This window comes from Toxorhynchites rutilus, chromosome 3 (genome assembly GCF_029784135.1).
Source record: "Toxorhynchites rutilus septentrionalis strain SRP chromosome 3, ASM2978413v1, whole genome shotgun sequence".
NCBI classification, from domain to species: Eukaryota; Metazoa; Arthropoda; class Insecta; order Diptera; family Culicidae; genus Toxorhynchites; species Toxorhynchites rutilus.
The window spans coordinates 75,480,431-75,616,523 of NC_073746.1; the positions used below are offsets into that span (position 1 = coordinate 75,480,431).

Consider the following 136,093-nt stretch of genomic DNA (forward strand, 5'->3'; position numbering starts at 1 on the left):
ATCCCATGGATTTGAAGCTGTTATGATGTAACTGAAGAACTTCTGTAATCTAAATATTCTGAGCGGCTGTAATTGATTTATGCACTACATAAAGTCTGCTTCATTTAATATTGGAACACAAACAATTGCGTGTAGTTCAGTCATTTATTAACGAATTCATAATTTGTTTTTCATACAAATGTAGCATTTTCTTTACTCTTTCATAAAAAAAAATTAAAAAAATTATTCATTGCTGTTTCGAAGAAATTCTCGTACTTTTCCCGTAATACGGCACATTAGGCGGCGCACACCCTTTTCGTCCACCGTTTTGGCGATTTGATTCCACCAGTTCTTCATTTGAGTCATGTTCCTAACAAGTTTTCCCTTTGCCTTAAGCCTCCGCTTCGTGATTGCCCAGTATTTCTCTATCGGCCGGAACTGGGGGCAGTTTGGGGGGTTGAGGTCCTTCGGTATTACGCTGACCCCGTTCGTTGCGTACCATTCCATAACCGTTTTGCTGTAATGGCAGCTTGCGAGGTCCGGCCAAAACATTACTGGACGGTCGTGGGCACGAATAAACGGCAGAATCCGTTTCTGTAGGCACTCTTTTTTGTAGACTTCTGATGTCATTGTCTTGTCAGTAAGAAAGACTTTGGTTTTCTGTCCACAACTGCATATCCCCTGCCAAATCATGTACGTGCGGGCGAATTTATCCGCAAACACGAACTTAAATTTTGCAGGTACATCCCCCCGAGCCGTCGCCAAATAAAATTTTTGACCTGGGATTTGCCCAAAGTACGCCTTCACGTAGGTCTCATCGTCCATCAGAATACATCCGTCGAACTTGGTCAGCACTTGGTCGTACAGCTTTCGAGCACGGATTCTGGCCACATTGTTCTGCTTCAGCGTCCGATTTGGCTGTCTGCTGGCTCGGAATGACCTTATTCCTTCCCGGAGACGAATTCGTTGCACCGTACTGTGAGCGGCCTGGAACTTATTGGCCAAATCGCGGTCTGAAAGATTGGGATTCCTCTGGACGGCCTTGATGACTTTCCCCACGCAGTTTCCGGTCGACAGTTCCACTCCGACGCTTCGAATGCGGCTTCCGAGCCGTCGTCAGTGTTTCCTTGTACTGCTTGATAACACGCCATACGGTATTTCTGGGCATTTTAAGCTGTTTAGCTAGCTTAGATGCCGACAACAATGGATTTTCAAGAAAACTGTGCACAATTTTATCTCTCCGTTCGGCTTCCATGGCGGTTGTTTACAAAATGCTATCGTTTGGTGTTATGACATAAATACATGGTGAAAGGTAATGAATTTCCCGACACGTGGGTGAAAAAATTTTCCAAATCCGTCCACTAGGAGCGCCACAATGAGCAAAAGAATTTGTTCCAATATTAAATGAAGCAGACTTTAGTGTGTGGTACTGGACAGATGAACAGATTCTAGGTAGTGTAAAAGTGTGCAGAACATAAACTGACTTTTCATGTACGGTCTCATCGATTCTGCCTCTTCCGCACCCAACCGTCAGGCAGATCAGAATTCTCTTGCAGCCTTGAGAATCGCACACATAGTTCATCATAGAATTGGAAGTAGATGCCAATTGAACATTCTTGCAATGTTCCGGTGCTTGGATATGCTTTTCTAAATCATATTTCATTATCAGAGCGGTTGATGACGGTTAATTCTCCCAATAATTTTGGGTCCTTAAATTGACATTCGTGACGTTTATTCACTCTGATAATGACTTTGTGGTCGTAAATATCTTCTAATGTCACTAAGTGATTTTCTGCAGATAGAGTTTGATGACTACGTAGGATGTTGATAATCATTTGTTGCGATACGATTATACTTTCGATTATTCCAGTATGCATTCGACATATTGATTTAACCAAGAAAATATGAGATGAAAGGAGCGCGTACACTCAAGAGACGCAAAAAGCTCGGATGAATATGTAGAAAATACTGGCCATTTAACAATTCTTCTCTCCATATACGATATCGGTATGGACATGTGATGGAAATCGATCCACGGTGGAACAAAGATCGATACATCCATACAACTGCTCTGCTCTGCAAGAAACATCGGGCTGCTGTTCTATAAATAACTCAACAATGATCAATATCAACTGTCTCCGCTGTCCGGTCTGTTGAACAATGGATGAACAGAAAGAATACCCTTACGCCTAAATGGCTACTACTGTGTAATTTACCATAATGTAATGGAACAGAAAACTTAACGCCTAAATGGCTACTACTAACTACTGTGTAATTCACAATTCATAGAAACATAAACATATGTACATGTACACAATTAAACCCGGCTCTGTTACAGCTAAAATGCTAATGAGCCTAATAAATAAATGGGATAAAAAATGGACATGTCCATGGCATATGTCCACACTTAATCATTACATTTACTTGCAACGAAGAACGTAATCTACCACAAAGCAGTTATTGAAACATAGTAGAACCCCGATCATCCGCGAAATAGTCAGGCAAATTTACCACGTATAACGCAAATCGCAGATAACGCAATAAAGACTAAAAATGAGGTGCACACACGAAATAAAGATATTTCAGCATGAAAACTATACAACTATGTTTCATCAATACAGAAATCAATAAGCTATCCATCCGTAAGGTCATGTACAGCAGTGGTCAGATGTACTGGATACCTTTTTTAAGGCGTTTTTTTGCGAGATTTAGTTTTACGCGAGAGCGTTTGCGTGTGTGATTGTGACGCGCGCGCCGGTGATGGGTAAATCTTTTTCTACGCGTTTCTCTCGAAATTACGCGATTTGCTTGAATAACGCGATTTTTTTCTTGCGCGCATGCATTGGTCGCGTAAAAATAGAATTCAGTGTAATGTAAAAGCAATGACCAAGTGCAAGTGCCTACCATAGAGTGCCACTGAATGTATCGGAACAAATAGAACTTATTTTCTTATCTTTATTTCAAAAAGTTACTCCATACAATTGTTCACCTCCTCGAAAATCACTCTACGCAAAATTTCAGCTCAACCGGACTTAAGGGAGAGTGGCGCAAAGCGGTCAAAGTTTGAGTTTTTTTGGAAATCGATAAATCACCCAAGGGGAGAGTACAGGAAATCAATCAGAGATACCAACCTTTCTGATTTATCAGGATTTCCCAGACTTTTCAGCACGCTCCCTGATATCCTGACGAACACTCAATTTATCCTGATTTTTCCTGATTTTTGTACTATTTACATTATTTGTAATAAATATACTGGTTTCCATGCCAAAGCTTTCTGTCATGATAGTTCTCCAGTTCGCACTTGTTTATATCTTACATTAAGTCAAATTATTTAGATGTGAAGCTGTACTTAACTTTTTTTTTTCATATCTACCCTCAATTGTTTCGTGGCTTTCCAAAACAGTGCTAGAAAGTTTCATTAAACCAGATAGTCTGACAAATTTAAGAAATTACAATGAGATTAAGTTTGAGGAACAACGTTGCCTTATTGAGGATAATGTGTATGTAGATGTATCCCCACAGACATTAATGTAGGAATACGTTTCAAAACGTAAAATTACTCAAGAGAAAATTTTTGAGTCCACAGGCAATAAAAAAAAGATTTTATATGTAATTTGTTCGTCTGATTCAAAGCGGAATCAACTTTAATTATGGAACTATGGTAAATATATCTATAACCGTACTAAATATCATGAAAATTAGGAAAAATTCAACAAGTCTTCCACTGCTGATATGCTTTCCCTTTGTTGAGTAAAGATTCATTCCAAAGCATGGATGATGAATCTAGTGAAAATTTGAATATTGATTTCTCTGCAATTGACTGTAGTAATGCTGTAGGTTTTTCGGAAAAAATATAAACGATCAAAAAGTCAGGCGAAACACTAGCATTTCCGCTTATGCGAGGATTTATACCATGCTTATTGATTCTTTTACATATCCGGTCTTCGCCCGAAGAAAGATATACTCTGTTTCTGGTGGGATTTGAAATGGATTCTGTATTATGAGCTACTACCAAATAACCTGTTTCTCACATGTATGGCTCGCACCAGTTTTCGACGAGGAAGCAAATATGTTCTGGAAGGATAGAATATTTAAGCTGTGTGAAAGATGGCGAAAGATTGTAGGCAGGCAGGTATTGAATTAAAGAGACTTTAAACTCTGAGAGTTCATTCGTCTCTGAAAGATTGTGGAACAGAACTATGGTTATAGAATTAAATTATAATGCTTTGATTGAGAATAATGTTTTTGTTTTCTCAAAAATCGACATTAACTTTTCGGACAACCCAATAGGAGCTATCCTGATTTAACTTGATTTTTATTTTCATTCTTTCTGATTTTTTAAAATTATAGTTGGCAACCCTGGTTTCAATAAAAAATTGTTGGTGCCGAAAGTCTTAAAATTGCTTGAAGCACCGAGATTTACAGTTATCAGTTATTTCAGACGGAAAAAAACCGAGGTCGAGGTTGCGTCACTTACTGTGCATTAGAAATAGGAATTTCGTTATTTAAGAGGAGGGAAGGGGGAGGTGTCCAAAAATCTTTTCGTAATTTGGATACCACGTCTTATTTAGCCCTCCTATACTCGAGCATCGGTCACACAGACCGAAAAATCGATAATTCTGTTTTGGGGAGGTTGAATAAAATGACTATTCTAACTTTTTTTTTAAACTTTTTTTATCCCATCTGTTTATTTTTTAGAATTTATCGTGTACATTTTTTTTCTCTTGTTGTATATTACACAGTAGCCATATAGGCGTAAAAGTATTTCTATCTCATCGATACACACCATGGCCACCAAATGGAAGGATCTTGATTGCGATCAATTCGAAATGTTTTCACATAACAATAGATTTCGTTAACATTGGAATATTTTTCCTAAACCCGTTGAACCGTGCTGTCTATATGCGCAATCTCGTCTTAGTCCAAAAGCTTTTATGCAGCAAAAAAAAGATTAATTACGTTGAATGTACAGGAGTGATTAGCACTTATAATTCTTGTTATTTCATCAAACGATATAAGAAGCCGAACGAATTGCTCCATAGAGCCATAAAGCATGTTTTGTAGTGAAGTCTCTCAGATTTCATCCCTGGAGACACACCCCATAAAAATCTCATCATTGTTATAGAAAATCCTCATCAGAAAAATATCTGTTCTTGATTCCTTGAGAAAACTTGATACTCTATTAGCCTTTAACGAACGAGCGCATTTTTCTAGAACGATGACCAGCTGGTCGACGGATTTTTAAGGAATTATGTGGTTTATTTCCAGAGCGAGAAAAGGTGCATAATTTTTTTTTTTTTAAATGTTTGCAATGTCCCGAGTACGGCGGCATTCGTTCACTAAGGGTTAAATGATATTCATTCTAAACTGAAAATTCTATCATCGTTCATTATATTAATGTAAAAATATGTTGATCCAATTCCCTAAAATGTAATTCGTTTTTTGGTCCATGCACGGTTGTGTCCCGTTCACCCGAATACCATTCACTTGAAATACGTTTACCCTAAACACTTTTACCCAAATGTAAAACATACCCGAATGACATTCACTCGAATGTAACAAATACCCGAATGCAACATATACCCAAATGGAAATTTACCCGAATGCGACATATACCCGAATGGACTTTTACCCGAATGTAACAAATTCCCGAATGCGACATTTACCCGAATGCAACATATACTCGAATCGTTTACCCGAATGAAGAATTAAAAATTCCGACAGATCAGATCACGAGTTTTGTCGAATCTCCTGTTACGAAGTTACGAAATTCGAAAAAGATGTGAAGACTTCGCTGTGTGTTGTTTAGAAATTAGCACAATTGACGTGCCGTTTCTTTCCTTTTCGTATTACTCTTTAAGGTCAAGAGATCATTCAGAAATGAGCATGGGTTATGGAATATTCCGAAAATTAAGTAGGTAACTTTAACATAAAAACAATAAATGAAAATGTGAAATGAATAGATAAGAAAATAATGTTACATACGTATTCACCATCGCAGCGCAGTTTTTATCATGAATTTATTATTCCGTGATGAACTTTATTCTGAGATCAATATAATGGGGGCTAAGTCCCCATTCAACGAGGATAAGGAACCGAGGTGGCATCAAGCCGCCGAGGTGACGCAATCCGAGTCGGCCGCCGACTCGCCGTCGAAAGCGGCGGCCTCTCGCAAGCAAACCTGTGTTCTACCGATTGGCCGGTTTGTTTCAAACATAGGAGACGATCCTTTAGTCAGGTGCATTTACCTGGTGCATTACGTTTGCCCGGTTAATTATGTATGTCATGTATTTTGACGTCAGAACAAATTTTATTGCGAAAAAAGAAATTCTTAATCAAAATTGCACTTCAGTGCCATAATACGTATGTACCAAAATTGTCAGCTTTCGTTTAAGTAAACGGGCTGCGTCATCCATATGAATGATAAACTTCATAATACGTTATAAAACTACATTCTTTCACTTTTCATTATTTTGGAAAGGATTTTATTCAACGCCCCTATTTCTCAAATTGCACTATCCACGAAACATACTTTTTGAGTGGAAATGAACGTACGAGACAAATATGATCTTCATATAGCACTGATCAGAAATAAATATAAATAAATATAAATACTTCCTAATAATAAAATTTGCGTATTATTCGAATATATCCTTTCGGGTAAGTGTCGCATTTGGGTAAATGTTACATTCGGGTAACTGTTATATTCGGGTAAGTGTTAGTTCGGGTAGATGTTACATTCGGGTAACTGTATCATTCGGGTATTTGTAACATTAGGGTGAGTGGAATACGGGTGAGTGGGTTTCGGGTAAATGTGACACAATCCCATGCACAAATGCATTTTTTTCCAATTTCATATCCGCAGATAAAAAGCCGAATAACCGGCCTTGAAGCTTGCCGGATATCCGGTATCCGGCCAAACTACTACCCGTTTCATCACTAAATATTACAAAGACACGTATGGTTTGTGAAATCGCGTGCTAGTATACGAGTTCTGATTTTGCGCGCAAATACAGGACGGTTAAATCTAAAAATCTATGTTATTGATAATTGAATTCAAACTCGAACAAATTATTTGATTCAAACAAATTCAAATTTAATAAATAAATCAATTGCACCGAAAACAGCAGACGAAAACGGAGACAAGTAAAACAAGATCGATACGAAGTGTTGGCATCTAGGCACAGACCCTTATACTTTTCATTATTAGTTTTATTACTAATATAAATACGTCAAATAACTGTTTTACTTATGAATGCTATTGTTTAAAGGTTTTTTTTATTTTCGCAGGTGTTGTTAACTTAAAAAAAGATTTTTGCATCTACGTTTCTGTTTGATGTCATGTCATTTGTGGGCAGCCTCTATAATACTATCCTATCTTGGTGGACAGACCAAAGACGAGTATAAACACAAAGTGAGGTGTGAATGAGCAGCGCTGCATTCTTAATACGGTCAGCCGGATTCTGATTTATCACGAGCAAATTCAATTCTCAAGACAAGGCCTTAGGCCATTGGAAAAACTGAAAAATCACATTTGAAGCCTTATTAGATGGTACAATTTATGTACATTAATTTCTCACTCGCCTCACAGTTCGTAGTGAATTCGGATAGCGTCTTAGTATCGACTTTTTGGTGCTATACAACTCGGCCGAAACAAGAATTTTTAAATTGAATTCAGCTGAATTTGTATTCCAACGAACAGACAGCAAACATTTATACTCTTGATGGCGAGCAATTGATCAAGCCAAGCTCTAAAGTGTGTTTCTGTGTGCAGCTCAAGCACTAATAGCCTTTATGAGTTCGTTGAACATGAAGGTTCGCTTTTAAATCTATGTATAGTACCATTCACATCGCCCTTTCAACTCACAACTTTCATGACCATACCCACAATGCCAGTAGCGAGCCCCCCAAAACACCACATATCGTACACCGGCGGTGGTGACACTGTCCGCGATTCGATCTCTTATACCCACCCTGTTCGTATTCATATTTTCGTTTATTGGAATTAGCCTGAAAAATTTCAACGTTACTAGAATGACTAGCGTTAGAATCCAGGCCAGAAAATTTATGCCCTGCCAACCGCGAGAACCGCCGCTGTCACGTGCATGGACCGAACTACACGCAAAGTCTCGTGATCTCAAATTAGAATAAAAACAAAACAAAACTATCTCCCTCGGCTCTCGGGGCGGATTGAGCAACATCGATTATGATTAACTGGTCAACTGTGCCGCCCCGCATTGCCACGCATTTGCAGCACATGGCATATGACGGTTGCACCTACGCGCGTTCACCGGCCTAGGTGACTTTCCTCTTTTTTGTTTTGTTCGCAAACTTGTTTTTTCTCATATATACACTTACGTTTAGGGGGAGGTCAATAGACCCATGTGTTTTTATTTTGATCTTACGAATGCAGCCGTGGAGGAACTTCATCTCAATAATTAATTCTACGGCTGAACTGGTAGTGATTGTCAACTGTCCTAAGCCCGTAGGGAATCACCGTCGCGGCTTTACATTGATACTTTGAGGTTAGTTGGGCAATGGTCCAGTTTCCATTCCAGAAGCATTGGTGACCACTGGAACAACAACAAACTTATGAATCAATAACACGAACGAAAAAATAAACATTGTTCCGCAATAGTGATCCGATGGTCCACTGACCAGCCGGATGATACTCCCATAAAATGTCAAATTTGTGATGCTACGCTGATGGCAGGGCAAGGCTAGACAACGGCTCACAATCGTTTGTATACGTATTCAGCCAAAGGTCGTTTCAACCGTCAGATGATTGTTTCTGTTTTTTTGTTGTGCCATTTTGAAAATGGCATACCTTACATCATCATCGCATCGACCACGCACATAATTCAAGTTCATTATCACTTCCGATCGTTGGCGGCACGGCTTCTAATGCGGCTGTGGCCGAGATTCCATTTGCGGTTAGTGGGTGTGAATTTGATGCACAGTCTCGTGTATCTCTATGTTTGCTGTTTGATCCGCTTGCGGTGCTGTGCCTCATTCCAAATGTTATTATCGGTTCAACTGGTTTTATGTAATGAGATTATTTGAATAGCTATAAGTTTATGAAGGTACAGTCAATCGCAAAATTAAGTATACACCCCGTGTTGGTTTGTCATTTTCCGAAATTTAAAAGTAAATAATTGAAAGCGACTCATATTCATCGTAAAATTGATCCTTTTCGCTCTCATGTAGTGATAAGGAAAAAATTAAAATGGTGACATTTCTACTTCATGTTTAAAAACAAATAAATAATCTTCGATTCAGACGTTGCAAGATTGAGTGCACAGTTCGAGTTTTTCTTAAAAAGAAAATTGAAATCAGTTCAGAAATGTTAACAGATAACCAAAACAAATCTCTTAGTATTTGGTATGGTCCCCCTTTGGCGTCCAGCACTTCCTGCAAGCGACGCGACGAGATTTCTGGCCACTGTAGATGGAAGTGCCTCCCAGATCTCCGTAATCGTCGTTTCGAGTTCCGCTTTGCTCCCTGGATTTTTTTTCTTCAGATGGTTCTTGATTTCCCACCAAAGATACTCAATAGTGTTGAAGTCCGGTGATTTCGGAGGTGTTTTGAGTTGACTGGGACATTATAGAGCAGGTATTCCCGCATGATGAGGTCAGTTTGCTTCGGGTCATCATTCTGTTGAAAGTAGTAATCACGAGGGAGAGCCAATTTCTGCACGGGACATTGAAGGTTACGTTTCAGGATGTTCAATGAAGCCATCTTGTCCATCGATAAACTCCATGGTTCCAGCTCCGGAAGTCGCCATCGTACCATATATCATGACTGCCGCCGCCGTGCTTTACTGTGGGAACCAAATGCTGAATCTGAAGCACCAATCCTGGTTTCCTTCACACTATCTGCCTTTCATCCGATTCAAAGAGATTGGTTTTCATCTCATCCGTATAAAGGACATTGTTTCAGAACGGCTTAGGTCAGTTTACATATGCCCTAGTAAACTGTAGTCATTTTTCCATATTCGCATTTTAGATGAAAGACTCCTCTCGGCCAACAAGACCTCTGATTGTTCCCGTATGCTGCTTCCCGGACAGTATCTTTTTTTTCAATGATGCCGACTACTTCGGTAGTCAATTTAGGAATGTTTGTTTTAGAGTTCTTTCGAAATGTTCGCACAATTACTTGTTCATCTTCAGAAGACAGGATACGTCTGTGTCTTCTACTCGGGACATTTTCCATGGTTTCTTCGTATTTCCACTTGTTTATGATTTTATTTGCTGTGTAGTGGGTTCCTCCGATTATATCTGCTATTTCCTGCAATGTCTTTCCACGACAATTCATATTTATTATCATTGTACGTGTAACAATATCTCTTTCTTTCCTCTAACATGCCATTTTGACTTTTCCAAACATCAATAAAAGAAACAAAAACCAACATTGCCCAAGTGTTGTGTTAAGTGTTGACACCAATCACTGACGAAAAAAGTACGCTAATTTGCAAAGATTTTGCTTACAAGGGTAATTTGTTCGGAGAAATTCAAGGTGTACACTCAATGTTGCGATGCCTAGAATAGAGATTGTTTTCCATTTTTAGGAATCAACAATAAGCAGAAAATTTTTCGTGGAATTTTATTGCACGTACAGCTAGTTACATGTGTGAGTAATTAATATGCATTGAAAGAATTTATGTATCCTCAATATTTTATACCAAATAAATGGAAAGTACCGTTAAGTAGCGTTTGTACACTCAATTTTGCGATAGACTGTGGGCCTGATCACGAACATCACTGTCACGTACGCTTTCACGTCACTTACATTTCACTTAATCTTTTTGTATCTATCATCGTTGTCACGGACAGTTGCGTGTAAAAATAAACTCCGTGAAGCGAAAGTGTTCATTCCCGTTTATAAGAGACATGTCGGTTGCAGAATGCCATACAAATGAAACACAAATTTCTGCATTACCCGAGAATTAATCAAGCAAATGAAACCAAATTAGGCACATTGAGGTTTTAGGATGCAATAAATGTTTCTATGATGGTTAAACTTTACACCCCCCCTCTCTAAGGGGGGCTGCCATACAAATGAAACACAAATTTCTGCATTACTAGAGAATTTATCAAGCAAATGAAACCAAATTTGGCATGTGATGGTTTTAGAGTGCAATAAATGTTCTTACGGTGGTTAGACTATCCACCCCCCTCCCTAAGGGGGGGCTCCCATACAAATGAAACACAAATTTCTACATTACTTGGGAATTAAACAAGCAAATGAAACGAAATTTGACATATGGAGGTTTTAGAATGCAATATTTTTTTCTATGGTGGTTAGACTCTCTATCCCCGTATCTGAGGGGGGGCTGCCATACAAATGAAACTCCAATTTCTGCATTACTCGAGAATTAATCATGCAAATGGAACCAAATTTTGCATGTGGAGGTTTTAGGATGCAATAAATGATTTAGAGGATACGAAACGTTTCCATGGTGAATAGAGTCTCCTCCCCTCTCTCTGATGGAGGGGGGGGGGATCTATGCTATTTGGGATGTGAGGGTTTTTGGGTATGAGAAATGTTTTATGATGGTATGACACTCCTCCCTCCTCTGGAATGGAGAGTGGGTCCCATAACAATATTTCAACTAAAAATATTCCAACCAAACATGACAATTGAAAATTTTCGGAAAACTCTGAAGTAAAAAGGGAAAATTCGGAAAATTTAATTTCTATATGTTCTACGCACGATGAAACGCAAACGCATCTTCTTCTATCTATACCAATAAAAAAGTATCGCCGAATGTGTTGGTAGGAGCAGAAATCGAGGAAGGAATTGTCCGATTTAGGGCTGTCTTAATTCTATCATATTTTCTGTGTAAAACATTTATTTCATGTAACGGAGAAACATGTTATTTGCAAGTGGTTGAAAATTTTTGAACGAGAATTGTGTCTGAAAATAATCTGATATTATAATGATGAATTTTGTTAGAAATACTAGGAATTTTAACAATACCGTTGAAATTATCTATTACGTAAGAAGAAAACACAACTCAGGCCTCATTGTTTGAATTACAAAACCAGCTGTACAATGTTGGAAAAACTTTACAGTTAATATTTTATACTTAAAATATCAACAAATCAATATTATACATAATCAATCATAATTATGTATTTGGGCCAGTGGCCTCCATTGCCATTGCCAGCTACATTTTTAGTCCTCAATTACATCCCGTAGCGCATTTACCGAATCCAAATAAACAAATTTATGTTTTCTGGATATGTATATATATTTCGTTCTAAAAATGCCACCAAGCGGGAAATTGCTGTTTGTTTATCTTTTCTTTTCTAAAAAGCAAGACAGGATTCAAAATGTTATCAAAAAAGCTAAATAAATACAAAATTAAACTTATTCCATTCCTCGTGACTAGCTTTCACCATCTAAAACACAATTGACAAATATACTTGTTTTTCCCCGTGACGTGACAGTATCGTGGTATTCATAATAACACCGAGTTCATCAAAGTTGTCACGACGGATGAACTCTTCCGGATTCTACACACACGGTGGCAGCCGTAACAGTGTTGTAGTGTAACAATTCACATCGTTTTCACCGTGAAGTGACGTTCGTGATCAGGCCCTATATGTCAGTTCATGACAATTATTCTGCTTCAACGGCGTTATTTTCCATAGAGAAATTTCGTCATACGACACAGGTATGCAGTTTGTGTCTGTTTAGGATAAGGATCTGGTATATGAGAAATCAATCAGTTGTACCAACTGTCGAAATTTCTATTGTTATAGTTGTCAGAAAACAAAAATCGCAAAAAGTTCCCTCAAGCCAGCGACATACAACAATCGCTGATCAATCATAACTGAGATGAAATTTCAAGCAGGTACCTATGTTAACCCTGTATCGCCAACGTAACGCTCTCGTTTTCGAGACATTGTACTTACACTCCGGCACAGAAATAAAAGACTTAGTCATATATTAACGCTAACGTTATTCATATTATTAACGCTAACTTTATCACATAACTTTATCACATAAAACATGACCAGCCAAATCCCACTTTTTGACTGGCCCAAATTTAAACTGACCAGACGTCCCGCGTTACGCGGGACAGTCCCGCATTTCAACAAAATGTCCCGCGTAAGATTCCGTCCCGCGAAACGTCCCGCATCAAGCAAAAGAAACGATAATGTCCCACGATATCAATATATTTCATGGCTTCATCGCACCGACATTTGGCTTCTTGTTTCAACTGTGTCAACTGGAGTCAACAGAATTGTAAAATGATTCTTTACAAAAGCCCCCTATTGATCCGCAGGGACCAACGTGAGTCAGACGAATAGTTCATCTTTGGTCCCCTAGCTCGGTCAGGGCTTAACGTTTTAAATAAGCCGAAAGAACAAGTGTATACTCGACAGGAAGAGGCAGAGTTTTTGATGAAGTATCGTAAATGAAGCGCCGGGCGGTCTTACGGATGTTGGCCGGAACCTGAACCATGGCCGATGAAAAGATGTATATCGGCGTGTTATTTTACATTTTCGTGGCTTTGGTGATCGTCTGTCTCTCTATTTTGGCCATTCGCCCAAAATTTTTCTATCGGACACAGCTGGGGAATGTTGGGAAGGTTGGTGGTCTTCGCGACAATGTATATCTCCAGCCGATCCATCCTCCAGTGATCCTTTGGCATAATGGGCTGATCCCAGGTTCGGCATAAAGACCACATCACCTTCCCAACTCCGGGAAGCACTCGGAAGAAGAGCGGCTTGGACATTTCCATCACGTCTGTCAAAGAAGGACCTTCTTCGAGAACTTGATGTGAATGATATATTCGACGTCATCGCTTACCTGGGGAACGTAAAGTACCCGGTCCCCTGCCATTCGTTGAATTCTAGCATCAAGTACGTCTCGTCTTTCATTATGTGTACGAAAAGAAGTTTTTCACCAGCACCTCAAGCTACTCCTTCTGGCCTGCTGCTCAGATACGGCCGGTCTCGTCTGTTGCTTCCGCATGAAAATGTCCATTTTGGCCAGATTCTTCTCCACCGTTTGGCCGGTGACTTCGATCTCCCGGCTTGAGGAGCGGCAAAGAGATGATATTGTAAATACCAGATCGGCTATATCTGGCGGACAAAAAGTACCTCAGGATGTCCAACTCTTTCGCTGTGGGGTGGAGCTTGCAGTATGGAAAAATCATCAAGTTGCTTGACAGTGCTGCTGCAGCGAATCAACAGCCTTGAATCATTTTTGTTGTAGACTTAATAAACGTAAGATTTAAAGAAAATTTGTTCCTATAAATTATCTTTCATCGCCATCCGAAATTAGTCCATTTTTTGAATGCATACGTTAACACTAAAATCGAATTAATGAATTGGAATTTTCGAGCATTCCATCCGGTAATTTGATGAAAATTGTAGAATTTTGAATCGTGCTTGCCAGGCGTAAATTATCTGATTGAGCGAGTGATTTTCGGGCGTAAACAAAATCTAAACCACCGAAAAATCACAACTGAGTGCCGATACTCAGAAAGAAATAATACTGATCATTTTAGACTCGCTAAACTATGGTTTATGTTCACATCTTTATATATAAAAGAGACTTTTTCCCACGTACGTGTAACTCATCATCACGGGAGAACGGCTGATCAGATCTACGTCGTCCATATATTTTGTGAGTTTGTCTTCACCCAAATTAGAATGATAGAGTAATTTGGAAAACATTTGAGATGATTGGAAAAATTCGAAAAAATTGACTATGCATATCTGTATATATAAGAAGGATATTTAAAATCAAAAGGGAAAATTCGAAAATAAGAGGTACGCATATGTATGTTTTGCTGGAAAACATCATTTAGATCAATTTGACAGATCTGAACGATAACATACAAACTCTCTTGAAGTATATTCGTTTTTTTCCAACCAACATATTTTCTAGAAATACATTATATGGCAGAACAACGTTTGCCGGGTCAGCTAGTAACGTATATATATAACGTTTTGTTTTTTGTGTCCCGCGTTAGACCTCTGACCATCTGGTCACATTACCCAAATTGTGCTCCTCAAATAGTACCGGCCCACAGAAGCAATTAGAGTAGCAGCGGAATACAATCGGGATACATCAATACTACCGCAAAAACGAATGCATATGATTCTATTCAAGGGCAATATGAAAAATAAGACAACGAAGTGGAGTAATGCTGCTGGCAAATACAACGATTTAGCTTGATACAATGGAACCCTGAAGAGAAGCGAAACATTGCGTCGCAAGCCCCACCCCTATGTGATTCCAACCAATTCGAATAAATTTCCCGTTCCTAGAGGAACTTCGCCGTCTCAACGTAGTATTACTTGTGTCATTTTTATTAGTTCTTAGTTGAGATTTCTATGCCAAACAACACGTCATGAAATGTAATCTAAATCACAAGCTCTAGAATACGCGTGACCACAGTGCAAACCGAAATAAATATCTCTGGCGAAAAAATCTCTCAATCAGATCGAGAATCGAACCTGAATCCCCGGCATGATGATGTGTGGTGCTAACCACTCGGCCACTCACCGTCCCGATTTCGGCAGACGAACTTTATACCAACTCGTTTTAGGAGTTGGCAGCGCCAACTCAGATTTGCCGATGTGGTTAAGCAACTTTGCATACTTAAAATGTTCAATAAAAATACATGAAATCTTCAATAAAAAAGGGCATAATCTTTTTATAAAATTTTTACAAAAATTTCTTACTTATAATATAAGTCCTATAAAATAAAAAAAGGATTCTGAAAAAAAAGACGGGTGGGTAATGTCGGTGACATAACCGGAGTGACGTAGGACAAAGGGGACAGCTTTTGCTAAATATATATTTTAAATATATTGTTTTATTTTCTTCTCCTACGTGAATTCCTACCTATCTACCTGAAAAATGGATTAGTTTACTGTTTACTCTTTATGAACATGTTGGGGGTTCTGAAAAGAACATTTGGTGTTGTGTTTTTGTGTTTTTTTTTCAAACTTGATTCTTGATTTTTTTCTGAAGGCTTTGTACTTATTAAATGTTCGACGTCGGGCATCTTTCGGCGTATACACATATCGTACAATCAAAATGATGGCTGTGATAGGGAAGGCATAGGTGGTTATCAGCTCATTCACTATCATATATTTCACTATTAAGCACATTACCGTACCTTAAACTGTGGTTTCGGAGACGAATGAATTGTAAGATTTGTAGTCTCCGCAAACAAAGTAAATAAAAATGAAAAAGAACTGAGATTTTGGAGACGAACTCTACGATCTGTCGAGAAATAAACGAGCTATAAGCGTTCTGAAAAACCAACAGTAAATACAGGGACGGATGACCTTCGGATTAAAGTCCTTTAAAATAAGAACAGAGCAGCAGGAAATACATAGCTCATCGTGTTGCTCCTTAGTTATTTCTCTATGCAATGCAGATGTAACGTCAGTCAATTTTCAACATCAGTTATCATCAGTTATCTCTATAATCGCTGTTAGGTATACTGGCACCAATCCGTTCGGCCTAGTTACCCTTGCGGAGCAATCAGTGAATGAGACCAACAGGGAACTGGAGACCTGCACGGTTCGAGTGAGCCTTCTCCTTTCCCTTAACATTTCCTCCTTTGTTACGTCCACACGTCCACGTTGCTGTTTGTTTTCTTTTTATGATGTGATGCGATGCGATGTTAAACGATGCCGTACAACCACACTGGTTTACGGTTTGAAAGAAAATGAGATATTTTTTTGGGATCCGCGCGTTTTATACTCCAGCGGTACACGCTCACAGGATAGAGACAAATCGGCAGACTCAGCCAGAGGGGCGAGTCCAACGAGACGAACGAATGAGCGTTAAAAGGCAGCGATGGCGAAAAAGCGAAAAAAATACATTCATTACGATTTGTTCGCTCGTTGGATTCACATGCAGGCTAAAAAGGGTCCTTTTCAGGATCACAAAATTATCTTCAATCTAAAGAGTTTTTTTTTTGTTATCACTCGATATCCCCATCTTGTTCGGCTAAACCTTTCTGTTTAGCGATTGCGTTTGCCACTCGCCACAGCTTTCACAGTTGGAAAATTTCTTCGCATCCAGCTTGTGACATGTTGTACAGTAAATTACATTCAATGGCACATCGCATTACCACCACTCAGTGTCGGATTGGAGGTAATTTTAACCTATAATTGAACATTTGCAATGACAGTGGTACAGTGTCGACTTTCAATGTGGGGTCATAATTTGGACCCCGAACTCTATGTTTACAAAAATGTCCAACTAAATATGTCGCATCACAGGTCCGTCCAATTAGCTAAATGTCGAGATAAGTGTAAATTACTGTACTTTCAATTTAGAAGCGATTTAAGAATTGGTGAAAATCAATAACCTCAGAACAACTGCCAATTTCACATACTCATCATATCCTGGCAAACAAATTATGAAAAAAATCAATTTGTGTTTTATTATTATTTTGGATATTATTTTAGAAAGCATTGAACTGTATTTCGTAAACTCTTTTTTGAAAGGTTTAATGGCCCTGATAAGCGCCTTGTTTTATGGAATGGTTCCAATTTAGAAAACTTTGTACTCGTGGTTTTGGAAAAAAACCATTTCGAACGCCCTCGATGCCGCCTTGTTCTGGATTTGCCACCAAAGCAGATTGTATAAAGAACAAACTTTTTTCTTCTGCTACCAGCTGCCGTTTTGCGATCGCGTTTGCCACTCGCCACTCGCTGCAACTGCCTGTTGTTGTCTTGATTTTCACCGAACCGAATGTGTTCTGTTCCGAATGCGGGTTTTCTTATCGTCGCGAGCAGCTTTGCCAGCTAACTCGATCACTTCGGCGGCCGAAACTATATAACGCCGGGCTAGGTGGACTGGTGCACTGGTACTAACGCGCTCGGCCTAGCTACCCTTGCGGGGAATTCCAGATCAACACGGTTCGAGCGGGATTTTGCCTTTCCCTTCACTTTTCCTCCTTTACCATGTCCAGACATGGCTGCTTGGGTTGGTTTCTTGATGTGTTGTGATGCGAACCGATGTGGTGTACGGTTTGAATGAAAATGATCGTTACGGCAGCGGAGCGGGGATTTTTAAGCTGACTGGCTGGCTCGAGAATTACGCATGTGTGAGACTGCGACCAATGTTTCGTTCATTTTTTTTTCTTTTTCCTTTCCAATCGTGCTTCATTCTATTTCGCTGCTGCTCTGGTTGCCCGTTTTGGTCGGTACGATTTGAGGAGCACAAAATGGACCAATCAAAAATGGGCACATTGTGCATTTGGACAATGCTTGATATTTCACAATTATTTAATTATTTATCTCAAGAAAAATGAAATGTTATTCGTTATGATAGATGCGTAGATATATTTCCTATCAATTGATGCAAAAACCTTTGCGATCTATTGAGAAATGCTTGAGTTATAAGCGTTCCAAATCTTGCATTTTTTCCTACTTGTTCAGTGCCTAGATTTCCATTTCATATATCTACCCCTATATCTTCCGGTTAGACGTAGTCCTACGTCAAAATCTGAAATAAAATATATGAATAGCTCATACAATAACTTACAGGTTATTCATACATTAGCAGAATTATTTGTTAGTTATTCTCTTTTCTACTTTTCTACAGATGGAATAACCTATATGTACTTATAAAAGAGTTTACGCGTAGGATAAACTTATTGTAACTTGTATTATAAGATAGCTTATTTATGGTTAAGATAGGCTAAGTTGGGTTAAGGTTTATTTCCTTCTTATGTGTAACGTGAGTTTATGAATGTTTCTATATGAATGCAGACGTCTGAATGTGATATTAATCCTGGGTAAACCACGTGTAATCGATTCCCCAAACCTAATGCTAGAATTAGGAGTTGGGATGAGAAAAACCACAAAAATGTGAAACAAAAATGTTCCGTTTTCAACGAAAGAATGGGAATTGTGTTTTTAGCCACGCCCGTAAGAGCCATCAATAAACTTATTCCCATACAACCAGCGCATGAATCACCCACATTAATTTAGTTTTCATTCAGATATACCGAAAACAACCTAAGAAGAAATAAATCAACACCAGCGGCAGTAATAACAACAACAACATCAGCACCATAAACGCAGTAACGTCATCGAGACCGCATCAGAGTGTCTAGACTCTAGAGCGACACTAAAATAATTGAATTTATCCGAATATCCTTGTAGTTTTCTGTATCTCTTAGCAAAATTACATTTTGATAATAATGCTTGACATTTTACAATTATATAATGTGTAATTTAACACTTTTGAATATCGATGTTCAGCTCACATAACTGTTTTGGTTGCTTACACACTTCCAAATGAAGGATTTTTTCATCCTTTCCTGCACTGCCGAACATTTCATTGAATTGCATCAGAACGAAACTGTACACGGAGTGAACACGTCTCAACTAGAAAATGCATCCGATCGAAGAGAAAATGTAGAGAACATTTTTAACCTACAATTTTGAGAGAATTTTGAGAGAGCGTGTTTTTCAAACCGCCTGAACAAAAAACACTGAAATTTTAAATAGTGAAAGAATATCATAGTAAATCCAACACGTCATCATTTCTTTTCAGCGAGCAGTTAACAGCCTTTGTTAGGGTTGAGTGTAAAATTTTAAAGTGTCTATAAGAGAGTTGCAGGAAAATCAGGGCCGTCAGGGTCACCAAAAAGTTCAATTATAGAGTTAATTTTTATATTCAGTTTCGTTCTAAGATACTATCCGAGGTGTTGTCAGTCGATTAAATTAATTTCGAAGTCCCACGTTAACAATGCGGTCGTGTCATGGACACTACACTTTAATTTTGCTACATCGAGTTAAAATGCGTGTTCTAGCTTATTTTAAGAATTGTCTGATGAGCAATCCAAATCAGTCGAATACGAATTGTTCATCAGAAAAAATGACAGAAACAGTGACTCGGCGTTTGATCGTGATCACGTATAGCTCTGAGCAATGGAACTCACCCCATGTTTTTTTCAACCCTGGGGTAAGTTGAAACCAGTGAAAATTGACTATTTTTTTGTCGGTGTTTGCTGCATGAATAAATGATATTTTAATTTTTTTTTATTAATTCGTTTATTTTTACAGGCTCAGTTACTTAAGTTTAAAGGAGCTATATATATATATATATATATATATATATATATATATATATATATATATATATATATATATATATATATATATATATATATATATATATATAAGTTAAAGAAGTTAGGCCTTTGGGAAGGTTTTTAAAAAATTATAAACGAACTACCTCACTTGAACATCGAATTATGACTGACTTTATTCCTTACTAATTAGCCTGAGCTGAGTTCCCTAACGCGGCGTACGGTTATGCTGATTCTCCAGTTTGGTTCCGGTGAGCTCGATCGTGGTGGACTTCGACCTGGCCAAAGCGCTGAGCCTTAGGATTGTGTATCGAACGATAGGTCGATGTTTCGATGGGTCGTTGGTATCGATGATGTTGACGGTGCAAATATTCAGTTCGATGCGCCGTCAATGATGATGCGCTGTTTGTTCATGTGTCGCCCGGAGAACTGATGCGTTAGCTCTATTGGAAGTGGGTCACCGCTGTTGTTCGGTGGTTAGTTGATCTGTTCGTGTAGTACATGGGGATGTGGGTGTTAACTACTCTCTCCCTAATGAAGATTCGTCTCGAATCTTAAGTTGTTTTCTTCGGAGGTACAATTCGATGAGGCTGCTAGAATTGAAACCGCTGTTGTTGATTGTTGCATAGATGAACTTCTGCGAGTATCGTTGAAGTTGTTTGTGCTGGGTTTTCTAGTGATTTGTCTTGTTGGGTTTGATCTGAGGAGAGGGAAGATGTCATGCTTTTTGTGTTAGCATAGGGTTTTACCTCTGTTGATACATTTCGTGGTGTGGTGTATACTCCAATATGTTTCTTCAGGCTCATGATTGCCAATCCTATGATCATGGCTGCGAGTGGAATCAGGAATCCAATCGTAGTATGTTGCAGTGTTATGTGGTCTCTTTGCAGTTTATGGATGTGGTCTCGGTTTTCAATTCTAAGCAGGTTTACTTGTTGCAGATCAGGTTGGTTGAAGATTACTGTTGGCTGAAAGTTCACTCCAATTGTTGAAATAGTTCTGATCTCGTGATGATTAATTGTCCTCTTGTCGTCGTATTTGCTTCCATTGATTGAAACAGAGCAGTTTGGATATTTGATCAGTAGAGTTCCCGTTATCTGTCTCGATTTGATGTTGCAATTTGAATCCAGAAGAACGGATTTATCAGCGTTTCTCACGATCAGCGTGTGGTCGTCGATAGGCTTAATGTCCATTCCGATGCGATGTTCCTCGTAGGGGCAAGATGCGTTGATTCCTCTTAATGCGTTGTCGATACAACCGTCGCCTGTTAAATTCGTGAGCTCCTGTCTTTGGCAAATTCTATAATTTTCAACAATTGTACATTCGTTATTTATTCCTAGTGTCAGTGTTTTACTCAGAACAGCTGAGTTGTAGGGTGTCGATATAATTCTGTTTTTTCTTGGTAATGTTTCAAATCTAATATATTGGAACTTTTCTGACATAAATATTGGGATCTTGATCACAAATATTATTTTTGTACTTTCATGATGTGTTTCTATACTAAGAAATTCATAAATTTGGTCAATATTGTTAATGTGAATATTTTGTTCTTCTAACTTTTCTAGTACAAACTCTGTTTCATTATTGTTTAATATTGCCCTAGATAAAATCCCTATTTTCGATAGTTGTACAATTTCAAAAATGTCTCTTAGTTGGTTGTTTAGTAGATCTAGATTGAAAAATAGATCGTGAACTATTCCTTTTAAATGATTTTCATATTCTGTGTTTACGTTATTGGCAATTCTCGATATTCTTCTTAAAACCTCAATTTGGTTTTCATTTACGTGGCTAATTAAATTGTTAATTTTAGCTTCGAATTCCTGATTGATTCTGATTTGTCGGTTGTTGTTGTCAATAAGTGTGTTGGTTTTGGTTTTTGAATTTTCTATCGTTTGTCGGATTAATTGTAAATCGTCGTCGTCTAAATTGCCGGTCAATGATTTGATAAACGTTCCTAATGGGTTTAAGAGTCCTCGTTTCTGTCGGTGTATGGGTTTCAACTGTTTGTAATTGTCGGAAATTTGTTTCATCCTAATGTCCAATGTTTTAAGGTATGGTTTCGTGAAATTTTGTCGTTCGAACTGGTGTAACGTATACTGGAGGTTGGTGAAACTACTTTCGAACTTTTCCAAATCCACGATGTGGAGATGGAAATGTTGAGATGTGATAATCTTCGCTTCTCTCTCGCTAAATGCTATTATTCCATCATGTCGTGAGAGGTCTGTTATCGTCACTTCTGCTGTAACATCAAGGGCTAATCTGGAATAGAGAAATATGTGAGTACTACTTTGGGTTTCGAGACGTCATTTTCTTTGACGTCTTATTTTTGTTTTATGTATCGTTCTTCCATTCTGATCTTGGAAGGTTTTTGTGTTATCTCTTGCGATTTGATATCGTTTATACTTATCCTTTGTTTTACTTTTGACCCCTTGGCGCGCGACGTATACAGTTTCGTCCACTTCCAGTGATGGGTCAGCTTCCTTGTTTTTGTTGTGGTGCTGTAAATCTTGTTTTTGTTTTTTAATGAGAGCTAATGTTGCTTCATTGTATATTTCATTCCTTTTCCTAACAATTTCTTCAATGTTACTCGGTCTCACCTCTCCCTCTTTTATTCCAAAGAATACTTCTTTGGGTCGCATCTTGGTTGAAGAGTGAATAGTGTCATTATAAAGTGCTACAGTGACTCTAAACAACTCTTTCTTACTTAATCCCTCATGTTTCGATCTACAACAGCGAAACATTTCTGCAATTGTTGAGTGAAATCGTTCAACGATTCCATTCACTTCGCTTTTATTAGATGGTGTGAAATATGTTTCAATTCCTAGTTCTTCTAACATGCCTCTTACTTCAACAGACTTTAGTGCTGGTTCATTGTCACTGACCAAAAGTCTGGGTATCCCATATGTTGAGAAGAATTTTGTCAGTCCTGAACGGACGTCAGGAATCGATCTCGATTTAATTGGAAAAAGCATTCCGAACTTCGATAATTTGTCTACCACGGATATGAACGTGTTTGGTTGACATATGAATATATCAACATGAACTATGTCTAGCGGCTTTTTAGGTATTGGAGTTTGGGCTAGGTTCAATTTATAAGGATGTCGCTCATATTTAGCAGTTTTACACGTATTGCACAATGTGACGTGTGTTCTAACTTTCCTTTTCATGTTCGGGAAGTAGAATTTCTGGCTGATAGCCATCAGATTTTCTTCGATGCCTCTGTGAGCTCTTGTATGTGTTGTATTTATGACTTCATTCTGTTCTTCTTCAGTTTTTAAGTCAATTAAGAACTTTTGTGAAATAACTACTTTAAACGTTTTGACGCGAGAAAAATAGTTTTTATACACAATTTGAAGGGTGTTGATGAGATTTTCTGGGCAGTAAATGCAATTTACTCTTTTAGGATCCATGAATTCTTTGAATATTCTTAGTAATATTGGTACACCAAAATTCACTTTTGTAAACGTGTGTCTTAGGACTTTGGGAAAAACTTGTTCTCCGGTGGTCTCACTCTCAGTTCCATCTATTTTCAAAATGATCTGATTGGAAAAAGTGTTTACCGGTTTTTCGGTACATGCGATAAATTCCGAGTCATCGGTGTCTGCCGAATGTTGCGTAGCAGCGTCTGATGAAGAATCATTTTGTTCTTCATTCAGATTTAAATTTTGGGGAATTCTAGAGAGGCCATCGGCAACGACATTTTGTTTTCCGGCACGATATCTTATATCGTAGGAATAGTCCATTAAAGCAATCATCCATCTGGCAATTTTACTTGATGGATCTTTCAAGTTCACGGCGCAAGTAAGCGGCTTGTGATCTGTGTATAAAATGAATTTATTTCCGAAAAGGTACGGTCGGAAATATTTGGTTGCCCAATAAATAGCTAGTAACTCCTTCTCAATAGTGGAGTACTTTTCTTCGGTTTGACTGAGTGTTCTCGATGCAAAAGCAACAGGTTTATCTCTTCCGATTGGACCTTGTGAGAGAACAGCTCCTATTGCGTATTTGGATGCATCTGTTGTCAATATGAAGGTTTTTTCGAAATCTGGGTGTATTAGAATAGCGCTGCTAGAAAGTATCTGTTTGCACTTGTTGAATGCTTTTAGAAATTCTGGAGTATGTTCTACTTTCTCATTTTTCCGAAGACATTGTGTTAGCGGTTTCGTTATCCGGCTGAAATCCTTTATGAATTTTCTATAGTATCCCAGTGTTCCTAAGAAGGATTTAATGTCCTTCTCGGTTTTGGGAATTGGCCAATTTTGGATAACTTCAATTTTTTCTGGGTTTGGTTTTACACCTTCTTCATTCACCACGTGACCGAGGAAGGAGACCTCTTTCTTCAAAAATTCACTTTTGTCGAGCTGTATTTTTAAGTTGGCTTTTTTAAGAGCAGCGAAAATTTTATTTAAGTTGTTGCAGTGTTCTTGTAAACTGCTGCTGAATACAATGATATCGTCCATATACACTAGGCAGATAAATCCGGCTAGGCCTACCAGCACAGCATTCATTGTTCTCTGAAATGTTGCCGGGGCGTTTTTCAGCCCGAATGGCATTCTTAGATATTCGTAGTGGCCGTTCTCAGTTGAAAATGCAGTTTTTTGAATATCGTCTTTTTCCATCAGAATTTGGTGGAATCCCGAAGCTAAATCTAGGGTTGTAAAATATTTACTTCTCCCTAATTTATCTAGGATATCCGTGATATTCGGTATGGGGAATTTATCATCCACAGTTTTAGCATTGAGCTTTCTGTAATCAACGACGATTCTCCATTTTTGAATACCTGCAGCATCCGCTTTCTTCGGAACGACCCAAATGGGTGAATTCCATGGTGACGTAGAAGGACGAATTATGTTTTCATCAAGCATTTTCTGAATTTGTTTGCCGACTTCCTCTTTATGGCAATGAGGATACCTATAGCTTTTCTGATACACAGGTATCTCATCATGGGTCAAAATTTTATGTTTCACAACATTAGTAGCTGTAAGGGGTTCGTTGTCGAGGTGAAAAATATCTTGATTTTCCTCAATGACATTGATCAAACTATTTTTCTCTTCTCTGTTTAAATGATCCAGACGAAGTTGGTCCATAAGTTTTCTGAATCTGTCAGGACGAGCTTCCAAAAAATTGAATTCGTTTTGCTCAACCAAGCATTCAAAGTTATTAAGAGTGATCTCAAGTGGATAATCTAATGAAAGTGTTTGATTCTCAGTTGAACTGTTCTTGAGACTGACAATGGCTTTATGACCTACTGCTTGGTATAAACCAGCACATATGAAAAGGTTTGTATTGATTTCGAGATCATCTTCTAGTAAAAAATCACCTGATTGCTCGGAAACTGGTATCTCTATATTATGAATGGTTTCTCTTGAAATTTCCTTTGAGAAAGGTTCTGGATGTTTTCTGAGCATCTGAAGTTTTGTTCCTAATATGGTTATGGAATTGTCATCTGTTTCAATCTTCGCTTTAAGTTCCTGAAGCGTTTCATACCCAATAAGGCCGTGGAAAAAATTATGAAAATCAAAAATATGAAATTTGAACGATTTATCAGTTAAGTCGGGAAATGGATTGAAGTCGACATATCGTTCAATTTTGTGAGTGCCTGAGATGTTGGAGACAACAGTTGGTGTAGGCAGCGCAAAGGATTTTTTCACAAATCGGGGGCATAAATAATTTTTGTTAGCTCCCGTATCTATCAATAATTTCAATCCAAACCCTTGACGTGTGGGAATTTCCATGTAAGGGATGAAATTTTTTGAGTTTACCTGGGGAAATGGGATGTGCTTTCCAGTTGAAAATTTAGGTTATCGACTGCTTCGCTAGAAGTTTCTTGTTCGTAGGTCTCATTGGAAGTTTCTTGCTCATTTTCTAAATGTATTTCTGAATGGTCTTCTTCGTATGAATAATTATCCATTGGCGTTGGGTAGTAATCGTGGTGATAACTTGCCAAGGGATAACATTGATACTCGTATTGATACTCTTGAGCGTTTTGTTGAGTTTGTTCAATATTTCTTAATTCCGTTATCCGTGCTGGTCTCGGTGGGACAGCAGGAAAGAATTGGCTTCTTGCATTATAATTATGCGGTGGTCTATTAACGTAATTTACATATTTAGAGCGAATGGATTTATCAGCATTCATTGGACTCGGTAATGCTTTCCGAAGTTGTCCATTGTTGGTATTATTGCCCTGAGGTGGAGCTGGAAAACGAGGCGTAAAGTTTGGTCTGGTTGGAATACTTTCATGCTGATATGATTGATATGGTTGACGGGGAATAAATGGTCGATGATTAAACATCGGTTGACGAGTTTGTAATTGAGGATAAAAATGTATTGGTTTGGGTAAACGTGGTGTTAAAGTCGGTTTACTTAAGCCCGTACGACTTTGATAGTTACGTTCTTCTACCGCAGCATCAAATGCTTGTTTTATATTTCTGGGTTGACGTGCACGCACGTTCCCTCCAATCGGCTCTTTCAGCCCTGCTAGGAAAACCTGTAGAGCATTTTCCTTATGCGTCGAGTTTCTATCATTTTTAATATTCTCTTCTCTTGGAGAAATATTAGTATTATTAATTAGTAAGGATAGAAGATTTTGTACTTGTCCAAAAAATTGTTCAACTGATCCGTTTTGCTGAAGTTGAAACAGCTCGCGGGTAAGTGTGACTGAGTCACGTTTATCATTATAATAAGCGATGAGATTTGCTTTAATCTCATCCCAGTTGAGAGAAGTTCCATAAGTTTCTAGGACTTGGTCCGCTTCATTAGTTATTTTGCTTCTTATAGCTTGAAGCCAAATTTGCTCGAAAGGTGTATTTTTAATAGGTTCCATGAATGGCATAAAATGTTCGACGGACCTAATGAAACTATGCAACTTAACGGGATTGCCGTCGAATGGTTGCAGTTCTCTCACCGCTTGGGGTGTTTGGAGAGATTTCGTAATCTTTTCAGCCTGTTCGAATATTCTGTTTGTTTCTTCAATTCGATTCATGTTCTGTCTAGGGGGTAGTAAAGGATTCGGTTGAGGTGGAGGAGGAGGTATTGGGTTAGGAGAATTGTTCATTTCCGTGTTCATTTCTCGATTTCTTAAATTATAGGGATGGAAACGGTCCATCAAATCCTATATCTCGGGGGTGAAGAAATTTGATTAGTTTTTCTTTAGAATTTTCTTAAATCTAAACGCGATATTTTATATGGCGATTGTTTCTTACAATCTAAACGCGGCTGGCTACACACGGCGCAGATATTCTCTCTGCTGTGTAGACACTGTGCTTTCGACCGGGGGAAATCTTATTGTACCGATCGCATCTACCACAGATATTCACTCTGCTATGCGATCAGTCTCCTACGCGGTGTGAGATTAGCACTTCACCGTTGGATGGTCTGATAAGAACTTTCCGCACTAGTGGAACTACAGATATGCTCTCTGTTTGTTACACACTAGTTACTCGCTACGCGAGGTGGTCTACTTGCACATACGTTTAATTTCTTTTGATAATGATATTATTAATATTTATGCAGATATCAATTCTGCCACATTGGGTGTTTTAACTTTAGTTATATAGAAGGTATAAGATAATAATTGTGGAGAATTACTTACATGGAGAATAAAACTAATATTCGCAGAGTGGTTCTTCCCGATAGCACCTTCATTGATTGATCTGATAAATTTCTTCTTTGAAACAAACATTAGTAATGTTCAAGTCTTTTTCGAAGCACACGTATTGTCTTTTGTATTTGGGCCTCTTTTTCTCGTTATTCAGTTAAACTTCACTTTGCACTAGATTATTTCTATTTTCTGTTAATCCGATATTGTTCTGCACTTAATCAATTCGATCACTATTTCATATCTATTTCGAAACACTTGAGCGGTAATCGCATCCTACCGACTGCGCCAGTTAAAGAAGTTAGGCCTTTGGGAAGGTTTTTAAAAAATTATAAACGAACTACCTCACTTGAACATCGAATTATGACTGACTTTATTCCTTACTAATTAGCCTGAGCTGAGTTCCCTAACGCGGCGTACGGTTATGCTGATTCTCCAGTTTGGTTCCGGTGAGCTCGATCGTGGTGGACTTCGACCTGGCCAAAGCGCTGAGCCTTAGGATTGTGTATCGAACGATAGGTCGATGTTTCGATGGGTCGTTGGTATCGATGATGTTGACGGTGCAAATATTCAGTTCGATGCGCCGTCAATGATGATGCGCTGTTTGTTCATGTGTCGCCCGGAGAACTGATGCGTTAGCTCTATTGGAAGTGGGTCACCGCTGTTGTTCGGTGGTTAGTTGATCTGTTCGTGTAGTACATGGGGATGTGGGTGTTAACTTATATATATATATATATATATATATATATATATATATATATATGGTTAGTAAGGTGGAAAACCGATTACTCGCGGTGTACTCGAGATTAGAAGGGTGACATATTTTTAGGGGAAGGATGGGATATAAGGAAATTGTAACAATGTTGATGAACACTCAATTCTTAAATCTATTCGCATATCTATAGTGTATTTACATCTCACCTTGTTCTACTATTTATAGCAAGGGGACGAATTACCCGCAAAGGAAGGGAAGAAGGGTATAAGGATATAGGGACAATCACACACGAAGATCATGAATAAATGATGATAAATTAAAAAAATAAGAATCATCCATATTTCGTTCCTCATTATGTTCTACATAATTTTGAATGCACAGACATGATACAAGTAAAATATGTTAATTTTGCAACTAGGGATCGTTCAAATATTACGTAACGCATTTTTTTTCACTATTTTAGACTCCCTCTTGTCTACATAACATGTAACAAATGGTCATTTGCATACAAATGCTTAGCTTTAGTTGGATTTATTTCTAAACAAGTTTCCACAAGGCATCCCCTCCTCCCTTTTTGAGTACGTTACGTAATATTAGAATATTTGAATGATCCCATAAACTTTCATTAGTAGCCGTTTCGAGTGGCTCTACTCTGACATGAAAGCGTCCAAAATAGTATTCTTGATGTTATTGTTTCGTATATTAATTCCTAGTATATAATGTTTATTTTGTGTGTATTAGACTGCTCCATCACATCTCACGTCTACCAAAACCCCTTTTTTCCACATGTTTATATGTAATTCCTTCAATTTAGTGTTGCATAAATTAGTTGTAGATAGTTCGAGAAGCAAAGCCGCACATTAAACTCATTATAGTTCTGCGTTTCAACTTAACCCGCTCTACGGACAAGTTCAAATAATGCATATGAAAACTAAACATTTTAAAAATTGATATTTTTCGAAACATCCAGTGTGAATCCCTTTTTTTTATCGAAAGTCATTTGTTATACCTTGTATAGCATATTTCAATTTAGTGATTTAGTGATTTTTTAAGATAACTTCCAAGTTGAACTTTGAAAAAATCGTTTCAACTTGCCCCGGTGTACCTTACTGTAAATAATGGCTTCAATTCGCATAATACTAAATTTGATTAAACTTTTTTTTTGTTAATTTTCAATATTCTCGGAAAAAGAATGCTGTACACAACCCTGTCAAACAATTTTGTTTTATTTTTAAGGTTATTGAATAGTCTTTTCAATAGTAATTCTTTATGGCAGAAAATCCTGTTTTCTGTACATTCAATACATTGATATTATGACTTAATAATCATTACCGTGTACATCCGAACAAATAAATAATTATCCGTTTTTTGATTTTATAGCACTATTACAGATTATTTTGTCCCAAACAGCTACCTCTCGATGTCAATAGTATGCCTCGAAACTTTCTAGTTAACTTACAACACCTGATTCGAAACAAAATAATCGATAAGATCTAAGCTGAAATTCATCCTCAATTAGCCTCAGCTCATCAGTTTCAGTTTCCATTCCAAAAGAGTCAAAATCACCAATCACCGCGCAGTATTTATGCAGTGATGAAAATGAAACAGTGACGGTCGTCAACCCTGAGTGCGGCTATTAACCTCTCACTATTGATCTCACGGGTCATCCAAGACTGCAATCCAAAATGACTTTCTTATTTGCACCCCATGGCCGGCCTGTTCCATTTTTTTCTGTTCTGTTCTAGCGGAACTATTCTTCTATTTATAATAATCTCACAATCTTGAACAGAACCTTAAACTTGCAGTCGCACTTCCGCAGAATGGATTTGGGGTATGAAGGCAGACAAATTTCAGCGAAATAGCGGAGGTGATTTGAATCAATACGACCACATGCTGGTTGTGCTGGGGTTGCAATAATGAATTCAAATCAGGAATACTACCGGAGCTGGTTCATGAATGCACAGCTTCACAATAACAAAGAATTTATTTACATACATCTGATTCACGATTTGCCCTACCTTTATGCATATTTTGCTTCTCTTTGTCCCTGTAAAATAAAGAAGTTTGAAAAGCGTCTCCAGTGATGAATTAATAGTGATGGCGTAATCGTCAGAGCAGTATGAAATATGTTTATAATCATTTGCTGCCAACTGCTCATCATTTTTGACGTCGCTACGTTCCAAGCCCCTAAACCATAAAACGCTTGGTATTTAGCGGTGATCTATTTTTTTGGCAAACGAAATATCATCTTCTCATAGAAATCCGCTTTCGCTTCCCAAGAACAACCACACGTCCCTAACCCATTGTGCCAAGGCGCTAAGCTTCTCAAAAATACTCCGACAGAACTGCAGAGAGAACGTAAATAAAAACAAAACAAAATACCGCACTAAGCGCGTTCGTTCGCGCGCGATCTAGAGGAGAGAGAGAACGCCAACCGATCACGAGAGACGCTTAGAAGCGACGAACCCCGAACGGCAGTCGAAAAGGTAGACGCAAATCATAAAACACTATTATAAAGTGAACTTGTTGGGATCAAACATTTCCAGTGCAAATTTGTACCTGCAGCCTGCAATAACTTCTGACACAGTCTCCGGGGTTCGCTTTGGGGTTGGTGCAATTTCATCCCACATTTTACATTTCAAATCGACCGTTGAGGTGGTGTTCTGATCGTGCGAGTGCGAGTGTTCTGCCGGTTCCCAGTGGTGATCGTGAAAAAGTCGTGAGCTATGTGATTCCATATAAGGGACTGTTTTCGAACTGTAAGCACAAGCCCAAGTGATCCAAAGTGTGACCAATCGCGCTTTGGAGTGGTGTAACTCACGAAGAATTTCAGCAGCAGTCATTTGTATTGTCAACGATTGGAATCATCCCACTAAACGAGAACTAGAACTGCTTGAACCGTTGGTGCCCTGAAAAACGTGCCGCGTGAGCGCGAACAGGTACAGCAGCCGCTTCGGTCCTGTGGCAGAAGAAAAAGGTTAATTCCGAAGCACGACTGCCCTTAGCTTGGCGCGATCCGGACTCGACGTTGAACATCGTTTGTGGCGAGCCTTGTGGCATCCATTCAGAATCATGGTAAATGGGATTGCTGCATTTTGCATGAGCTATTTTCGATTTGTAATGACATCCTGTCGTCAAGATGGTTTTATTGAAGTATTGTTTTCAGCGGTAGTGGAAATCAATTGGTCGCCTCTTATCGTCCATTTCTATTTATTGAGTGTTTTTATACCGTTTAACGAGCTGTCAGAATATCACACGGTAAATCTTCCGTGGTACAGTTGGACGAGGGCACCTCTTGTGGTTGGTTTGTTTAGCGGGGTTGGGGAATGGCATGAAATATGAATATCGGCGATACTTTGTATTCACAGTATTTTAACTGACACGATGCAGTGGTGAAAAATTGAAAATATATCGTTAGAGAGATGGTGTTGATGGTGTGGTAATTGAAAAGAACGATGGATTTATGTGCAAAAGTTCACTGTTCACAGTTCACAGATATAGACGTGGAATTTGGCTTTGAAATTGGAGAATCTTGATGGATGGATTCTAAAAGATGAAATGTTTAGAATTCAAATAATGAGTATTTGAAACATATAACACTAACTTTTTTCTCGACAATCGTCTCTTCGCTCGATTTTTGTATGACCGACAGTGTAGTTTTGAAGTTGTTTTACATTATACATTCTAGGTGTTAATACCCGGATCGAAACATCAACTGAGTACAAAACAAAACAGCATTAAGAATGCATTCCGTATCATAGTTATGTAATAACTATATTATTTTTGAGTTTCCTGTGATATAGGGGGAGTATATCCTCCAAAATAACCCAGTCTTATTTCTCGGGAAGCAGCAAAAAATATGAATGCAAATGTTATAGGCAATCCTGATATTTATGGGTAGCATCCTACTATGCATTTAATTTCCATAATTTACTATATTATTCCTTCTATGTTTTAGTTGGTTAAAACGATTCAGAGCGAGAGCTGAAAGTCGAATTCATTGAGTATTCATTAGCTCGACTCGTAAACTCAAAGTAGTCCTCGAAACTATTATTTTTTTCGATATCGCGGAAACCGTAGTTCATTCTTTTCTGTGCCAAGGTACGGTGTCGACATCAAAAATAGTTTTGAATTGTATTTAACCCATTTACGACCAGCCGTTCGAAATTAACAAAGTATTTATTTTTGTACAGCCGAGAAAGTTCTGAATTATTAATACTTCGATAGAAATAATTGACTGATGTTTTTAACACTTTAAAACCGGGAAGAAATCTGTAAGACATACGCCTGGGACCGCAAGTTTTGACTTGTGTGAAGTTGCTTGCAAGTTTTTAAGAGGCTTTAAACTTTGCAGTTCATTCGCCTCTATGTGTGAAGTTGGCAGATGAAAGTTCAGCGGATAAAAGTTTCTGTTGCGTGCAAGTCGTTGGTTGGATTTAATGAATAATGAATTATTTCAGTTGGAATAAATGGATTGTTTATCAAGTAACAACATTCAAAATCATGCTCATTAGATAGAGAATTGAATTATTCATCTTTCAATGGAATTCATTTTTTTCTTGATCGTGACAGAGAAAAGTTATAGACTGAAACGTGAGCATGGGTCAATATAGGAAAATATACAGAATTTTGAAAATCGAAAAAAGTTGTTCAAATAGAGTTATCGAAGTTATTCAATAGAGAAATATTTTACCTATCTTCCAGCCACAATTTATATAAAGTTATAGGCCAAGTTGTATGGGAGAAATTAATTGTTTCAAAGAAAATTGAAAAACATTATTTGAAAGGACCGAAAACACATTCTCGAGATAGTACAGGGAAACTTCGATATAACGTACCCTCGTTATAACGTACCCTCGATATAACGTCACTCGATATAACGTACATTTTACCTCGATATGACGTACACATTTCCAAAGTGATAAGGAAACAAAAAAATCAATATTTTTTTTCTGATAGAACAATAAATTATCTGTATTGTGATGCTAAAACAAGTTTTGTACCTTCAATCAATCCCGAAATACAGATGGTTTTGTGATTCCGGATTCTAAATGAATCAAGCTTTAATCAACAGTACGAAGGGAAACATCATGAGAAAGGCTGGCTTCGTCTTCTGATTGAAGTTATTCATTAGCTTTACTAAAACAGCAACACAATGTATTATAGACTACGTTTGTGGGCACTTTATTATGCTTCGATATAACGTACAATTCGATACAACGTACAATTTTGAAAGTGAAATGTACGTTATATCGAAGTTTACCTGTACTCAAATATTTTTATTTATCTGTAGCTAAACTTTCATTGGTCGGAAAAGGGTCTAAGAAAAGTTATACAACTTGTATGGGAGAAGTTTATAAATTCAAAGAAAATTGGAAAAAGTTATTTGAAAGGACTCAAAACACATTTTCGAGATAGTACTAATTCGATAAAGAATATGTTTATTTATCTTTAGTCAAATTTTCATTGGTCCGAAAAGGGTATGAGAAAAGTTATCGGCCAAAACGTTCACGAGTTGTTCGGGGGAAAGGTTCTGGCTTGGTAAGGAAGTAAAAAGTAAAAAGGAAGCAAAAATGTCTATTGTATAGAAATTTTGACTATTTTACGAATCCCTATGTAACTCACCATAGGATCTATGGTGGAAAACGTACCTTTAAATTTTTAGCACACCATTCTGAATAGCTTCGAGATAAAAAATTGAAAAAAATACTTAAAATGCATCTTACTATGATATATCGAGAAATATTATCAAAAAATAAATTCCTAAAAAATTGAAGTACTAAAAAAATCTTGAAATAATGATTTTTTTTGGAGAATTTAGAGATTCACTACTACTATAATTCGTATTTAAATGTGTTCCTACGTCTTTTATAGATATGTGTGATTTTTTAGTGATTCAGATAGTAATAAGATAATTCTCCTATATGGTTCACTCTAAGAGCTATAGTGAAAAAATGAGTTTTTCTTTTTTCCCCCGTTCTCAATAGGCTTGGAAATGAAAATTTGAGAAAATACTCAAAGTACATCTACTATGGCGTACCGCGACAAATTATAACAAAATTCTATCCCCCGCGTGAAAAATACTGGGTGTATAGAATTTATTCGTGTTTTCGAAACAGTTTTTCGATGATTATTTAATAAACTATTATATTATTATTATTGAACTATTATCAAACCAGAATTCGAAATTTTTCGTTCGTTCAATAATATCTCAGTACTGAATGGTCCACAACAACGTTATAGGAATCAAATGAAAAAAAAGTTGATAACGCCAGTTGGATTTGCTATCTTGGAAAACACAGATTTCTCATTTCTTCCCGATATTTTTGTCCACTACATCTACATTAGGGTGCCAATGAATGTATGGGAAAAATCGACCCTAAAATTTCAATATGTTACCCTATACAAAATGTTCACCACCTCGAAAAAACACCCTATGCCAAACTTCAGCTGAATCGGAATTAAGGGAGAATGGCGCAAAGCGGTCAAAGTTTGAGTTGATTTTGATTTGACCTGGATGTTTCGTTTTTAAAAAAAAACTCAAATTGTAACGTTTGTGACACCAGTAAATGAAGTCCGAATGAGCTAATATTTTGTAAGGGTATATTATCGTGCAAATCGACATTTCGTAGCAAGTTCCGAATGAAAAATCGCGATAACTATTTTTATTGTCACCCAAAATCATACTTTTCGTTTCGTATTCCGAAAAAAAAAACCCAAACCCAGAGTCCCAGAGTGCCGATTTTTGACAAAAATTTTTTTTCGAGATGACACTAGATCTTGACGTTTCATATAATTTTAAGACATTTGGCATCAAAACAAAAAATTGCGAAAACCCCGATTTCCTTTACTTTGACCGCTTTGCGCCACTCTCCCTTAAGTCCGATTGAGCTGATATTTTGCATAGGGTTTTTTTTTGAGGTGGTGAACATTTTTTATGGGGTAACTTTTTGAAACTCGAGATGACCATTTTCATTGGCACTCTAATCTACATACATCGAAATATAAATTGCTCTGTAAAATATTCCGTGTAAATCCATGTAAATTATGCTTTAAAGAGATTTATATCCCATCTTCATGCGTTAATATTTCACGATTTTAAAGCATTTCAAAAATCGCCTAAATATTTCGAATTCCTTCATTTTTTTGTTTTTCGAGTGTGAAAAAGTTCTATTTCCATTTTCGATAAATTTATTAAATTCCCTCCTACAACTTGTATACATTTTGGCCCTTACCTTTCCTCAGACTCTTTTCCGGCCAACGAAAATTTGGCTGAAGATGGATAAAAGTATTCTCTATCCAATGAGTATTATCTCAAAAATTTGTTTTGGGTCCTTTCAAATAACTTTTTTAATTGTTTTTCAAATTAATCAATTTCCCCCATATAAGTTGTATAGGTTTTGGCCTATAACTTTTCTTAGACCCTATTTCAACCAATGGAAATTTTGCCAAATATAGATAAAAATATTCTTTATCGGATGAGTACTATCTCGAGAATGTGTTTTGGGTCCTTTCAAATAACTTTTTCTAATTTTCTTTAAAATAATTAATTTCTTCCATACAACATGGCTTATAACTTTTCTCATACTCTTTTTCGATTAATAAAATTGTGGCTGGAAGATAGGTAAATTTTTTTCTATCCAATAACTTCGATAACTTTATTCGAACTACTTCTTTTTGATTTTCAAAATTCTGTATATTTTCCTATATTGACCCATGCTCACGTTTCAGTCTTTAACTTCTCTCTGTCACGATCAAGAAAAAAATGAATTATGTGGAAAGATGAATGATTCAATTCTCTATCTAATGAGCATGATTTTGAAGGTTGTTTCTCGATAAACAATCAAGTTATTTCAATTGAAATCATTCATTATTCATTAAATTCAGGAAGACGTTGAACAGAAACTTGCCCGCAATAAGAACTTTTATCCGCTAATTTCACACAAGTCCGTGAAGAAGGAACGCGAAAACGAGAAATCTAGTGACTCCAGTTGAAAGGATTTTTCTACGATGAAATATATGTGATCAACGAGAAAGTTACGACTCAATGTTGAAATCATGTTATCAAACAGAACTTTGCTCTGGAATGTGACAAATTTTAGCTGTTGACAAAAACATTTCCAAAATCAAAACAATCCATGTCCCATGTCCGGAATAACAAACACATTCAGAAGATGTTTTGAAACCGGACGGATCAAACAATGACGATAAAATTCCTCATTTAAGGTGTTGCATGAAAGTATGGAGCAAGGATCTCGATGTTTGATGTTTAGTTTATGATTATAATAGAATAACAATGAAATAATAATATTTACGAAAATCATTAACTAGTTTCTCTCAGAGAGATGCTGCTGACAAAATGCGTCCGGAATTCAAGGCAGTACTCTAGTCTAGAAATTTGAAAAAAAACAAAAATTGTTTCCTTCATATTTCTGTGGTTTAGGCATTTAAGAATATACCCTAGAAAGAACTTATCAAAAATCCTATTATTTACAGAGTTAGAGCCATTCTAGTGATGCAGTGTCTAACCTGCTACGACCATAACAATGAACTTCAAACGCGTTTTTCTCGAAACTAGTTTTTTCAAACTGGCGTACACGATATCTAAAGTTCTACTGAATTTATATGAATACAATCTGCAGGGATCTCTCTATCGCATAAACCTCAAAAAAATCATATTTTTAAAAATTTTCTATTTTAAAAAACCGGGAAACGTAAGAAAAATCGTTTTAAACCGTATTTTGATTTTCAAACGGCCGCCATTTTGTTAAAAAAGGAGTCCGAGGTTCATACGATACTGATTCAGAATCTGTCGACTTTTTTGTTTCAGATAACCAGGAGGGCTGGAATCGTGTACGCCATAGCACAACTTTTTTTTAACCCACTCACTTTATTAGCTCTTAACTATTCTAGTTATGGATATTTTCTCTCCATTCAATTCTTGTTTTATTGTTAAAAGATAGATGAACAAACAATGATATAATGGATCGTTAAAATATTCTTTGTTTTATTTTCACGGAGCTCGAAAAAACGTCCGGAATTCGAGTCTCTACACTAGAATACCCCCTGAAGGCAGTATTCTAGTCCAGAAATTAAAAAAAAATGAAAACGACCACAATTCTCCAAAGATGTGCATATGTGCGAAATCTCCAAAGATGTGCGTATGTGCGAATAGTTTGTTGGGTTGAATCAATGATGGAAATCATATCATTTTGTTTCAATCTTGAAATGAACTGAACTTTCCAGTAGATCTAATACATAGTAGATTTTCAGTGCGAAGGTTAATATAACCGCCTTCTGTTGCCCATTTCGAAATGAGTACAGGTATGATGATCGTCTTACCTCGTATCCCTTCAAAGGCTTGCGCTGAATAATTAATCCTATAGATAGTATGACCAGTATGCTAAATTTACCTAACTGGTTTTTGAATATTGTTTATCGATTAAACAACGAACAATAAATAAAGTGAAAAAAAATAATGAAAAACGAGCCTTGTTGAGAAAATATTCAACCCGGAAAAATCTTGGACCAGGAAGTTAACTCAGTGCCCTTGCACCTATCACCTATAAGAATTTATGAGTTAACTGGTATCGGTCTGCTATTGCGAAGTTTATGTGTACATATATTCTATTTGATTGTCAGCAACTTGAAATTTGCTTGGTTATAAATAAGTGTTTCATTTTAAGGTTGTTTTCAAGCCTACATTGGTGTTAAGTTGTGATGGTCCTCAACAATTGGTTATGGGTTGGAGCCTAATAACAAATTTGTTCAACCATTTTGTGAAATTTAATTTGATTATACTGGAATTTTTTTAGTCAAATTAAAATTATTTTAGTTCCTGCTTGTGCACCCGTGGCCGAGTGGTTAGCATCATAACTAACATGCCGGGTGTTCGGGTTCGATTCCCGTTCTGGTCGGGGGAATTTTTCGTCAAAGAAATTTCCTCCGACTTGCACTGTGATCACGCGTGTTCTAGAGCTTGCCACTCAGAATGCATTCAAGGCGTGTTATTTGGCATAGAAATCTTAACTAAGTACTAATAAAAATGACGCAAGTAATACTACGTTGAGACGGCGAAGTTCCTCTAGGAACGTTAGTGCCATTGAAGAAGAAGAAGTAGTTCCTGCTTATTCGTTCAATTTTTCAGTACATAGGGGAAATGGGGGGAAATTGGATCCTCTAAGCAAAACGCCTAATATTTTCAAACCAATACGATCTAAAAATTATAGGAGGTTGTGTCCCAGGTACGACCGCATTGTTGACGTAGAACTACGCTGTTATTTTATTCAAGTCGCTTGTTTATAATTTCAGATAATATTTTATAATGCTGCGAAATTTTAGAAATAACTGTTTAGTAGAATGGTTTAGTCGCCCTAAAATGGAAACGATAGTTGATTGATCATTCATTCAGTTTTGCGACTGGCACGCGAACCCAAATAACTCATAAGATTCCAGCACGACATACACGATGGTCTAGCATGGTATTCTACAAATAATTATTTGGCACACAACCTTAACGCTTGCTTCGTCCTAGCGTCAGTTCGATGAATTGATGCAATGTCAAAGGCACCAATATGCGGAAATGGCGTTTCAGCGTAGCAAAGATTTGCTATTTTTTTTTTTATCTTCGCTTATTTTTCGTCGGCCTATTTCCGCCACTTTAGTGCCAATCACCGACATCAGGGAGGCGACTCCACCTGTTCCTACCTATCAGACTCAACAACTCATGAGCCCGGCCAACTTCTTTTACTTCCGCTCCGAAGGAAGACGTAACCAGAGATTTTTCGCCTCAGAAAATCCCAACGACGCCAGCTGGGATAAAGATTTGCTATTTATACATAAGGGTTATGCTATGACACACGCACGTACGTACACAAAGCCATATATCGATGGCTTGAAGCAACTAAATATACACACACTTATCTCCGCTTTGCGCTCTTCTCAACAGAAGTTTTATATTCCCGGTTTCGATTAGCTTAGCGGTCAACCTTGGTGGAGATAATTTTGCTTCTGTCATGTGTAACCAAATCACAAACTAAATTCCAGAATAATAATTTTCTCGGTGAGCCTATGTTTGTTGATTTCCCTAGTTTGTTGAGCCTAGTTTGTTGATTTCCCACACAATTGTGTAGTTCAGAACCTTAACGGAATGTCGTCAGTTTGATGTAACGATTGCAAGACCAGAGACATTAGCGAGTAAGTGATTTGGTCGCGTCCACAGCTCAATCCGAAACGAAGACATTAGATGACGCAAAACAAGGAAGAACAAGCGATGTTCATTGCTTCGTATTTAGAACGATACTGAAAGTTTGTTTTGTCGAGATCTAATATTTATGCTCTTTGCAAATTTTTCCCTCCATTCTTCTTCTTCTTCTTCTTTGTTCATACGGGACTTTCTGTGAAATGTTGATTTGCACGATAAAATACCCCATACAAAATATTACCTTAATCGGACTTTGTTTTCTAGTGTCGCAGACGTCAAAATTAGACACTCATAAGACGCAACGCGAGACAGGACATAACACTTATTGTTCTTACTTGTTATAAGTAAGTACTAATAAATAAGTACAATAAGTGTTATGTCCTGTCTCTCGTCGCGTCTTATGAGTGTCGTAAAGATCTTACGTTGCACATAAATTTAAAATAATAAGCCTAAATTAGAGTGTTTTGAAAACCGAAAAATCACCCAAGTACATGATCTGAAATCGGGGTTTTCAACAATTTTTGATGCCAAATGTGTTAAAATTGCATGAATAATTGACTTCTTCTTCTTGACTTCATGAATAATTGACTTGCAATTTTAAGACATTTGACATCACAAATTTTTATTAGAAAACCCCGTTTTCATGTGCTCCCTATTTAGGTAATTTTTCGCTTTTCAAAAAAACTCAAATTTTGACGTCTGCGGCACCAGAAAACAAAACCCGATTAAGCTAATATTTTGCACAGGGTATTTTATCGTGCAAATCAACATTTCGAAGGAAGTCCCGTATGCAAAATCGAGATGGCCATTTTCATTGGTATCCTAAACCATACGTTTTAACTTGTATTCAGAAAAAACGAAAAAAAGTTGCAGGGAATCGATTTTTGACAAAAAAAAAATCGAGATGACACTAGATTTCGACGTTTCATGCAATTTGGCTTCAAAATATTTTTAGAAAAATTAATGATTTTATGTTTCCCCTTGAGAGATTTTCGGGGGTCAAAAAATCAAAACTTCAAGTGTTTTGAGGCATCCCCAAATCATGTCTAATTGAGCTGAAAAGTTGCATGGGTAATTCTTTTTGGTCTTATGAACAAAATGTACATGGTCGGTTTTTGAAATTTGACATGACCATCTTCGCGACCACCCTGTTGTACATATTCGAGTTACAGTTTGGTTATAGAAGAACAGCTCATAGTAAATGATTCCCTGTCAATCACACCAAACGGTTGTGTAATATTTACGAAAGCGAATCTCCCCGAATGTATTTATCCGAATGTTGCAATAAGGATTTCGAAAAATTAGATTATAAGTTTGGTAAAACCTTTTGATAATAAATAAGATTTCATATATAGAAATAAGTGTCGGTACAACTAATATGCCTCCGCCTTCACTCTCCGTACTGCTTTTTAAGTTTAAGAGACCATTCATACATTAACGAAGTTGGAATTACCAAGTCTAAATATCAAAATTGAATAATTCCTGAAATCCCTGATTCCTCTTTGACTAATGATCTTATTAGTCACGTGGTTTTCAATTGGTTTATTATCATGTACTATCAGGATTATTACCATAATACCATCAATTTTAGCTCGAAAGTTAAAAGTTTGTGCTTACAGAAACATTGTCGAGTTGTTTTATTTCGTTGAATGTATGTAAGCAGTCAACTAAAAATACTAAAATTCAACAGTGCTCAATTTTTTCTCACTCTCAATCCACCGAATTCAATAAGAGCTTTTTTCGGAAAGTTCTGTTTTTGGCTTACATATTTTTGATAGGGCTTCAATTATGACATAGTCACTTATTACTTATTAGTCTAACTGGTTTTTATTAGTTTAACACACTGGTGTCCCTGTGTCAATTATTTTAACAACGGTTAAATGAAGTTGCTATAAAACTCGGGGAGATCGCCACTCCAAACGCTTCGGTTTCACAATGACATATCTATAAAAGTAAGCAGGCTAGTAATTTATTCCTGCTGCTGTGAAAAAAAAAATGTGTGGCCCAGTGACTTTAACCGATCAACCACTGCAACATAAAAGGGACCGCTTTTTGAGGGGAAAAAACTGCGAACAAATGCTACTACGGGAGGACAAAAACGCATCGCCGCGCATTTTTTTCTCGATTCGTTTGGCCTTTAATGAACAAATACAGAGGTTATTCGCTTAATCTAACCAATTGACTTGATTGGAATTTTGTCTCCAAAGAATAGTAGATCACAGCAACACCCCATACTGGAGTGAAAAGATTTGTTTCTATTTCCCACCACGATCCTCCGTCACCTCCGGGGGCTGCCAAATCATAAATAAAGTATTCCATTCGAATCGGGTGGCACGGTCAACAGTGACAGAATGAAGCAGCCATTCGATCGTGATGAATTACCACATCCTGCTGCGGATGAAAAATCTCACCTTCCGAGACGGCCATCGGTCAGAGGTCTGCTAGTTCTGCCTTGAGGTGCTAAGCATTATCGCTTGTTTACGTTTTGTATCCGCTGATCATTGACCGGTGATACACCACAATGCTTCAACTGAAAAAACGAAACCAATCGGATAGGCAATCTTTGGTCGACGATTCCCCACGGATTCGAATAGTTTGCAGATGAGTGATCATTACCGGATCAATAGCTATTTGATCTATTCCAATGCGGAGTGATGATTTCATTTGTCGATCTATGAGTCATTTCACGGGTTACATCTGGCACATTCTGGTGGTCCCAACCCCGTTCAGTAGCATAAAACAGTCAACTCTTTCGAAACGAGGTACACCGATGCGAGTGGACATGATTTAGGCATTTACATGGCTCAGAAGCGTTCCAGTTTTGGGCAGCAGCGGTGGGAGCGGTTTCATTGCAGTGTGATCTGCGGAATCGACGAGCGATTGCGAGCCCCACATAAAAGATGCAAAAACGCATACGACTAATGCCGAGCGTGAAAGATCAATTCATTCGGATGATGGCTTGGGGCATGAGACGATGGGCCACATCTAAAGTGTAATTGGAGGCAAACACAGCTGAACACTAGCCGTTAATCGAAATTGGCACTTTGGGTAAACCGGGAGCCTTTACCAATTATTGATCAAGGCTGCGGCTCGGGGTAAAAGTGATTCTTTGATTCAATGAACGTTGTAATTAGAGAATAGCGTTTGAGGTGTGGCCTTGTAGGCTTGGAAGCTGGGAAAGTGAAGGCGTACAAGAAAGTGCGAGAAAATTTCATAAGAGGGCCTTTTTTAGGGCAATTAAGTTGTGTTTGTTTCGGTGGGTTCGAAGGACGATTAAGTCATATGGTAGCACCATGTGCAAATAACATGCGAGTTGCAGATGTGTATTACTGATGGAATAATTCATGAGATACATTATGTTTGTTTCATTGTGATTTTTTGACGTAGAACTACGTCTTCCATTGAGGGTGCCAAATCAGAGGAAATGTCTCGTTTTTATGAAATAAAGTTAACGTTAATAACTTTTTTTTGCCACGAACGGATTTAGACGATTTACAAACCAAACGAATCGGAAATTCCCTAAGATTTGTTTTTTATGCTATGTATTACAATACCCTGATGTGTAAACGGTTTAAATTGATGAAAACAAGAAGCATTTCCGTTTTCCCATACATTTATTCTGTTCATTTTTGAGCTTCCCTACCCATGCCGTCAATATCGAGCAACTTATCGGCGATCAACGAAGGGGAATGGTTTAAAGTCTCCGTGAACAAAGAAAAGAAGAAGATTAAGAACGAAATATTTACCTAGAGCAGAAATATTGGATCTCGCAGAGACAAACTTTCAGTAAAGTTCTAAGTACGAAGCAATGATTCCTTGTTTTGTGCCATCTCATGTCTTCGTTTCGGATTGAGCTGAGGACGCGACACAATTACTTACTCGCTGATGGCTCTGGCATTGCAATCACTACATCAAACTGACGCAACTTCATTAAGGTTCTGAACCACACAATTGTGCGGGGAATCATCAAACTAGGCTATCATCGGCTCACCAAGAAAATAATTGTTCAGAAATTTTGTGTGTCATTTGGTTTCGCATGACAGTAGTAAAACTGTATTCACCAAGGATGACAGCTAAGCTAATCGAAACTGGAAATATTAATAGAAAGGACTTCTGTTGAGAAGAGCGCAAAGCGAAGAGAACACAACCTCATATCATTTTTTATTATAACCCTGAATTTACAATCATTTGGTCTAAGTTGAGACAAATAAAAGTAAATAAATAGTTTTAGGAACGAAGGTTAAAACAAAAATTTCAACGAAAAAACATTTTTGAGCAATTTTTTTTAAATCCTATACACTCGTTTCATTGATGTAGTACAAAAACTAATCGATGAAAAAACTCATAATCTTAAGAAAAATTGATTCGAATATCCTTCGAAAATAAAGTTTGTTTGTGCTTGTAGAACTAATTGAAAATTGTGCGTATTCACGAGCGAAAGAGGTGTGGAATTCTGATTTGAGATTTGGTAAAATACTTTCTGGTATCGACGAGAAAGTAGCGGCTGAAAAACAATCCGAGATACGACCGCTTAGGACGTAGGACTTCGCAATCTGAAATTTGTTGGTATATCATTTCGGAATGTTATTTGCGAATGCGTTGAAATTTCATAAATAACTCTTTAGTAAAAAGTTCCGGGGACCCTGAAAATGCTTAATGGTTTGCGTCGTTTTGTAGAATCATTTCAAGAAGCAAAGATTCTTTCTTGCTATTGCGAGAAAAATAAACTAATTGGTCATATGTCGCAATTTGTTTCTTTATATCAATGCAGGCATTACACTGAGTATTTAACACACAGCACACAGTTGCGTCGATAAAAATGAAACATCGCGAGAATGACCTTTATGAAAAATCGTTTCTCGACTCTCGGTCAAACCGTCAACAAATCTAGGAGCCTGCTGCATCAAAACAGAGCCGATGCGCACGAGAGCAAATATGAATAGTAAAACATTCGCTAGCGTTCACAACTCGAGGGAAAACAAAACACAACAAGCAGAATAAGCGACCTTTGTTGTTTCGGGCACAAAAAGATTCTAAGAATTTCCGTCAGAGGAGATGCAATACTTATACACTAGTCTTCGTTGTTTCTATTCTAGCGGCTGCATAAGTTGCCCGTTATTGACAGCTCTGTTTGGGAAAGCACTCAAATGGACAGAACAAATGTATAGAGAAATAGGAAAGCTTCCAATTTTCATCAATTTGAACCATATACAGACTATGGGATTGTAATGTATAGCATATCAAACAAATCTTAGAAAATTTCCGATTCGATTGGTTTTTTTTTTTTGGTTGATGATGATGGTCCCACCTCTTTCCCCTACAAAGGCTTGAGCGGGACGAGTTATCTTATTGATAATAATTGAGTTACTGAGTTTATTACATCATACTAACCAGTGAGCACATTACATTGAAAAGAAAACGGACTGGTTATCCCGCAGACATAGATTACTAATCGATAGAACAATTTAAGCCTTTGTCTAAAGTATTCATTCCATGGCATGTCGAGAGAATTTCCAACCCGGGAAGACCCTAGACCGATCGGGAATTGAACCCAATGCCTATGTCAGTATTAGCCATGAATTTTCAAGGGAAATCCCGCTTTATCAGATCCCCGGCCACGGCCTGCAATTGCGATCGTTTCCGAGTTCTAGTAGCTTAGCAAACCCAAGCCTTATTCTAGCCGACACTTCAGGCCCATCACTTCACATATCCCAAGGCATGTCAAGAAAATTTCCAACCCGAAAAAATTCTTGACCGATCAGGAATTGAACCCAATACCTATGTCAGCATTAGCCTAGAATTTACAAAGGAATTCCCGCTTCACTGGATACCCGACAACGGTCTGTTAATCGTTTTCGAGACCAGACAGCTGAGCAAACCTAAGCCTAATTCCAGCCGATACTTCAGGCCCTACATTCAATCTGGGGTATAAACGTGTCAACCTGAATCTGCAATAAGATCTGCCACAACACAGAAAAATCTTGTTATAATTATCTATTGAGAAGATGAATTTACAAGTATTCCGATTGAGCTATCCCTAGCTTACCTCTGGTTTCCACATTAAACCCATTTGAATGCTTTCATTAAAAAGAATTGTTTTTGCATATGTTCTATCTCAAGTTGTCTATGTGTGCTAACGCGCGCGGGCTCAAGCTATTGAAGATTTCACAAATATTGTTTAAGTTAACCATCATCATTATAGTCTAAAGATAAGAAAATACAAATATCCGTTAAACTTCGTCATCTTACACACTAACATTAATTATATGCAGGGTCAAAAATCTAAATCATGCTTCAAAAACTCTTTACAAATACTACGGAATATTCGAAGGCTTGTTGCTGTCTTTGCTTTTTTTCGATTGGCAAATCGTTAAAATCCATTCGCAGCAAAAATAGTTATTAACGTTAACTTTATTCCATGAAAACATGACCTATTTTCTGATTTGACACCATTAATGTAGTACGTAGTCCTACGTCAAAAAAGCATTTTGGACAAGCAAGAGCTCACTTATAACCAGAGATCGGAATGCTCGGCAATTTGAGAGTAAAAACATCCACAGGGAAAAATAGTTGAAGAAATGAGAGTCGAGAGCATGTTATACGCTCACTACGATACTCGCGAGAAACTCAATTTTTTTTTCGGCTGGTTATGATTAGCCGAAAATGGTTTTGTTTCCAGTGACTTCTTGATGCCGATAATGGATTTTACTTCTTCAGTACAGCTGAAAACATTGCATGAAAACATGCGGTATCATTGGATTTCACCGTGAAGTGAACATGACATTGGTTAACATTTGTACAATTCAGACGTTGTCCAAATGCAGGTCGTTTAGACGCTGTCTAAACATGCTAACGTTGGCAAAGTTAGCTTTGATTTTTCGCTCCATACTTTCAGTACTAAATGAGAGACGAAAAAGCGTTCTCGTTGAACTTCAGATGGAGAGAGATTTTTCCACATCTTTTTCTCTCTGAAAAAGAATTTTCAGTGAGAAGAAAGAGACGACAATTTCAACATTTTCAAGATTGATTAACTGAATATTTATCTCGCAGCGTTTGTTTGTTATAAAGTCTGGACTTTCCTTTACTCTTGTATAAAATTTCCCAGGCAAGCGAACCGTCAGCTTTGTGCTTGTGCTCACGGACTGCCCCCGGCTTATTCCGAACTTCTCTGCAATCTTCCGTTGTGAAATCTGCTGCAAATGATCCTGAAAATCAATATTTCGGACTTGCATACTGATTTTCTGTATATTTAGACTGTATACAACAACAATCGACTTTTGCCAAGAGCTTGGCTCCTTTAAACTTAGGTAACTGTGCCTGTAAAAATAAACGGATTAATAAAAAAAAATAAAAAAAAAAATCGACTTTCATGTGCCAACATAAATAACAAGTTATTTATATCGCGAACAATCTGCTCAAATTTATAGCTTTGCGATTCGTTCGGTGCTTGTCAGTGCTACCAAATATTTGGTACTGAAGAGCTCAATTATTAAATATATTTACAACTATATCGCTGTCATAACATGCGGAAATTGTAATATTTTTTTTATGGGGGTGGGCTTTTAATTTTGTCATCGCATATTTGCACACTTTAAAGAAGTCATGTAAGGAAGTTAACATTTTTGTCACCACAAAAAACTGTTACTTCATTGTATAGAAAACATATTCAGAAATTGATTCTTTTTATAGTTTTTACTTTCTGCTTCAATGCTTCCATGTTTCGAAACGAATTTCAATTGGACTAACAACAATTAATATGATATGTAGAATATATGGGAACATCACTTTTTCGAATATTCCTTCACTTCCCAATTTTTCTCACCGCATGAACTTTCCTTGGATGAAGATGATCACTGCCAATGAATGTATGGGAAAAAATCGACCCCAAAATTTCAAAAAGTTACCATATAAAAAATGTTTACCTCCTCGAAAAAACACCCTATGCCAAAAAAACTCAAAAAAAAATTTAACTTTTGTGACACTAGTAAATGAAGTCCGAATTAGGTAATATTTTGCATACCCTATTATCGTTATCGTGCAAATCAACATTTCGTAGCAAGTTCCGAATGAAAAATCGAGATAAATATTTATATTGGCACCCAAAACCAAACTTTTCGTTTCGTACTCCGAAAAAAAACCCCAGAGTGTCGATTTTCGACAAAATAAAATTTAGAGATGACACTATATCTCGACGTTTCATGCAATTTCAAGACATTTAGCATCATTTTTTTTCCAAAACCCCGATTTCCTCCCCCCTTGGGTGATTTTTCGATTTTCAAAAAACTCAAACTTTGACCGCTTTGCGCCACTCTCCCTTAATTCCGATTGAGCTGATATTTTGCATAGGGTGTTTTTTCGAGGTGGTGAACATTTTTATGGGGTAACTTTTTGCAATTCGAGGTGACCATTTTCATTGGCACCCTAGTGTATACGGAGCTGTTCACGAAGTTCGTTTGCATCGTTATGGACGACAGAACGTGGCAGAACGTCAAGATCATGAAACTATCTGTGTTCCTCAAAATTACCAGGTTTGGTAAGCAAACTGCACTTGCGGATGAAAAAGGATATTTTCATCGCCACCTGGACCCTACACCGGAACATAAACGTCATGGAATCCCTGGAGAAACGTTTGAAGTCTTTATTCTGCACGGCGAAAAGTATGAGATGGCTCGGATGACAATATTTTCGAGGTCGAATGGCGTGACTATAGGCTGTCATTAGATGAGATTTGAAGTCGTGTTCTTTTCTGTGATCGACTCGAGTAGATTGTTCAAATGAAAACATAAAAACAAACTACAAGCATTTTTTTTTTTTTGATTAAATTTTGTTCGTTACGCTCTTCATGAAGTAGTTTGGATTAGAAATAATTATTTACTAAAACTACTACCACTTGTTTTCGATAAGATTCACGTATAACAGTTCCGTTATTAATTTTTTGTTTATAGCAAAAAATCATCTATATCCACAGATCGTAGTTCGTAGCTCAAAACTCACAGTTTTAATATAAAAAAACATTGAAATTGAGGTTGCATGAGCGGATTCGGGTTCGATTCCCATTCTAGTCGGAAGATATTCTGCCAATGGAATTTTTCCGACTCACACCGGTAAACGCATATATCGATCTTGACCTTGGAATAGCTAGCAAATAAAGCTGCTGAAAATAAACACAATAAAGATCGAACTGAATCGGAACAACTTTTTCCTTTGGTTGATCCATTTTTCATAAGAGTTTCATAAGAGAATCATGTGTTAACACTTATTTCACGTGATTTTTTAGAATAACCTTTTCAGGTGAAATTTTTAAATTCCACACAGATTGATTGAATGTGTAATTTTTTTTTTGCTGTGGCATTTTGCCCTCACCTACCTCGACCGAATTGGCTGAGCACGTAGTTAATGTTAAATACGAACAGAACTATTATATATGACGGAATAAACTAATAATATCATGAAGCTTATATTCTAGAGAATGTGTGTTTATTTTGTCGAATGAATAAAAAAAATTTCTTAAGAGAAATACTACGATAATTGCTATCCTTCGTTTTACTTCGTATCATCAAGAGCTCTCAAACTGAGAGTCCAAAAATATAGAATATTTCATGTTAGGAATGAACACCCGACACTCTCTTTTTTGCTCTTCTCGATATCAATAAGTTTCGTTTGACCGAGTTCGATTTGAGAGCAAGTTTATTTCACGACCACGACAGCTTCCGTAGATCATACGCTAGCGGCAGTGTGGAAATCAAAATAGAACAGCACACTTCCGCGATACTAGCTTAGCCCTGACACCACAGTAAGAACAATAAATGGTTGCACTGAATAACAGACGCAGCCTCAGCGGAGTGGCCTTTACCTGGTTGGGTAACTTCCGTCCAACGTCAATCTTTTCCAGACAGCAGCAGCAACAACAACGCTCAGTGGAGTAGTCGTCAGCTAACGTGTTGAATCTTGAGCCGATCAATTTATTGCATGTAATACGGATGAACATGAACCCCCCTCGGGCCGGTATGAAAATCGATATCGACAGTATTTATCACCTTTTGTAAGTATTAATACGCTCCTAATAGAATCAGATCTGCTGTGGGTTTCGATAGAAACGCTACGAAATAGTCTCTATTTCGCCGTTGTCGCAAGTGCGTACGATTTGCACTGCACACACCGTCTGTAGGCCATTGCTGGCCTATATTTTAGCAACTCTCAATGCAACAATATTTGTTTTGCGGCCGTCGTTGACCCGTCCACTCTTTGGACAGCTTTGGAGTGCAAACATGGTACAGACGGCATGCAAAAAAAAACTGAGAAACATTATCCTCCACTAAAGACGGCGATTGTTGTCGGTTCTCATTTTAATCGTGTGCAAATCATGAACTAAGCCGATTCGATCAGCAATCATATACGCACTTATTCTTTTTACAGTGGGTATCAACATTCACCTTCCCTCTGGCTGCAAGCATCAATGTAAGCCGATATGGGTCCGCTTAGACAACGTTGAAACGGTCAAAGCGATACCGACTTTACCGAGCGCCCCCTTTTTTGACCCGGCATTACTCTGCCATTGCGTGAATTCTTTGTTTTGACACGCGTTATAAATTCATGTTTGTTTTCAGCTCAATCGACGAATTTTGTTTTGTGGTGCAATTGGTTCTGTCCGTAAGCTCAGAACATTACTTGGAATTGCACACAACTCTATTGGCGAGCAACCGGTTGCTGAAGGATATTCTCAAAATTACAGTGGCTGACCCTCAGATCTAAGAATATACCGTGTGATTACTGCAGCGAGATAAAATTGGGCTCGATTTGCGAGCCGGAGTTGAATGCTTGCTCGCATTTGCGTTGGTTTTAGCATTCGGTGATATGCATAGCAGAACTGCAAGGCTCATTGCGCTTTGGCATGATAATGCCACAACCAGAATATCAACCAGCTGTGCGTGATCTATCACATGCGTTGATTGTGGGCTGCCGCGCGTTCATGCGCGAAGATTAATCGATTTGAATTATGCAACGACACGACCTGGTGGCGGCCCCAATCAGAGTATGTCCCCAGCGAGTAAACCATATCACGGGTATACACACATAAACCCAATCCAAGTCGTGATCAGCAACCTATCCGAAATATACTCTTTCTTTCTCTCTTGGAATGGTCCCGATCTTTGCGACCGTCATTTCGCAACTCAACTAAGCTGGTTGTGATACCAACGAATTGGGTACCATTCTGAACGGGATACTTTGTTTATGACCATTACTGCGTCTCATTAGGTGCGAGTGGCACTAATCACTCGAGAAAGCGCAGATAATGATTTAATGTACTCGAGTAGGCATAAAATCATTTACAAGCGTAATACTGACCACCGTTTGAAATGTTTGCCCAGTTGACAAGTGGAAGATAAAGTGTTTCCTTTCTTACGCGTGCTCCCACGGACGTCGTGTATGATTTGACGTTTGCCTTGGAGTGTACGCTATCAGTCGGGCTGACACTTGAGCGTGATGTTGTTCAATAGAAATTGAAGTTGTCCGTAGTAGGTGGTTGAATTTGAGATTAGAACTAACCACTTTCATACATCATTGCATTTTGCGCACCTCCGCTTGGAGGTTAAGAAATTTTTTTTATTGAAATCGGAAAACAATGTTGAATAGAAAAAATATCTCCCTTATTTCCATAACTCCTATGGACACAATATGTTTCCAAGGTCGTGATCAGCTTATTTCCAATACTAACAGTAACGAGTTCTCAAGCCTGTTTGTTTGTATGTTTAAGAGCCTCGAACGTTTTTAAAAAATCGCGCAAGAATCTATCAGAAAATCTCGATATTATTAAAATCTGTGAATCTAGCTGGCAGAATATTTTCAGATGACTGTTATTTTGCTAAAAAACTCGTTAAGCTCGATCAAAACCTGTGACTATGTTTGCCATTTTTCGAAGATATTCATATTTATTGGAAAGATTAGATGTTAGATATAGGATGTTTCAAGGGTCTCGAGAGGTTTTTTCTACAATAAAACGAATAATTGTTTTTTTTAAATTTTGATTGTGTTATAAAGTAAAGACATGGGGCTTATGTATAAAACAAAATACATTCAAAATGAACCATTATCCAAAATTTCCAACAAATATTCCGTACAAGGCCAAATGTCAGTAATGACATGACAGAACATGTCAAGAAAGGTTTAATTTTATCTTTGATTTCTTCTTATATCAGAATTATATCAGTATTCTAATGCCTATTATTTTTGGATTTTAGAGGAGCTTCATGGAAGTTTATCTCTTGACTGCATTTGTAATTCCTTTTTTCACAGTTAGAGTGCTGAATTCGTCTAAAACTTGAACGCATGCGGAAAAAATATTGCCTAAATCTAGGTCATACGGAGTCAATCAAATTTATTTTTCAAGTGAATTTTACATGAAAATAACTTGCAACCTTTTTCCCCATGTACTGTCGATTTTGCGACTCTTTACGTTACTTTTACGTTTTTGGTTGAACCAGAACTTGCCCAAAAAAGATTATCCATCTGCAGAATTCTAGCATTACTTTGTGACACTAAATCGCAGGGTCGCTCTTGACAAACTCATCAGCGAATTCGCATTGATGGGTGTTACAGCAGAATACAAGCTGTGTGGCATAATTCAGTCTTTTTCCAAGCAGTTAACATAGTTTGTTTTCCGTCATCATAAGGGCTTCGTTGGTGCCTTTGAGAATGCATCAATGCATAAAACTGACGTTATGGCGAAGCAAGCGTTAAAGTTGTGCGCTAAAAAATTATTTGGGGAATACCAAGAATACTTGAATGTCTTACTGGAATGTTATTAGTTATTTGGGTTCGCGTGCCAGTCGCAAAACAGCCTTCAACTAGGATTGCATTTGCGCTAATATTGACCATAATGAAGCATTGCCACTACTACTACTCGAAAAGGTTGTTATTAACAAAAAGAGTTCATTTCACTTGTTTAGTCACCAAGAAAGTGAATGACGTTCTGGAATTTTGCATGTGATTAGGTTTCGCTTGCCAGTAGCAAAACTTCCTCCACTAAGGGTGACAGCTGCGCTTCTCTCGAGCATGAGAAAGTAATGCAACTTTTTTCGATGCCAGTAATATTAACAGAAGCGTTTCTTTTGAGAATAGCGTAAAATGATGAGAAGTATTTATGTTCCTGGTAGTTTCAAGCCACCAATGTATGGCTCTGTATGCATGTTATGGCGAACGCTTGTTTGGCACTTGGTTTACGTTGTACGAACGATGCCTAGAGGTGCGTTTCCTTTGAGGCAATACTAAATAACATGTAGCATGATATTTGATACTTGCAAGTGTTGTTATTGTTGTTGTTTCCATGCGGTGCCAAAGATATGTTGATGTAATTATGAGATGTGGAATAATGGTGCTGGTGCAACATGTATATAATCGAGTCTATTTCAAATGCGAAAAAGGCCACCGGAATAGCGTTCGAGGTATGAAATAAATTGCGACATACGATCAGCTAGTATATTGTTTTGCGAGGGCATGAATGAATCATCAATCAATTATCGTCAACTGATTCTACAATGAAAAATTCATTTCAGAGATTATTCTACTAAGCTGTTGTTTCTAAAAATTCACAATATTATAGAATAATATCCGAAGGTATGAACAAGCGACTTATATAAAATAACAGCGTAGTTCTACGCCAACAATGCGGTCGTATCTTGGACACAACCTCCTATAATTTTTTTTACGATTTCCATGGAAGGAAAGTTGTTAGTGGGAAAAGGTAACCATCAGGTTTCACTGAGGTAAGTGATGTAAACTCAAAATAACTGGAAATTCGTATTTTTATTAGTACTAAATTGAGACTTCTATGCCAAATAATACGTCTTGGAGGTATTTTAAGTGGAAGAAATTTCTTTGACGAAAAATCCTCCGGACAGAACGGGAATCGAACCCGAAATCCCTTTGTGATTAGTGTGTGACGGTGTTACGCTAACCAGTCGACCTCAGGGAGCAACTAATTCTTAGTAGACTTTTTTCAACCCCAATCTCGACAACGGAGAGTTACCTTTGGGAAACTTGAAAAGGTATCCGAAGAAACTAGTTTAAAATGAATCGAATCGGCGGTATATTCCGTTGTTCATCGCGTGTACACTAGTGTGCCAATGAATGTATGGGAGAAAGTCGACCCTAAAATTTCAAAAAGTTACCCTATACAAAATGTTCACCACCTCGAAAAAACACCCTATGCCAAATTTCAGCTCAATCGGAATTAAGGGAGAGTGGCGCAAAGCGGTCAAAGTTTGAGTTTTTTGAAAATCGAAATATCATCCAAGGGGGGTGTAAAGGAAATCAGGGTTTTCGAAAAACGTTGTTTGATGCTAATTGTCTTAAAATTGCATGAAACGTCGAGATCTAGTGTCATCTCGAAATTTTTTTAAAAAAATCGTTAAAAATCGATACTCTGGGACTTAGTTTTTTTTTCGGCATGCGAAACGAAAAGTATGGTTTAGGGTGCCAATAAAAATAGTTATCTCGATTTTTCATTCCGAACTTGCTACGAAATGTTGATTGGCACAATAATGTACCCTATGCAAAATATTAGCTCATTCGGTCTTCATTTACTGGTGTCGCAGACGTTAAAATTTGAGTTTTTTGAAAATCTAAAAATCAGCGGAAATCGGAGTTTAAAAAAAAAATTTGATGCCAAAAGCCTTATAATTGCATGACAAGTTGAGATTTACAGTTTTCTCAAAAAAAAATTTTTCTTCAAAAATCAATTTTTCAGACGGAAAAACGACAAAAAAAAAATTTTTTTTGACAAAATCTCGACGAGTAATGCAATTTTAAGACATTTGGCATCAATTTTTTTTAAATCTCGATTTTCGGTGATTTTTTGTTTTTTAAAGAAACTCAAATTTTAACGTTTTTGACACCATTAAATGAAGACCGAATGAGCTTATATTTTGCATAGGGTATATTATTGTGTAAATCAACATTTCGTACCAAGTTCCGAATGGAAAATCGAGATAACTATTTCTATTATCACCCTAAACCATACTTTTCGTTTCGCATCCCAGAGTGTCGGTTTTTAACAAAAAAAAATTTTTCGAGATGACACTAGTTCTCGACGTTTCATTCTAAGACATTTGACATCAAAAATTTTTGTTCGAAAACCCCGATTTCCTTTACTCCCCCCTTGGTTGATTTTTCGATTTTCAAAAAACTCAAACTTTGACCGCTTTGCGCCACTCTTCCTTAAGTCCGATTGAGCTGATATTTTGCATAGGGTGTTTTTTCGAGGTGGTGAACTTTTTTTATGGGGTAACTTTTTGAATCTCGAGATGACCATTTTCATTGGCACCCCAGTGTACACTGTATCGAACTCCAATCGCGACGGCGGAGGTCTTATATTGCTGCACAAACTCGCCTCTCGCTTGAGTAAATGCTGTACCAGTATGGGTAAATACCACTACTAATGATACCAACGTGGGTGGGAAATATATGGGAAAATTAGATTACTTCTTCCAATTTTCGTTAAATTTAAACAATTTACGTATTAGGGAATCATTTTAAAAACATCTTTTAGAATTTACGATTCGATTGGTATTCAAATCAAGAAAATTTGTTTGTTTGTTTGTTTGTTGTCATTAACGTTAACTTTATTTCATGAAAACGTTACCTGTTTTCATTGATTTGATGTCCTTACTGAAAGACGTAGTCCTACATCGAAAATGTTTCTCTTCGTGTGAAAAATAATTTGAACTCGGTGGGAAGCAGTGGATATCAAGCCTGTACTAAGAGAAAATTGTACGGTATTATGTCCAAGGCACTACTGCATTATTTGACGTAGGACTAGAAAAATATTTTATCGAATTCACTTGTTTATCACTTGATTTACTCGATATTGTTTTAAAACGGATCGAAATTTTAGAAATAACTCTTCAGTAGAATGTTTTGGTGGCCCTGAAAAGAGCCGATGGTTTGTGTGAATTTTTAGAAGCAGTTGAAGATGGTCTATTGATGATTCATTCTTGCCCTCGCGAGAACAATACATAAGCGGGCCATATGTGGCAATTTGTTCACTATTGTTTTATGCATTGCACTGGGTATTCGCGAACTCTATCGTAACGGTTTTTTTCGCAGTTAGAACATAATCGGTCACAGGCATTATATTTAGTTCCACTGGTACTGTCATTTCACATTTCTAAAGGTGTGTTTCCACTGTGGAATTAAATACATTTTTAGAAGTAAAAAACTTAAAAGTGTTTCCATGTTTTTTTATATTTTCCTCAAAAATGCATTATATACTTGATTTATTCAATCAAATCAAAGCTCTCAAACTGCTCTGCAATTCGTTCGTTGACACCACACTGTTATCTCTCTCACTTCCGCTTGAAACTATTTTTTAAACACGAATTCCATTCCACTGTGCCCATGCTGGAATATGACGTGTTTGAAATGAAATTGCAGCAGAAGTAAAAGCTACAGCGTGGTGTAAAAAACGAATTGTAGAACGGAGCTTTTATTTGGTTGATAGGAATAATCATGTTCATCATGCATTTTTGGAATAAAATTAATAGACATAAAAACACTAACTTTTAAGTTTTTTACTCCTTGAAAACGGTACTTAATTCCCATAATTGGAATGTTATAACTTAATTCCGTATCCAAATTTTGTCATCTTTTAAATGAAAGTCACATAATCATTCTAAGTATCCCACTTTTTTAATATGAGTCAGTTGAGGGTGAACAGTCGTGGATGATCCACGTAAAGTCAGCGGAAAATATCAAATATCATATTATACATGCAATTTTTCGCATTAGTTATTCATTCGTACTTGTGGAATACGAGTGTAAATATAATAGTACAGTAAATTAGTTTCAGCAATGTCGCCCATGACTGCGTTGACGGTTTTTCACAATCACCTTCGTATTCTCAAAGTGGCGGAAGGACGCCTTTCTCATAAATTTTCTCCCACATACTAGGGGTAATTATAGTCCCAATGTAAACAGAAACGCGAAATGTTGCCTATAATAGTCACAAGCTACGTGAGCAATAAGCGAGCGTTAAACGATCAGTTCGCCAGCAATTAAGCTGTCGGGTTAATTGCACTTCATTTCTAGCTCAGCTTCTAGTTTACACATTTCTAAGAATAGTTTTCAAAGAGGTAATGATCGAGAAAATAGTTCCAATTCCTAATAATGAGTGAAAGGATAACTAAGTGTGTGCTAATGCACATATATAGATTGGTCTTTTACTTTCAAAAAATCAATCGGAATTCATGAATTATCCTAACCTCGCAACGATTTTTTTTCCCGAAGGGTCACAACAAATCAACCCTAATAGCGCACCTCGTTACATGTTGACAGCATATTTTTCCACAAATGATAATCATCACGTTAGGCGAATTTCCGCTCTGAAATTAGTGGAACCCCTTGCTTCTAGTCTGGCAGCAACAAGGTCGGTTGTGCTTTCGGTGACTGGGACCCCTTTTAACCTGAATTAAACTAATTAGCTAGAAAAAAAATTAATAACCACGTGACATGGAACACGAGACCACGGTGTTCGACTCAACAAATCAACGCGTGGCTGTTGGTGAAATATGGGTTAACTGGCAGAGATTGGCGCTGAAAGTCTAAACGAGCTCGGGAAGGTTTACAACGATAGTTGAGATGAACAAAAAGTGCCACTCGAAGTTTCGGAGGAAACACGGAGTCACTCACCGCACGTTTAAATTTGAAATGTTTCGCTCTCAATGCAATGCTCAAGTCACGAAATAATTCACTGCAGCTGAGAGAACGCAGTCGGGATCAAAACGAATGAATCACGGCAGCGGCGATCGTGAAACCTGCCCGTCGGTGCTTAAGTCAATTACGACGTAATAATAATGGGGTGCTTAGCCGTGAGTGGGCAATTTTTCGGTCTCCGGTGATCTGCAGTCGAGCTCAAAAGGGGGAGAGAAAGAGAACAAAATACGCTCGTTATGCGCATGCCGTATGTGTGATTGGAACTAGGAGTGGAAGCTGGTTAAGAGGGATTCTATGCATAATTTATGCGCACAAGAATCGGAAAGACTCGCGTCCACGGTTTGGGACTGTGCTTAAAACTGTCGCGCAAAAGATGGATTGATTGAGTAATGGGAGTTGACTGCTATGAAGACATATTGTTGGCTCGTTTGCATTGAATGCACCTTTCGGAGGGTCCAGCGCTGCACGCAAACACGATGAATACAATAATGTGCTTGGGCAAACAGTTGGTGTTGAGTGAATTTTAGAGAAAGAAAAAATATGTCCTATGTATTTTTGTTAGAATCATGAGCCCTGAACACTAATTCTTTGATGTATAATATTGCCAATCAATCACCACACTGTGTCTTTGCACTGTGAATTACTTCGCCTTTTCGGAATTGAGAATTCGTAGGAAAATAATATGTTTGAGATCAATTGGGGTAAGTGGAGGTGATCTGGATATCCCCTTTATCTCGAAAAGTACGGTTGAACTTCGATTTTTCATAATGTCATCTCCTTTTATTGTTGAACCGTGTGTACCTAACGTGAAAAACTTTAATCAGGTGGAGGGAAACGATAGTATGAACAAAGCTAATACAGGGCGGAATCGATTATATATTGGGTTGGGGAAAAAGAAATGTCGTATATTGTCAATATATGGCAACACTTAAACATATCTTGTGTTGTACTTATCGCATCGGGTCATACTATACGGCTATTTAAAGACGACAATCTGTGCTACAAGTGTCGTTTTGACAGTGTTGTGATTGTCCTTTGAATTCTCAAGTTATAGCGCGTCAAAGATGGAGTCCACCAAGCAAGAAATTCGCCATATTTTACGTTTTTACTACCTGCGAGGTAAAACTGCAACGAAGGCGGCCGAAAAAAATCGTGTAGTTTATGGACCAGATATTGTAACGATTCGCACAGCGCAGTGTTGGTTTGATCGATTTCGTTCTGGTGTAGTGGCTGTCGAAGATACACCCAAACCATCGCCAAGCCCGGATTGACGGCCAGGAAGGTTTTGCTGTGTGTTTTGTGGGATTGGAAGGGAATCATCCACTATGAGCTGCTCAACTATGGTCAGACCCTCAACTCGGTTCTCTACTGTGAGCAGCTTGACCGTTTGAAGCAGGCGATTGACCAGAAAGGCCAGAAACGATCAATAGGAATGGTGTTGTTTTCCACCAGGACAACGCTCGGCCTCATACATCTTCGATGACCCGCCAGAAGCTACGGGAGCTCGGATGGGATGTCCTATTGCACCCACCGTATAGTCTGGACCTGGCTCCATGTGATTATCGTCTCTTCCGGTCCATGCAAAACGCTCTTGGTGTTACTAAGTTGGCTTCAAAAGAGGCTTGCGAAAACTGGCTTTCTGATTTTTTTGCAAATAAGAAGGGGGGGGGAGGGGGGGGATGGGGCGGTATAATGGTGTTGCCTTCTAAATGGCAACAAGTTTGCGAACAAATCGATCAGAAATACGACATTTATTCTTCCCCAACCCTATATAATCTCCAGTTTCTTTTAACTGTATAGAATCGACTCAAAAAAATATTATTGTTTTTTATATACTTATTTTTTGTTTTTTGAATAAAAAAAGAATTGAATTTTTGATTCATCCTCTTGAAGTCAGAAAAAAAAACTTTGTCATATGAAACAATAAAAATATCCAGAATCTTTCAGGTGGAACCAGAGGATCTTATTTGATGGAAAAAATCCTTTTACGCTTGTGTAGCAACTTCAACAATGACAGAGTTATGGAACTTCTTTTTTGTCTCGGACTCTATTTTCCTAAGATTGACTATACTTCAAAAAGTACTTTACGTAGGACGATTCTGTTGCTTCCATTTGGAACATGAGAAAATTTAGCACAATATACGGTTAGGAAACATTTAATTAAGTGTACTTAAATAAGGTTTGGGAACTTTAAAACTTAAATGTCAATGGTTTTCAAATTGTTATTATTGAGTTTATCCCACAAATACATAATAGATTTGATTGTTTCTATCAATCAAATTAAATATCTTTAACCGCTCTATATATTTTTTTTACATCCAACTTCTATCTTCTTTAATTTGGCTGCAATTTGATTATAAACAATTCCTGTTGAGCCTTCAATAAAAATCCTCAAAAATAACGACTTTTACTCTACTGTACTTATAATAGTCAATTAACTATCACTTTTACGTTAAAATCTCATTTTTCATGCTATATATAATCGAGTCTGAAATTGTATATAATCGAATCATATATAATCAAGTCAGTATAAAATAGAGTCTGTATATAATCGAGTCCGACCTGTACTTTTATTGTAGAAAATTTCAAGATTTTCGATCGTGGTTTTGAGATTTTTTCCCGCTGATCAAGTGAACTTTTCGTGTATTGTCCAATAATGTTCTGTTCGCCTACAGAAGAGGAACTATTTGATGCAGCGAAACTGATAACAATAAATGAAATAAATTGCATTTTGATTTTCGCATGCTGTGTGGGGTGAAACGAGAAATAGTGCTTTGGCGAGCGAGCGAGGACATTCTACATTGGCTTTACAAATATAGCTAAATGGATTTCCGGTTTAGTCATTGTTTTTAAGGTACTTTCACATAATGGTCATTCGTCCTTTAGATAGATTCCCGAGTGGACACCCGTTTATATACAGATGTGTGTTTTCAATAGTCTGTTGTCTAAACTATTTTTAAGCTATTTAAACAAGTTTATCGGGTCAATAAGCAGAAAGCATATATTTCTTTCGATCATTTTATACCATACCTCTTCGTTGAGTAGGAAAAGAATTTTCAATGCTCAAAGTAGGAATTGATTCCTCCTAAATGTCCAGCTGCGCATTGTGGTTTCTTTGATATGGTGAAATGTCCCCAACACCATATCAAACATTTCGTATTCTCCACTATGACATCCATAGTCAATGTCACCTATCTGTATCTACTTATCATCGATACTTCGGTTTTCGCTAAACGCTCCGTTCAGTCCGGCTGCAGAAAAGAAATGGGATTGGGAGAGAGGATCATAATGCAAAAATGTGCGAGCGTGACCATGCTCATGTCACATCGCAATCACTATTAAATGGGTTTCCTTTTACTTTACTCAAATAATATTTTTATTATGTATTTTCATGTATTAAAATATTTGTGTTTTTCGTAAGTGATACAAAATCATTCCCTTCTCAACTTTGATATATGTTGTTACTGAACCAAGTTTCGCTATAATTTTGCTTAAAATTGTATATTTAGTTTTTTTTTGACGTAGGACTACCGCAACCGGAAGATATTGGGGGTAAAATGAAAATCTAGGCACAGGACATGTAAGAAAAAATGAAAATTTCGAACGCTTATAACTCGAACATTTCTTAATAGATCGCAAAAGATGATTGCATCAATTGATGGGAGATATTTCTACGCATCTATCACAACAAATAACATTTCATTTTTCATAAGATAAACAATTGAATAATTGTGAAATATCAAGCACTGTCCAAATGTACTATGTGTCACGTTTTGATTGGTCCAATCTGTGCCTCTCAAATGGTTCCAACCTAAAGGAGCAACCTGAGTAACAGCGTAATGTAATTTGAATACAAGCAAATAATTGTATTGTAAGCCACTCCCCATGTGATTCTACCACCAGTCAAATCAAATAAATTTAGCAGTTACATTCCGAAAAACTAACCCTGAAGCACTCTGGCGACACAGCTGAATCGATGGATTGTGCGCGTATGTATACCAGTTCGTACTGATCAAGAAACCGATCAAACTATTGGATGGTGAAAAGTTACAGTTTGCGGGGGCTTCAAGGCCACTGTTCCTCGATTATCATCAGCAACGACCAACGGACAACGGACACCCGTAACCCATCGCTTTCGTGTAATCGATCCAGCATACTGTTATGATATTGATGCGAAATTGCGAGTAACTTGTGTTCTGTCAAAGAACGGGGAACGGTTATCAAATTTACCAGCAACGCAGCGAAGGTACGGAGAGCTTGAGCTTGGGTAGACTGTACAGTTCGTAGTTGCTCTTCGTGATTGACCTGAACCAACCAAATTGCACAAAGAACACACAGAATGACGCTTTAAACGCGTCATTCATACAATACATATGAGGGGCTTAGAATGCAAGGGGTGTAAGTGACTTGATCGATTTCTCTTCATCAACATTTTCTTCAGTTAATAACTCAACTGCAAAAACGTTCCAATTTGATTTTGCTATAGAATCCGATAGATGAGGTTCTGACCCATCTTCCGCATTGTCAAATACAGCTGGGAATGTATTTGCAGCTAAGTTATGACCAAAAGAGAAAGTCGATGTAGAGAAATCGATCAAATCACTTACACCCCATTCATTCTAAGCCCCTCATATAATAGCGGCTCGAATAAACTCTTTACGATATCTTCTTCTTCTTCTTCTTCTTCAATGACACTAACGTTCCTAGAGGAACTTCGCCGTCTCAACGTAGTATTACTTGCGTCATTTTTATTTGTACTTAGTTGAGATTTCTATGCCAAATAACACGCCTTGAATGCATTCTGAGTGGCAAGCTCTAGAATACGCGTGATCACAGTGAAAGTCGGAGGAAATTTCTTTGACGAAAAATTCTCCCGACCAGAACGGGAATCGAACCCGAACACCCGGCATGTTAGTTATGACGCTAACCACTCGGCCAAGGGAGCACCTTTACGATATACTTTCTCTGATAATAACAGTAACAAAACTTTGCATCAAAATCGGCTCAGTAACGACACGGTGAGCGCAATCTAAAGATTCGTGGGAAACCTCGAGACTTTTAACTAATACTGTCTAAGTCTAAGTTAAGCAAGAGTATACATAAGCTTGATGGATGGATAAGCTGAGGATTGAGTAATAAATTTTATGCTAATAAAACATATTTTTCATTGCACCAAACGTTATCATGGTACAGATTTCGGTAAAGATTTTTGAAGAAAAAAATTGTATTAATTCTAATGTTAATGAAGTAGAGAACCGAATACTCGCGGTTTGCTCGAGTTTAGAAGGGTGACATTTTGTCTCAGGAAAAGGATGGGATATAAGGATATGTTGACAATGTTCACACTCACATTAGCACTCACATTCATCATACTCAATTCTTAAGCCTATCTTATATCTAATATGTATTTACATTTCACCTTATTCTATTGTTAGTAAGAAGGGATTTGATTTCTCGCGAAGGAAAAGGAAAAGGAGAATATAAGGATATAAGGACAATCACAAACGAAGATCGATAGCTTTTAGGAAGACATATATTTGGGACATGTAATCAAGGTCTAACCGAGCCAACACATTTCTCACCGGCACATTGGGCTGCCTTCCTCTAGCCCGAAGAGAGTTTTCTAAATTCGATCTGGCAACAAGATACTCCTCGCACGACCAAACAACGTGTTCGATGTCGTGGTAACCTTGGCCACAAGCACATATATTGCCATCGGCAAGATTAAAACGAAAGAGTAGCGTGTCTAACGAACAGTGATTGGACATGAGTCGAGAGAAGGTGCGAATAAAGTCCCGACTCAAGTCCAGACTTTTGAACCATGGTTTGAGGCTAACCTTAGGGATAATCGAGTGAAGCCACCGACCCAATTCATCTTCGTTCCACTTACGTTGCCAGTTAGCGATGGTATTTTTACGGACTAAAGAATAAAATTCATTGAAAGCGATTTGACGCTGATAAATATCGCCTTCAATTGCACCTACCTTTGTCAATAAGTCAGCCCTCTCATTACCCGGAATTGAGCAATGTGAAGGGACCCAGTCAAAGGTAATGACATAACAGCGTCTGGTTAAAGCACTCAAAATTTCTCGTATTTTCTCAAGGAAGTACGGCAAGTGCTTTTCCGGCCTCACTGAACGGATAGCTTCGACAGAGCTAAGACTATCCGTTACAATGTAATAGTGTTCAACAGGTCGTGAGGTGACGCTGTCCAGCGCCCAGTGTATTGCTGCCAATTCAGCAATATACACTGAGCAAGGATTCTGAAGACTGTGGGAGGTGCTAAAAAATTCGTTGAACACTCCAAATCCTGTGGAATCATTCATAGAGGACCCATCAGTAAAGTACATATTATCACAATTGACACGCCCATACTTTGCATTGAAGATCGTAGGAACGATCCCCGATCGATGATAATCTGGAATTCCATGGATTTTCTCCTTCATGAACAGATCAAAATGTACAGAGGAATTGATGTGGTCAGGAAAACAAACACGGTTGGGAGTATACGAAGAAGGATCAACCTGTATGGAGATGAATTCATGATATGAGCTCATGAATCCTGAATGAAAATTTAGCTCGATAAGCTGCTCAAAATTTCCGATCACCAATGGGTTCATAACCTTACACCGGATAAGGAACCGAAGAGATAATAAATTGAAGCGATCTTTTAGTGGGATTACGCCTGCCAAAACCTCGAGACTCATGGTATGCGTTGAGGGCATACATCCCAACGCAATACGAAGACAAAGATACTGAATTCGCTCGAGTTTAATGAGATGTGTTTTGGCAGCTGATTGAAAACAGAAACTGCCATACTCCATCACTGAGAGAATAGTTGTTCGATACAACATTATATGATCTTCGGGATGGGCTCCCCACCAGGTGCCGGTAATTGTACGGAGAAAGTTTATTCTTTGTTGGCATTTTTTACTCAAATACCTAATATGGCCCCCCCAAGTATATTTGGAGTCGAACCAGACCCCAAGATACTTGAATGACATAGCATGAGTGATCGGTTTACCCAAAAGTTGAAGCTTTGGTTTTGCTGGTCTATGCTTCCTAGAAAAAACCACCATCTCTGTTTTCTCCGTGGAGAATTCGATCCCTAGCCCAATGGCCCAGGTTGAAAAATTGTTCAATGTATCTTGTAAGGGTCCTTGCAGGTCGGATTCGTTTGATCCTACGACAGACACCACTCCTTCATCTGCAAGTTGTCTTAGGCTGCAATTTTGTATAAGACAATTGTCGATGTCGCTTACATAGAAGTTGTACAAAAGGGGGCTTAAACATGAGCCCTGGGGGAGGCCCATGTAGGAGACCCGACTTACTGCCGAATCCCCGTGAGAAAAATTCAACTGTTTCTCACAAAGCAAGTTATATAACATATTATTCAACAGAGGCGGCAGAACCCGATAGTGTAATTTGTCTGACAAAACCTCTATTGAAACAGAATCAAAGGCCCCAAATTATTAATTGTGATAGACGCGTAGAAATATTTCCTATCAATTGATGCAAACATTTTTCCGATCTGTTAAGAAATGTTCGAGTTATTAGCATTCGAAATACGGGTAGGGTTAGCACACAAATCGGCAGAACAAATGTATGGGAAAAAAGGAAGTTTATCCAGTTATCATGAATTTAAACCGTTTAGAGATTAGCGAATTGTAATGTTTAGCATATCAAACAAATCTTAGAGATTTTCCGATTCGATTGGTATGCAAATCATGAGAATTCGTTCACAGTGAAAATTGTTATTAACGTTAACTTTATTTCATAAAAACGTCACCTGTTTTCTGATTTGGTACCCTTCCTGAAAGACGTAGTTCTTCGTGAAAAGTACAGATTAGGAAGGTTTTTTAGCCTTCTGCTAGGGACGAATGAACTCTCAGAGTTTTAAGTCTCTTTAATTCAACATCATCATCTTCATCATCACCCTTCCGGTACAGATAAAAATTTGACAACACTCCGTAGAACTGTTTTATTCACCTCAGCAGGAAGATTGATTTGACGGATTCATGACGCGCCTAGAATGGCACATTCAACAATTATTGTCACCGAATATGTAGGGTATGCTAAAGTCTTGTCCAGTTAGAATCCGTACGGAAGAAATCATTTATATCTCGGAGATAGAATGACATACAAAAAAGAGTGATCAACCAAAAGAAAGATATATTCTTGCACTTTTACAAAAAAATGTCCTTAAAATTATTTTTCTTCATTTCTGATGAAACTTCTCACTTTTCTGGTGATTCCTCCCATCAAACGTTGCACAGCGGCAGTGTCGACCTCTGTGGCCAGTTTTTTCCAGAATCTGGTCATCCCTGCAGCGTCCCGAGCCATTTTTCCGGTCTTCTTTAGCTTCCGCTTCATAATCGCCCAATATTTTTCAATTGGGCGGAATTGGGGGCAGTTTGGTGGGTTGAACTCCTTCTCGATAAAATCCACCACGTTGTCGCGGTACCACTGGAGAACCTCCCGGCTATAGTGGCAACTCGCTAAGTCAGGCCAAAACTTAACGGGACCATTGTGTGCCTTTATGAAAGGCAACACACGCTCCTTCAGGCACTCTTCCTTGTACAATTTCGAATCCATGGTCTTTGTAGTGATGAAAACCGGCGTCTTCGCACCACAGGTGCATATACCCTGCCAGATCATCATCTTCTTGGCAAATTTGTCCATGAACATGAACTTGAATTTGGCGGGGACATCGCCTCGTGCCGTGGAAAGATAAAATTTTTGTCCCGGAAGTTGGCCGAAGTCCATTTTTACATAAGTTTCGTCATCCTGGAGCAGGCATCCATGGTACTTCGTTAGTACCTGATAATACAACTTACGAGCGCGAGTTTTCGTCACTAGACTCTGCTTCATCGTCCTATTTGGTTGCTTGATTGCTTTGTAGGAATGAAGTCCAGCTCGGTGAATGATTCGTCGAACGGTACTACGAGCGGCACCGTATTTCTGAGCGATATCATGTTCGGACAGTCCAGGGTTTGCTCTGACGGTTCTCAACACCTTCCAATTCAGCTGACGATCGTAGGTTCCGCTTCGACGCTTCTTTTGAACCGCCCGGTCCACGCTGTTCCGCTCGCGGAATCGTCTGAGCACATCACATACGGTAGTTTTAGCGATATCCAACTGTTTCGCGATCTTCGCACCCGACCACGTTGGATTGTCAACGTGGGTGTGCAAGATTAATTTTCTTCTTCTGTCTTCCATGTGGAATAACTCCGGACTTACGGCACGAAAAAATTTGAAACTTTTACCACCAGAAGAGGAAACATTTGTAAACAAACCGCTGTAAAAACTTTCTTGCAGCGGCCACTGACTGTGCCGCTGTAAAATGTGCAACGCGTACGGATTCTAACTGGACAAGACTTTACGTGTTGGGTTACGCTACCCTCTTGTACCATGAAATTTCGTTGCTCAAAAAGCCATTTCATGGTCTCAATGCAATTCATCTGGTCTGACTTCTGGCCAAGACACCTGGTATCGATCTCAGAACACTGTTACTGATTGAAATATTATCCTGAATTATTTTACATAAATATAAGTATGTTTTTTCGATGGAACATACACATTATTCATATCATCCATAACGATGATCAAATCTCCCTACATAAAATATAAATGTTCAACAATCATCTCTTTTATTTTATTATATATTTGGTAGTTTGAAACTTGATACGAGGGTCACTATTTATATTTCGGGAATAGGAACAAAAACAAATAGTTAAGCTGCGAATATATTTTTATTGTTTTTCAAAATACTCACCACGATGATCGATACACTTTTGCATGCGCTTAAACCAATTTTCAAAACATTTATTCCAATCGACACGAGCCTTTTTTTTGAGCGATTGTCAAATTATGTGGGATCCAACGTGAACATAATTTTCGCACAACTAAGTGTTCATGTAAAATCGCATATATGCTGGTGGAACTAATGCTTTGGGATGCCTCAATCTCACAATAGGTTACATGACGATCTTGCTTAATCATTTCGTGCACAGCATCGATGTTTTCTGGCACTACAGTCGATTTTGGACGACCTTCACGAAACTCGTCGGACAGCGAACTACGACCACGATTGAATTCACTATACCAGCGATACAAAGTGGTTTTAGATGGAGCTTCATCGCCAAAAGTCAAATTAAGTTGATTGACGCACTCTTGTTGAGATAATCCACGTCGAAAGTCGTAAAAAATCATCGCACGAAAATGTTCACGATTCAGTTCCATTTTTTTGCCGAGACCAAACTTTCAACTAAATATAAAATAAACAAATAGCGTCCGTATGACAAAATGTTCTGAGTACGTATATCGTCAAAAATGTCAAACTTTACGATGGAACCGTCAGATGGACTCACATGACATCAGTGTTGCCAATTCCCGAAATATAAATATATATATTGTATATATTTATATACAATATAATGTTTAAACATTATTGATTGATATAAAACAAGCATAGTTCTGTGTACAATGTAACTTTTTTTTTGTTTTAGACCGTAATGGTTTGTAAATATAGGGTTGGGGAAAAAGAAATGTCGCATTTCTGATCGAAATTTGACGCTTTATTTAACATACTTAAAATTATCCAATTAAAGTCAAATATGCGCCGTTTTGTTCGCAAACTTGTTGCCATTTAGAAGGCAACTTGATTATCCCCCTCTTATAAAACCCCTCCTCCTTATTTGCAAAAAAACTCAGACAGCCAGTTTCCGCAAGCCTTTTTTGAGGCCAACTTAGTATCACCAAGAGCGTTTTGCATGGACCGGAAGAGACGATAATCACATGGAGCCAGGTCCGGACTATACGGTGGGTGCAATAGGACATCTCATCCGAGCTCCCGTAGCTTCTGGCGGGTCATCACAGATGCCGAGCCGAGCGTTGTCCTGGTGGAAAATAACACCATTCCTATAGATCATATTTGGCCGCTTCTGGTCAATCGCCTGCTTCAAACGGTCAAGCTGCTCACAGTAGAGAACCGAGTTAAGGTCTGACCATAGTTGAGCAGCTCATAGCGGATGATTCCCTTCCAATCCCACAAAACACACAGCAAAAACTTCCTGGCCGTCAATCCGGGCTTGGCGATGTTTTGGGCCGGCTCAACGTGCTTCGACCACAACTTTTTTCACTTTAGGTTGTCGTACGTGATCCACTTTCCATCACCAGTCACCATTTTCTTCAAAAATGGGTCGAGTCCGTTCCGGTTCAGCAGTGCATCGCAGGCGTTGATTCGGTCTAAAAGATTTTTTTGCGTCAAATCGTGAGGCACCCATACATCCAACTTTTTTTGGAATCCAATCTTCTGCAAATGGTTCCAAACGGTTTTATGGTCTATACCCAGTTCCTGACCAATCGAGCGAGTGCTCACATGCCGGCCTACTTGAATGATTTCAACGATTTTATCGACGATTGGTCTACCAGTACGGGGTGTATCTTCGACAGCCACTACCCCAGAACGAAATCGATCAAATCAACGCTGCGCTGTGCAAATCGTTACAGTATCGGGTTCATAAACTACACGAATTTTTTCGGTCGCCCTCGTTGCAGTTTTACCTCGCAGGTAGTAAAAACGTAAAATATGGCGAATTTCTTGCTTGGTGGACTCCATCTTTGACGCGCTATAACTTGAGACTAAAAACAGGAAGTGGGTTATATCTATGGTATAATCGCAATAGTGACGTAGGACTATCGTTGATTTAGTGATCATTTGTTTGAAGTTGAATCTGAATTCATTCTGAATGAATGCATAAATGAATATTTTGCACTTGGTTCAAAAATCACAGAACTAAATGTATTTGGTCGCAGTATTATATGTATAGAAAACCATAAAATAAATTCGTTCGCTTGCATGTAATTTTCAATTCCAAGGGGAACTGGCTGATTATTTTGCAGCAACGACATCTTTCCGGATTCTCCTCGATTCTTCTCGAAATCCACCAGTGGTTAATGCTAACTCGATAACCACCTGTTGATTGCACTTGATTGAAAAATCACACAATTAATTGTATTTGGTCGCAGTATTAAATGGATAGAAAACATTACAATAAACTCTTCCGCTTGGATGTAATTTTCAAGTCCAAGTGGGACTGGCAGATTATTTTACAGCAATGATCACTTCATTCCGGATTCTTCTAGATAACCAGCGAACGTAAAGAGTTGCACGCGTGTATGCGTCTGGCAGTTGCTTCGATACCTCAAGCGGATCCAATTTTCGATGCTGGTACTCTCTCTGTCGTCTTCTCTTTTCCTTCTGATGGATCGGCATTTTTGCCCTCACTCACAGTTCCAAACAAACTGCATGTCTTTCAGGTCAGGTCAGGCCAGGTAATGAATCCCTCGATCCCTCGCCGTCCAGCTCGTCCAGCACGTTCAGCTCGTTCAATTACGATGTTGTCTTGTCGATGTCCTCACGAAAAATGAATACGTTTCACCACCAGAATATCGCTTAAGTATGCTTTTTGTGCGTGATTGAATCGAGAGAAGGTGTGGTTTACGATGGCAATTTGAAAGGCAAACTAGAGGGGAATGAACTCTCTGAGTTTGAAACTTTCGGCAACTGAGCAATAATCAATTGAAAATTATATAATTTTCCCGATGTGAAACATTTTCCGTTGCGCGCGCATACAATATTGGATACGGAAATTTTCTACTTATGGGGGAGAATAATTTTCAGAAGCTCTCCTGCTAATTACACTTGATTGAAAAATTACAAAATCAAATGTATTTGGTCACTGTGTTATATTGTTAGAAAACTTTAAAATAGACTCTTTCGCATGAATGTATTTTTCAATCCCCAGGGAACTGGCAGATTAATGTTCAGCAACGATTAGATTTTTACAGATTTTCCGTTATACTCGAAACCCACCAGTGGTTAATGCTAACTCGATAACCACCTGTTAATAGCACTTGATTGAAAAATATTTGGTAGTTGATTATATGGTTAGAAAACATTAAAATAAACTGAAAAATATTTGGTAGTTTATTATATGGTTAGAAAACATTAAAATAAACTCTTTCGCATGAATGTATTTTTCAGTTCCCAGGGGAACTGACAGATTATTTTCCAGCAACGATTGGATCTTTCCGGAATTTTCTCGATGCTGAATGGCATCCAAACGAAAATAATTCCGCGCGTGTATGTGTGTGTGTGGCGGCTGCTTCGATGTCTTCCCGGGGAACAGTTTCTCGACGCTGATACTCTCTTGGTCACCTTCTCTTCTCCTTCTGATCGATCGGCTCTTCTGCCCTCACTCACAGTTCCAAACAAACTGCATGTCTTTCAGGTCAGGTCAGGCCAGGTAATGAATCCCTCGATCCCTCGATCCCTCGCCGTCCAGCTCGTCCAGCACGTTCAGCTCGTTCAATTACGATGCTGCCTTATCGATGTCCTCACGAAAAATAAATGCATTTCACCACCAGAATATCGCTTAAGTATGCTTTTTGTACGTGATTGAATGGAGAGAAGGTGTGGTTTACGATGGCAATTCGGAAGGCAAACTAGAGGGGAATGAACTCTCTGAGTTTGAAACTTTCGGCAACTGAGCATTAATCAATTGAAAATTATATAATTTTCACTATGCGAAACATTTTTCGTTGCGCGCGCATACAATATTGGATACGAAAATTTTACTTTTACTTATGGGGAAGAATAATTTTCAGAAGCTTTCCTGTTAATTGCGATTGATTGAAAAACCACAAAACCAAATGTATGTGGTTGCAGTGTTATATGGATAGAAAACATTACAATAAACTCTTTCGCATCAATGTATTTTTCAATTCCCAGGGGAACTGGTAGAGTATTTTTCAGCAACGATTAGTTCTTTCCTGATTTTCCTCGATACTCTAAGCCCACCAGTGGTTAATACTAACTCGATAACCACCTGTTAATAGCACTTAATTAAAAAATATTTGGTCGCAGTGTTACATGGATAGAAAACATTAAAATGAACTCTTTCGCATCAATGTATTTCTCAATTCCCAGGGGAACTGGCAGATTATTTTTCAGCAACGATTAGATTTTTCCAGATTTTCCTCGATACTCGAAGCCCACCAGTGGTTAATGCTAACTCGATAACCACCTGCTAATAGTACTTGATTGAAAAATATTTAGTCGCAGTGTTACATGGATAGAAAACATTAAAATGAACTCTTTCGCATGAATGTATTTTTCAGTAACGATTGGATCTTTCCGGAATTTTCTCGATGCTAAATGGCATCCAAACGAAGAGTTCCGCGCGTGTATGTATGTGTGTGGCGGCTGCTCCGATCTCTTCCCGGGGAACCGTTTGTGGCATCACTCTCCTCCTGATGGATTCTCCTCTGGCCTAAGGTGCACAAACAGGCTCTTGGTGACACCGTTCATCAGCGCTTTCATGATAAACGAAGAGCTTCACCACAATAGCGACAACATGCTCCAATCGCTGTTCAATTATAACTGAGTGGACTTCCAAGCGGCGCTCGCTTATATACCGATTGATGATTTCAATAGCCTGTTTTGAAAGCAATTTTAAGACTATTGAAACAAGTTTTTGGATCAAAAAGTAACAAGTATATAACGCGTAGACATTTTATCTTTCGAATGAAGTGTTTATCATACCGGTTCGTTCAGTTGTTTAGGAGCTATTAACGCTCAAAATCTCGGTCTCCGGCGTAACGCTTTCGTTTTCGAAACTTTGATTTTACACCCCGGTATAGAAATGAAAGACGTAGTCCTACGTCAAAAGACAATCACAACACTGTCAAAACGACACTTGTAGCACAGATTGTCGTCTTTAAATAGCCGTATAGTATGACCCGATGCGATAAGTACAACAAGATATGTTTAAGTGTTGCCACATATTGACAATATACGACATTTCTTTTTCCCCAACCCAATATTAGGCGATTTGCTTAGGGGGTCCAAATTAACCCCACTTACCCCACAAATAAGAAAAAGAATTGGGTGGTTTACAAATTGATATTGAATGAATAGGACAATTATATTGTTTAAAAACATGCATAATTTGACCTACATCTAGATCTCCTGCAGTAATTGATCCAAAAGGTTGCAAACGTTCGCGGATCAAAAGCAACTTTCAACTCACGTGCAAGCGATGCAAAAACTTCATTCACACGTTTTTTTGCCGATTTGTTTGTTTACGAACAACTGCAAGATAGAGATCTGATCGAAACAACGTTAACAGCACCGTTTGGGTCACGCAGCTTTCGATGAATGTCTAGCCGTTTGCAGAGAAACTTGCTCACCACGGGATTTATCCCTGGCGTCGAGTATGCAAGTTGGGGGCTAAATTTACGACCAATTGTATTCTAGATTTTTGATTAAAAATAATTAAAATACACAACATTACTCAATACCTGTTTTTTTTCCCTCTCCTAGAACCAGCGCATTGCAATTCTTCTGATGGTTTGCGCCATAAGCCCAACCACCTTTGCCAAAGCGGCCAAACAAAAGCGCCTGTTGCAGGACCTCTCGGGACCCGTGCTGTCCGTTGCTGCTGGACCGACCACATATTATCACCCAGCCGGGTTACAGCCACAAGGTTATTTTGCCAAACCACTGCCAACCCCTGCGACATCTTACCTCCCGAAATCCTCCTTGGGCAATATCTACAAGAACTATTTCGAATATTCCAACTACGGCTCCCCATTCCAGTTCATTAGCGGTAACAACCTAGGATTACACGACGAAGAAACCTACATCGCCGACGGGCGCATCCTGAAGCAATACGCCGTCATGGAACACCACCCGGAGGAAGTGGAACGCAATCGATTGCTTGAATTGAGCCACAGTCGGCCATCGCCTGCCTTCGCAAGCCCCAATTTTGATTCCCTGTTCGATTCACTCACGCTGGTTTATCCCACCACTACCGTTGGGATCAACCCTCGGTTTGGAATACCCATCAAGGAACGATCGCCCCTTCTCACCACGAACCATGGACCCATTGCACTCGGGTCCGGCTCTCTTGGATACATCATAGGTCCGAACGGTGTATCCATCGGGTCGGGATCACTGGGCTACATTAGCCACCAGCAGCACCGGGAAACACTCGCCGACATTCTGTCCCGAAGAAATCGAAAATTGAGCCCAGGACCGCTGCACTTTGGTCACGCTCATGATTAATACCCGCGGGGCGCGATACCGGTAGAGGCTGTTCCAAGGAGGCTCGAAAAAAAACGGCCAATTGTGTCGTAGGCGTAGAAGAAAATGCATTTTACGGATCGTAGGTAATTTTAATAGAACGAAATGTGTTTAGTTACCATGATGAGTAGAATATATGCACTGCAGGATATGATCCCAGTTTAGGTATTTTATCATTTTTTTAAATTTTTTTACTTCGGGAATTGTTTATGTTCTTTTAAGAAAATCTAATTGTTTTATTCGATACGTGACATAAAATAATTTGGTATATTAACGAAAATTTATAAGCATTTATGCCGCTTGTTATCACAAGTTCACAGGTAGATGTTTCTAGTTTGCTTAGGGTTCGAAGGAACAAAAATCGTTGTTGATCTCCACTCAGCGCTAAGTTTACGTTAGCAGCTTTGTGTGACAACTTGGAGTAGCGTGACGGTGTTCGAAGTGAAGAGATGAAGTATTAAATTTGTACATCTTGTAAATAATGTTATTAATAAATATCATTTAAACTGAGTAGTTGTTTTAATTTGAATGTAATCGCTACTAAGACATGTCCCGATGACATTATCCCAGAATAAAAATTGGTTGAAATTGGTATTTTTTCCTTTTATTCAATCACTTTACATTGATACACTGATCAGGGGCGAAATAATCTTCGGCCTTACTGATAATAAAGCAATACGAGAAACTGGAATTATTTTAGACTTTTTTGTTGCATGATGAAGAACCAATCAAACAACTGAAACACTGATTATATATTATTTTACAAATCTAATAAAGGATGAGTCGATAGTTATTGTGATACTTCAATACTGCGTAACTTTTTTTCATACCTGAACGAAATTGAACAAATTTTCACCAGTTTCTTTTTAGACTGTTTGTTTGCATCCGCTCAGTTTTGCAGTTGCCATACAAATAAAACACAAATTACAGGGGGCACACAAACACAAACTTCTGCATAACTCGAGAACTAATCAAGCACAATTTGGGATGTGAGGGGTTTTGGGTATGAGAAATGTTTCTATGATGGTATGACACCCCTCCCTCCTCTGGAATGGAGAGGGGGTCCTAAAAAAATATTACACATATTTCAACCAAAAATATTCCAGCCAAACATGACAATTGAAAATTTTCGGAAAACTCTGAAGGAAAAAGCGAAAATTTGGAAAATTAAATTCTCATATGTTTTACGCACGATGAAACGCACTCCTATATCTTATTCTATCTATACCAATAAAAAAGTATCCGCCGAATGTGTTGATAAGAGCAGAACTCGAGGAAGGAATTGTCCGATTTAGGGCTGTCTTTATTCTATCATATCTTCTGTATAAAACATTTATTCCATGTAACGGAGAAACATCTTATTTGGAAGTGGTTGAAAAATCTTCAACGAGAATTGTGTCTGAAGGTAATCTGATATTATAATGATAAGTTTTGTTAGAAATACTAGGAATTTTTTAGTAAATGGTAAATTCAATGGGGTCGATTAGAAGATCAATCAATGAACAGTTCTGCGATTAGACCCATGAACTTGTTCATAGTAAGAAAACGTGGATGTTTGAAGGTATTGATAACAAAAAACAAATTTTGAGCGGGACGAAGTTTGCCGGGTCAACTAGTTAAAATATAAACTCGATTCGAATACAGATTGTACTTGGAAAAAAATGCCACACTTTATTCTGGCGTAGAACTACGTTTTTCATTTCTGCACCGGGGTATAAGTTTAATGTTTCGAAGCCGGAAGCGTTACATTTGGAGTGCAAGGTTTCGAACGTTTGCAGACTGAACGAAGTGGTATGATAATCATTTTCTTCAGTTTCTTGACCCGAAAACTTGTTTCAATAGCTTCAAAATTACTTTTGAAACAGGCTTTGAAATCACACCGAAATTATCTGTATATAAGCGGGTGCTCGCTCGGGAATCCACTCATTTGTGAATGTGCAGCGATTGATGTACGATCGGCGGAATGTGTTTCCCTAACACGGACTTTTAAACAAAGGTGACTCGAAGATAGTGAAAAATCTTATATAGAGGCGTATGAAGCCAAAAAGAAGAAGAAGAAGACTCTTTCATATGCGGATGATATCGTTGGCAGTGTCAACACCTGCATGAGCGATTATTTTCTCGCTTGTTCTGATGATTACTACGACATCATCATTTTGACGGAAACGTTGCTTGACTGTCAGTCCCAGTTAGTCAGCTCTTTCCTGCCAAAAAGCTCAACGTCGTCCCCTAGGGACCGACATGGGGCTCAACACCATAGTTTTTCGACACTTAAAGTCTCTGCGAATAGTTTCAGCGCCGTGTCTATCGTCGTCTTTTACGATTTTAAAAATGCTCAAATTAGTAGCATGATTAGTGTGCTCTCGAATTATCTGAAACGCAATCTTGGACAAGGTCGACGTGGACGGCGCTATTCAAACCTTCACGAACATTATGAGCTACCTAATTGGCAGGCATGTTCCTAAGAAAAATTGACATTCATCTACTTTCCAACCGTGACAAACCACAAAAAATCGACGACACATAACCACCTCCCAATCTTCGAGCAACACTATTTGCGACTGAACCACAGGGTTACCATATCTACAGAATAATCTGTATTTCAACAGATTTTTTCGACTTTTTGAGACCAAGAAACTGTACAGATTACAGATTTTTGGGGTATAATACAGAACATACAGATTTTTAAAGAACGTTCCAATAAAAGTTCGAATCTTCGAATCTGTTCAAATGATAATCATCTGTTTTCGAAATTCATATGTAGCATGATGTTCTACATTCTTATGCAAACGCCTCCGTTATTGGTTAGCGTTATCTATATAAATCAAAATGGAACTCCAAATGTGTTGGTAAGCGCAAAACCCGAGTATGGAATGGTCCGATTTGAGCCGGTTTTATTTTGTTGTATTCGTCTCTGCCCGTAGAATTTTTTTTAAACTTTGAGAGAAGTTCCAATGAAAATAATTATATTTCTTGAATGTGTGTTCCTTTGGTGTGAAGCGAAAATAGCAATGGATTCTCAGGTAAATAACGTGCTTTGAAAATAAAAATTATGAATAAAAACTTACTTTTTTGTATCAAACATGTATTCCATGTAACGGAGAAACAAGTGAATCAAGAATCTTGGGCGAAAATAGTGTCTGAAAACAAATTTATATTATAATGACAAGTTTTGGTAGTATTAGAAAATTTCTAGTGAAAGAAAAAATGAAAAAGACCAATTAGAAGACCAATCAATGAAGAGTTTTGCGATTGAACCCACAAATATTCGCTTATTAAGAAAACGTGAATGTTCGAAATAATTCATATCAAAAAATCAATTTCGGGCGGGACGAAGTTCGCCGGGTCAGCTAGTAGAAAATAAAAATGAGTTCTATCGTAACCTTGATTGGAGCAACATTGCTCAGTAGTTTTAAGTCCGAAATCCGTTCGGAATTTAACTCATATACTGAACTACTGTAAAAATTGGGTTTCATTTGAATCAAATCAACCAAAAATGTCACGATAATTATTGACTCATCCTTCAAACAACTCATTTTTCTGTTTTTTGAAGGTAAAAACTACACTCAATCTGTTTTACCTACATTAGGGCATTAGCTCACAATGTGAGTCGATGTATATAATGAATTATTTTATATTCGCCGATAATGGGCATTTATCAGTTATTGTATTGTACGTTGCCCAATTTATGTAATTGTGGTCAAGAATATTATGATATCAGGCATTTTTTTGATAATGTAAATTAAAGAATTTAACTGGCTGCTGATTTACTGGCTCGAAATGGGGGTTTCACATATGTCAGATCATGATATCTTAAGTAGTCGCAATCTTAATATTATGTTACCCATATATGTCTTCCTTAGAAGTTATTATGTTATTATTTTGCCCGCTTCACTTCCCTGAATTCCATTTGTCCATTCTCCATTCCCTCCCCTATAATAAAGCGGAATATAGGATCAGGTGAGATTAATTTACTACAGCAACTACTTGGCCACAGAATAGTTAATATACATCACCTGGCTATAAAGTTATTACAACGCTCTACAAACAATATTACGGACAACGTGGCAGCGTAGGAGAAAAAGCTATTTTCATCCATACTATATTCCTGTAGTTTTTGATTTATTAGACTCATATTTATATCTATGTGAATCTAACCTATTTAGACTTTTATTCAAAAATGCACTGATAAATGATGACTCCCTGTCCTCTCCTGCATAATTAAATAAATAGATGAAAAGGGTGGTAATGGCTTTCATGGTATTTTGTGCACATTTTTGTACATCGATGTAAAAAAAAAACAAATAATATCGAGTTCCTCGTGTCCATGCTAGAATATGATAACGGATTCTACCTCATCCTACCCGTGTAGAGGATATAATTTAATATAAGAAACTGATTTTCCAGGACCTCCATTTGATGTATCAAAAGAGTAAAAATTACAGATTTTTGAACAATGAAAAAACTCAATTTAAGTTCAATTACTACAAACAATTACAATCCTACGTCAAGCTTCCGCCCGTTCTCCTAGGCCCAGACCAATCTACTTTTTAATACCGTTCACGTTTATGCGCTATTGTTTGAGATATAATATTGGACTGAGAGAATCAGATCTCCCTCTCGTTCGGATTTCAAAGAGACTGTGTGAACATAAATGAGTTTTTTCTGCTTTATTGCGCACACCACTTTTCTGTTGATTGATTGGTTGGAATCTTAAGAAGTCACGAAAGTTTCTCACCTCATTTCAATCTCGTTTATTCCTGCCACCTTGAAATAGCTATGATATTTCAACAAAGACCTTCATTTTTTTGTTCTTCGGGATTATGATGGCATAGATGGCATTCGATGCACACTGATGATTTTAGTATGGGCTGCGTTGAACTTTTAGGTCGAAACCTCGTCGTCGTCGTCGTCCGGGAATAAAATGCCAGGTAGATTGGACAAACTGTATAAAATATTTGGAATCGCAGTTACCTTCACGATCCCCTCGGAGACATCGAGTATTTTGGGAATGTTCTATACGGATTATTCGCTGGAATTCGATTCTTCTCCTTAAGGAGATGATATACTATGGAAACTTGAAAAAAATTTAAAAGAAATTCTGGCTTGAAATGTTCTCTGGGATGTCTACTTTACTGTATTTTTTGTCCCAGATTTATCCGATGCTCCATCCCAAAGTTACAAGCCAATTAGTGGACATAAGTGTTTGCGTAAGGAGCTCAGATCCAAAATTTAAAACGCGTTTTTTCTCGAAACTAAGTTTTGAAAATTGGTGGGAGTTCTACGACCGCAACGGTCCATCCGATTTTGATGAAATAGTTTTTCCCAGATTCTTCACAAAATTTCCTGTCATCGTACGTAGGATTTTTTTTTAATGTTTCAAAACATAAAATTTTGGTGAATGTTTTTTGTCTCGATTTTTGAGGCAAAAACGCAATTTTCTTACAAAAAATGTCCCATTTCGTCAAAAATCAATATTTTGAAAAAATCCTGTGTACGATGACAGGAACTATATCCAAGATTACGTCAAGAAAATCGATGGTTGAAATCAGTCCACTAGAAAAACTATTCGGGATACCATCTAGACCAGATCTTTTGGAACCATTTTTTGGTCAACGATCTGAGTGGGTGTGGGAGATGATTGTTAAGGATTTATTGGTCTCAACTAGGAAATAAGTACCTCCAAATCAGAAGTATCAATTGGAATCGGATCTAATGGTCTCGAGTTCAAACACATTCCGATTTGCGCAATTTATGTCACCATGTCCTCGACACTCACATTTGCATATTGGCTATCTGCATTCCGCGAATTCAGGAATGCACAAGAAACGTCCGTTGAAGTGTTCATTTTCATATGCAGGTTGAAAACCTTAATTTTACAAACAATTCGCATTATGTTTGAGTGCGTCTCGGATCATTGTTTATTTATATTTGTGTGATACAACACCATTACCATTGCGTGGCATTCGTGTTGAACCACGTCTCGTTGAGTGCACGCTGGCTGCACTATTATAGAGACTTTAAAATACAAAATTCATTCACCTTTACCCTTGCAAAAGGCAAATTAGAAGATCAATCAATGGAGAATCATGGTGTTGAATCCTCGGTCGCGGTCGTTCGCTTAATAAGCGGACGCACAATTAAGGATAAGGGGACTCTCATAATGAAAGTCGCAAATGAAATTTCTATTATCTTTTGACGCCTGGAGCTAGAGCGAAGCCTAAGTTAAGAGGGGTACCGGTTTGGAAGGAAGAAAAATTTGATTTTTTTTCATTTTTGAGAAGCTTATGCCCTCAGAAATGTTGTTCTAAAAGGATTTTTCGATATTTAATTTCGTTGATTTCGTAACGCTTTAGGTATTGTCCTAAAGTTTCCGTTGCTTCTGAACCGATACCACCAGCAAGGTACCGATTTTCAAACAGTATCTACGCGTCCAGCTGTCAACAATCATACATTATTCGTGCATAATACATAATCAAACATACCTTATACAATAAAAAAAAATATCTGAACACTTCACTTTATTTCTAACATCGGAAAATAATCACGAAAATTCATTATTTTTCGACCTTCCAGACAAGGATCCCCCTCAATATTTCTCTTCTGATTTGCTTATGAGCCTCTGTAGCATACACTGTACTGAGTTTACTTTGTGCTTGTTCTAAAATGCATTTTGAAGCTAACGATTTTACCTGTCCGTTCAAAGAAACATTGATTGCACCACATGCTGAATGTGGCTCCATTTGCTTGATTAGTTCTCAAGTTATGCAGAAATTTGTGTTTCACTTTTATGGCAACCACCCGTAGAGAGGGTGGAAGAGTATCGAACCACCATTGAAACATTTTCCGTAAATCCTCCACATGCCAAATTTGGTTCAATTTGCTTGAATAGTTCTCGTGTTATTAAGCATCCCCTTTAGAGAGTGAGGACGAGTGTCGAACTACCATAGGAACATTTATTGCCCTCTAAAACTTACATATGTCAAATTCCATTAGTTATCGAGCTTCTAGAAAAAAATTAAATGGCCTGCCAGAGCAGTGCTGCCTGAAAATAAGTTAACTTTCAAGGGGTTAAACTCGAAAGTCCACAGTTAAAACTTCTTCGGAAACTAGTTATCAGAACTGATCCTTTACTAATTGATGAAACGGCAAAAAAGGACACATCGGTAGGAGTGAAGCATAATCACATGCATTGTCTTTCATTCCATATCATTAGAGGAAATTATTGTTTAATGATTGACTTATTACTGATGCCATTTTTGTTGCTGCTGTTGATGTTTCGGATATTGGCACTGCTTTGCCACTACTCCTGTTGCTGATATGGCTGTTGTTTATGCGGTTTGAAAACGGTTGGAAAACGAATCATCCATTGCGCTGCTGGGGAGTTATTTTTATGTATCTCTGGCTGACTGAGCACCCTCATTGTGAGACGTAATCCTACGTCAAAAATATTCCTATCCGGCTCTGTTTTTTTGTATGATGTAGTTCCTTCACTGAAAATTGGGCTCTCATATTCTTAATTTTTTTTAAATTTTTAATTATTTTAATTTTGTCAAAAATATATTACATTATTATATGGGTAAAATTTACCGAACACTGTTGATCTAGAATTTATTTATCTTTTTATTTGATTAAATAATGCTATAATTGCGAGAAGTTTGCCAATTAAAAGTAATTCTCTGACATTTCTTCTATATGCAAATAAAACAGATTTCTAAAAACATTCTAAAATGCTTCTGAAGAATGTTGTTCTAAAGCATGTAATTTAAGGATATCTGAAGATTTAAAAATAATTGGTAGCTCCTCCGATCAGTGTATTCACCCTATCGTTTCAAACATAAGGTGTATGAGCAAACGGCCAACGTGCAATCGTTACATACTAAAACCCAAAAACTAAAAGTTGGCTTAATTTGTTAAATCTTGAAATTGAATTCTTTAAATGTTAAAAATTTGGGCAAAATTTGGAATATCCGTGTCCTCTAAAAAATACCATATTCTACATATGTTTTTTAGTATCGTTTTACCACTTTTGTGATGGAAAATACACTGCGTTTCACAACTATAGAACCACTCAACTTTTCTGAGTTTCCGGAGATATGTAAGAAGTCGGTTGAATTGAATTATATGGTATAAGATATAATAACTATCTTCATTTAAAGCCTGGTCATTTGAACTCAGGCGCGAAACATTCAAAAAACTAAAATTCCAGTGTTTCTATACTATAGAACCGGATGGAAAAACCCTCACTCATATAGAAAATTAACGTCAATGTCACATTACAATAAATTTCTAATTCGTAGGTCATCTTTAGTTCTCAATCAGTTCAAATATCCCATTTGGGGTGGTTTCGACCAAGCTGCGCTATGTTGTAGTGTGTATCTCGTTCTACGCAAAGGATACTTCCTGGTTTAAATAACTAACCATCAACACGAATGAACAGTCAGAAGTGCAACGAAGTACTTCAGAATCATTTATCGCTGTTTTTGCATCAAAAACAATGGTATAATTGGGTAATTTGGCATCAATTCATAAAATCCAGAAGGTATGATATGGCATGGTTTAATGAATAGGGGCTTCAAACTCTGGACGGGTCAGCTTGTTTACCAGATCAAAACCCTAACAAGGACATATGAGGAGTGATCGTACGAATAATAGATGTAGCTTACCGCAGTATAACTGATTTGAAGAGCTTAAACGAGCAGTATCCTCTGCGTAAAATTAAATACATACTACAAGATGGTGCAGCTGTGTCGAAACCACCCCGAATGGGATATTTGCACTGATTGAGAACTAAAGATGACCTACGAGTTAGAAACTTATTGTAATTCATGTGAAATTGACGTTAATTTAGTATAGGAGTAATAGTTTTTCCATCTGGTTCTATAGTTTTTTTTTATTATTTCTGCATTATAGTGACTTTCAACACATTTGGCTGGTTCGTCACTTTTTTACCTTCCAATTCGGAAGAATGTCGGGATGTGAGAATTGAACTCGTGACCCTTAGCGTGAGAGGTATGGATGTTACCGCTACGCCAGATCGCCTCCATGGTTTTATAGTTATGAAACACCGGAATTTTAGTTTTTTGAATGTTTCGCGCCTGAACACACCAATAAAGTTCAAATGACCAGGATTATAAATGAATATATTTATTATATCCTGCACCATATACTTCAATTCAACCGACTTCTTACATATCTCTGGAAACTAAGAGTGGTTCTATAGTTGTGAAACGCAGTGTATTATAATGCTTTAAGTTAATTGAATACGAATTTAAAATATACACAGAAGTCGCTTTTAACGCGTTGTTTTTATACGCGGTTTTATTTTACGCGGCTTTTTTTACGCGGTTTTTGGAATTTACGCGGATTTCGGAATTTACGCGGATTTCGGAACTTACGCGGATTTCGGAATTTACGCGGTTTTTTTTACGCGGATTTCGGAATTTACGCGGTTTTTTTACGCGGATTTCGGAATTTACGCGGTTTATTTTTACGCGAAATTTACACGGTTTTTCTACGCAGCACGTTTCAACCGCCAACAAATTCAATGTGCTTATTGGTGTGACTTTTCACGAAGTAACTTGGTATTGTATCACTTATTAGTAGCTGAGAAATAAAAGAAGATACAGATATCATGATAACAGCATACAAAAAAAAAAGTCAATCAATTGTTAGAACATGGGTTGTATTTTTAATTAATAATTCACTGTTTGTTAGATTTTTATTCTGATTTTGAAATTTACCCGGATTATTTTTACGTGAATTTTGGAATTTACGCGGATTTCGGAATTTACGCGGTTTTTTTAGCGGATTTTGGAATTTACGCGGTTTTCTTTTACGCGGTTTTTGTTTACGCGGCACTTATCCCCCGCGTAAAAAGCGACTCCAGTGTATAAGAAGGACTAATATCAGATGGACGCGTGGAAACGACCGCATCGAGTCCCGGCTAGCATCTCAATAAAACCTGTTTTTTCACCAAGCAGTGGACTGTATTCTGCGATCATGTTTGTGCGTGTTCGATTGCAAATTTTCCACAGCCGCCCATGCGGCTGACACGCAAGATCAACGAATCTGCAAATCTCAACCAAAGTAGCAGTTATGCTACTTAGGAGAGAGTGCGTTTCCACGGAATGATTCCGAGCGGCCCAGTGCCGCGTGCAATGCGAGGTATGGAAAATTCCATACCACTTTGGTCCTGTTAGGGACCAATCCAAAACACAAAACTGTACCACGGACCGAATAAGGGATTAACTAGTTGATAGCAAATTAAAGTATTTATTACTTTGTACACATTTTATATTTACAGCAAATTTACAATATTTAACAAGTTCAAATATCAAACTTTCTTTTAAGCTCTTTCTTCTATCGTGAGTTCAGCACATAAAATAAACATCTTCCTTTGGCGGTTGAAATAGAACTCCCTCCCTGCACGCAGTGCAGTTTGCTTGCGGTCGCAATGCACTCTCCCACGGGTGGGGCGTATGTTGGTGTTTGTGTCCTCGCGATCGTCCTTTCGTTGCGTTCCTTCCTCTGCCATCCTGTCGGTCGTACTTTCAGTGCGCTGCGCTGAGCGGTGGACTGAACATACTCCCACGGCAGAAGAAAAGTCATTCTGTTGAATTATCCTTGTCCTCAATCGATGCGTTGTCCAAAATGGGTAGCGGCGCTAGCTTATGGATCGGTCTTTTGTATGTAGTATCACCAACACGTACATCCACAACTCGAACTAGGCCATCAGAACCAGGGTAGGTTCGAACAACTCGGCCTATCTTCCATTGTTGAGTTGGAACCTTGTCTTCTTTCAAGAGAACGACTGTATCTATTGCCACGTTGATCTTCTTTCTTGTCCATTTCGCTCTTGATTGAAGCTCTGCCAAATATTCATGAGACCAGCGATTCCAGAAATGCTGTCTCAGCTGTTGGATGCGTTGCCATCGGTGCAATCGATTTATAGGAATATCAATAAAAGAGTGTTCGGGTATGGCTGTTAGAGGTCTGCCAATAATCATGTGTCCGGGGGTTAAAACTTCTGGGTCCTTTGGGTCGGAAGAATGGGAAAATAAGGGTCTAGAATTCAAAATTGCCTCGATTTGACACAAAAGAGTCGCAAATTCCATAATCGTTAAATTAGCTGATTGATAAACGCGATTCAAAATGGTTTTAACACTCTTTACTCCCGCCTCCCATAAACCTCCAAAGTGAGGTGCACTTGGGGGAATTGTTGTCCACTTTATTTCTTTGCTTTGACAGAAACTATTAATCTTATCTTTCGTAATATCTGTCTGAAACAGTTTGTAGAGCTCGTTCAATGCTGATTTAGCGCCGATAAAATTTGTACCATTGTCGCTATACACTTCTTCTGGTACTCCTCTTCGCGAAACAAATCGTCGAAGTGCCGCAAGAAATCCATCAGTCGAGAGATCCTCAACTGCTTCCAAATGAAGAGCTTTAGACACCATACATACGAATAGACAAATATATCCCTTCACGGGAGTCGCTTTTCTTGTCGTTTGTTTTACATAGATAGGCCCTGCATAATCGATTCCAACTTTCAAAAAAGCAGGTGCCACATTGATTCGACATGATGGTAAATCGCCCATGAATTGACCAGCTAGTCTTGGGTTTGATTTGAAGCAAGTAACGCAGCTTCGTGTCACTTTACGCACAGAAGATTTTGCGTTTAATAACCAATATTTTTGCCTAAGCATGGCGATAACACAACTTGGCCCAGCATGAAGATTTTCTCTATGAATGTCCACTATCAGTGCTCGTGTGAGTGGATGCTTATCAGGCAGAATCCATTGATGTTTTGCTTGGTCTGGAAGAGAAGAATGTCGAATTCTGCCTCCAACACGCAAGATGTCATCACTATCAATGTACGGATTGAGATTTTCAATTCGGTTGCATGGCTTGCCAGCACGAATGCGCTCGATTTCATCATGTAACTCATGTTTTTGTATTACTCGTATCATGCATTTTGTTGCTTCTCGTATTTCAGTAAGTGAAAGTCGTTTGGAGAAATTCCTTTTCTCAGGTTTGGACCGAAGATTAGCAATAAAGCGTATAATGTAGCCTATTATTCTTTGCGTTTTACGAAACGAGTCGAATTTCTCAAAGATCGAAAGTGTTTCATCCACAATAGCAACGTTAGCAATTGTCTCTGGTTTAAGCTCTGGGATTTCGCTTTCGTCCATTACTTCCAGCAATTCCTCTTTATACTCAATTGTCCGAAGGAAGGATGGTCCGTTCCACCACAAACGGTTGTTAGCTAAAGCTTCTGAAGACATTCCACGGGACACTATGTCCGCTGGGTTGTCGGCTGATCGTACATATTTCCAGGTAACGGTGTCATTAGATTTGATCTCTGAGATTCGATTTCTAACGAAAATTTGCAATCTTTCAAGTGGTTTATTGAACCAAGCGAGAACGACTTGACTATCGCTCCATAGAACTACTGGAACATGCTCTAGTTCCATTGCAGTAACAACTTTGATTGCCAATCGATGTAATAGCAGTGCAGCTAAAAGTTCCTTTCTAGGAATAGTAAGCGGTGTGATTGGACATACCTTTGATTTACTTGTTATCAATCTCATATTTGCGGTGCCATTATCATATAAAGAGCGTATGTATATACAAGCGCCATACGCGTCTATTGACGCATCGGCAAATCCATGTATTTCTGTCTTAACTGCATCATTCATAAAAACTTGTCGTGGGATGCGAAATTGCCCGTCCGTTGGCAATGCGGCTAGAAATTCTTTCCACTGTTGGGTAAGTTCTTCATTTATCTTGTCATCCCAACCTATTTTTTCTCTCCAGAGTTGCTGCATCAACATTTTCGCAATAACTATAACTGGTGACAGCAGTCCAAGGGGATCAAAAAGCCTTGCTATCATCGATAGAACCTGACGCTTCGTAGGGTTTGGTGTAGCACAATCTGGTTGCGATAAAAAGATAAGCTCATCATTGTTAGGATCCCACATTAAACCTAACGTTTTGATTATTTCATTTGCGCTTGTGCCTTCAATATTTACCAATTTGTCCAAATCTTTTTCTGCGATGTGTTCTAGAAGCTGATCGTTGTTAGCTGCCCATTTGTGCAAATGAAATCCTCCCAGTTTGAGAAGTGAAATCAGTTCCTGCTGAACGTTCACAACTTCTTCAAGATTAGTACCCCCGAAAAGAACATTATCTACGTAAAAAGTCTTTTTCACTACTTCAGCTGCTCGTGGATATGAAACTTCTTCATCTTTTGATAGCTGATTCAGAGCTCTTATTGCCAGAAAAGGAGCAGCTGCCATTCCATATGTGACAGTCTGCAATTCCAAAACTTTTACCTGATCCATTGGATTCTTTCGCCAAAGTATACGTTGTAGTGGAGTGTGGCAACTATCAACCAGGACTTGCCGATACATTTTTGCAATGTCGGCACTTAAAACATATCGGTGCTTGCGGAATCTCAAAATAATTGTCAGTAGATCTGGCTGAATAGTAGGACCAATCATCATCTCATCGTTCAAAGATCTCCCGCCAACCTTCGCTGACGCATCGAAGACCACTCGACATTTTGTTGAAGAACTTGATGGTCTGAGCACAGCATGGTGGGGCAAATACCACTTTTGAATACCATCTTTATCCTGTTTCTCATTAATTTCCTTGCAATGTCCCAAGTGTACATATTCCTCAATGAATTCATCATATTGTTGTTTGATTTCTGGCTGTTTGCATAGCTTAGACTCCATCATGTAAAACCTTCTTATAGCCATCTGTCTTGAATCTCCTAGTTGCTTACATGTTTCTTTTAACGGCAGTTGAACCACATAACGACCTTCTGAAATGCGACGGAATGTTGACTGAAAATGAGCTTCACATTCTTCAGCCTCGGTTGGCACACATTGCTCAGAGGCCACGTTTTCCAATTCCCAGAAACGCTGAATTTGTTTATTTAATTGCTCATCTGATGATATTGCGGTATGTGAATGGAAGATAGAGCCTGATACAGAGTCGCCATCAACTCTTCCACCAATAAGCCATCCGAATTGCGAGTCAATTAACGTTGGTGAGTTTTCGAAGAGTTTCACTCGACCAGATTTGATTAAATCATCGAACCACTCCATTCCGATCAGCAAATCTATCTGACCAGGTTGGTAGAATGAAGGGTCGGCCAATTGCATTTCTGACGGAATGTTCCACGAAGCGACATCAATCTCGTAAGTTGGCAGAATTCCAGTGACTTTACGCGATACCAAACAATCCAATTCTATTCTGAAGTTGTTAAACCTTGATAGTACTTGAATGCAAGTCTTATGCTGAACTTTGGATTTGATGTTGCTAACTCCGGTGACTAATATATTCGTCTCTTCCACATGTACTCCAAGTTTATTGAGCAGCGATTCAGAAACGAAATTGATTTGTGAGCCACTATCCAAAAGTGCTCGACATATATGCGGATTTCCATGTTTATCCAAAATGAATACTTGTGCTGTTAGCAGCAACACTTGCTGAGCTGCGTTTCCACGCGTGTTGGAATAAGCGGCAGTAATATCCTGCTTCGATGAGCCTTCATATGGATTTGTCAGTGTGCTTGGAGTAAAATGCTGTTTTTGATTCTCTGGTAGTGTATCTCTTTTCTCAATATTAAACGATGGACGAACTCCTTCTCTATGAAGCAAGCTATGATGTCTACGCTTACATTTCGAGCAAGATTTATATGATGGACAATCCAACCCACGGTGGCCTCTTCTCAAACAATTAAAGCAAACCCGCTTGTCACGTACCATCTTGAGCCGCTCATCAATCTTTAATGCATTAAAACTTGGGCATTTGAACGCGAAATGATCTCCTTCACAAAACTCGCAGTTAGTTGAAAACATAGCAGCATTTATTCGCGAATTAGGTTGCTTGTTAGATATTTCATTTCTTTTAGGTGATATACGATTAAACTGATTCTCATTGCTAATTGTGGAAACCTGACATCTTTCGAGAATGGAAATGCGATTCTTGAGAAACGAGATTGTGTCATGATAATTCGGAAGCGACCCATGTTCCATTGTTGATTCCCATGCTCGTTTGCTCTCTTTGTCTAGAGCGCTAGTAAGGATGTGTACGACAACCAGTTCGGACACACCTGAAAATTCCTGACCCAGAAATTTCAAATTTTCGACATGACCCACACATGTATCAACAAGCTTCCGTAATTCGCAATGATCTTCTTTAAATATCTTCGTTATGCTTAACAGACCAACAATATGCATATCAATCATGCGCCTCTTATCCTCGAACCTCTCTCTTAAAATTTCCCATGCGCGATCATAATTGCCATCAGCAATTGTTTTCGCATCAATCAAACCGGCAGCATCCCCAATCAATGCTTTCTCCAAATGATAGAGCTTGATTCGTGGTGGCTCATTTGACTTGTTCACCACATCCCCGAACATAATCTTGAACTTTTCCCACTGCTCGTATTTGCCATCAAATGTAGGAATGGCACGAGGAAGCGATTGTTGCACAATCAACGGCTGTTGACTTACTGGTTGACCAGTAGCAGGACGAGAGTCAGGTGCGGCAAAATTCTCGAGCCACGTCTCGAGAAAAATCGACACATTATCGTATAGCGTCTCGAATTCAACGTACTCACAGTCTTGATCCTCTTTCCGATCATGCGCCACCACCGCCACGATCCGTTCATGGTAGTTGTGAAATTCCTTATAGGCAGCATCTAGTTTCTTTATGTACACCTTTACCTGTGGCGATGTTAGCTGCGTTTGTTCCTCTTCCACTCTCTCCAACATGTCGTATAAGCGGATGATTTTCCCTTTCGCTAGTCCTCGAAGATTGGACAGCGTGTTGTACTCTGCCATGTCGGCGCCATCGCCGCTACCGGATTGCGCACCGGTCCCGCCAGCAGCTCCACCTTTAGCATGCGTGTTCTTCATTCTATAGCACTTGAAATCACTTCCACTTTAAGCTTTAATAGTTTTTGTTGCACATTAAATGTTTTCATAAATTTACCAATGTCCAATGTCTTTTTCCAATAATCCAATATTCACTTTTTGCAATTTGCAAGCACTTTTTCCAGTCTTTTTGCGATTCACTATTTCAATTTTGTTTGCTACCAACCAGCTAATCCACTCACTCAAATCCATGGCACAGTTTGCTTGCCAAATCGTTGACCAAAATCCAAACGCCATCCATATGTCATCCGGCCTCCATCCGGCTCGAAGGACCAAATGTTTTTTCACCAAGCAGTGGACTGTATTCTGCGATCATGTTTGTGCGTGTTCGATTGCAAATTTTCCACAGCCGCCCATGCGGCTGACACGCAAGATCAACGAATCTGCAAATCTCAACCAAAGTAGCAGTTATGCTACTTAGGAGAGAGTGCGTTTCCACGGAATGATTCCGAGCGGCCCAGTGCCGCGTGCAATGCGAGGTATGGAAAATTCCATACCACTTTGGTCCTGTTAGGGACCAATCCAAAACACAAAACTGTACCACGGACCGAATAAGGGATTAACTAGTTGATAGCAAATTAAAGTATTTATTACTTTGTACACATTTTATATTTACAGCAAATTTACAATATTTAACAAGTTCAAATATCAAACTTTCTTTTAAGCTCTTTCTTCTATCGTGAGTTCAGCACATAAAATAAACATCTTCCTTTGGCGGTTGAAATAGAACTCCCTCCCTGCACGCAGTGCAGTTTGCTTGCGCTCGCAATGCACTCTCCCACGGGTGGGGCGTATGTTGGTGTTTGTGTCCTCGCGATCGTCCTTTCGTTGCGTTCCTTCCTCTGCCATCCTGTCGGTCGTACTTTCAGTGCGCTGCGCTGAGCGGTGGACTGAACAAAACCAATTCTCATCTTACTCATTTGAAGGTAGTTCATCTAATGTATTTGATGAACAGCGTGTTTTTCAACGACCCGAGATTGAGTGCATGCTTGATTCTATAAGAAGCAATCGAACCTGTTATTACGATGATTGATATTGTTCGCTATACCATAATATTATATGCAGCATTAGTAGCAATTACTGCCTAAAAACTACCATCTATCGAGAACTAACTTGAAGTAGGGCTACCTGTTGCTTAAATATCGACTATAAATAAAAGCTCGAGCCTCAGTGAGCATTTTGTTAGCAGCATTATAGTCAAACAGATTTTATCGTTTCCCACTTTAATGGTCCTACTCACGAAAGTAGAATCCAATTCAATAGCCATTCCGCAGCACTAGCAATTATCGTCCCCTCATTCACCCATGTCGAAAAGTAGGGTCTCACGTCACTAAATAAATCTCGATACAAGAACCATTCTTAATGTGTTGCTAAATTGAAAACGTTTTATTTAGCGATGATTTACGATTACATTGCTTGATTAACGAAAAGTAAGAACGCGATCCGTGTTTAGGCTCGATTTGTTCTGTGCGTCGAACTAAAATGGGTATTTAATTCGATTTAGACACCACTGTTGCTTCGGATCCAATCACGTGCTGCCGCCACCCTGGAGTACACACCGGGATAGTTGGGTTGGGCACAACCCAGACCCCACGATACAATTCCCACGAGTGTACCGTTAGCGACGAGTGGACCACCCGAATCACCCTGGCAGGCATCTTTACCACCCTGCTGGTAGCCAGCGCAAATCATGCGATCGGTTACGCCACCGTAAATAGTATATGCCTTGTCACAGCTCGTCTGGTTAACAGCCGGTACATATGCCGCACGTAGAATTGCCCGGGACTCGGCAGCGTTCTGGGTATTTCCCCAACCGGTTACCTCGCACAACGTACCATCTTCAACGGGTTCGTCCTGTCCAGGCAATGCGATCTTCTGAACATTTCCACCCAGTTTGAGATCACTTTTCAATTGCAGTAAAGAGTAGTCGTAGTCAATGGTACTGTAACTGAACTGTGGGTGTTGTACAATTCGACTGATATTGATCACTTCACCCCCGGACGCATGTTTGGAAGAACCAACCCTAACGGTGAGACTAGATACAGAGGAACCGTCAGTACAATGGGCCGCCGTAAGGACCCATTTGGTGGAAATAATAGATCCTCCACAAATATGGCTCCCACGGGTTTGCAACGACACCTGATGGGGCGCGTCCTCGATACTGATTTCGAAGCCACCTACAATGCGATGTCCTCTCGAGGATATCTGCGAGCTGAACCCATAATGCGGCCGTGGAAACGTAGGCACGAATATGTCACCCTCTGGAAGCACTATTCAATGCACATTAAGTATTTCAGTATATAATTGATTCAAAAAAATTGAATACCATTTCCGGAGGCAGAGAGTAGCACAGTGCACAGGAGGCCCAATATCACTAGCATCGTTGAAACGGTTGCTAAGTTCTTCGTAAACTATGGTTCGGTAAGAACGAATCAGCAATTTTTATACTCTAATCGCAATCAATTGTAATAAATTAAATCGTCCTGATGACACGTGGTAGATAACACTATCAGCGTAAGAAGTCGCATTGAATATCGTCATAATTTACTTGGTAAAAATGATTGGTTTCAATGAATGGGTTTCATGTTCGAGTGGGTCGAGCGACATGTCTCGAGTAGAAATAATTTTGCAGCCAAATCCATCCGCAAATAGTTATTGTTTTGTGAGATAATTGGTGCTCGTTGCAACACGAGGCACCACTTACGACTACTGGAATTATATTCACTTAATGACCAAGTGTTTCGACCATATGGTAAGATAGTTATGTTTCAGTTATTAACACTGAAAAAGAGCATTGCTATAAGACAGAAACGAGTTTTTTTTTTTGTTCAGAACGCTCAATTTTTCAAATTCTTCATATTTCTGTAGTTTAGGCATTCTAGAATATACCCTAGAAATGACTTATCGAAAATCCTATTATTTACCGAGTTAGAGCCATTTTAGTGATGCGGTGATTTACCTGCTATCACCATAACAATGAAATTCATACGCGTTTTTCTCGAAACTAGTTTTTTCAAACTGGCGTACACGATATCTCAAGTTCTACTGAACCGATTCGTGTCGAATTTATATGGATACAATTTGCAGGCATCTCTCTATCGCATGAACCTCTAAAAATAATATTTTTTAAATTTTACCATTTTTAAAAAAATCGGGAAACGTAGGAATAGCGTTTTGAACCACATATTGTTTTTTCAAACGGCCGCCATTTTCTCAAAATAGAAGTTTTTGACTTGTCCGAGGTTCATGCAATAGCGGCATCTTTACTGATTCAGAATCTGTTCGATTTTTCTGTTCCAGATAACCAAAAGGGCTGGAATCGTGTACGCCATGGCACAACTTTTTTGTGAACCCTCTCACTTCATCAGCTCTTAATGATTCTAGTTATGAATTTTATTTCTCCGTTCTATTTTTGTTTTATTGTTTAAAGATAGATGAACAAATAATGATATAATGAATAGTCAAAATATTATATGTTGCATTTTTACGGAGCCCGAAAAAACGTTCGATATTCGTGTCTCTACACTAGAAAACCCTCTCAATAAAATCAAATGTTGTCATTTTTATTTCTTCGTTGATCTTATCTAATCCATAGAACTTGGGACACAATAGCGACGAATTAATTTTATTTTTAAAGTTTTGCCTCTGGTGCTCACTGTCGATCACCTTGTTGTTTCTCATTTTCTGAAATCAAGGCAAGTTACTCGCCTCGGTAAATATGAAACTATAATTTGTCAATGTAGTACCGTTAAATTTCGCAATTGACGTTGTTTTTTTACAACTCTCAAAAAAAAAAACACTAACACTAACGTGTCGACCTTTATATTTAGTCATATTCAAGGCCAGCATAGACTTTTATAACCATTTGCAAAAAACTGCAGAATCGCATCGAATATCTGTCGAAGTTGAGAAATTCGAGTGTAGTAAACACCATTATGATTATGTCCATTCATATTTTTAGATTGCACAATCAAAATGAACATCGCCGTGTACCAGGAACCTGCTCTACGGAGAAATGTGGACGTTTAAGCAGAAGTCGGCGCCGTTCCTTAAGTCGCTTGATCATCAAGAATGGCTAAAAAACAATAAAAAACACATAAAAATGGTTCGCATGATCTCCGGAGCTCTACAGATCTCCAAAATCCGATTTTTCAGTGTTACGTAATTTGTGTAACACGCCCATGTGCAATCGGGGAAGTAGTGCTCATTCGGTGCGTTCCAACTTTAAGGAGGAGATCCTATTTACTTGATTGAAACCTTGTTGGACACAAGGTTCAAGTCAGGCATCTTGAAACTGGAGAAGAAGGTTCCAGTTTAAACTGCATTCCTCCAGGTTTTCTTTTCGATCCAATCAAACAGTTAAATTCCAGTTTTTCAATACTATTCAGATTTATTTAGTTTTTTATATTTACCCTTTGTATTTTGCGTGAAATTTACAATGCATAAATATTATTCCACCCTCACCCTTTTATATATTATAAAAAAACTAAGTTCCAGAGTGCCGTGCGAGAAACGAATCTTAGAATGCCAACTTCACACATAGGTTAGTGCTGGGTTCGACACTAACTAATGCATAACATTTTGATAGAACTTTTCAATTTCTGAAGAGACTTTTTATTTTTTGTTTCCTGCAATTGGTAATCAAAACCGAGCGGTACTTACAATTTCTTGCATAAAGTAGATTTGAAAATGTTGCACTTAATTTGAAGTGTATCTTCCAGTTCGTCCAATATATATTCGAAAAATCTTGTTCATCTATTCCCATCTATACTTTCTAGTCGAACGAAGGTTTAATTTTTATTTTTCTGTGGGGAGTACTAGGAAGGTTTCAAATAGAATTTAATCATCTTCCATCACCTTTATTGAACATTTATTTTCGATGTGTTTTGATATTTATATATGACTAAATCGCATTGTGATTTTTGCAAATATATTACAGATAAATCTGTTTATGTGCGATCATTGTTTGCGCAATTTCTCATTTTTGCGACCCTTTCTCTGTGATTTTATTATTTGTGCGATTAGTATCTGTGATTCAAGTTCCGATTTGATAATAAAATTGTACAAAAAGGGTCGCAGGTTTGCCTATATAATCATCTAGACACCAGCAACCATTTTAATCCAATCACGTACTGGACCACTTCGCTGTACACACAACCTGATTTCCCTGTTGGAATTCCCACAAGTTTTCCCTTGACGATGAATGGACTACCCGATTCCAATTGACAGAGGTCTACATCACCTTGTACAGACTCAACACAAATCGTGCCGCTAGGTAGGCCCTTCTCACAGAGATTTCGGTTAACAACCGAGACAATTGTTCTCTGAAAGTTGAGAAGTAAAAATGAAGATTGAATCAATGTTTTTGTGTTTATTTTACCTCATTTGCCCAGTCGAATACCGAGCCTATTGTACCATCTTTGATGAATTCGTCCTTCTCGGGAAGAGCTACTACCGGAACATCAGCACTTGGTTTGACTGAGACCAAAGCAACACCGTTTTTCTTAGTAATTTTTAAAACGCTCGTTTTAAAGGCCTAGTTGACACCGGGTACAACACGGATCATTAAACTTCCTGGAAGTTCACAATGGGCTACGGTAAGGACCATATCGCGGGATACAAAAACTGCACCACAATAAACAGAAGGGCCGCTCTTAAAAAATCCCACTTGATCACGTACATCCCCGTACCCGCGACGACCACTCGATGAACTTTGGGGAGTCAACCCATAACGTGAATGTGTATTTGTTGATGCTCCATCTAAAAAAAGCATTACAATCTTGTTTCTTGTAGCAGAGTAACCAAATATAAAATTATACCACTTCCGTAAACTGCAGCGAGCAGACCAAAAAAGGGAAATAATACTGCAAACGTCATATCTTGTATTCAGCGTCTTGTTCTTTCGTAAAATGTAACTCGTTAGAAGCGAACCATGGCTTATTATACCTCACTCTGAGCCGTTGAGTCTGTGAAAACAAAACACATGCTATTGCTATTATCAGTGCAGATATAAACTTTTTTTTACGATTTGAATACCCTTACACAATCTACGCACAATCTCACAGATATGTACAAGTGTACGCGATTGTTTGAAATGTTGATCAACGTTATAATAAATCATATTGTACATCCAAGTGAAAATAAACAAATGAATAGATAATCAAGGATCGAACGATTAAAATTTGGTCATCTTAACTTAGACATAATTCTCCCATTCTTAAAAAAAAACATGGAATTTTAGCGGAGACATATCAAATTATATCAAATAAATGCCACATTGAAAACCCAAGAAATCTGGGCGATGCTTCTGAATAAAAAAGAGCAAACGCTTTCTCTGTATTGAGAAGTTTCTCCAATTTCAGCATCAACCCACATTTTTCTAAAACTGTGGAAAGATTTTTTTCCACATTGAATGTGAACGAAACAATAGTGCGTAAAAGGCTAGATTCGCAAATTGCAAATTGCGGCATGTCTTTGAATATCAAACTGTCCAAAATGATTGAGACCAGCTTCAACAGTAATAATGATCAGCACAAAAAAATGGGTAGGCTATATATATGATATAACCGCAAGGTTGACGTGGGACTACCTTAACTTAGCAATCATTTGTTTGTATTGATTAAAATTATGATTGAATGGAACAATTTCCAAATTCAATTGGATTCAATATATTTGCTTTGTGAGTAAAAAGATCGTAAAATGCCATGTAAAATCAATTCATGTAATAGATTATGTTCTTCGTTACAAGTAAATTTAATTGAATTTCACGTTTAGTATGAGGACATCTTGGTTTTGATGTCTGTGTTAGGCAAACACATTTCAGTCAGAACAAAAATGACCCCGATTTGCGTGTATTTGAGTCTTTGTTAGGTAAACACATTTCAGTCGGAACAAAAATACCGCTGACCTGCATGAATATGCAATGCCAATTTCCTCAGACACCTTGGTTCTAAAGTCTGGGTTGGGGGAAACACATTTCAGCCGAAACAAAAATGCCCCCGACTTAAATGTATTTGCAATGCCAATTTCCCTACGCTCCTAGGACTTAAAGTCTGTGTTAGGGAAACACATTTCAGTCGGAAGAAAAATACCCCCAATCTGCATGAGTTGCAATTCCAATTTCCTCAGACACCTTGATTCTTCAGTCTGTGCTGGGGAAATACTTTTCAGTTGGAACAAAAATGCCCTCGATTTACATGTATTTGCAATGCCAATTTCCCCACGCTCCATGGATTTGAAGTCTGTGTTAGGGAAACACATTTCAGTCGGGACAAAAATACCCCTGCAGGTGAATATAGAATGCCAATTTCCTCAGACACCTTGGTTTTGAAGTCTGTGTTGGGGAAAATGAACAGCCGGAACAAAAACGCCCCCGACTTAAATGTATTTGAAATGCCAATTTCCCCACGCTCCATGGATTTGAAGTCTGTGTTAAGGGAATACATTTCAGTCGGAACAAAAATACCCCCGACCAGCATGTATTTGCAATGCCAATTTCTCTAACGTTATACGTGAAGGGGTTAATATCCGCACACACAAAATTCATTCTCGAAATTCGAGTTTTCATCCGATATTTTCAGGGAGTGAAAAGAAAAAATCAAAGTTAGTTTTGGCATCATTCATTCAGTTTATTTTGTCTCTATATTCGAATGTCCGAACCTTGGCCTTAACCCCAGCCATAAGGTTCTGCATGACCTTAGAATCGACAGTTTTTTTGTATATTCAACCATACTTTTTAATTTCTTCTATTTTCTTCACCACTTTGATCCGATTTAGAAGGTGCCCTTCATAATGGTCCAGTATTTTTCTATTGGGTGCGGTTCCAGAGTGTTTGGGTGGTTCAGATCTTTCGACACGATTTCGACATCATTCGCCTTATACTACTCTAACACGTCCTTTCGTGTAGTGGCATGTTACCAAATTCGGCCAGAAGATCGTCGGACCGCGGTGGGCCTTCAGGGAAGGGAAAAGCCGTTTTGGAGCCATTCTTCCAAATACATGTTAAATTGGTATCCATTGGCGTAAACTCTTGCTGCCAATATACCCCAGAGTTTCTCAATCGGCTTGCAATCCGGACTACATGCTAGCCAATCAAATACGGTGATATCTTTTTCCGGAAACCAGGCCTTGGTATGTCGGGAAACATGAATAGGAGCGTTGCCTTGCTGAAATACAACAGGTTCATTCATATGATGCTCCAAGTATAGAACCAAAAAGTCTTCCAGAAACTCGCAGTAGTTGTTGGAATTCCAGCAGATAGGCTTCTCGTCATAAGAAAATCTTCCCCATACCATAACCGTTCTTCCACCAAAATTTCGCTTGGATCGAGGGACATTTAATTCCGCCAAATCGTGTTAGTATTGACTATAACAGTCAGGGCGTTCGAGGTTATTTTTTTTTTACGTAGAACTACGTCTTTCATTAAGCGTGCCAAATCAGAAAACAGGTCACGTTTTTATGAAATAAAATTAACGTTAATAACTATATTGTCACGAACGGATTTTGGCGATTTACATACCAAACGAATCGGAAATTTCATAAAATTTGTTTGATATGCTATACATTACAATCCCAAAGTCTGTATATGGTTTAAATTGATGAAAATTGGAAGCATTCCCATTTCCCCATATATTTGTTCTGTCCATTTGTGTGCTTTCCCGAACAGAGCTGTCTATAACGAGCAACTTATCGACGAGCAACGAAGGGGAAATCATAAGATGTAAAGTCTCTGTGAACAGAGGAAAAGAAGAAAAACGAAGGGGAATATTTACCTAGAGTATAAACAATGGGTCTCGCTGAGGAAAACTTTCATTCTTCGTGGGGAAATCGACTGAACAACATCGTTACTGGGCGAGCTGAACGGCGGAGGATCGAATGCTTTTCTCAAGGCAATGGGGATGGAGGAGTAATATTATGGATAAAGTAAAGTTTTTCGGGCCTTTTCGAAGGTTAGAGACGAACGAACTGAAGAAGTTTAAAGTCTCAAGCAAGGAAGGGAGGCAAACTTTCAGTATCGTTCTGTGTTCAAAGCAATGAATATCGCTTGTTCTTCCTTGTTTTGCGTCATCACATGTCTTCGTTTCGGATTGAGCTGTGGACGCGACCAAAATTCTCGCTCGCTGATGTCTCTGGCATTGCAATCATTACATCAAACTGACGTCATTGCATTAAGGTGAAGGTGGAAGCTAGCCACAAATGGCTGCCACAATGGCGCTCATTTCTTTCATCTCCGTCCCTCACCCCTCGCCCGAAAATCAATAATTTCGCGAAACAGTGTGAAGAAAATTATCGTTTTCGCACACTTCCCATCAAATAATATCAACCAAAATTTAATCGATTACTCACAAGATATCAAATTTTCATCTGCTGTCGCACTGTATAGTGAAAAACGTCGGAAAACTCGAGCAAGTGCTCTGAAAGTTAAATTTTCATTTTTCAATCTTCAGCAATGGTTTTGTTTGTGTTGGTGAAAGCATCGTTATTTTTTTGACACTGATGCCAGACAACATCATCGAAACAGCTATCAAAACCACTCAATAAAATGTTATTCCTGAGTCATAGCCTTTCATGTCATGAAAATCAATAGAATAAAATAGTGTTGATATCAATACAATCATTATTTTTACGTTTAATGGGTCTATAATGTAAGTTTTAGCAACTTTAACATTGTGTAAGAAAATTGTATTGCAGAGCTCGGAACACTGCCACGGCTGCCTATGCTTTCAAAAACAATAAACGGAAAAGTATTACATTCAATCAAAATGTCTCAGCCAACGAAGAGAAGGGTTAAGGTTCTCCAACGTGAATATGTGAAAACAATACGACCAACAAAGGAAAATATTGAGGAATTATCAGCATCGAGTTACTATGCGGTAGAACTTGTTAATATCAAAAGAGCCCCAATTCGCATGTGTTATAAATTTGCACATGTTACGCTCGCGTATAATCAGAATTTTACTTCATATGCAAAAATACCCCTTCTATATATTTATGTTTGCAATTGGCTTGGTTCATCGGAACATATCGTTCATACATTTAACTTCAGTATTGAATTGTTATTTTTTTTTTTCAAATGTATTCAAAGACTCGTGTCAATGAAGCGCCACACAGTCTGATAAGTGAATTGATCTATTTACATGTGCTTTGCTCTTCTCTCACAAACACTATTACCCCATTTTTACACGTGGTTTTACCTATACTACTACAATGGCTAGCTTCCACCTTCACCTTAAGGTTCTGAGCTACACATAGTGATCCCCGATTTTTGAAATTAATCGTTCATCAGCTAATCGAATAGTTTTCAGCAGTTCGTTATTCCATACGATTAATCGACCCAAATAATCGATTAATCGATTAATCGCAATACTGAGAGAAATAATCCGTCAGACTAATATTTCTCATTTGCTAGAAAGCCATATGGAATCAAAAATATGTTAATTCCACCTGAAAATCAATTATTATCCTTTACGCTCCCCTAAAGTCGTAAAGAATGCTCAATTCGCGTTGACGGCATTGAGCTTCGTTTATGAACTTACGGGAGCGTCAAAGATAATGATTGATTTTCAGGATAAAACTGCAACGGCCGTACGTTTTTTTCTCAGCGTTTGGATCGATTAATCGACGTAAATTATTCGTTCGCTTCGATTATTGGTTGTGCAGTATTCGTTCGATTAATAATCGATTTCTGTAGGAAGTATTCGATTAATCGATTAATCGAACGATTATCGGGGATCACTAGCTACACAATTGTGTGGGGAATCATCAAGCTAGGATATCGTCAGCTCACCTAGAAAATAAATGTTCTGGAATTTTATCAGTGATATGGTTTCGCATCACGGTAGGAAAACTCTCTCCACAAAGAATGACAGCTAAGCTTATCTAGGGCTTCTGTTGAGAAGAGCGCAGAATGGAGATAAGTGTGTGTATATTTAGTTGCTTCATGTCATCGATATATGGATATTTGTATGCGTACGTGAGTGCTTCATTACCCGTACGTACTAATAGTGCATCTTCGCTACGCTGCAACCCCAATTGCATCTGCTCCCGTGTGCATTGGACCTGTAACGATGCAACAATCGCCTAATTTTTAAGCTATGACTACTGTTTGGTGTTGCAAATTATGCAGTCGTAATGATAAATATAAACAAGGAGGGGAGATAGCGGGAGGGAAATATTTACGCTAGGGTATTGGTAATGAATCTCTGCTAACACAAATATTCAGCCTTTTTCCAAGCAGTTAACATTGTTTGTTTTCTGTCATCAATGCATTGAACTGATGCTATGATGAAGCAGGTGTGAAGGTTGTGCACCAAATAACCAAGATGTCTGGGGAAATCGGCTTTGCAAACAAATGCGAACTGCGAGAACTTTTGTACTCGCTTGCGTTTAACACGGTCTCCTAAACTTAGGAACCACGTGCAGACACTAGAGGCGAATGAACTTTCAGGTTTAAATCCTCTATGGTATATAAAGTAGAAGTTGAAGTTGTTGATTCATGCAAGCCGGAGGTACTTCTGCACCCGCATGTTTTTTTTGCATTCCGAAAAGTGTTTTCCTAACACGGATTACAAGAACGGGTACGAACATAACGCTTTGGCTCGGTTATTCAAGATTGCATTGAAGGATATACATTCATATCTTCTGCTCACTGGAATGATTGCTAAGCTAAGGTAGTCTCACGTCAACCTTGCGGTTATATCATAGATATAATCCAAGGCTGAAAGTGAAAATAAGCCAAAAGGACAAAGTGACAAAAATAAAAATGAAAAAGCTAAACATGCTGATGGTTCAGACGGCGCAAACGGTAGTGCGGTATGTTTTGTGGCAGTTATTCGATACAGCTGGGTAATCGATAGTGGTGCCACATGCCATATGACTAGTGACAAATTGTTTTTCGCGGAATTGGATGAAAGTGTTGATTCCATAGTGACTTTGGCTGATGGGAATAAAACCCAAGCAACGGGAATCGGTAACGGTATTGTGTACGGTGAAAATGCGAAACGTGAAAGAGTCGAAATTACTCAGAAAAATGTACTTTATGTTCCGGAATTAGACGGCGGGTTGACTTCAGTGGGATCATTAGTCGCCAATGGATTTATCGTGAAGTTTGGTGCATCGGGTTGTGAATTATTCAATGAACGCGGTAAAGTGGTAATTATCGGCGAAAAATGCGGTAGTCTGTATAGGCTGAAAATTTGTGAGTCTTCGATGAAGGTTGCAGGTGATCACCATGCGTGGCGTCAGCAAACCTGGCATCGTCGAGTCGGGCACAGGGACCCCGATGTTCTACGACGAATGGAATCGGAGGATCTGGTGCGTGGATTCAAAATGAATGACTGTGGTGTGCGTATCACATGCGAAAGCTGCTTGAAAGGTAAACTGACCCGAATGCCGTTTCCTGCGTCAGGCAAGCGGAAGACATCAGAACCGCTGGAATTGATTCACGCAATAATGAAGAACGCAATAATCTTGAGGATGCGAACATTGATCCTGATGATGATAACGGTATTTTTTTCGTCCGACATTGAAGGTTGGAGTGAGGCTTTATCAGATGGTTCTATTCCTGATGAAGTTGCTCGTGTTCAGGAGGAACAGGAAGTGCTGCGTCAAAGTAGGCGAAACCGTGGTATTTTACCTGCCCGTTATAGTGATTACGTGGTGAGTCTCGCGAAGGATGAGGCTGAAGAACCAACGGATTACCGTGAAGCTATTCAGGAAACTAAATGGAAGGTAGCAATGAATCAAGAAATGGAGTCTCATGCAGAAAACGGAACTTGGGACTTGATACAGTTGTCACCTGAAAAGAGAGCTATTGGGTCGCGCTGGGTATTTAGGTTGAAGCGCAACGAACAAGGCGATGTCGTGAAAAATAAGGCTAGATTTGTCGCCCAGGGCTACAAACAACGATACGGTGAAGACAATCTGGATGTTTTTGTATCGGTTACGAGACAATAAACTTTTCGAGTATTATTGGCGATAGCGAGAAAATATGGTATGATTCTCAATCATTTTGATGTGAACACGGCGTATTTACATGGAAAAATTGAGGAAGAAATTTATATGCGGCAACCCTCTGGATTTTCAGTTACTGGAAAGGAGAAATTTGTCTGTAAGCCGAAGAAGCATTCAGCGCGTTGTTGGAACCAAACGCTCCATAGTGTGTTAATCAAGCTCAGATTCAAACAGTATTCGTCGGATAGTTGTCTATATATTCGAAACGACGACAGAGGTATTATTTTCATATTAATTTACGTCGATGATATTTTGATTGGATGCAAAAAAGAAAGCATGATTACGAGTGTATTCGAATCGTTACGCGAAAAATTTGACGTTATGAACCTAGGTGAAGTAAAGCATTTTTGGGACACGAAGTTCAGCGTGAAAATGGTTACTAAAGCATACGTTTGACAAGTTACATCAAGTCGTTGATTAAGAAATTTGTTCTTGAAGAGTGCAAGCCATCAAGTACTCCAATGGATCCCGGGTATCAAGGAGCAGATGATACGAGTCAACCTTTCTCAGATACTTTCCAGTACAGGAGTCTTGTAGGAGCACTTTTATATGTAGCAGTAAATGCAAGGCCAGATATAGCAGTGAGTATTTCCATTACTTGGTCGAAAAGTTAGTGTGCCGACTGAGATGGATTGGGAAGCTGCAAAACGTGTAGTGAGGTATTTGAAGGGCACAATGAAGGTACGATTGAGATTCGAGCCAGGGAAGGAATGGACACTGGTGGGCTACTCCGACGCTGATTGGGCTGGAGATCATGCAAGTAGGAAATCTACCACTGGGTTTATATCCTTCTTCGCTAACGGTCCTATCGCTTGGGCGAGTCGTCAGTTTGTCCTCGATGGAAGCGGAGTATATCGCGTTAAGCGAGGCGTGCTGAGAACTTCTGTGGCTTCGACGGTTGATGGCAGATTTCGGCGAGGATCTATCGAAAGCAACGACGATTTTCGAAGACAATCAAAGTTGCTTGTCATTTGTGAAAGCTGAACGCACAAGCAAGAGGTCTAAGCATATAGATACCAGGCAGCATTTTGTGAAAGACATGACAGAAGGAGATGAGGCCAAGTTGGTGTACTGCCCTACAGAGCGGATGTTAGCGAATGCATTGACGAAACCATTAGGTGCTACCAAATTCAGGCAGTTGCTAGAGATGTCTGGATTTGTGATGAGCAAGTTCGGTGCTCGTTGAGGAATGTGGGAGGAATCACCGACCACCTTTGCTTTGCATTCCTATCTTTAATATTATTCTCAGTAGTTACTGCCAACATTGCAGAGACAAACAATGTAGTGACCGTTAGATTTCTCTGAAAGCATTTGTTTTAGTTGACAATTATATTCCGTTGAGTAAAGACATATTTAATGAGTAAAAGTGTCTTTCATTTGAATAAAGGAAGTGTTCCCTTTCCTTTTCTTGTTCCGTTACTTCGCCGGTTCGTTTCGTTATTAATCTGCGGGTTCTGCCCACAGTATGGTGACCATACTACACAAGCGTACTCAAGAATTGAACGTACCAATGCGCAGTAGAGTGCCTTTATGCAATGCACATCTTTAAACAGCTTTGAAACGTGGAAAATGAAGCCAAGCGATTTGGATGCTTTAGACGTAATGTAGAAAATGTGGGCACGAAATGTCAGCTTGGGGTACAACATGACGCCAAGGTCTTTGATGGTGTTGACACGTTCCAATATTACACCATGCAGCTTATAATCGAAGATTATTGAAGAGCGCTTGCGGGAAAACGATATCACAGAACACTTCGATGGATTTAGAGTCATTACACATACCATTCGGCGAAAATATCCAACTGTTGTTGAAGAAACTCGGTGTTTACAGTGGAATTCACAGGAAGGAACAATTTGAAACCATCTGCGTATGAAAGTTTCAAGCACTTCAAACATAAATTGATGTCGTTAAGATACAGAAGGAATATATATGGACTGAGATGACTCCCTTGCGGAACACCGGATGTTACATGAAATGGAGTAGATATGCTATCACCGATCTTCACTGACATGACACGGTCGGTTAAATATAATCGTGGCCAGCTGAGAAAAAAGCCGTTGAAACCGATGCGCTAAAGCTTAGCTACAGCGATGTTATGATTTTGATTTGATGATTTGATGATTTTGTCAAATGCAGCAGAGAAATCGGTGTATATTGCGTCGATCTACTGTCTCCTTTCAAGTGAACGAGCTATGAACGAGGTATACGAAACAAGATTTGTTGCAGTTGATCGTTTGGGTATGAAGCCATGTTGTTCTTCGGCGATGTAATTATTGCAAGAGTGAGAAATGAAGTCTAACACAATAACCTCGAAAAGCTTGGAGATAGCACATAGGCATGCAATTCCTCTATAATTCTTAACATCCTTTTTGCAACCTTTTTTGAAAACAGGAAAGATGAATGATTTTTTCCATGCATTCGGAAAAGTGCAACTAAGGATGGAGCGGCTGAACAAGATGCTCAGCGGTAACGAGAGGCTGTTAGAGCACATCTTCAAAATTACAGATGGGATCTTGTCGGGTCCAGCATTCGTAGATTTCTTCAGATTACAGCAAGCCTTTTCTACAGATTTTGAGTTTATTACAGGGTAGGCTCCGATAGATTGAATGAAACCATCATCGAATTCAATTTAATTCAACATATTTGCTGGGTAAGTAAAAAATTTGAACAAACGCCATGTAATGTAAGTCACCTTGGTTTTGATGGCTGTGTTAGGAAACATATTTCGGTGGGAACAAAAGCTCCCCCAACTTGCATGTATTTGCAAAGTGGATTCCCCCAGTAACATTGATCTTGAAATCTATGTTGGGGAAACCGTAAATCGGGCCAATCAAAACGAGGCAGTTAGGGCGTTTAGCTAACGCTTGACATTTTGCAGTAATTCTTTTGCTTATCTCAGGAAAAATAACATCTTATTAATTGTGATAGATACTTCGAAATATTTCCTATCAATTGATGCAAACATCATTCCGATCCATCAAAAAATGTTCGAGTTATAAGCATTTGATATCTTTATTTTTTTTCCTGCATGTTTTGTGTTTAGGTTTTAATTTCACCTTCATATACTCCAGTTAGACGCAGTCCCACGTCCAAAAAATGAAATATGTTCAGCGGAAAGGTTTGAAATAACAAATTCCCGGTATATATTTGACAGAATGTATTACGCCTGAAGGCAATGTCCTCTCCTAAGAAACTGTGAAGACTATATAATCTAGTGTGATCGTAAAGAAAACTGAAATTCACATTTGCCTTATCACAACTATATGCTGCTTTATAATGAAGTCATAAAATTGCGTAATAATAAAGTTACGGTAATAACTTATGTATTTCTAATCTCATACGAAAATAAATATTGGGTTGGGGAAAAAGAAATGACGTATATTGTCAATATATGGCAACACTTAAACACATCTTGTGTTGTACTTATCGCATCGGGTCATACTATACGGCTATTTAAAGACGACAATCTGTGCTACAAGTTTCGTTTTGACAGTGTTGTGATTGTCGCAGCATTGGTTAGATCGATTTCGTACTGGTGTAGTGGCTGTCGAAGACCGATAAAATCGTTGAAATCATCCATGTAGACCGGCATGTGAGCACTCGCTCGATTGGCCAGGAACTGGGTATAGACCATAAAACCGTTTGGAACCATTTGCAGAAGATTGGATTCCAAAAAAAGTTGGATGTATGAGTGCCACACGAGTTGACGCAAAAAAATCTTTTAGACCGAAACAACGCCTGCGATGCATTGCTGGAACGGAACGAGCTCGATCCATTTTTGAAGAAGACTGACTGACTGGTGATGAAAAGTGGATCACGTACGGTGAGCCGGCCCAAACCATCGCCAGGTCCGGATTGACGGCCAGGAAGGTTTTGCTGTTTGTTTGGTGGGATTGGAAGGGAATCATCCACTATAAGCTGCTCAACTATGGCCAGACCCTCAACTCGGTTCTCTACTGTGAGCAGCTCGACCGTTTGAAGCAGGCGATTGACCAGAAGCGGTCAGAAATGATCAATAGGAATGGTGTTGTTTCACACCAGGACAACGCTCGGCCTCACACATCTTTGATTACCCGCCAGAAACTACGGGAGCTCGGATAGGATGTCCTATTGTACCCACCGTATAGTCCGGACCTGGCTCCAAGTGATTATCATCTCTTCCGGTCCATGCAAAACACTCTTGGTGATACTAAGTTGGCCACAAAAGAGGCTTCTGAAATCTGGCTGTCTGAGTTTTTTGCAAATAAGGAGGGGGGGGGGTATATAAGGGGGGGATAATGAAGTTGCCTTCTAAATGGCAACAAGTTTGCGAACAAAACGGCGCATATTTGACTTAAATTGGATAATGTTAAGTATGTTAAATAAAGCGTCAAATTTCGATCAGAATAACGCCATTTCTCCAACCCTATAGTACACTAGGGTGCCAATGAATGTATGGGAAAAATTCAACCCTAAAATATCAAAAAGTTACCCCCTACAAAATCTTCACCACCTCGAAAAAACATCCTGTGCAAAATATCGGCTCGATCGGACTTAAGGGAGAGTGGCGCAAAGCGGTCAATGTTTTAGTTCTTTGAAAATTTATTATGCCAAATGTCTCAAAATTGCATGAAACGTCGGGATCTACTGTCATATCGAAAAAAAATGGAAAAATGCCTGAACACAAAAAAATATTTTTTATGACAATTTTGTTTTTCGAGATATCAGTAAGTATCAACGTTTTGAGCAATTATAAGATTCTTGGAATTGAAAAAACAAATTGGGACCCCCGATTTCCGGTGATTTTTCGGTTTTCGAAAAACTTAAATTTTAACATTTGCGACACTAGTAAATGAAGTCTGGTTGAGCTAATATTTTGCATTGGGTAATTTATCGTGTAAAACAACATTTCGCACGAAGTTTAATATGAGAAATCGAGATGATCATTCTCATTGACACGATGAACCATACGTTTTGTTTCGTATTCCGAAAAAAGACTAAGTCCCAGAGTGTCGAGTTTTGACGAAAAACAAAAAAAAAATCGAGATGACAGTAGATCTCGACGCATTAAATTTTTTTTTTTGAAAACCCCAATTTTCTCTACTCCCCACTTGAGTGATACTTCGATTTTCAAAAAACTCAAACTTTAACCGCTTTGCGCCACTCTCGCTTAAGTCCGATTGAGCTGATATTCTGCACAGGGTGTTTTTTCGAGGTGGTGAATGTTTTTATGGGGTAACTTTTTGAAATTCAAGATGACCAATTTCATTGGAACCCTACTGATTATACATGAAATCTCTTCCCTCTGGCGCTTGCGTCACTTTGCGAGGTTACGGCAGTTTACAGAGTTACCGTGGAGGACTTAAGATTTCCATAATAAACGTCTTAATGATTTGTGGGTTGGTAATCTGAATTTTTTTTTTATTTAAATCGTTTATTTTTACAGGCTCAGTTACATAGGTTTAAAGGAGCCGAACTCCTTACTGTATTGTTACTAGTATATATACATTTTTCCTTAATTCTAATGTTAATAATATAGGAAACCGATTACTCGCGGTCAACTCGAGTTTAGAAGGGTGACATATTTTCTTCAGGAAAAGGAGGGGATATGAGGGTATATTGACACTGATCACACTCACACACTCAATCACACTCATCACACTCAATTCTTAAACCTATCTTATATCTAATATGTATTTACATTTCATCTTATTCTTAAGAAGGGATCCGATCTCTCACAAAGGAAAAGGAAAAGGAAAAACTAAGGGTATAAGGACAATCACACACGAAGATCGATAGCTTTAAGGAATACATATATTTGGGACATGTAATCAAGGTCTAACCGAGCCAACACGTCTCTCACCGGCACCATGGGCTGCCTTCCTCGGGCCCGAAGGGTGTCTTCTAAATTCGATCTGGCGATAAGATACAGCTCGCACGACCAAACAACGTGCTCGATGTCGTGGTAACCTTGGCCACAAACACAAAGATTGTTGTCGGCAAGATTAATACGAAAGAGTAGCGCATCTAACGAACAGTGATTGGACATGAGTCGGGAGAAGGTGCGAATAAAGTCCCGACTCAAGTCCAGACTTTTGAACCATGGTTTGAGGCTAACCTTAGGGATAATCGAGTGGAGCCACCGGCCCAATTCATCACCGTTCCATTTGCGTTGCCAGTTAACCATGGTATTTTTGCGGACTAAAGAATTAAATTCATTGAAGGCGATTTGACGCTGATAAATATCGCCTTCAATTGCACCTACCTTTGCTAATGAGTCAGCCCTCTCATTACCCGGAATTGAGCAATGTGAAGGGACCCAGACAAAGGTAATGACATAACAGCGTCTGGATAAAGCACTCAAAATTTCTCGTATTCTCTCAAGGAAGTACGGCGAGTGCTTTTCCGGCCTCACTGAACGGATAGCTTCGACAGAGCTAAGACTATCCGTTACAATGTAATAGTGTTCAACAGGTCGTGAGGCGACGCTGTCCAGCGCCCAGTGTATCGCTGCCAATTCAGCAATATACACTGAGCAAGGATTCTGAAGACTGTGGGAGGTGCTAAAAAGTTCGTTGAACACTCCAAATCCAGTGGAATCATTCATAGAGGACCCATCAGTAAAGTACATATTATCACAATTGATATCCCCATACTTTGCATCGAAGATCGTTGGAACGATCCTCGATCGAAGATAATCTGATGTTCCATGGATATCCTGCTTCATGGACAGATCAAAATGCACAGAGGAATTGATGTAGTCAGGAAAACAAACACGGTTGGGAATATACGAAGAAGGATCAACCTGCATGGAGATGAATTCATGATATGGACTCATGAACCCAGATTGAAAATTTAGCTCGATCAGCTGTTCAAAATTTCCGATCACCAATGGGTTCATAACCTTACACCGGATGAGGAACCGAAGAGATAATAAATTGAAGCGATCTTTTAGTGGAAGTACGCCTACCAAAACCTCGAGACTCATGGTATGCGTTGAGGGCATACATCCCAACGCAATACGGAGACAAAGATACTGAATTCGCTCGAGTTTAATGAAGTGTGTTTTGGCAGCTGATTGAAAACAGAAACTGCCATACTCCATCACTGAGAGAATAGTTGTTCTATACAACATTATAAGATCTTCTGGATGGGCTCCCCACCATGTGCCGGTAATTGTACGGAGAAAGTTTATTCTTTGTTGGCATTTTTTACTCAGATAACTAATATGGGCCCCCCAAGTGCATTTGGAGTCGAACCAGACCCCAAGATACTTGAATGACATAGCATGAGTGATCGGTTTACCCAAAAGTTGAAGCTTTGGTTTTGCTGGTTTATGCTTCCTAGAAAAAACCACCATCTCTGTTTTCTCCGTGGAGGATTCGATCCCTAGCCCAATGGCCCAGGTTGAAAAATTGTTCAAAGTATCTTGTAAGGGTCCTTGCAGTTCGGATTCGTTTGATCCTACGACAGACACCACTCCATCATCTGCAAGTTGTCTTAGGTTGCAATTTTGTGTAAGGCAATTGTCGATGTCGCTTACATAGAAGTTGTACAAAAGGGGGCTTAAACATGAGCCCTGGGGGAGGCCCATGTATGAGACCCGACTTACTGCCGAATCTCCGTGAGAAAAGTTCAAATGTTTCTCACAAAGCAAGTTATATAACATATTATTCAATAGAGGCGGCAGACCCCGAGAGTGTAATTTATCTGACAAAACCTCTATTGAAACAGAATCAAAGGCCCCCTTTATGTCCAAGAATACTGAAGCCATTTGTTTTTTTTTTCGGCGTAAGCCATTTGAATTTCTGAAGAAAGCAACGCAAGACAATCATTCGTCCCCTTGCCCCTGCGGAACCCATATTGTGTATCTGAGAGTAGGCCATTCGTTTCAACCCATCATTTTCTCCAACAATTTCCGTATAAAAGACAGCATTGCTATTGGGCGGTACGAATTGAAGTCGGACGCGGGTTTTCCGGGTTTTTGAATAGCTATAACTCGTACTTGTCTCCAATCATCCGGAACAATATTATGTTCCAGAAACCGATTGAATAAATTCAACAAGCGATGTTTCGCCACATTTTCAACAAGTTGAACTTAATTCTATCCGTTCGCGGAGCCGAATTGTTACAAGAAAGGAGAGCAAGAGAGAATTCTACCATCGAAAACCCGGAATCAAGATCGCACCTATCTTGTGGTATAACTCGAACAATTTTTTGCACAGGAGCGGAATCGGGACAAACCTTCCGTGCAAAATTAAAAATCTATCGATGTGAATATTCTTCGCTTTCATTCGTTGAAGAGCGATTTCTCATGTTTCGAGCCACTTTCCATAATTTTTTCATTGACGTTTCTCGTGACAAACCTTCCACGAAATTTCGCCAATAAGCACGTTTTTTTCCTTTGATCAAGTTTTTAAATTGATTTTCAAGGTCCAAATACGACTGAAAATTTTCAATGGTTCCACGTTTCCGAAAAGCTTTGAATGCGTTCGATTTATCCTGATAAAGCTTGGAACATTGGCTATCCCACCATGGATTGGGAGGCCTTCGGCGAAGAGTGGAACCTGGGATGGGTTTCGTTTGAGCGCGAACTGCGCTGTCATAGATCAAACGAGAAATGAAGTTATACTCCTCCAATGGAGGCAAACCATCTCTGGAATTGATGGCTAGAGTAATCGCGTCCGCATATTTTTTCCAGTCAATGTTTCTTGTGAGGTCATATGCCATGTTTATAGATTCAGAAGAATTCGACCCAATGGTGATGGAAATTTTGATTGGCAAGTGATCACTACCGTTGGGGCCCTGGATTACATTCCACTCGCAATCTAACGATAGTGAATTCGAGCAAAGCGAGAGGTCAAGAGCACTTGGGTTAGCAGGAGGTTTAGGTACACGTGTTGTTTCCCCAGTATTCAAAACGGTCATATTGAAGCTGTTACAAAGGTCATATATCATCGATGAACGATTGTCGTCGTACTGTTCCCCCCAGGCAGTTCCGTGAGAGTTGAAGTCTCCCAAGATCAATCGTGGCTCAGGAAGGAGTGAGCACATGTCAACAAGTTGCTTGCGGCTAACCGCAGCTCTCGCAGGCCAATACAAGCTGACTATACAGAGGTCTTTGCCTCTGATGTTTGCATGACAAGCAACAGCTTCGATCCCTCCAATAGGTGGAAGGTCAATTCTAAAAAATGAGTGACACTTATTGATCCCCAATAGTAGTAGTACCCCTCCGTATCTGTCATCGCGGTCCAAGCGTATTATATTAAAATCGTGGAAAGAGAGATCATTTTGAGAAGAGAGCCAGGTTTCGGACAGAGCAAAAACATCACAATTGAGTTTATGAATTAGAAATTTGAATGTATCCAATTTAGGGATAAGACTACGACAATTCCACTGTAAAACAGTGATATCTCCGACCTCTCTATTTAAATTAGACATCAAGAGAGATAATCATTGCAAGGAGGGGCCATGTTTGCATCAATTGCTGCAAAATTGTCTTTAGTACTGGAAGCATTGCGGTGACAATGGTTCTGATGGAGTCGGAAACATTAAAACACGTGAAGATTTGATCCACAAGGTCAGACAACTTTATAAATCCCGATTGGGAAGTTGAACTGGTCGGAAAAACAGGGACAGTTGGGGTTTTTGATGTCCCCTCGAGTGCTGGGTTGTTCGAAGGTGAACTATTACCACGGAGGCCAGGAGGGACCTGATTTTGCTTATCCGCTGCACTCGATTTTTTGGGCAAGCTAACAGGGGGTATCGCCGGAGGGACTTGTCCTTGAACTTTGGGAGTGGTCACATTTTTGCGCCGGGGATTCCCTTGAGAAATAAACGGCGTGCCCCCGTTAGCTGTATCCGCTTCCATTTCGTCAACTGGCAACGTAGCGAAGACATTGTGTGTATTGATTGGTTGTTGTTCTTGAGCCAGTGGAGAAGCGCCCTTCAAAATTTCTGCGAAAGTGCGTTTAGAGCGTTCCCTCAAAGAGCGCTTCTGTTTCTCCCAGCGAGTCTTGTATGTTTCACAAGCTGAGAGCTCGTGTGGGGATCCCCCGCAATATGGACACTTATGCTCAGTCGTACTGCAGGATTTCCCCTCATGTTGCTCTCCGCAAGTGGCACATCGTTCTTTATTGGCACAATAAGCAGCCGTGTGACCAACTGACTTGCACTTTAGACAAGTCATTGGCTTTGGCATAAAAAGTCGCACGGCTAACCTCAATTTATCTACCATCACGTAGTCAGGTAGAGCTGAACCAGCGAAGGTGACTCGAAACGAGTTGGACGGCGTAAATTTAGTGTCATTTCCTTCATGGGAGACTGTTCCGAGCTGGCGGCAACCCAAGATCTTAACAGTCGTCGAGGGCAGTTTTTTAAAACGGCCAGTACCTTCACTCGTAATGTATTCGCACGTCAAGCCCGTTTCGGTTATCACACCCTCAATTTCGACTATGTGAGAGGGAATGTAAACCCGATACTCAATTGTAAAATGCTGATCGACAACAATCTTGTTTGCGTCTTTCCGGTCAGTCACGACAACTCGTAATTTGTTTGGTCTAACCTTCGAAATTTCCGAAACGGAGGTATACCTTGCCAGATCTTTCGCGATCTGCATGACTCTCAACGCTTTTCCATTTTCCATCTTCTGGATAGACCTTCACACGCGGGGTGGGAATAACAGGGGAGGAAGGCGAGGACGGGGATTGAGAGGGATCAGGGACAGTAGGGTGGGAAGGTGAAGGTTGAGAAGGAGCGTGGAGAACAGAGGGAGAAGACGAGGTTGAAGGTAAAGTGGGATCGTTAAGGGCAGATGGGAGATTTGCTAGTTTTTTGGAGGGAGGCTTGGTAGTGTTAGCTGACTCGTCCCCAGAAGAAGTATCTTCCGTATTTGGTACGCGTTTGAGTGACTTTTTTTTATCACTTAGGAGGGAACTGGAGTCAGAGACCTCCATATCCGAAGGTCCCCCACTCTCTGCCATTTTAAAATTTGCACTTATATTCTAAGTATTTTTTGTTTCTTAAACAATATTTCACAATAAAATAATTCACAAAAACAAAAAAAAAACTTATAATTAATAAATATTTTCTCTGAGTATATTTAATCTTATTCACCTATGAACGCACTCCAGTGCAGATGAACGGGAGCGCGCTGAAAGCTCGTTGGTGGTGAGAATGTGCTTACGACACCACTACAAACAGTCGTCGGTAAAAGCTTACCCGCACTGGTACTGTTGGCACGATGATTCGGCGAAAACTCCAGTGTCGGCGAACAGCGACAAAATAAAAACCAATCCTTGGTTTTCCGATGTTGAAAGCCTCTATCCGCTTTCATTCAGGGTACTCCACTCACTATCCAGATAGCGAAATGAACTCTTCAGCGGCAAAAAAAAACAACAATCACGCGGTAACCGATAACGAAACTTAGACGCGACTTTCCTTCGTCTGGTTACTTCGGGCAATCGGCGAAGAATGAATCTGATATTGACTTGGGTAAAAAAAATCTCGACACGAGACGATTAAAATATTTCCACCATCAATAAATGGCGCACTTCAAAATGTTCGTCATAGAGAGTTCTTTCGACTTCGTCATTCGAGAAACAGAGATATAGCGATGATTCTGATTATTGAAAGCAATCAATTTAAACATTTTCGAATATGATATGTAATAATTTTTTAAAGGGAGAAGGCAGCGTATCAGCCTTCTCCCTTTAAAAAATCATTAATTACCGGACACCTGCTTCTTCTTTCTATATGGCCCTGACGTTCCTAGAGGAATTTCGCCGTCTCAACGTAGTATTACTTGTGTCATTTTAATTAGTACTTAGTTAAATTTCTATGCCAAATAACACGTATCGAATGCATTCTGAGTGGCAAGCTCTAGAATACGCGTGTACCAGTGCAAATCGGAAAAACTTTCTTTAACGGAAAATCTTTCGGCCAGAACGAGAATCGAACCCGAAGCCCCGACATGATAATATGTGACGCTAACCACTCGACCACGGGTGCACTGTATCGGACATCATTATACTCGAATTTACTAGTGATAGAATAAAGATTGTTTCAATTCTTGATTTTATTTGTGTATAGCTTCAAATCAAACACTTACTTTATTCGTCATTCTCATTTCGAATATCTTGATTTAATAATCGCTTTCTGTGTATTACTAAATCAGAAACATTTTCCAATGGTTATCCATTATCAATTTGCGTGATGGGTTTTGTAAGAAAGCAAAATGATTCAGACACCAGTGTTGATTCGGATCCAGTCACGGGCTTCCGCCACTTTGGAGTACACACCGGGATAGTTGGGTTGGGCACAACCTACACCCCACGATACAATTCCCACCAGTTTATTATTTGCGACGAGTGGACCCCCTGAGTCTCCCTGGCAGGAATCTCTACCTGGGTATTCAGCGCAAATCATGCGACCTGTTACACCACCGAAGTACTTATATATATCGTTACATTTCGTCGGGTTCACAATCGATACATCTGCCGCTCGTAGATCGTCTCGAGACTCGAAAACGTTCTGAAAGTGTTGGAACAAACATTAAGACTGAAATATTGTACCTGTTGTATCGGTTTCATTCACCTGTGTAGTTCCCCAGCCAGATACCATGCACACCGTACCATCCTTCACGTGTTCGTATCTTTCAGGTAATGCGATTATCCGAACATTGCCCTCAAATTGAACACGAAGTACAGCGTAGTCATAGTCGAAAGTAAAGCGGTTGAACTGTTGATGCTGGTTAATACTTCCGACCTTAAACAATTTGCCTCCGGAGGCATGTTGGGATGAACCAACCCTAACGGTGAGATCGGATCCAGACGCACCGTCGGTACAATGGGCCGCGGTAAGGACCCATGCTTTGGAAATAATAGATCCTCCACAAATGTGTCTTCCACGGTACTGTAGAGACACTTGATAGGGTGCTTTGGCGATATCAATGCGAACGCCACCCACAATGCGACGACCACTCAAAGATGTTTGGGAAGGCAGCCCATAGCGTAATCGTGGAAGTGTCGGTGAAGGTGCGGCACCATCTGGAAGAACTATTGAATTCTGGTTAGTTTTGTAGATCGATTCACTAATAAAACTATTACCACTTCCGTACACTGTGACGAGCACCAAACAAACGAGAGTCACTGCTGCTAGCATCGCTGAACTCTGATGTTTTCGAATACTATAGCTCACTAAGTACGAACCAACGGTTTTTATACGTCAAATTCATTTAAATTGGTCGGTCGATAAGAGCTCGGTACAGATACCATTATCAGTAAAAATAGCACAAATTCACAGAAATCTAGATGCGAAAAGATAGAAGAGCAACGCGAAATTAGGTTACGAATAATGATTTCGTCGGGTAAAGAATCACAGCCAAAGAGCGATGATAAATACACTGAAAATATAGTGAAATCTCATTAACCAGATTGATATAAACATAACACAACAAAAATTTACAAAACATCAGCTATCCCTTATAAAAGTCTAGCAGAGTATGTTTTCATTAGGACACTACATAATTCAAATGTGATAATTCGAAAATGAGCTCCAGGAGCAAGATTCAGTTTATTTTTCCATAAAATTAAAAGCAGAATACCTCCGAAATCGATAAAATGTGTAGGTTAGAATGTGTGTGCACAGTCCATCCGTAATTTGCTGGCTCCAATGAAGATATGTGTTAACATTTATGACCCCACCCTGTGCAATTCAGTGTACCTTGATTTAATGATCTGAACAATAAACCAATAAAATTCTGATTTGGCGGCGAGTTGAAAAAAGATGGTATTGATGTCTTTCGCCCTGATGACATTTTATTAATGACGTTCCAACTTTCATTCTGCAGGTATTATCGACCTGAAACCAAAATGTTCGCACAGTGTTCGGAGGAAATTTATTATCTCAACCATTGCGTCTGAGAACGATGACCTCTCTTAAAAACATTGAAAACTGCATTATCCAGTGTGATCATAATGATAACAAAATTTTACATTGGCCTATATGCTGCTTCATAATGATGTCATGAAGCTGCGTAGTAATAAATTTTTAAAACCACTACTCATGGTGCTTATGTAAATTTTATGATATTATCCTAATATGCTCATAATCACATGCGACAGATGTAGTAAATTATTTGTTTTGTTTCTTGTTGGCTTGTTCTTGGACTATATTGTCGGTAAATGTACAATTTTTGTTTGAATTCTGTATTGTACTAACTAACATTAGCTTTAAGTGTATAAATGTACTAACCTGCATATTGTAATTTGTAACGATCGTCAGCCCCTTTGAACAAAATCGGCGGGCAAAAAACAGGAAGTGGGTTATATCTATGGTATAACCGCAAGGGTGACGTAGGACTATCGTTGATTTAGAGATCATTTGTTTGAAGTTGAATCTAAATCCATCCTGAATGAATGAATAAATAAATATTTGGGTGACTTCAAAAACGAGAGTGTTACGTTGGAGACTCAAGGTTTTATGCATCCAATATTGGATACAAAAAACCTTGTTCTGAAGAATAATCTTCAGAAGCTTTCCTGCTAACTGCACTTGATTGACAAATCACAAAACCAAATGTATGTGGTCGCAGTATTATATGGATAGAAAACATTAAAATAAACTCGCTTGAATGTAATTTTCAATTCCAAGGGGAACTGGCAGATTATTTTTCAGCAACGATCATTTCTTTCCAGGTTTCCTCTCGATAACCAGCAAACGAAAAGAGTTGCGCGCGTGTATGTGTGTGTGTGGCGGCTGCTTCTATGTCTTCCCGAGGAACCGTATTTCGATGCTGATACTCTCTTGGTCACGAGAGTATCAGCATCGGCTTTTCTGCGCTCCCTCACAGTTAAAACAAACTGATTGCATTTCAGGTCAGGTCAGGCCAGGTAATGAATCCCTCGATCCCTCGCCGTTCAGCTCGTTCAGTAACGATGTTGTCTTGTCGATGTCCTCAGGTGTCGTGCACAAATTACGTAACGCTAAAAATCCGAATTTTGAACCACCTCTCCCCCCCCCTTTCGTAACGCAATTTCCTATCTCTAATAAACAGAAAGTAACGCAACATCTACCCCCTCCCCCCTTATCGCGTTACGTAATTTGTGCACGACGCCTCACGAAAAATGAATCGGTTTCACCACCAGAATATCATTTCAGTATGCTTTTCGTGCGTGATTGAATCGAGAGAAGGTGTGGTTTACGATGGCAATTTGGAAGACAAACTAGAGGAGAATGAACTCTCTGAGTATGAAAATTTCGGCGACTGAGCAATAATCGATCGAAAATTATATAATTTTCGCGATACGAAACATTTTCCGTTTTTCATGTTATGCATCCAATATTGGATACGAAAATATCCTACTGATGGGAAAGAATAATCTTCAGAAGCTTTCCAGCTAATTACACTTGATTGAAAAATTACGAAATCAAATGTAGTTGGTCGCTGTTTTCGCCATATAATTAGAAAACATTAAAATAAACTCTTTCGCATGGATGTATTCTTCAATTCCCAGGGAACTGGCAGATTATTTTTCAGCAACAATTAGATCTTTCCGGAATTTTCTCGATGCTGTATGGCATCCAAACGAAAATTCTCGTTTCAGTTTGGCCTGCAAAAAACTTTTCTAAACTCTAATCGGATCATCGGATCAGCAATTTGGTCGACTTCCGATAGCGATGAATTTCACGCAAAGTTCCCGGTCAATAGCGATGTGGCTTCTTCACCTATCCTGCGGCTGGTGCGCTTATCCGAGCTGCTTTCGTGTGCCTTACAACTGAAAGACTAACTAGCTATCTGCTTGGTCCCAAACAAACGAGTCGTCACGGTGCGAGAGTAGAGTAAGAAATGAACGAAAGCAAAGGAAGCGTCATTTTATAAACCATAAAAGTATAGAATCTAAACCCCACCCTTATTATATTCGTTGCCTACCCTGAGAGAGAAACGAATAACATCGAAGTAAGTATACAGTAATGTATTTGAATCCGGACACTTTGCGTTACATTTATTTACAGTATGGTATTACCGCAGCCACAACATTTTCTGCATGTTGAATTAATGCGATTGATAAGTAACTATCAAGAAACTATCAGTAACTATATTAGCAACTATTAATCGCATAAATTCAACATGAAAAAAATGTTATGGCTGTGGTATGATATTGAATGTAATGCAAAGTGTCCGGATTCAAAAGCATTACTGTAAAAAAGAGTTAACTCGACTGAAATTTTTTCGGTTCGGCCTGCAAAAACGAAATTAAGAGCCCCCGCCGACTGCAGACTGACTTGTCGACCGATAGTTCGGTCGGCTTCTTAATCAGTACGGAGAAAAAAAGTCTGTAGTGTTAAGCTATTGAAACAATTTTTCGACTCAATAAATAGCAATCATATAACTCTTGGACATTTTATCTTTTGTATGAAATGATTATCATACTGTTCCGTTGATCCGAAGCAGAATGAATCACGCTTAAAGAAGGAATGGATTTTTTCTTGGAATTTAGTCAGCAGAAATAATGCCCTTTCCCAACAATTAAAAACGACAAACGGTAAACAGTTTCATCAAAGTGATTTCTTCGATATGGGGATATATTCACTACATCATGTCATATATTTCATATTTTTCATTATGAAATGCATATCCATGGCACCTATCGGTATCGAATTATCATCGACACCACGCTAAATGCTCCTTTCAGTTCGGCCTGTAAAAAACTTTTCTGAACTCTAATCCATCAAATTTGGAGCCCTGAAAAGGGCTGTTGATTATATGCTAAGCTAATATAGCACGCTCTCCTAGGATACGATGGGCCAGTTGGATGTCTTTGGGCATGATGTGACGCGTTTTGCATGTATAGCACACAAATTGGTATCTTCTAATAAGCCTCCTGCAGCGTCATAACCGCGGAACTTTGGAAGCGCAAGTCGGTTTTGAAGTCCTGAGCAATTCCACGAACCAAATGCTGCAAAGGTAGCTTGCGGATCAGCAATTCGGTCGACTTCTGATAGCGACGAATTCCATGCGAAGTTCCCGGTCGATAGCGATGTGGCTTCTTCACGCTTCCTGCGGCTGATGCGCTTATCCGAGCTGCTTTCGTGGTGCCTTACCACCGAAAGACTAACGAGCTGTCTGCTTAGTCCCGATGAAACGAGTCCTCACGGTGCGAGAGTAGAGTAAGAAATGAACGAAAGCAAGGGAAGTGTCATTTTATAAAACATAAAAGAATCGAATGTAAACCCCACCCTCTTTATTGTATAAGCTTACTGTATACTCACGAATATAATAAGGGTGGGATTAAGATTCTATACTTTTATGGTTTATAAAATGACGCTTCCTTTGCTTTCGTTCATTTCTTACTCTACTCTCGCACCGTGAGGACTCGAGCTCGTTAGTCTTTCGCAGACAGCTCGTTAGTCATTCGGTGGTAAGGCACACGAAGTCAGCTCGGATAAGCGCACCAGTAGCATGATAGGTGGAGAAGCCACATCGCTATCGACCGGGAACTTCGCATGAAATTCGTCGCTATCAGATATCGACCGAATTGCTGATCCGCAAGCTACCTTTGCAGCATTTGGTTCGTGGAATTGCTCAGGACTTCAAAACCGACTTGCGCTTCCAAAGTTCCGCGGTTATGACGCTGCAGGAGGCTTATTCGAAGATACCAATTTGTGTGCTATCCATGCAAAACGCGTCACAACATGCCCAAGGACATCCAGCTGGCCCATCGTATCCGAGGAGAGCGTGCTATATTAGCTTAGCATATAATCAACGGCCCTTTTCAGGGCTCCAAATTTGATGGATTAGAGTGCAGAAAAGTTTTTTACAGGCCGAACTGAAAGCAGCATTTAGCGAAAATCGTGGTTTCGATAATAATTCGTTACCGATAGGTGCCATGGATATGGATTTCCTTATGAAGAATATGAAATACATGACATGATGTAGTGAATATATCCGAAGAAATCACTTTGGTGAAACTGCATTATAAAATTATTTGTGTACGAATGCCGCAATCGATAGTCGACTCTAATTTGAGCTGGGTAATTTCCTCGGAGGACTCGATTCCTCCTTTGAGCATTAATAATCTCTTTCTGGCAAAACGATGTGGTATGAATCACATTATTTGAATGATAGAATGAAGAAGTTTTCTGCCAATTTCCTGCAACCTCCAAACGTATCTTTCTCCCGTTTGTCGTTTTCGCGTTCGCTAATCCTTTCTCACAACACCCATTTCTAGTTTGAGAAATTGTTGAGTAAACATTGTTTGCCAGTGCGTGTAGAGCGGGAATTCCTAAAGATTCATTGCACCTCTAATAAATTGCCGAAAGACGTGGTCTTACGTTGATCGCACTTGATTGAAAAAATCCAAAACGAAATGTATTTGGTCGAAGCATTATATGAGTAGAAAACAAATAATCGCTCGAAAATGACTTGATTTTCGCGATGTGAAACATTTTCCGTTTTTCATGTTATGCATCCAATATTGGATACGAAAATTTCCACTGATGGGGAAAAAAATATTCAGAAGCTTTCCTGTTAATTGCGATTGATTGAAAAATAACAAAACCAAATGTATTTGGTTGCAGTGTTATATGGATAGAAAACATTAAAATAAACTATTTCGCATGAATGTATTTTTCAATTCCCAGGGGAACTGGCAGATTATTTTTCAGCAACGATAGCAACGAGAATTCCGCGCGTGTATGTGTGTGTGTGTGGCGGCTGCTCCGATGTTTCAAGCGGAACCGTGGCATCACTCTCCTCCTGATGGATTCCCTTTTGGCCTTAGGTGCACAAACAGGCTCTTGGTGACACCGTTCATCAGCGCTTTCATGATAAACGAAATTAGCTTCACAACAACAGCGACAACATGCTCCAATCGCTGTTCAATCATAACTGAGTGGGTTTACGAGCGGCGCTCGCTTATATACCGATTTTTGATTTCAATAGCCTGTTTTGAAAGCAATTTTAAGACTATTGAAACAAGTTTTTAGATGAAAAAGTAACAAGTATATGACGCGTAGACATTTTATCTTTCAAATTAAGTGTTTATCATACCATTTCGTTCAGTTGTTTAAGAGCTATTAACGCTCAAAATCTCGGTCTCCAGCGTAACACTTTCGTTCTCGAAACTTTGGTTTTACACCCCGGTATAGAAATGAAAGACGTAGTCCTACGTCAAAATAATTAATTGATGGTGTTCCGGAAGTGGGAGAGATAGTAAGAGAGAGGCAGAAATGCGATAGAAGAATATTGGGGCGAGGAAGGATTGAGAGAGGAGAGTAGACGAAAAAAGGAAGAAGGGTCAAGGTTTCGTGGAGGGAAATGAAAAAAGCCTCGGGCACTTTAGCTGGAGTCTGGAAACGACGAACATCTATACGAAGATAGTGTTATATGAAAATGGATTTCTGTCTGTCTGTCTGATTCTTATGGACTCGGAAGCTACTGAACCGATCGACATGAAAATTAGTATGTAGGGGTTTTTGGGGTCGGGGAAGGTTCTTATGGTAGTTCGAGACCACTCCCCCCTCTCTAAGGGAGGGCTGCCATACAAGTGAAACACAAATTTCTGCATTACTCGAGAATTAATCACGCAAATGAAACAAAATTTGGCATGTGGAGGTTTTAGGGCGCAATAAATGAATCTATGGTGGTTAGATACTCCTCTTCCTCTCTTAGGGGGGCTGCCATACAAATGATATACAAATTTTTGCATTACTCGAGCATTAATCAAACAAATAAAACCAAATTAGGAATATGGAGGTTTTAGAGTGCAATAAATGTTTTCCCGGTGGTTCAACACTCCACACCCTTCTCTAAGGGGGAGCTGCCATACAATTGAAAGACAAATTTCTGCATAACTCGAAAACTAATCAAGCAAATGGAGTCAAATTTGGCATGCGAAGATTTTAGGGGACACGAAACGTTTCTATGGTGAATAAACACTCCTCCCCTCTCTCTGTGGACTGCCATACAAATGAAGCATACTGTTATATAGTCAAAATAATTCGTTCGGTTCATGAACTCTGCCATCGGACTAAACAATCGAGCGTTCTTCTGGTCGGACTCAACTATAACACTCCGCTGGATTAGCTCGGTTCCGTCGAGATGGAAAACATTCGTGGCGAATCAGGTGTCGGAAGTTCTACACCTAACAACCAACGGTGTCTGGGCTCACGTTTCGGAAACGTGAAAGGGTAACGCCACCTTTGCCGTTCCTGAACACCGGTGTGGATCTGTGCGGACCGTTCAAGTTCCGTAAACTTCGCAAAAGCCCACCTACCAAATGTTATGTGGCAATTTCCGTCTGCCTTGTCACAAAGGCTATACACATTGAGCTGGTCTACGATCTGTCAACAGCCGCTTTCATAGCTGCATTTCATCGGTTCATAGCTCGTAGAGGGAAGCCACATGTCATCCACTGCGACAATGCACGAAACTTCAAGGGAGCCGTTCGAGAACTGACAGAGCTGCGAAGCCAATTCTACTCGCAACAACACTAAGCAGCTGTTGTCAACCGTTATGCGGACGACGGTATTGATTCCCAGTTTATACCGCCCCGCAGTCCCAACTTTGGTAGGCTGTGGGAAGCGGCGGTGAAATCTTTTAAAAAGCATTTCCGATCGACAGTTAGTTACTCCGTCCTTTCACAAGACGAGTTCGTAACCCTGTTGTCCCGTATCGAAGCTTGTCTCAACTCCAGGCCACTTACGCCCCTCACAGCGGACCCGAACAATCTGGAAGTATTGACTACGGGTCACTTCCTTGTTCACCGTCCGCTTACGTTTTATCCCGAACCTAATTCATGCGAAGTACCTCGGAACCGCCTCGATCGGTGGCAGGAGAACCAGGAGCTCCTCCGTCGAGTATGAAAACGGTGGTCAACGGACTATCTTTCTGGGCTTCATCCACGCACGTAGTGGACACAGGCTCGAGACAACATTGCTGTTGGCACCATGGTCCTCCTCAAGGAAGAAAACCTTCCTCCGCTCAAGTGGAGGAAGTGTTATACTCCTGGACGTGTGACAAAAGAAAACAGGGACGTTCCGGTTCATGCGACGTTGTTTCCAAGCGTGCCCCCCGGATAAGGAATCCTCGAGCCGCCCGTGCGCAAGTTAAGTGCTGCAGCGATAACGACTTCTGCCATACATCCGAATTATTACCGAATTGGAATTCTATTCACGAAAAGGTACGTGCAACGTCCCTCCTCTCTCTATCCCTCAACATCTACGTAGTCATCGAAGGGCCCCAACGGTCAACAAACGGCGCCGCAACGAAAAATCGTGTCAATAAATTTGTAAATTGTAAAACAATTACCAATTCTTTTACATAGCTTCTCATCTCGAACCAGCCCTATCGGACTTCTCCCTTGGTTGCGATAGTATCGTCCGCGGTACAGGGAGTCCCCCGTAGTTCGGAAGCTGACCCTGAGATAACTTATAGAGGTGAGCTAAGCTGGGCGGTTATGGAGTAATCCATAACTTTCAACGTACACGTGTCATGAAATGCTTACTTTCAGTCGTTCCATAAATACACCACAATGCTAGTCATTAACGGAATAAGGTCGGACTCGATTATATACAATTTTAGACTCAATTATGTACAGTTCGAATTTTTTTTATATTTCCAATATTACTTATATTAAAATAAAATAAAATGGGTCAACGTTAATGTAGGGGGGCCTCCGTAGCCACATTGGTTACGCGTTCGCTTAGTAAGCGATCGATCGTGAGTTCGAAACTCAGGGCCCTCATTGACCATCTTTGTGTTGTTACAGAATAACTACGTCCACGCAACAATCATCAGCGATGGAGATCGATCCACGGTCGAAATATGATCGATTCATCCATACAACTGCTCTGCTCTGCAAGACACATCGGGCTGCTGTTCTATAAATAACTCAACAATGATCAATCAACTGTCTCCGCTGTCCGGTCTAACTGGATAATGGAAGAACAGATAGAAAACTCTTACGCCTAAATGGCTGCTACTGTGTAAATGTGTGTACCATATGGAATGATGGTATAGAAGGGAATACTCTAACGCCGAAAAATGGCAACTGTGTAATGTGCTAATTATAGATATGATAAATATGTGACATGTACACGATTAAAATTCGGCTCTGTTACAGCTAAAATGCCAATGAGCCTGAAATAAATAAATGGGACAAAAAAAAACGTTAATGTAAAAGGTCATTGGCTATTACGAGTACAGTGAAGTAAAAATCTTTTTTTTTTATCTGTATTATAGTGATTTCAACTCATTTGGCTGGTTCGTCACTTTTACTTCCATTTTTGGAAGAATGTCGGGAGTGAGAATTGAACTCGTGACCTTTAGCGTGAGAGGTATGGATGTTACCACTACGCCAGATCGCCTCCACGAAGTAAAAATCGAGATTTTGGTAGATTTTAGTTGAAGAATCAAAAGAAATTGTTTGAACCGATATTGCAGCGAAATTAAAAACGATATCAGTTGGGTGTCAAAGAACAAACTGTAGAGCGGTTAGAGAGCTTCAATTTGGTTGATAGAAATATTTATGTTTATTATTTATCTTTTGGATAAAATTAAGAGTAACACCGTAAAAACCACAAACTTTGAAGTTTTTCAGTTCTAAAATGTAACTTAAATCCACTAATCAGAAGTATATACGTATATATATACTACTGTATATTGTAGAAAAAAATTTTATCTTTCAAATAGAAGCAACAGAATTGTTCAATAACTCTGTCATTGTTGGAATTCAAAGATATGCCTAGAAGGATTTTTATGATCAAATATGATCTTCTATCACATCCTGAAATAATTTTTTAATATGAGAAAGGTATTTTATGACTTTAAGGGGATGAATCAAAAATCCCGTCCCGGAACTTTTTACTAAAGAGTTATTTATGAAAATTCGACGTATTCGCAAATAATATCCGAAATGATAAATCAATAAATTTCAAAGAAAATAAGATTGCGTAGTCCTGCGTCCTAAGCAGTTGTGTTTCGGATACAATCCCTCGATTTTTTATATTTCTTTTATTTTACAACGATTCGTTCGTGTTTGTGGGTAAGTGTTCATTCTGCAGCTCTACAAAACTACCGGTAAGTTTCCTCTTTTTTTAATTAATGCTTTATTCTGCGAAAATGGTTACAAACTTAATATTCAAAGTATTGCTCATCGATAGTCACAACTTTTTTCGATCTTTTTCACGGATCCCTTAGCGAAAATAATCGGCCGGTTTGTCGGCTAACCACGAATCGATCCAATTTTTGACTTCATCAAAATTAGAATATTGCTGGTCAACCAGGCCATGTTGCATCGATCGAAAAAGGTAGTAATCGGACGGAGCAACGTCTGGAGAATACGGCGGGTGGGATAGGACCTCCCATTCAGCGTTTCCAAGTATGTTTTGACCGGTTTCCCGACATACGGCCGAGCATCGTCGTGCTGCAAGATAACTTTATCGTGTCTTTGCTCGTATTGTGGCCTTCGGTGCACGGCTCAAATGCATCAATTGTCGTCGGTAGAGGTTTCATACGTTGCCCGACGTTTAGGATTGTCGTAATGGACCCACTTTTCATCACCAGTAACGATTCGATGGAAAAAAAATCTCTCTTTTATGCCGTTGGAGCAGTTGTTCGCACGTGGAAAACGACAATCGACGTCTCGTGGCTTCAATCCATACGGCACGGAATGCCTTATCTTTCGGATCATTCCCGTCGCTTTTAAACGATCGGATATAGTTTGCTGAGCTACTCCAAGTGTATCTGCATGTTCTTGTTGCATTTGTGACGGATCTTGACCAAGTAAACCCTCCAATTCTTCATCTTCAAACTTTTTTGGCGGTCTGGAACGTTCTTCGTCTTCCAAGTCAAAATTACCACTTTTGAACCCTTGCAAACCACGTCTAACACTTTCGCTCAGTTGGAGCATGGACACCACAAACTTCTACCAAAATGTGATGACTTTCCGCAGCTTTTTTTTCATATTGAAGTAATGAAGTAACACTCTCCGCAAAAAATCTCTCGTTGGTACGAAATTCGACATATTCAAAGTGGCAAAAAACTTCGATTCGATTCGATTTTCGATTTTCAATTTGTACCCCAATATGTTCCCGAAAGACGTAATCCTACGCCAAAAAAACCTTAATACAGCACAAATATACTCGTGAGAATTTACCTCTACTGCTTATCAAAACCATAAAAGGCAGCAAGAGTCACGCGGAAGTGATTTACAACTCCAGAAATATTTGCTCCGTAAGCATCGTTGTCACCATTCATACAGAGCGGCAAGCTGTTAAACATCGCAAGGAACGTTTATCATATACAGTAATCGTTCGATAGCTGGACCTGCCTTAACTGGACTTCTTTTAACGTAGGACTATGTCATTGATTTCTATATAGGGGGTTCACTCGACGAAAAATACCTTGGATGCCTAACTCACACATCTATGTCCGCAAAGGCATGAAATAAAATTACAGGTTTGAAAGCGGGAAATGGTATGAATTGAGAGCTCTAAAAGAAATGAGAATTGTAGTCAGGTTAATATATATTATTTCACCTACAACATCGAGTCTTACTCGAGGTGCACTGGCATATCATAGGGCGCTAACAGCGCTCAACAGGGCAGTGAATTTACTCGATGCGTGACTCTCCGAAGCGTTTGCATTTGATGTACTCTTTTGGAGATTAATCGTAGGCTAAGGGGTTAAATAGGGATTGCAGCAATTCATGAAATCTCGGTCTGTAATTATACCTGTATCTATACAAACTAAGTAAAAAGTAAAACACTCGATAGAAATGGATAGAGACGGTAATATAGTTCACAAATACATGCTATTTCACTTCTGTGTTCCTATAAATATGTATTACATGCAATCATTTCGACATTAAATACTCATTTCTCCGACAGCGTAATAACACAGTAGATCATCTAGCTTCCATCATAATAACGCGAACATTTTAATCCTCCAGCCCGGCTGTACCTTTGCATTATTCCATCTATCCAGCCCCTGAACGCACCAACCTTAACGAATACCCCAGGATGTTTCGGCTCAGCGCAAGACACGCCCCAAGAGACGACACCCACCAAACGGTCACCGATAGTGAAAGGACCCCCAGAATCGCCAGTACATGCATCTTTTCCACCTTCCATGTAGCCCGCACAAAACTGCACCGCATATGATACAGTGTACGTAGAGTACAACCTGTGACACAAATTGAACTCGATAACGGGTAGAAATGTGTACAGAAGCGATATCGAATAGGAACGGTGATCCGCTTTATCGAACTTGGGGTTTGTCAAACCCCAACCAGAAACAAGTCCATATTGGCCCGTCCTCGGGGTATGGTTCGGATCAGCCATCCTAACGCACGCTATTCCCGACGTTATGATGAGTGGAGCGTCCAGCAGGATCAACGCAACATCGTTGGTAAGATGCTTGGTAGAATATTGTGGATGAATGGTAGTCCATCTCATGTGGCGCAATATTCCGCCAAGAGTTCGACGGTCCGAACCGGCTCGTATACGAATATCCATGTCCTGATGTTCGTATAGACAGTGCGCAGCGGTAAGAATCCACAATGGCGCTATTATGGAGCCACCGCAAACAACGTAGCTCTCCCAGATGAGTGCCACCTGGTAGGGCACTCGGGTTATAGGAAGCGTCGAACCGCCGACTATTCGTTTCTCGCGAAGCAGTGACGCGCTCGACTGTGTAGAAAATAGTATTTGCTCTAGTAATACTACCAGGACGAACAGCGCTTTAGAATCCATACTCGCCGAAGGTGTACTGCATACTACACGAAGTGGAAAAATAACTACTAATCAAACAATGTGTTCGATTCGGTTTGGAAAATCGACACGCTTAATTGAACACAGATTAATCGATTTAAGCGCTTGATTGAAATAAAACAACGTTATCTCGTATAATATTCCACCATAGCATGTAGATAGACGAAATGTGGACACAACCAGAAGTAGACAACACGCGTTAAGCGATTTGGGATAACCAAGCCAAGCATGTCTGGTTGATACGATTTTACTCGACGATTTTTTTGTGTTTTGAGCTATCTAGATAATCTACTTTTCGCTCCCTGTAACGATTATATCCGATAGCGAGTAAGTTAGTTACTATTTTTATCCCAAATCTCTCAAAACTGTAAAACACGATGGTTAGCCAAGTTCATCTAAAAACTCACACCAGTATACTGAAGGAGCCGTATGACAAAGTATCTGTTCCGACAGTCCTGGAATAGTTTGGGTGTACGTACTGACGTAGTTGTTACCTTAATTTTTAAGAGCACGGTTAAGATAAATCCATTCTCGCTTAGGGGCTGCGTATTACACACTTCTCCAATACATCCTTTTCATTTTGTACCTTCGAATAATATCCTACCTAATAAAAAGTGATTCGGACTTGTTGGTGATGATGATATTTTTTATTATAGAGGCTTTTCAGTTCATTCGCCTCTAGCCTTGAAAAAGATCAATTTAAAAGCAAACCTAAGCTATTGGCCTTGAAAAATGACTTTTTGTCAGCTTTTCCGATTCCGAACTCGAGTATTATTTCTGAGTTGAAAGTAGCATCAAAGTGCAGCGTACTCCAAACCGGATGTAGGAAAGCTCCCGTTGGCCGGGTGGTTAGCGCCGGAGGTGTTGGTTCACGTGGTCACGCGTATTCTAGAGCTTGCTGCTCAGAATACATTCAAGGCGTGTTATTTGGCATAGAAATCACAAGTCGAATTTCAAATAATCTCAAATCTCAAGTTCAAGTCAAACTCGATTAAATATGATTCGATTATATACAATTATAGACTTAATATAAAGTTTGAAAATTTTCTCTATATAATATTTCAACGTTGTGGTGAAGGTTTTTTAAAAATAATGCTTTATAAATGCAGTGGAGTAAAAATCATGATTTTTGAAGATGTTAATTGAGGGGTCACCAGGAACTGTTCAAAATTATTCTTCTTCTTCTTCTTGGATGGCACTAACGTTCCAGTGGCACTTTTTGCCTTCTCAACGTAGCATTACTTGCGTCATTTTTGTTAGTAGTACTTGGTTGTGATTTCTATGCCGAATAACACGCCTTGAATGTATTCTGGAGTGGCAAGCTCTAAATTCAAGTGACCACTGTACAAGCCGAAAGAATATTCTTTGACGAGAAATCCCCCGGCAAGAACGGGAATCGAACCCTAACCCTCGGCATGATAGTGTGGGACGCTAACCACTCGACCACGGGAGCATATGATATTGCGGGGAAATTAAGAGAGATAGCTCTCGGCTGTATAAGTTGCCCGTTATTGACAGCACGATTAGGTAAGCACACAAATGGACAAAACAAATGTATGCTCCCAATCCTCATCAATTTAAACCATTTACAGACCATGGGGTTGTAATGTATAGCATTTCAAACAAATCTTAGAGAATTTCCGATTGGATTGGTATGCAAATCTCCAAAATCATTTCGTAGCAAAAATAGTTATTATCGTTGTTTCATATACACGTGACCTGTTTTCTAATTTGGCACCCTTAATGAAAGACTTAGTCCTACGTCAAAAATATAGGTATATAGAACAATTTAAAAAAAAAATTTGGCTCGGTTGGGTTGGGTTGGGGAAAAAGAAATGTCGTATATTGTCAATATATGGCAACACTTAAACACATCTTGTGTTGTACTTATCGCATCGGGTCATACTATACGGCTATTTAAAGACGACAATCTGTGCTACAAGTGTCGTTTTGACAGTGTTGTGATTGTCCTTTTCAGTCTAAAGTTATAGCGCGTCATAGATGGAGTCCACCAAGCAAGAAATTCGCCATATTTTACGTTTTTACTACCTGCGAGGTAAAACTGCAACGAAGGCGGCCGAAAAGATTCGTTTAGTTTATGGACCCGATACTGTAACAATTCGCACAACACAGCGTTGGTTTGATCGATTTCGTTCTGGGGTAGTGGCTGTCGAAGATACACCCCGTACTGGTAGGCCAATCGTCGTGGAAACCGATAAATTCGTTGAAATCATCCATGTAGACCGGCATGTGAGCACTCGCTCGATTGGTCAGGAACTGGGTATAGACCATAAAACCGTTTCGAACAATTTGCAGAAGATTGGATTCCAAAAAAAAGCTGGATGTATGGGTGCCACACGAGTTGACGCAAAAAAATCTTTTAGACCGAATCAACGCCTGCGATGCACTGCTGAAACGGAACGAACTCGACCCATTTTTGAAGAAGATGGTGACTGGCGATGAACAGTGGATCACGTACGACAACCTAAAGTGAAAAAAGTCGTGGTCGAAGCACGGTCAGCCGGCCCAAACCATCGCCAAGCCCGGATTGACGGCCAGGAAGGTTTTGCTGTGTGTTTGGTGGGATTGGAAGGGAATCATCTACTATGAGCTGCTCAGCTATGGCCAGACCCTCAACTCGGTTCTCTTTTGACGTAGAACTACGTCTTTCAGGAAGGGTGCCAAGTCAGAAAACCGGTCACGTTTTTGTGAAATAAAGTTAACGTTAATAACTATTTTCATAGCGAACAAATTTTGATACTTTGCACACCAATGGAATCGGAAATTCTCTAAGATTCGTTTGATATACTATACAGTACAATCCACTTATGCCTTAGAAGTTTAAATTAATGGAAACTGGAAGCATTCTCATTTTTCCATACATTTGTACTGCCGATTTGTGTACACTCCCGAACAGAGCTGTCAATAGCGAGCAACTGATACATTCGATTTTGCCTGTTTTCAACATATTTGTTTCAAATAAGCTATCCGCGATTTAATGCCACACAGCATTCGTTGCGTGGACACCGACTGGACAACATCGTTGCTGGACGAGCTGGACGGCGAGGGATCGAGTGCCTTTCTCAAGGGAATGAGGGTGGAGGTGTAGTGCTGGAGTAGAGTAAAGTTTTCTAAGGGTCTTTCTCAAGGCTAGAGACGAATGAACTGAAAAAGTTTAAAGTCTCTATAATACAAAACCTTCCTTCCCTGAAGCCACACCATTTCTCGTTTGGTGGTCAACGAAGCAACATGGTTGCCGCAGCGGGAGTGGATTGTTTTCCTGTCGGGTGAAGGAGGAGTATGAAATAGAGTCTCTTTCCACAAGGACCCTTCTCAGGGCTAGAGGCGGAAACCAAAAATAGAATTGAATGAAAATACAGATGCGAGTGAGCTAGCATAACACAACAAGTGGAAATCATTCATGCCTGATTTCACACACATACACACACAGCTCGATACAAGAAGAGGATGTCCTCTGTAACGAGGTGCGCTACGACAAAGAAGAGCAGCATACGAGAATTTTTTGTGGTAGTGCAAATATGGAAAAATATCCAGTATTTGGAATATAGATATACACTGCATTTATTTAGATAAACGTATATTTAATGAAAGTATGCTTTTAAATTCCAGCAGGGTAATCTTACTGTTGCATGTTGTAGGGTTCGATCACATTTCAAGCGGAATATAGGAGCAAAAGGGTTCATAGTTTGTGATCGATATCTGAGAGGAAAGGAGAAAGTCTGATGAGAGTTGAACCAAATAAACGAGTGCTGTTGATAGCTTTCAACTCTTTCGAGTTTACTGAAGTAATAAAAAATTAAATAGCTAAAAAGATATTAGAAAAATTCGATGCTTTCTAAAATAATATCCGAAGTGATAAACAAGTGGATTGAAAAATATAATTCAGTAGTTCTACGTCGAAAACTGCGGTCGTGTCTTAGATACAACCCATTAAATTTTTTTTTGTCTGTATTATAGTGATTTTCAACTCAATTTGGCAGGTTCGTCACTTTTTACTTCCATTTTTTTTTGGAAGAATGTCCGGAGTGAGAATTGAACTCGTGACCTTTAGTGTGAGAGGCATGGATGTTACCACTACGCCAGATCGCCTCCAAACACTCGGTTCTCTACTGTGAGCAGCTTGACCGTTTGAAGCAGGCGATTGACCAGAAGCGGCCAGAAATGATCAATAGGAATGGTGTTGTTTTCCACCATGACAACGCTCGATCTTGTATGGTACTGTTTCATAAGCAATAATAACAACCTTCCCGATATGCCTCACAATAATATCCCACCTTGTATGCATATACTTGATGCACACACACACACGCACGGTGCGAGTCGTAAGGCCCATTTATACGTTGCTAGTAGCTGACTTGACAATGAGCAGCTACTGACCCGGTGGACTCGCTTGACAATTGGTTGACTCGCCTTGTCCGTTCACATAGTGTGAGCTGCTGGCGAGAAACTAGATACTACGGCACGGGTTTACCTGGGATGCCAGGCGATTTTTCAAATGTCCATCAAATAGTCAGAAACAGCAATCAGGTCCGAATTTGTCAAATGATTGGTCCGAAATCGACTTCTTTATTGGTAGTTTTCATCTTAGGTTTTCAGTTGAATGTATCATTACACAATTTTATAGAGATTACAGAGCAGTGTTGAGAATAACACCTGAACAAGTGGAAAAACTGTTGAATTTAATTGCTCCACAAATACAACGCCAAGATACACTCATGAAGGATGCTGTACCTGCAAGAGTGATAATATAAATGACATTGATATGCCTTTCTTCTGGAATATTGTTCAGATTGTTGTCGATATTTTTTAGAATCTCGAAAGCATCCATAGCTAAGATAATTCCGGAAGTATGTGATGCTTTAAATGATAGTCTAGAAGACTTTTTAAAATTTTATTCACACGCGTCAAAAATTAAAATAATGAATGAAAATGTACTTTTTTAAATCGAATATGTATTCTGTTTCTTAGAACCTTACTTTTTTTCGCAAGTTGTGAGTGAATTTTGAATGAAAATTGTGCCTGATAATGATTCTATATTAGACATTCTCCAGAAAACTATCTCAAAAAGAAAGCGTGCCCCGCCAGCGTGCAAAACAGAATAACAATGATTTCGTTAAGAAACTATGAGGGTTTTATTTGTTTTTCCAATAATTTTCAAGTCTATAAATATCTTCGCATATTTTCAAATATCTTAAAAATAGAGACATTTCTTTACATTTGGCATCCCTGATTCGAACGCTAAATTCTGTTTTTGACGTTTTGAAGCATGCGAGTGCGAGTAAATTCAAAAAACTTTGAAGTAGCTCGCACGCCGGATCACACATGACAATAACTGGCATGATGTGTTCACACGGTGTGAGTAGCTGCACTGCAGTAACTGACTAGACCGACTCGTATGCTTGCTCGCACCGTCTGAACCCGGCTGTACATTAACGCGCCATTGACATTTTCCAACTGCAACGGAGCAGTGAGACCGAATCACTGCGCGTTGGGTGATTCCTCGGTAATGGATGTCACACATTTTGGCAATCCTGCCAGACTGCTGATTTTTAGCAGGAAATTCGAACATTCGTTAGTTTTTTCGTTACTGAGGAATCACCCACAACACAAGTGAGGAAATACGTGTGTATGTGCGTGTAAGTGTGAAGTGTTGTGGAGAAATTGAGTTTATAAACATCATTCGAAATGAAAAAATTGGCCGCCGACCAATCATAATACAGTAAGTTACATTTAATTGGACATCTAACTAATTGGGTAGACCTGTAATGCGACACGTTTAATTGGACATTTTTGTAATCATCGGTATTCATTTTGAGTACCGTTCGGGACGATGTGTGGACAAAGTGATGCATTGAATTGATCATATTTTTTTTGACATAGGACTATGATTTGTAACGAAAAATGTAACGATTCATTAAGAGTTTTCAAACGCATATTACTCAAAATTATTGCGACATATGTTGTGTTGTATACCATTGGACAGGAGATTTATCCAGCAATTTTTGACGTAGGACTACGTCTTTCATTTCTATACCGGGGTGTAAAATCAATGTTTCGAAAACGAAAGCGTTACGCCGGAGACCGAGATTTTGAGCGTTAATAGCTCCTAAACAACTGAACGAAATGGTATGATAAACACTTCATTCGAAAGATAAAATGTCTACGCGTTATATACTTGTTACTTTTTGATCCAAAAACTTGTTTCAATAGTCTTAAAATTGCTTTCAAAACAGGCTATTGAAATCACCAATCGGTATATAAGCGAGCGGCGCTCGGAAATCCACTCACTTCTAATTGAACAGCGATTGGAGCATGTTGTCGCTGTTGCGGTGAAGCTCTTTATTTATCATGAAAGCGCGGATGAACGGTGTCACCAAGAGCCTGTTTGTGCACCCTAGGCCAGAAGGGAATCTATCAGGAGAAGAGTGATGCCACAAACGGTTCCCTGGGAAGACATCGCTACACACACATACACGCGCGGCTATTAACAGGTGGTTATCGAGTTGGCATTAACCACTGGTGGGCTTCCAGTATCGAGGAAAATGTGGAAATATCTAATCGTTACTGAAAATAATCTGCCAGTTCCTTTGGGAATTTTCAAAATATATTCATGTGAAAGAGTTTAATTGAATGTTTTCTATCCATGTAACACTGTGACCAAATATGTTTCAATCAAGTGCTATTAACAGGTGGTTATCGAGTTGGCATTAACCACTGGTGGGCTTCCAGTATCGAGGAAAATGTGGAAATATCTAATCGTTACTGAAAATAATCTGCCAGTTCCTTTGGGAATTTTCAAAATATATTCATGTGAAAGAGTTTAATTGAATGTTTTCTATCCATGTTACACTGTGACCAAATATGTGTTCAATCAAGTGATATTAACAGGTGATTATCGAGCTGGCATTAACCACTGGTGGGCTTCCAGTATCGAGGAAAATGTGGAAATATCTAATCGTTACTGAAAATAATCTGCCAGTTCCTTTGGGAATTTTCAAAATATATTCATGTGAAAGAGTTTAATTGAATGTTTTCTATCCATGTAACACTGTGACCAAATACATTTGGTTTTGTGGTTTTTCAATCAATCGCAATTAACAGGATAGCTTCAGAAGATTATTCTCCCCCATCAGTAGGATATTTCCGTATCCAATATTGTATGCGCCCGCAATCGATTATTGCTTAGTCGCCGAAAGTTCCGAGCTCAGAGTGTTCATTCCCCTCTAGTTTGCCTTCCAAATTGCCATCGTAAACCACACCTTCTCTCGATTCAATCACACACAAAAAGCATACTTAAGCGATATTCTGGTGGTGAGACACATTCATTTTTCGTGTGGACATCGACAAGACAACATCGTTGCCTAACGTGCTGGAGGAGGTGGACGGCGAAGGATCGACACATACACGCGCAGAACTCTTTCCGTTAGGATGCCATTCAGCATCGAGAAAGTTCCGGAAAGATCTAATCATTGCTGGAAAATAATCTGCCAGTTCCTTTGGGAATTTTCAAAATATATTCATGTGAAAAAGTTTAATTGAATGTTTTCTATCCATGTAACACTGTGACCAAATATGTTTCAATCAAGTGCTATTAACAGGTGGTTATCGAGTTGGCATTAACCACTGGTGGTCTTCCAGTATCGAGGAAAATGTGGAAATATCTAATCATTGCTGGAAAATAATTTGCCAGTTCCTTTGGGAATTTTCAAAATATATTCATGTGAAAGAGTTTAATTGAATGTTTTCTATCCATGTAACACTGTGACCAAATACATTTGGTTTTGTGGTTTTTCAATCAATCGCAATTAACAGGATAGCTTCAGAAGATTATTCTCCCCCATCAGTAGGATATTTCCGTATCCAATATTGTATGCGCCCGCAATCGATTATTGCTTAGTCGCCGAAAGTTCCGAG

At 38.9% G+C, this 136,093-nt stretch overlaps 5 protein-coding genes across 5 annotated transcripts; 1 reads left to right on the forward strand and 4 right to left on the reverse strand.

Moving 5' to 3' along the window:
- Nucleotides 1-30,906: 30,906 nt before the first annotated feature.
- LOC129776325 (uncharacterized) lies at nt 30,907-73,904 on the forward strand. Its single transcript, XM_055781905.1, has 2 exons — nt 30,907-31,455; nt 72,681-73,904. The coding sequence occupies exons 1-2, from the start codon at nt 31,453-31,455 to the stop codon at nt 73,422-73,424; spliced, it is 747 nt and encodes a 248-aa protein (XP_055637880.1). The 5' UTR covers nt 30,907-31,452; the 3' UTR covers nt 73,425-73,904.
- A 3,415-nt stretch (nt 73,905-77,319) lies between these two features.
- Nucleotides 77,320-89,377, reverse strand: LOC129773237 (uncharacterized). The gene is made up of 2 exons (XM_055776831.1): nt 85,537-89,377; nt 77,320-77,375 (listed from the first exon to the last, which is right to left on the reverse strand). The coding sequence occupies exons 1-2, from the start codon at nt 89,375-89,377 to the stop codon at nt 77,320-77,322; spliced, it is 3,897 nt and encodes a 1,298-aa protein (XP_055632806.1).
- Nucleotides 89,378-90,751: 1,374 nt separating this feature from the next.
- On the reverse strand, nt 90,752-91,824 carry LOC129779245 (trypsin-1-like). The gene is made up of 2 exons (XM_055786613.1): nt 91,722-91,824; nt 90,752-91,665 (listed from the first exon to the last, which is right to left on the reverse strand). Exons 1-2 carry the CDS (start codon nt 91,774-91,776, stop codon nt 90,896-90,898), a joined length of 825 nt encoding a protein of 274 aa, XP_055642588.1. The 5' UTR covers nt 91,777-91,824; the 3' UTR covers nt 90,752-90,895.
- Nucleotides 91,825-114,476: 22,652 nt separating this feature from the next.
- Nucleotides 114,477-115,562, reverse strand: LOC129776462 (trypsin-1-like). The gene is made up of 3 exons (XM_055782120.1): nt 115,492-115,562; nt 114,980-115,440; nt 114,477-114,916 (listed from the first exon to the last, which is right to left on the reverse strand). The coding sequence occupies exons 1-3, from the start codon at nt 115,544-115,546 to the stop codon at nt 114,626-114,628; spliced, it is 807 nt and encodes a 268-aa protein (XP_055638095.1). The 5' UTR covers nt 115,547-115,562; the 3' UTR covers nt 114,477-114,625.
- An 11,567-nt stretch (nt 115,563-127,129) lies between these two features.
- LOC129778790 (trypsin 3A1-like) lies at nt 127,130-128,146 on the reverse strand. Its single transcript, XM_055785900.1, has one exon. The coding sequence runs from the start codon at nt 128,138-128,140 to the stop codon at nt 127,298-127,300; it is 843 nt and encodes a 280-aa protein (XP_055641875.1). The 5' UTR covers nt 128,141-128,146; the 3' UTR covers nt 127,130-127,297.
- Between the last annotated feature and the right edge of the window lie 7,947 nt (nt 128,147-136,093).

Bases quoted from the DNA above. Each gene is read 5' to 3' on its own strand.
- LOC129779245 (XM_055786613.1), bottom strand. From the start codon at position 91,776: ATGCTAGTGATATTGGGCCTCCTGTGCACTGTGCTACTCTCTGCCTCC. The intron at 91,666-91,721 runs GTATTCAATTTT...TGCATTGAATAG, and splicing joins ACTCTCTGCCTCCGGAAATG to TGCTTCCAGAGGGTGACATA.
- LOC129778790 (XM_055785900.1), bottom strand. From the start codon at position 128,140: ATGGATTCTAAAGCGCTGTTCGTCCTGGTAGTATTACTAGAGCAAATA.
- LOC129776462 (XM_055782120.1), bottom strand. From the start codon at position 115,546: ATGCTAGCAGCAGTGACTCTCGTTTGTTTGGTGCTCGTCACAGTGTAC. The intron at 115,441-115,491 runs GTAATAGTTTTA...AGAATTCAATAG, and splicing joins CGTCACAGTGTACGGAAGTG to TTCTTCCAGATGGTGCCGCA. The intron at 114,917-114,979 runs GTGAATGAAACC...CAACACTTTCAG, and splicing joins CTGGCTGGGGAACTACACAG to AACGTTTTCGAGTCTCGAGA.
- LOC129773237 (XM_055776831.1), bottom strand. From the start codon at position 89,377: ATGAAGAACACGCATGCTAAAGGTGGAGCTGCTGGCGGGACCGGTGCG. The intron at 77,376-85,536 runs GTAAAACGCAAA...GCTTTATTATAG, and splicing joins TGAGAAATTCGACTCGTTTC to GGGAGGGAATGGAGAATGGA.